General features: G+C 53.3%; 9 protein-coding genes across 11 annotated transcripts; 5 read left to right on the top strand and 4 right to left on the bottom strand.

Annotated features, from left to right (window-relative positions):
- Positions 1 to 6,788: 6,788 nt before the first annotated feature.
- On the bottom strand, positions 6,789 to 12,075 carry ZNF70 (zinc finger protein 70). Its single transcript, XM_054592885.1, has 2 exons — positions 12,030 to 12,075; positions 6,789 to 8,937 (listed from the first exon to the last, which is right to left on the bottom strand). The coding sequence occupies exon 2, from the start codon at positions 8,855 to 8,857 to the stop codon at positions 7,511 to 7,513; it is 1,347 nt and encodes a 448-aa protein (XP_054448860.1). The 5' UTR covers positions 8,858 to 8,937; positions 12,030 to 12,075; the 3' UTR covers positions 6,789 to 7,510.
- Positions 12,076 to 13,525: 1,450 nt separating this feature from the next.
- VPREB3 (V-set pre-B cell surrogate light chain 3) lies at positions 13,526 to 14,633 on the bottom strand. Its single transcript, XM_054592725.1, has 2 exons — positions 14,585 to 14,633; positions 13,526 to 13,842 (listed from the first exon to the last, which is right to left on the bottom strand). Exons 1-2 carry the CDS (start codon positions 14,631 to 14,633, stop codon positions 13,526 to 13,528), a joined length of 366 nt encoding a protein of 121 aa, XP_054448700.1.
- Positions 14,634 to 18,115: 3,482 nt separating this feature from the next.
- CUNH22orf15 (chromosome unknown C22orf15 homolog) lies at positions 18,116 to 20,274 on the top strand. Of its 2 annotated transcripts, none has more exons than XM_054592809.1 (5): positions 18,116 to 18,140; positions 19,000 to 19,086; positions 19,175 to 19,316; positions 19,433 to 19,542; positions 20,228 to 20,274. In XM_054592809.1, exons 1-5 carry the CDS (start codon positions 18,116 to 18,118, stop codon positions 20,272 to 20,274), a joined length of 411 nt encoding a protein of 136 aa, XP_054448784.1. The 2 variants fall into 2 exon arrangements, with proteins under 2 accessions (XP_054448784.1, XP_054448783.1); XM_054592808.1 differs by lacking the exon at positions 20,228 to 20,274 and adding an exon at positions 19,626 to 19,765 and having other exon boundaries at positions 19,175 to 19,312; positions 19,468 to 19,542.
- Positions 20,275 to 20,613: 339 nt separating this feature from the next.
- On the bottom strand, positions 20,614 to 22,547 carry CHCHD10 (coiled-coil-helix-coiled-coil-helix domain containing 10). The gene is made up of 4 exons (XM_054592807.1): positions 22,386 to 22,547; positions 21,882 to 22,101; positions 20,934 to 21,081; positions 20,614 to 20,832 (listed from the first exon to the last, which is right to left on the bottom strand). The coding sequence occupies exons 1-4, from the start codon at positions 22,424 to 22,426 to the stop codon at positions 20,813 to 20,815; spliced, it is 429 nt and encodes a 142-aa protein (XP_054448782.1). The 5' UTR covers positions 22,427 to 22,547; the 3' UTR covers positions 20,614 to 20,812.
- Positions 22,548 to 25,348: 2,801 nt separating this feature from the next.
- On the top strand, positions 25,349 to 35,166 carry MMP11 (matrix metallopeptidase 11). Its single transcript, XM_054592657.1, has 8 exons — positions 25,349 to 25,471; positions 30,883 to 31,112; positions 32,046 to 32,189; positions 32,273 to 32,406; positions 32,550 to 32,791; positions 32,911 to 33,127; positions 33,840 to 34,097; positions 35,033 to 35,166. Exons 1-8 carry the CDS (start codon positions 25,349 to 25,351, stop codon positions 35,164 to 35,166), a joined length of 1,482 nt encoding a protein of 493 aa, XP_054448632.1.
- A 1,954-nt stretch (positions 35,167 to 37,120) lies between these two features.
- Positions 37,121 to 65,503, top strand: SMARCB1 (SWI/SNF related, matrix associated, actin dependent regulator of chromatin, subfamily b, member 1). Of its 2 annotated transcripts, none has more exons than XM_054592653.1 (9): positions 37,121 to 37,405; positions 40,692 to 40,803; positions 42,519 to 42,648; positions 45,977 to 46,114; positions 47,820 to 47,947; positions 52,316 to 52,482; positions 57,550 to 57,740; positions 64,532 to 64,663; positions 65,088 to 65,503. In XM_054592653.1, exons 1-9 carry the CDS (start codon positions 37,313 to 37,315, stop codon positions 65,125 to 65,127), a joined length of 1,131 nt encoding a protein of 376 aa, XP_054448628.1. In that variant the 5' UTR covers positions 37,121 to 37,312; the 3' UTR covers positions 65,128 to 65,503. The 2 variants fall into 2 exon arrangements, with proteins under 2 accessions (XP_054448628.1, XP_054448626.1); XM_054592651.1 differs by having other exon boundaries at positions 40,692 to 40,830.
- A 2,232-nt stretch (positions 65,504 to 67,735) lies between these two features.
- DERL3 (derlin 3) lies at positions 67,736 to 69,980 on the bottom strand. The gene is made up of 7 exons (XM_054592881.1): positions 69,885 to 69,980; positions 69,693 to 69,758; positions 69,546 to 69,619; positions 69,338 to 69,431; positions 68,644 to 68,839; positions 68,028 to 68,118; positions 67,736 to 67,923 (listed from the first exon to the last, which is right to left on the bottom strand). Exons 1-7 carry the CDS (start codon positions 69,975 to 69,977, stop codon positions 67,842 to 67,844), a joined length of 696 nt encoding a protein of 231 aa, XP_054448856.1. The 5' UTR covers positions 69,978 to 69,980; the 3' UTR covers positions 67,736 to 67,841.
- A 10,613-nt stretch (positions 69,981 to 80,593) lies between these two features.
- Positions 80,594 to 105,727, top strand: SLC2A11 (solute carrier family 2 member 11). The gene is made up of 12 exons (XM_054592718.1): positions 80,594 to 80,651; positions 83,256 to 83,354; positions 93,851 to 94,011; positions 98,580 to 98,704; positions 100,307 to 100,436; positions 100,999 to 101,147; positions 103,769 to 103,956; positions 104,072 to 104,182; positions 104,547 to 104,648; positions 104,721 to 104,796; positions 105,027 to 105,154; positions 105,409 to 105,727. Exons 1-12 carry the CDS (start codon positions 80,631 to 80,633, stop codon positions 105,607 to 105,609), a joined length of 1,491 nt encoding a protein of 496 aa, XP_054448693.1. The 5' UTR covers positions 80,594 to 80,630; the 3' UTR covers positions 105,610 to 105,727.
- A 10,516-nt stretch (positions 105,728 to 116,243) lies between these two features.
- MIF (macrophage migration inhibitory factor) lies at positions 116,244 to 117,027 on the top strand. The gene is made up of 3 exons (XM_054592656.1): positions 116,244 to 116,443; positions 116,597 to 116,769; positions 116,883 to 117,027. The coding sequence occupies exons 1-3, from the start codon at positions 116,336 to 116,338 to the stop codon at positions 116,947 to 116,949; spliced, it is 348 nt and encodes a 115-aa protein (XP_054448631.1). The 5' UTR covers positions 116,244 to 116,335; the 3' UTR covers positions 116,950 to 117,027.
- Positions 117,028 to 120,246: the final 3,219 nt, after the last annotated feature.

Below are 120,246 nucleotides of genomic sequence, written 5' to 3'. Positions count from 1 at the left end.
GAAATGGTGAACGGCAGGGGAGAGAAATGGCACCAGGAACTGGTTTTCTGGTTAAGTTGTTATAGTTGGTCTCTGGCATCTTTGCATTCTCCAAGAACGTAATCTGCACCTCAGGACTTTGATATCTGCAAATACTTTCTTTATAGCCCAGCATGTGTATGCTTTTTGTCCCATGTGTGCTTAAAAAGAATATGTGTCCTGCACTTGGAGCATAATCTGCTCTGTGGATGGCCACGAGGTTGTTTGTCAACTGTCTTATTCAGCCTTCTCTAGCTTTTCTTATTCATGGTCTGCTTATTCTGCTAATTACAGACACAGATGGTGAAAATCTGGCAGCACGTATGCATCAGGTAGGAGCCCCTGAGTTTTACCTCCTGGGGCCCCACATCCGGAGCTGGATTCCCCTGGGGCAGGTCTGCCTTCCGTCCCACAGAATGGCTCAGGCCAGGGAGAGGAAGAAGAGACACTAAATCTGCTCCTGGGGGTAGGCGGGGCGGCGGGGGTGAGGGAATGACACGCAGCTGCGGGGCCTCCCACAGGTAGGTGAGCACAAGGAGGGGTGCAGCCTCCTGCTATCTCCATGTGCTCTGGTCATGCTCATGGCGCCTCCCTGTGGCTATCTGCCCTGTGTAACGCACTTTAACACCCTCAGGGGCTGTGCTGAGGTATCAGGCAAGAAAACCCAGCTGTTCCCCAGCCTGGTCCTTCTTTATCCCACGGATTGATGGAATTTTTTTCACTCCCCTTTCTCCATGTACTACGGGGAGGCAAGCTCCTGCCAATGTTCTCACTGTTGGTACCTGAGAACATTAAATGACAAGGTACCTGTTGCTATCTTGAAAGTGACCCCCTTAATTCTTCAATGAACTGGCCTCCCCTCAGAATTCCTGCTCAGCTGCAGTTACCATCAAATAGGGAAGAAACCAAGGGCAAGATGAGCTTCAGCCACTGTGAGGCTCTGCCCAAGGCCTGGAGGTGGATGAGGACTCAGGAAAAACAATCTTCAGGGTGCTACTGCAATTATTGTGTTTAGGAGACATGCAAATATGCTAGACATTAGTTAAGATGAAGTGTGAAAGTGTTAATGGTGACAACATGAGATATAAGGAGACAGTCACATGATCTTGGACCCAATCTCTCCTCTCATTCTCCACTAACCAAAGGGCTGGCCCCGATCCTAAACTTGGCCCTCTTCCCTGCTTCAACTGCACCTAACACCCAGAATATAGCACAAGGAATGGGGGGGGGCATGGTTGAATGTCCGGGTTAAAACAGCTAACCCTGGCAGAGAACTCCCCGTCTTTGGCCCATGCTCTTTCCATGGGTGAGAAAGGGGTGTCCTTCCTGCCAGAGGAAGGCATGTTTGGGAAACCGGGGAGCTCAATGTGGCTGGAGCATGGAGACCCTGGCAGGAGGGGTGGTGTCAGGTCAGGAAGGGTCTGCAGGACACCTCTGTGCTTAGGTTTACAGAGCAAACAATGGGAGTGCTTGAGGAGGAGAGTGACCCCACCAGGCTGCAGATGAGAACGATCACTCTGGCTGCCAAGGGGGGAAGGATGGAGGGAATGTCAGGCTGGAGATGGGAGGCAGAAGAGGAGGCTGTACAGCTGGAAGGGAGTGATCATATGAGAGGAGAAGGTGGCTTCCAGCGATACTAAGGGCAGGACTTGGGGGGACTGGTGAATGATAAGGTAGAGAAGGTAGCATCTGATTCCTGGCTTGAAATCAGTGAGGGTGGAGGGAAAAGCAGATGAATAGAGAGTTGAGAAGCGTCATTGCCATACAGAACAGGCAGGCAGAAGCCCATTGTTCACCCAGCCAATGCTGGTGGAGGGCCTCTCCCCAAGCCCAGCAGGGCGTGGCGGTGGCCAGTGAGACCTGCAGGCCTCTCTCCTGCAGGGCTCAGTCAGGTAAAAGGGAAGATGGCAGAGAGGGAGGTCCACATTCCACCAACAGGAGGGAGAGGCCATGGGCCCTAGCATTAGACTCCCATTTATAAGACCCAGATGAAGCCCCATTGGCCTCCAAGAGGGAAGCTGTGCCCCCTTGCCACCCCCCACTATGTGCTGGGAACAGCTCTTTGCTTGAGGGTGCCTGTTGTCCTGGGATAAGTCCAGTCCTAAAACATATGCTGTGCTCCATCCTTTGCAGGGAGGTGAGCCTCAGGCTTTATGGGGTTTAAGGAGGTAGCCCGTTACTGCATGGCTGCTTGTGTTTCCAGGGTTCCAGGTGCTGTACTTAAGCAAGACCCACAGGGAAGAAACAGAAGTGCTTCTGGCTGTCTCTAGGGGAAGAAGAGCTAGCTGAGGGTAGTGACAAGGGAAGCAGGGATTGAAAACCAGCAACAAGTCTGAGTTTGAGGGCTAACAGCCTTTCAAGTGTTTGCAGGCAACAGCAGAGGGCGCTCTAGACCTCAGAGGGCGATGGCCCAGGGGTAGGAAGCGCAGGAAAGCTGCGTGATGGGCAGGTGATTAGCACTGGAGTGTCTCTAACACAATCCCCCCAATTCTGAGGGCCTGCACTGCAGGAGGAATGGCCCATCTCACGATGCCCCAATTTCACACCCACTTTGGTTTCTTGAGCTGTCACATGCTGAAGATAGCGTTCTCCCATAAGAAAAGGGTTTCTCTTTCCCCGCCTCCAGTAAATCCATGCATAGGCATTCTGGCACATATGTCCATTTTGTGTGATGTTTACAAATGTCTGCTCATCCCCAAGAGCTGAGCAACTCTGAGCGGACTGAGGCAATTTGGTTTTCACCTTGGCCAGTGGTGACTAAATCCACTTGCCACCTCTGATAAGTTCTGGCAGCAACTGGCTGGGGTTCCAGCATAGTGTCCAGAACCGCTCTTGCCCATGACTTCCAGGTAGATCTGACACAAATCGCCACACTTTCGGTAAGTTATTGCCCTCAGTTTCTCCGCCTGTAATGGCAGTGGCAACAAGTGACAGTCTTCTTGAGCCTTTGCAGTTGTGCCTTCCCCCCACCGCAGGAGGGGGTTATGGGAGAAAGGGGAATGTTGTGGAGGGGACTGGCCTGGGACAGACAGGTGCTGGGAATGGCGAGGTATAAGGTCAGGGCTCCCCATCCATGTTCTTTTCAAATGGCTGTGGGGTCACTCTGGGAGGGTGGGGTGGATCTGCGATGTCTGACTCTTTGCTACATCTGGTAGTATTTTTTTTTTAATTAGCACAATGTAATGTTCTATGTTCAAAGAACTTTAGGAGTAAGAACAGAAAGTTAAATATTTCAAAATACTAACAGTGTAATAATCACCCATACCCTCAGTTTGCTGTGCAGGTTTGTTTTCATTGGTCTTCTGAGCTCCACAGGCTATGAGGTGATATCATTGCTCCACATTATAGCCAAGGACACTGAAACCAGAGGCTGTGACTTGAAGAGTAGGCTTAGGATGGGGCCTGTTGCTGAAGAAGGTAAAGAGGAACAGGTACGCCCAATGCAGACTCTAGTCTACCCAGAAATGATACTCCGCCCGTGAATGAGCATGGCCTTTTTGGGTTAAATGAGTTAGCAAATACTAAAATAAAAATTATGCCTTACTCTAAAGAATCATGTTAATGACAGAACTTCTTACACAAGAAGGAAGAGAATTACAGAATCAGAAAATAAAATCCAACAATGTGGTGTTTATAAGTTACAGATACACAGCAAAATATGTACACAAATTTAAAAATTAAAATGCTGAGCTAAATAAACTCACATGCAAATGCAAATCAAGAAAAGCAAAGGGCTTCAATTAAGATATTTGGAAAAGTTTAAGCCAAGAAGCAGTAAAAGAGGCAAAGAGGGCACTAAAAGGCACAGTTTTTCAATATATCACTATTAAATATATATACCCCAAATACCATGGTACGTGCTTATTGACAGTTTATACCCTGCCTATTTCTCAAAAACGAGTTGAGATAATTGCACGACTAACATAGCAACACCGCACATATAGAAGAGGAACAGAAATGAAAGGGAAACGGAAATACATAGTGAAAAAACACAAAATCAGACTACAATTAGATCAGGTAAATGAGTGCTCCTAACCATTTTGGGGTCACGGAGCCCTTGAAAACTGTGTGTAATGGTACAGACCCCTCTTCCAGAACGATTCATTCATACACATGTATGCACACAGTTTTATTCAGTCCTTCGGGGCCCACGGTCTTTAAAACCCCTGCCTGCTCACAGGCTCCTAGGCAGTCCTTGGACCCAGGTTCAGAACTCTGAAGTGAGCAAAAGTTAGAGAAAATGTGAATTTGAATAAAATGGTTTAAAAACCGACTTAACAAATAGAGCTGATGTGGTAAGAACATTTCTTGAGAGTATACAAATGCTTTATAAAAACTGATAATATATTCAGGCCCCCAAAAGTTCTATGGCTACTTTGAAATGTTGACACCACAATCTAGTAAGAAACAACAGCAATGACTTAAGCATTCATCACTTGGGAATATAAAAAATAATAATATTTGGCCCAAAAGGAAATTCCTAATAACCAAAAAAAAAAAAAAAAAAAAAAGTTAAAATCATGGATTGCAGAAAAGGCTCTAACTGTAAGGAAAAAAAAACAAACCCATAGACCAAAGTACCCACATTCACTAGAAACATTAAAAATATGATTAACTAATAATTAATCTTAGAAATATAAAGTATTAAGCCCAAAAAGAAAAAAAACAGAACAGGATACATATACTTTGACACAACAATTCAATTAGTGACCACAATCAAGAGTTGGACCTTTATAACACACATCTGCCGTGAGGAAAAAACATAAGACAACAAAAACAACTAAATTCAGGGATGATTAACCTATTACAGGGCAATCTCTTATAACATTATGCTTAGAGCCTAAATAAAATAAATTTAAATATATAACCAAACAGTGAAAGAAACTGAAGAAACTAAGTTCTGCTTTCACTGCCAAAAATGAAAAGTACCTGGTCTTACCATGGTTACTGGAAAATCTGTCAACCCTTCAGAAAGGGGGTTTAATCCTGTGGCACATAAACTGTCAAAAGGAAGACAGGAGTCAGGTGGGGGGAGGATGAGAAAGTGCATAATCCAAAAGGTGGGAACAGCATGAAAGGAGCTGAGAGAGGCTGGGAATGAGCTGAGGACTCAGGCAGCACGAACTCCATGGGGCTCGCTCAGAGAGGGTGAAAGAGTTCAGCTGAGATGGGGGTTTATGTGCAGAAAAGCCCCGAAAGGTTGGCTTTAAAAAGAGCAGTGTCATGTGCAAAGTGATGCTTTAAAAAACTCTGTTTGGTTCAGGTGTACAGAAGGACGTGGAAGGAGACATCGAGGGTAGGAGGGAAACAGATGACTGCCTCATAGGGACAAAATGAGAGGGGTGCCAAGGAGGTAGATTGGGGGTGGGGGGTGGCAGCTGTCACCTGCACCAAGCAGGGGTCTCAGCATTCTCTCCTCACTCTTGGTAAATGACAGCAATGCCCAGGTGCCACGTCTGGTTGCTGGTGAAGCAGGTTCTGGGGTCCCTGGGGTGCTGGTTCAATATTTCACATACTCACACAGCAGAGAGAACTTGAGAGACCTCTGTAGCCATCAGACCAGTCCTTCTAAAATCTCTGGTTACTGCCCTGGCCAGATAGCTCAGTTGGTTAGAGCATTAAAAAAAAAATTTTTTTTTAAGTAATGAAATCTCTGGCTATCAAGCTCCACTTGGCTCTCCCATTTTATTTATCCAATTACCCATAACTGCCAAGCTGTGCTTCTGAAATAACCAGCTTTACCGTAATATGTTCATATGATTCCAGCCATAAACGTTTGGAAAACTTCAGAATAGCTTATCAGACTGCCTCCTCCCACACTAGCTGAGGATCGGGGTGGTAAAGCCAGTACTAAAGATCCCCAAGGCCACCCAAAGGCCTCAGGGCCTGGGACAATTACCAACTAGTCAGGCCTGGCACCGTCACTGCCGGAGCCCATTCCTGGGGGACTGAGACACCACGGCCACCTTCAAGCTCTCTTCAGCCAGGGCGAGCAGGCCTGATGTCAGGGAGTTGCTGGGGCTGCATGGGTGCCCAGCACAGGGCTCCCAGCCTGGATGTGCGCTGGGACACCACTGAGCCCCACCTCTGGGGGTGCCGCCGAGCCGGTCCCCGCAGGACCCATCTCCAGTAGAACACCAGCTGGCACCGGGGAGAACAGCGAAGGACAAGGACGTGGACCGTGTGCACTGCCGCCATAGGGAGGCTCCAGATGGCGCCCAGGAAACATCTGTGGGTAGGAGAAACATAGACATAGGGTGCCCCCAGCCCAGGGTGCGAGCCGGAGGGAGTATGGGAAAGCCTGGTTTAATGAGGGCCTGCTGCAAGCCCTGCCATTTCAGGAACCAGATGGGATGTCTCTCCAGGTTTCAGGGACAGTGTCTCGAGTGGGGTATCCACACTCGGTCACCAGTTGCCGAAGCATGTTCATATGTGGTCTCATTCTGAATGGGAGCCTTGCACCGATCCTGAGAAGTATGTGGCCGGGTCCCACTATCCCCATTTCACAGACAGGACAGTGGAGCCTTAGGGCTTCCTCAAGGTCACAGAGGTAGAAGGGATGGAACTGAGACTTGAACCCACATCTCTGATGGAATCACCCCACTTCCAGCATCCCCTCTACCCCAGCCCGATCCCACACTGGCAGGTGGAGAGGCTGCATAGCTGCCAGCCCAGAAATGCACCCTGCTGATGTTCAAGGCACACTGTGGTCTTGGGAGCCCTGGGCCTGGTAGAGGTCCTACTCCTAGAGGGCACTAATGCCTTGGGCCCGGGCTGAGTCAGAGCTGGACATCAAATGTCCTCTGCCCCGCAGGACCAAACCTCTGCTCTCCTGAGATAGAGACCACCCTCACTCTATGCAGAACAGGACTGAAAGACCACACGAGGGACTCGCGCCTGCACTCTCAGCCCCAGAACTAATCCTTCCAGGCACTCTCTTTATTCTGTATCCTGTTTTGTTGTCTCCATCAATGTCCAGGCCAGGCAGAAGATTCCATTTTGTGGCTGAGGTATCTACTTTTTGTGTTCGTTTTTCTTCAGCTAATTTGGACTGTGAGAATTGTTACTTCTTCTAAAAGTGCCAGACGGTAGCCTGATGTTAAAGAGTTCTCACCTGACATTTTCATGGATTCAACTCAACTTTCTCCCTCCTTACATTTATTCTTCTCCTGGATTCTGGAATAGAGGGAAACACTAAACCTTAAAGGTTTCGAAGCCAAATGTGAGAACAAGAGAACAGAAGGCCTGCTCTCTTTGCAGGTGCACAGCCATTCTGGTGGTCTTCCTATGCCCCCAACCCTCCCATTCATTCAGTAAACCTACTGATCAAGGGGCACCTGGCCACCAGGGGGCCTTGCTGCTGCTGTGGGCGTTCAGGAACGCCTAGGTTCAGCACTGTTATCAGAAAGGTGGGCAGGGCCTTGCAGCCAAAGTGACTGGGTGCAGGCTCCATCTGGGAAAGGCTTTCCAGCTTCGGAGTGAGCTCCTCCTTCTAGAGCTTCTCCCCAGCATGGATTTTCTGATGACGAATAAGGTGTGAGCTCCCCCTGAAGGACTTGCCACATTTGTTACACTCATAGGGTTTCTCTCGGGTGTGGGTTTTATAATGTTCAATAAGGGCCGACCTGTGCCGGAAGGCTTTGCCACACTCGTTGCACGCATAGGGTTTCTTCCCGGTGTGGATCCTCTGGTGCTGAATCAGCGCAGAGCTGTGGCAGAAGGCCTTCCCGCACTGGCCGCATTCGTAAGGCTTCTCCCCAGTGTGAATCCGCTGGTGCTCGATGAGGGAGGAGCTCTGGCTGAAAGCTTTCCCACACTTATGGCATTTGTAGGGCTTCTCCCCAGTGTGGGTCTTCCGATGCTCAATGAGGTTGGAGCTCTGGCTGAAGGCCTTCCCGCACTCTTCACATTTGTACGGTTTCTTCCCTGTGTGAATCCTCTGGTGCCGAATGAGGTGGGACCTGTGACAAAAAGCCTTCCCGCAGAGATCGCATTCGTGAGGTTTCTTTAGGGTGTGGATTTTCCGATGCTGGCTCAGGCCCGAACTCTGATTGAAGGATTTCCCACATTCCTTACACTGATAAGGTTTCTCTCCGGTATGAATTCTCTCATGTTTTCTGAGACTTGAGCTCCGACTGAAATCTTTCCCACATTCCCTACATTCATAAGGTCTCTTCCCAGTGTGGGTTTTCTGATGTTGTGTGAGGGCCGAGCTCTGGCGAAACGCTTTCCCACATTCTGGGCATTCATAGGGCTTCTCCCCGGTGTGGATTATCTGATGCCTGAGAAGGTGCGAGCTCTGGCTGAAGGCCTTCCCACACTCACAGCACTCGTAGGGCTTCTCCCCAGTGTGGATCACCAGGTGTCTAAGAAGGTGTGAGCTCTGGCTGAAGGCCTTCCCACATTCCCGACATGCATAGGGTTTTGGTGGTTGTGCAGTTCTGTGAGGTTCATTAGGTCCTGAGTCCCTCCTACCTATTCGGTCACAGTCATGTTTACTGGGTTCTTCACCACCATGGATTAACTGACACATACTAAGGTCTGATTTCTGGAGGAAGGTTTGGCCAAATATTTCATCATCCTGAGGTTTGTTTACTTGGGGGAGACTCTGATGCTGAACAGGGCTTGAGCACAGACTGAAATTCCCCTCATAATCTTCATGTTCCTCATTTGGCTCCCCAAGAGGGATCTCCTTATAGATAACAGCCATTTGCTCTAAACCTCTTTCCTGAAGAAATGAGTCCCCCAGGTCCTCCTCTGGGAAAAGTTCTTGCTGCATCTCTAACCCATCTTCAAACACAAAGGTCTCACCAAGCTTGGATGCTGGGGGAACCTCCATTGTGGATCTAGTATCACCCCCAATGACTGTATTTCTTGAAAGATGTTCTTTGGGATACACTTACTTACTGTTCTTACAATCTGAAAAGAAAACAAGGAACACGGTAAATCTGGCAAGTCAAGTACCTAATATATGCATCCCTCTGAGCCAGAAACAATGGTAGATATAACAAAATAAGGATAAGAAACAATCTTGCCCTTGAGATGATCCACACTGAGTTAGACAGATGTTTGATTTATCAGAAACAACTGCAAAAAAGAAAATACAGAACCAAGCAGCACAGCATGGTGTCTAGACTCTAAAGGCTGAGGATGTTCAGAAAGGTGGGCTAGAATAGGAAGTGGGGCCATATGGAAAAGAACCAATACCCCGTTTCCTGGAAGATGTTGGAGAGGGGGTTTTGTTGGGGGCGGGAGAGAGAGAGAAAGAAACTTTCTTCCTTCTGATGCCCCAGCCAGAACTCTGGGAGTCAGCCTAGACCACCGTCCTCTCTCACCCACATGTCCTGTCCTGTCCACTTCCTGAGGTTTTATTGAAGGGGTCGCTGCCTCTCTGTCTCTGCTGCCATTCTGCAGCTCAGGCCTCAGTGCAACTCCCCGACATCATTTCAATACTCGCCTCCCAGCTATCTGCCTACCTCCAACTTTCACTCCTTTCTCTGGGCTGTTCTCTGCATTGACACCAGTGACAAATACTCAAAGCACAGGCCTGATTGTGTCACTTCTCTTCTTAGATCTTGTGACAGCTCAACTCCTGCACAGGACCTTCAGGGCATGGCCCTTCCAGCCCAGCCCTTCCAGCCCATCTCCTGCCTCTCCTTTCACACACCCCTAACCTACCAGCTCAATAACTCATTTGTGCTGCTCTTTCCTCTGCCTACCAGGCCCCTCCCCCTTTTCAGACTGCCACCAGCTCATCCTTCCAGACTCAGTCCAAACGTTCCCTCTTCTCTACACCATCAGACTGATGAAATTAGGCACACTCCCTGGTGACCCACGGGCTTGGTGCACACGTCCACCAGGCATTCACCACCTCAGCAAACATGGGTTGACAGGACTCTCCCCACCACTGCCTGTGAGCTCCCTAAGGGCAAGTCCTGTGATCCTTCATTTTGGAGGCCCCACCCCTGGGCACAACTGGACAATCTCTACAAACACACTTGTTGAATTACTAGATGATTGAGTGGAGGAAAAGCCATCTAGTTTTGTGCTAGAACTGACTGTTATACTTGAACTCTTTATTCAAAAAAATCAATTCTCAGGGAGATAAAAAACAATTTAAACAGAGAAGAGCATGACTGCTCCAGTTGAAGGGGGTATTTTTGTAGGAGCAAAGAAGGAGGCTAGAACACTCCCACTTAGCCCCCCATCGCTATGGTGGGGTGACCCCTGAGGGAGGCTCTCGGGACCTCATCCAGAAACTTCTGTGTAACTAAAGGGAATCTCCTAGGTACCATAATGATAACAGTTCATGTTTCTTGATCCTCTATCTGCTCTGTACTAGGCTCTATTAGACCTTTTATAAGCAGCTCTCATTTAATCCTCACAACTCTATACAAAGGTACTATTATCCTTACCCTGAAGCTTAGAGAGTAATTGGCTCAGAAAAAAATTTAAATTAATTAGAATAGTCACAATGGAACTCATTTCTATTTGGAAATATTTTTAAATTAATTTTCAGCCACTCAAATGATTTTTCTTTGCCCATTTTAGCTCCTCTTCCCCTCCTCTTCAGCAATCACAATCTCCAATCCTCCCAGTTCTCTCACTCAACCTCATCATATCTAACATCTCCCCATTGTCACCTCAAGCTCCTCTTTAAAAAAAAAAAGTTTTACTTATTTTAGAGAGAGGGGAAGGGAAGGAGAAAGAGAGGGAGGGAAACATCAATGTACCAGATATGCATTGATCAGTTGCCTCTCCCTTGCCCCCAACTGGGGATCGGGCCTGAAACCCAGGCATGCACCCTAACGGGGACTCGAACTGGCGACCCATAGGCCTGCAGCCCGGCACTCAATCCGCTGAGCCACACTGGCCAGGGAAATGCTTCTCTTCGGTTCTACCCATTCCCATCTAGCGTAGACACTGTATCTATAGTGGGTCTAACTACAGACATCACTTGAGCTCACTCTCTGACCAGCATCACATTCCTCACCTCCTTGCCCTGCTGCAACCAACCACTAATTCCTCCTCTACCAATTCCTCCTAAAATGTTAAATGTTGCCAAGGAAAAATCATACGACTGTGTGATTTCAAGTTTCCAATTTCGGCTGGAACTCCAGCACTCAGCTCCTGCATCCAATGACCTCCTTACTGCCAATCCCTCTCTTCTCAGTCCTCGCTTCCCCACCCCTTCTGGCACCAATACCTCCTTCTCAAAACCCTTCATTTGAGAGGTTGCAAGTTGGCAGCCTGGGGATCCTGCCACAGACACGTTTTGTCTGGCTCTCCAAAGAGTTGGGCTTTTCCTTTTTGTTTGACTTAGCTGCCAATATGGAAAACTCACGTTTCTGGCTTTCTCTAAAAAGACTGGAAGATGTGACAATATGCACCCCCCCCCCTTTACTAAGCCCACCTTGCCTACCTGGATGCCTCAAGGCTTTGAGCTTGCTGGACAAATCACCCCCTAATCCTATGCCCCCAGTTTATTCCTTTGGTTTCTGAAGGGTTCCCTCCGCCCCTTTTCACTCCCTAGATCCCTCCTTGGTATCGGTGGACTGCAACTCTTCTTGCACCCACCTGTTAAATCATGGTGTTTCCAAGGTTTCCTCCTTAGGAGTTTTCCATTCCCGCTATGTACCACCTACACCCTGAAGTCTCCACTCTGTTTAAAAAGTTGGCAATCCGTTATCTGTCCGTAACAATGTTTTAAACGTTTTTAGATCGAAAAGCCAAAGGTATGGAACCCCATGTTTCCCACCGTTCTCGGGGCCTTCCCCGGCTCCTCCGGCATCCGTCACCCCATCCTCTAGGGAGTCCACAGGGCCAGGCACCAGGCAGACCCACGGTCCGGTCAGGGTTTCCTGGCTGGAGGACCGCCAGCGGCCGCGGGCCAGCATACGCCGCCCGGGCGGCGACGCCGGTACCCCAATATGCTTCCCACTAATGGGGACGCCCGCACCCCGGACCACCGGAGGGACAGGTGGAACACTGGTTGATGCGGAGCTACTCACCTGGGCCTGGGCGGGGCCGATCACCTAGGCCGGGGCGTGGCCGCGGGCGGGCGGGGCGGGGCTGCACCTGAGCTGCTCCAACCCGCGGCCGACCGGCCTCGCTCCCCGGCAGCTGCTGACGCGGAGCCCGTGGCGACCCGAGAGCCCGGAGCCCCGCCCCCAACCCGCGGGCACTTCCGGGACTGCTCTAGGCCGCGCGGAGGTCCACGCGTCTCTGTGGTCCCGCCGAGCCGGGCGTCCCCGCGCGTAACCTCCCGGCTCCGCGGCTCAAGGACGGGGATCCCCAGAGTCTCTCAGTTCTGACACAGTGGCTCCGGGCTGCCCCCGAAGTGCATCCCAGCTGGGAGGAAAACAGCTGGGCAGGCCTTGGCGGGAGTGCAGGGGAGGAATCTGAGGCCGCGGCAAGCAGAAGGCCCATACCCGCCGCACTTTTCCCTGACGGTGGGGGCAAGCCAGGGGCTTCCGGGGCGTCTGGAGTGTTCAAGAGACGAGAAGGGGATCCCAGAGTGGAGCCCGTAACCTCTCAGGCCCAGGGGTCCTGTAAGGCTTCATCCTTCCTAGTTCTTCTGCCTGCCCACCCTGCCACCACAGAGACGGAGTTGAGAGGAAGGGCCTGTGGAAGGCCTCGCAGATGGCTGGGGCTGTAGGCCGACCCTCTCTGGACTCGGGGTATTTGAGGGATGACGTTCAGGCATGAGGTGTCTCAGAGAAACTGGGGGGCAAGAGGGGTGTGTTCTTGAACCCTCCGCCCCACTCCCAGATGCTCAACTTTGCTTCTGACCGCAAGACTTGCCTCCCTCCCTTCAGTGCTCCCTCTGGGCCCACCTGCATGTGCGAGGGCCTCCTAGGATTGGGGGAGGTGTACAGCCCTCTCATGGGAGACCAGTAGAACACGTGTTTCTGAGAGGGGGGATGCTTTTCACTCTGCCCCTGCCATTTGCCCGCCTGTCTTCAGCACCCTCCACCCTGGCCTTCAGGTGCCTCTCAGTGTCCCTACACACACACACATTCACACCTGCCTTCCTGCCCCATCAGAGACTAGACAGGGACTGTCCCTCCCCTACCTGGCAACGTGAGCTCCATGGAGACCCAGTTGTCACACAGTGAACATTGGACCACAACCACCCATGCAGAGCTGGGAGTGGCAAGGACTGGTTCCTTTTTTCTCCCTCCAGCACCTTGGGTCACAGGAAGTCCAGACTACCATTCTGAGCCCCCTGGGGGCCAGTAGAGAGGCTGGACCCTGCCCCCAGGGTCTCATGTTCTTCCTCTTTCGCACCAAGCCCCAGAATCCCTACCCTCCTCCACCCTCCCAGATGAACCACAGTCACTTTTTCAGCAGGGATCTCATGGCCCTCAGAATAGTTATTATTGACATGCTGGATACTATTGGCCCGTTTTACAGAGGAGAAAAATCAAGGCTCAGAGAAAGTTAGAGAGGGCCTAAGATCAGGGACAGAAGTGGAGATAGGAGGCATTCATCCCACACACCACCCCTATGACATGTAGTTCACAGAGCAGTAATAATCTGCATCATCTTCAGGCTGCACAGGACTGATGATCAGGATGCAGGCATTGTGGGCTGCGTCTGTGGCTGCTGAGAAACGATCAGGGATGTCTGGGGAACGGTGGTGGTCATCCTTTGAACGGTAGTAGAGGAGATAACGGGGGGCGCTTCCTGCTCGCTGCTGGTACCAAGACACGCCATAGTCCCCGATGGTGGCATGGCGAGGGCTGAGCATGCAGGATAGTTGGGCCACTTGGCCTGGGAAGACCAACAACGCATCTGGCTGGGTCAGAGCTGGCTGGGAGGCTGAGAGAAACAGATCTGCTCAGGCCTGGCCTGGACCACTTCCCTTCCACCCCCGCCTCATGAAGTTTTGGTCACACTCCTAAATGACTCCTATTCCTAAAGGGCTCCTGGCCTGGTGCCATGGCATCGACACTGGATGGGGTACCAAGCTGGCGACTCATAAGTCCCCATTAGTCCCATGTTCCCAAGGATCACGAGGGCCTAGAGTTTAAAAGGTGGGACTGATGGCCTCTTGTTCCTTCTGTTGTTCACTCTCACCCCTTGCCCTGAAGACCCCTACCCCTTGGTCACACTGGCTCTTCTAAACCCTGGCTACAGACTAACCATTTCCAGGAAGCTTCCTGGGCTGTATCACCCATCAGCTCAGCCTCAGGCAACTGGATGACGTGCACCTTTTTGTTCCTGAGGCCGTGTGAGGTGAGGACCAGCCCACACCAGCTTCCCCTGTGAAAAACTAAAAAGATAACCGGCTCCAGTCCCTTCTAAGACCCCAAAGTGTCAAAGTTCAAAGGGAGCCTGGTGATCTGCTCATTCAGAAATGGAGAAACTGAGCCCCACACAGAGAAGCGACCCGCCCCGGGTCTAGGGCAGAGCCACCAGTAGCCATTTCTCTGTTCTACCTCAGAGCCCCTTCCAGCACCCTCCCACTGGTCATATCAATTTGCTTCCTTGCAGGGGCTCTCCAGAGCCAGTGCTGTCCCCAACCCCACCCCTAGGTGAGCCAGGCCCAGGGAGGGCTCACCTGCCAGGAGGGCTCCAATCGGAAGGAGGGCCAGGTACCACCAGGCCATCGCCATCGCCAGAGGCAAGCCGGAGCTGTTCTGTTGGGCGTGCTCCAAGTGCTTCAGGGCGCAGGCAGGGGAGGTTACTGGACCACAACAGGGCATGCAAATCAGCCCATTGATTGGTGGGGGGAGGCAGTGGCTGGGGCCCAACTGCCAGGCCCCATCTTCCCAAACGTGAGCGTCAAGACCTCACAGGGCCTTCTGAGAACAGGAGCTGAAATCCACACATACATTATAGAAGGGGGCTGCTTTTATATTGAGGTATGCCTCACATATGATGAAGTGCATAAACCTTTGAAGTATGGCTTGATGATTTTATATATAAGATACCCACTCTCACATACACTATACTCCTGCAACTTCTACCCAGATCAAGATTTAGAACATTTCCATCTCCCCAGAGCTCTCTCTCATCCCCCTACTTCTCCCCACCCCCAACTGTAACCATCATTATGACTTCAATCACTTAGATCAGTTTTGTGTGCTCTAGAACTTCTAATAATGAAATGCTAGTGTGTCCTCTTTTGTTCAACATTATGGTTATCATCCAGAATGTGCAGTGATATTTAATTCATTCTAATAGCTCTGTGGAATCCATTGTGTGAATTAGTTTATCCATTCTCCTGTTGTTTCCTGTGCTTTGCAGTCCTTGGCCTTTACCAATAAAACTGCTGTGAGCAATCCTGTCAATGTCTTTGATGCACCTGTGTTTTCATTTCTGCTGGACAGACGCCCAGCATTAGAATTGCCTGGGGGTAGGGAACATGTACATTTAGCTGTCCTACATAGTGCCAGCGTTCCCACCATGCTTGTACTGATCTACGCTCCCACTGGTGGGTAGGTGACTTCACATCCGCACCAGCACTTGATGTGGTCAGTTCCTTAATTTGCCAGATGGAGAGGAGCTGATTGGTTTGGGTTCAGTTTCCTCATCTGGAAAATGAAGATAAGCATAGTGCTAGCTCAAAGACTGTGAAAATGCAAAGACAGGACTATGTGCTCAGTGCCAGGCATGGTGCATGTATTAATCATGTCTTTTATTTTCTGTATTCTGATGCTTTGACATCTGGGGCCTTGCCAGCCTTAGAGGACTGGCCGTCCCAGGGTGAGCCAAATCCTAGAGATACTTTCCAAATGCAAACCAAGCAATCCTGAGCCCACACTCCCAGCTTCCTCCTTTACTGAGCTCTCTCCCCTCCTGCCCGAACCACCCAAGTGCCAATCGGGAATAGCCCCTATGCCCTTGAACCTTCTGAAGTTACTCTTTAGACTGTTCCTTCTCTACGAAATGACAATGAAGGCTCCAGCCCACAATTCCCCCCATCCCTGTGCCTCCTGATGACCCTGATGCTTCTGCATGTGGCTCACTCCCCAGGGACTTCCCCATGGGGGGGCCCCCTCTCTTGGGGACTGTAACAAAGTATCTTCTCCATGGCAATCATCTGCTTTACCAGACCTAAATAATAATAATATACAACTAATTGAAACGGTGCACTCTCATTACCCCTCAGCCTGAGAGCTACCTTGGGGATTGTTATAAACCGCTCCCCCAGCATGGGTCCCACTGCATTCCTAATACCTCTGCATCTCCATGACCCTCAAGATAAATGACCCTTCAACTGCACTGAAGACAAAGCCCTCTGATCACAGAATGACGATTGTCAGAGCTGAGGCTCCAGGGCCCAGGGTGGCCAGTCCTTCAGAATCTGGCTGTAGCCACCCTGAGCTGTGTTCTGCAGAACTCAGGTCCCCACATGCAGTGGTGTCCCTGGAATAAAGTGCCCTGTGAAGTTTGGGAAATGCCACCTGTTTCCGCAGCGCTGATCCTGGGCACTTGGGGAAAAGGGAGCTGGCAAGGGCTGGGCAGCCTGGCTGGTGGGGCTCATAGAGAGGGGGCAAGAGACAGAACTGGAGAGAAGAGGTGATAAGGGAGAAGGAAAGAGGCAGGATGATAAAGTGAGCAGAAGAGGGAGAGGGAGAAGAAGACAAAAAAGATGGGACACAGATGGAGAGACAGAGAAACAATGTGAGGACACAGAGAAGGGGAGAACAAGGGAGAAGCAGAGAGGAGGGGAAGGAGGAGAAGAGAGCAGGAAAGATAGACAAATATGAGGCTGGGAAAGATGGTGAGACAGGGGGAAGAGAGAGGGAGGTGGTGAGAGGGACAGCCGTGAATCCGGGAGGCCTAGCCACCACCAGACAGAAAGAGGGACAATGAAAAATGGTGTGGCCATGCTGGAAAACATTGGCAGTTTCTTGTAAAGTTAAACATAGTCTCATCATATGACCCAGAAATTCCTGCCATGGCATTTATCCTAGAGAAATGAAAACTTCTAGCCACACAAAAACTTGTAGGCAAATGTCCATACTGGCTTTTTCAGAATTGTCAAAAAACTGAAAACAACCTAAAACTGCAGGTACATGGGTCAACAAACCGTGGTGCGCCCAGACAATGGGATGGGACCCCCCGCCAGTGGTAATAAGCAAGAATCTATCTATCTATTGAAGGAACAAACTGCTGATACACGGGACCACCTGGGTGAATCTCAGATGTATTAAGCTGAGTGAAAGAAACCAGACCCAAAAGGGTCCGTACTGTATGATTCCTTTTATAGCATATTCTGGAAAAAGCAGTGCTTGCCAGGGGCTGGAGTCGACTCCAAAGGGGCATAAAGACATTTTGGGAAGTGATGGAAATGTTCTGTATCCTGACTGTGGTGGTGGTTTTTGAGATTTGAGATTTGTCAAAACTCAAACACTAAAAATGGTGAATTTTACCGTATATAAATTTTACCTCAATAAACTTAACTAAAAAAAAAACAACAACACAAGAACAGAAGAAAACAGGGGAGCCTGGGAATGAGGAGGAAGGCAGAGAGGAAAGAACATGGGGCAGAGATGGGAGCCTTGAGCTGGTGGGGAGCCTACAAGGCTGGTGAAGCCCCATGTCGGCGAGGGCCCCTGGCCAGCTACCAGCTCACGGTGGTGAGCCCCCGCTGCCCCGCCAGGAACCTCCCCTACTTTCTGTCTGGGAGCTCGGTCTCTACGGGAGGGAGAATGTGGTCTCTGGACATCCCTAGAAACCGAGGCTCCAGGCCCCACTGTAGCCCTGCCCCAGATCCTGTTACCAGGATACTGGGGGGGAGGCATTTCCTGCCTGGACGTCTTCGCAGCTCCCACTGCCATGGAGACCAGCTTGGAAGCTGGGAGGGCCTGTCTCCTCCTGCAATTCTGACCCAGCCAGCAGGAGGAAGAGGAGGCCAAGCGTCCTGGACAACTGCAGGAGCCCAGCCCCAAGGATGACCAAGTAGGGACTTCAGCCTGGAACTGTCCACCCATCACCTACCCCTCACCCACTGATCCACCCACACACACACATATATCTCTCTGCAGGGCCCAAACCCTGAATAGATCTCAGCCCCAGTTTCTTCCTTAGTCAGAAGTGGGGGTACCAAAGCCCCCACATCTGTTTCCTCTCCCCTGCAGCCATGTTTATCACAGTGATGTTTGGAGGTAAGTAAGGTCCCCTGTCCCAGCAGGTGGATTGGGAATGGTGTGCTCTGCTAGCTTCCCCCTGCCCTGGGGAGGGGGAGGAGGCAGGGTGGGGAAGGGGATGAGGGTTTCGGGGAAGGAGCTCTGTGCGGAAGCAGAACTAGTGCCTGGAGTGAGTTTCAGGAGAGAAAAACCCTGGCTGGGTACCAGGAAATTCACATGGGCCCCTCTCCTAGAGCACCTGCCTTGCTACTCCCTTGGAGGATGTTTTTAAACTGCATGATTTCTTGGCTATTGATTCAGTCAGTGGTCCTCAAAGTCCAGGGTGCATCAGACACCTGAACTCCAGCCACAGTGACAGGTTCCCAAGCCTCCAGTGGGAGGGGGTCTGCTGTGGGCAGAGGGCTGGTGCAGGAGGCATGAGTTGTGCACCCATCGCTGACATCTTGGGAGGCGGGTGATGGGGGTACAGGAGGTCCCGCAGCCCTCCTCCCTGCTGTGACTGAGAGATGGGAGAGCCACTATGCTGCACACCTGAAACTAATACAAAATAATATTGAATGTAAACTGTAATTGGAACAAAGAAAAGAAAAAAGTTAACTGGTTAGTGGGTACATTGTTTACTTTGGGGGGTAATGAAATATTTCAGAAATAGAGGTGATGGTTATACAACTCTGTGAATGTGCTAAATGCCACTGAATTGTACACTTTGGTTAAAATGGTGGCTTCTATGTTATGTAAATTTTACCTCAATAAAACAAATCACTTAAGTAAGAAAAAGAGAGAGAGAGACAGACAGACAGACACAGATGGGAGAGGCGTATGGTCCCAGATTGGGGGGAAATAGTCTCATTCGCTCACCTCTGCTCCTCTCCCACAGCCGGCTGCCGGGAGCTGGTGAACCCCTGGTGCAGCCTGGTGACTCTCACTGCCCACCTAAGGCAGAAGGGGCGGGTGTCTCCGGATGGTGAGGGGGCCGGGAGGGGTGGTGGGGCGGGGCCCCGGCTGCAGGCATGGGTACCAGCCCTGCCCTGCCTCCCTCCCTGCCCTCCCAGCGACCATCGGCCTCCTGGCTGAGGATGGGCACCTGGTGATCCTGAGCAGAGACCTGGAGGAGGGAGCTTCCCGGGCTCCCTCCACAGGCAGCGCCCTGCTGCAGGAGCGTGGGAACTATGTCCTTGTGCAGATCATTCGTAAGTGGGACCCCAGATCTGCTGGCCTCCACTTTGCCTGAACCTAGCCCTGACCCTTTTATCCAATGCCCTATCCTGACCGCAGCCTGAGCCAGCGAACAGGTCTATAGCGAGAAGTAGGGGCTGGTCAGGAGTCACTCTTCCTCTCCCAACAGATGGGGAGGGTGGGGCCCCCACTCGCTATGAGTCCCTCCTGGAAAACCTGGATGACTGGTGTCCAGAGCTGGCAGGTGAGTATCACGGTAGAGCCCTGGGGTGGGGAGGAAGCATCTTCTCCCCAGCCCTGACAGACAGGGCTTCCTGGGCCTTCCAGATGATCTGCGCTGGCTGTCGGGCCTACCCACAATGGGCAACAGACGGAGGAGGCGTACTGGCACTCGGCGCGGCCACCAGGAGCAAGGCCCTCCTTCAAGGCCCCAAAGGCTGGGCTCTCTGCTATCCAGGACCCGCTAGCTGGGGCCGGAAGCCAGGTAAGAAGACATGGATACCTGGGGGACATTCACACCCAGAAGCGGGGCCCTTTCCCAGGAGACAGGCACCTGTGTACTGAGAGAGGTGGGAAGCCTCCACACACACACACATACACCTGAAAGGTGGAACATACTGTACCCAGGGACAGGCAGCCACCACCCCACTTGAGTATAAGTGCCCAAGGGCAAGACTATCCTCAGTGTCCAGGAGACAATATCCTTTTCTCAGTGGCATAGGGCCTGGCATTCAGTAGAGGCTCGAGGCAGAGCTGCTAAATGAATTCCATGAAGGCAACAGCACAGCACACATGGTGGCGGGGCTGGTGCTAGGTTTCAAGGGCCTGTTCCTCTGTTCTGGCCGGCCCCGTGACTTGGTCACAGCCTAGTGGCCAAGCTGGACTCAGATCCGAGGAGACTGGCCGCGACCTCTGCCTTGTGTGATCAGGCTCAAACAAACAGCGGCCCAGCAGCATTCCTCTTTCGGAATCTTGAATTATTGAGTTGTATCAGAAAGAAAGGCAAGGTCACAGACAGGATGTGAGGCCACCAGAGACCTCTAAGATGTGGGTGCAGAGAAGGGGACTGCGAGGCAGAGACAAGAAAGGTGGAGGGAGCATGCCTCCCTGAGAGCGGAGACAACCAGGATTCCAGCTCCCAGGGTCAGATGCCCTTGAAATCACCTGCTAATGCCTCACCATCCGCTTTCACAGCCCAAGGCTGTGGGATTGCAACAGGGCTCCTCCCTCCCCACCCAGGAGGTGAATCATCCCTACCACCTCTTCAACCACGGTGCTCCCGGCAGACAGGCCAGTGAGAGGGTACACAGCAGGCTCTGGTCTAAAATAAACTCTTTTAATTGCACATTTGTGTCTCGGGTCATCTGCGGGGTGAGAAACCCTCTCTTTACTCCCAGTCCCAGCTTCTCGGATACATTCTGGTGTTGTAGCCTGGCTGTCGGTGAAGGGGTGGAGGTGAGTGCAGAGCTGGCTACTGAATCTGCTCCAACCTGCACCACTGTGCCCCAGTCTCTTCACGGCAGGGAGCTCAGACCTGTGAAGGAAGGGGTGGCACAGGCTGGTGGTCAGCCCACAGGTATAGGAAGAGGGGCTGCCCCTCCCAGCCCTTGCCTGGGTGGGGGGTGACTTGCTCACCGTGGTTGTACTTGCACTGCTTCAGGGCCTCACTGAAGCCCTCGCACAGGGAAAGGTCACGCTGAGTGGTGGAGCAGTCCAGGAACTGCCTGATCTCGTAGGCGCAGGGCCCCAACTGTGAAGGCTGGGGGGCAGCGCGGGCCGGGGCCTAGGGTGGCGCAGGAGGTGGCAAGGTCAGCTCAGGCTGGGGGGGCCACCTACCCCTCCCCACAACCCCAGCCCGGGGGCTCGAAGGGTCCTAGGCAGTCTGAGGGACCCAGGGCCAGCAGACTCAGCTCCACCTGTTAAACAGGATGAGCCCACAGCCATCTTAATGCCACTCAGCCGATGATAAACAGCATCTCCCTGGTGCTTCCTAACGGGCATGTTGGGTAGGTGGGAGGGGTGGGAGAAGAATCTAGAAAAGCCTAGTGAGTGATCTGCTAGTACTCTTGGAATATGAGCCCTACCTCCACAAGTTCTAGCAACTTCCAAGCTCAGCCACACTGATCCTCATGACCCCTGACCCTGCCACTAAGTCTGCATTTGGCTCAGGATTGGTGGGGCACCTAGTGGGGGACAGGCCAGTCACCAGTTACCCTTTGCCCTTGGGCCCAGGGACTATAGTGCATGACCTGGCAGTAGGGAGGCAGGAGAATCTGGAACTTCAACACCTACTAGGGTTAGGTGACCTCGGGCCAATCTCTGAGTCCTAAGGGCCTGGATTTCCCCATCTCTAAAGGGCTGGTTGGCATCTGTCCCTAGAGTCCAGGGATCTTGGTCTCAGGGGAGGGCCTGGGAGAGCCTGCCTGTGAGCGACATAAGGGCAACAGCCCAGTGTTGGGCAAAGTCCTGGGCCTGAGGCAGCCCAGGAAATGCCAGGACACAACTCGGTGACATGCCAGGGGTACTCCCCGCTCCACGGCGTTCAGAGAAGTTGGCCTCAGCTTCTCCGGAGCGGTTGCTCACCTGCTGAGGGGCAGGTTGGGCGGGTTCTGAGCTCCCTCCGCTGAAGGCTCCAGTCAGGGCGCTGCCCACGACGTGTCCCACAGCCGAGCCCACGGCTACCCCAGCGGCCGTGGACGCCATCTGAGCCATCAGGCCTGGCTGGCCCGATGGCGCAGGGGCCGGCGCGGCAGCCGAGGGAGGTGGGTGAGCCGGAGGGTGGGCAGAAGGTGCGGCAGTGCGGCTGCGGGGTAGGGAGGCGCAGGGTTAATCCTGACCGGACCCCAGACCAGAGGCCAGAGGAGCAGGCAGCCCCTGGAAAGGCCCCTCTTTCCTCATCCCCTGGTGTAGGCGACCACAGTCTTAGACACGTGGTTGTGACTTTTCCCTACCCTCCCTCTTACCTCCTCCACCCCCACCCCCCAGCTAAGATGGCGCAGTAGTCGCCAAGGTCATGCTATCACGCCCTTGGGGGAGTACCCGCGCTTCCCGAGCCCTCTCCCTACGGGGCCCCAGTCCTGCTCACACCTGGCTGGCCGCGCGGACACGCTGCGGCTCCCCCGGGGCATGGTCGCGGCGGTGGGGCTCGGTTGAGCTGAGTCAGAGACCGAAACGGCGGCGGAGATTGTGTCTCCTGGACGGAGCCGGCACACCTTGTCACTGGCAGGCGCAAGGGGCGGAGCCTCGGGGACACGCCCCCAGGGGAGGCGCGGCCCCGCCGCAGCACTTCACTCCCGCGGGTTCCCTGGATTTACTCTTCCAGCATCCCTTCGCCTCGGCGACCTTTTCAGCTGGAAACGTGAGGCTGCGCCCTTCCTGCTCCTGTCCTGAGCTGTGTGGGCCCTGGGGACATGAGCCAGTGTCGCAGAGCGCGGCGAGTTTATGCAGGGGCGACGGGCCTGCGCTTTCAAAGACCACCGCGAAGCTCAGAGAGTAGAGTTGAGTGTTTTCCTGTGCTCCAGGGCAGGGAAGACTGGGAGGCCCCCGGTCGAGGCCCGCCTGGGAGGGGGCCCGAGGCGCCAGGATAGGCTGTGCTCCTTCCCTTCCTACGAGACAGGGTTTGTGGACTACTGCTTGGCGTTAGGGTCGCGAGGTGACGACAAGGCGCGGGGAGGAGACTAGAGCCGGGATCTGTTACCCTGGGAAAGGCCTTGGTCGGACCTGGCTCTAGAACCCCCGCCAGGGGGCGCCGCGAACCTCTCTTCGATTCAGTTCGGGAAAATAGGGCCGCTGGCAAGGGTAGCCTTGGGCAGCAGCACCCAGGGTGCAATGAGGCCCCCCGTGTGGCCCTCCACCCCACCTGAAGCCCCTGCCCGACGAATGCAGCGACTTACACCCGCAGACTTTACGCAACATTCAAGCATCGTGCCCATCCTAAAGGCTATGATCCGAGTACCCAGAGGCGTTTGTACATGGCTGAATCCTGTAACCTCTCGATTTTACCACCTTGGTTCCTGGCCAAGGGGAGAGAGGAGGTACGGATTTAGAATGCTTCCCAGCCTTTCAGGAACTCCGGGTTTTATGGTGTTTTCTGAGTGACTTAGAAGTGGTCATATTATTATCCCAAGGGGGGCTGACTTCTTTACTTCATCCCCCCACCATCACTCTCCTTTGTGCCATGTGAAGGGAAACTGAGGCCTGGAAGCACAAGAATTGTGGAGAAGATGAAACCACCCATAACAAAGGCCGGGAGGGGGGGGGGATGCATACTCAGAGCAGTGTGTACAGAGCACTTCCAGGCCACATATGTACTACTGCGTTCTTACCTCTCAGACTGCCTCTGAAGCAGGGTCCTCCCTTGACCCCTTGTCTGGGGGCCTGGGCCTGTTTTCTCCTCTCTCAAGGGGGAGTGAACACCATTTCAAGGTGAGGTAAACATGTCAAGAGTGGGCCATTTTCTCCGCACAGACATGCCAAGCTTGGTCCAACCTCTACTCTTTTATTCATGCAGTCTCTGCCCACCTGTTCTCATTTGCCAAACTGGCCCATCCTTCCAGGCTTATCAGGGTCCTCCTCCTGCAGGCAGCTCTCAGTGACCAGCCAACCTTACTGAATGCATGGTGAGCTGGTAACCATGGCCTGCCACCTTGGGTCTGCAATGCAGGTGGCTGCTACGTCAGCTCCCATGATTGGCGAACTGCAGGTTCCCCAAAGTACAGCCATACACCCTGGAGGCACTCAAGACCACCTAACAAACATTTTTTTATTGAAATCATTATGTATTTCCTTGTATATCAGAAAAATGTATAATTGGCTCATCAAGTCCAAGATTTCTTGACCAATATTGGTAAGAATGAGGCTGAAGTAAGCATTTCAATTTTTAAAATTGAGTCGCTTTAAAGAAAAAATTGTGAACAGATTTAGGTAGAAAAATTCACTGCTGTGGGCCATCTCCTTGCCCTCTAGGTGTCTCTGTGGAGCCTTCCTGGAGAAGCTGTGAAGGCTGCCTGGGCTGGGACCAGCGGCGAGGGTTGAATCAGCCTGATTTTCCTCCCAGCCTCCCTCCTTTCCCAGGCCTAGGCTAGGTGTCCACAGCTTCACCTAGTAACACTGGGGACCCTGCCCACCGGGACAAGAGCCACTGTCTGCTCTTTGGCTCAGCAGCGTCGCCCTTGATGGAGCAGATTGCCTGGGGAGGCAGTAAGGCCCTGGTCGTCACAGGGAGCTCCTGAGACTGGAGGGTCCCTTCCAGAGTATGGAAACCGCCGGCTCCTTTAGGTCTCAGGAGGCCTTGAGGAGCCTGTTAGTCCCTGATGAAGGGACAGCCTGGGCCCCTTCTCAGAGCGCCACTGTCCTCTGACAGCACCCTCCCTCCAGCTGATCACACCCCATTGTCTGCTGGTATGGGAAAGCCTGTTCTGGTCTTCCCCTCTTGGGGCCTTCGTTGCCCCATCTATAAATTGTCTACAGTTCTGTTCCAAGCTGGGGTGGACTGAGGGGGTTGGCCAAACTTCTCCACATGACTCCTTTTCTCTGGGACACATTTTAACATCTCTTTTCTCGCAGAGGATACAGTGCAGTCTTCAAGATGGATCAGCAAGGTTCTAAGGAGTAAGGAAACTTGCTCATGGGTACAACCACCTGTCATAGGCTCACAGGATGTCAGAGGCCAGGAAGACCAGCTGGGGATGTCCCTTCCAAAGTTGGGGTTAGGGACCAGGAAGAATGGGACCCTATTTCTCTCAGACTCTCCACCGTACATGTGGGAAACTGAGGCCCGGAGCAGAACCAGCTGGCCAGGATCACCCAGCACCAGACCTCAGCCCCCAGCTCGGCCTGCCTCTTGTTAGGACGGGGTCTCCGGGCCTCAGGCCCCTTACCCGGCCAGCCGCTCCCTGTCCACCTCCCCCATCCTGGCAGCCGCAGTTGCGGCGGGGAGAGTTTAGAACAAAAGGCGCGAGGGGCGGGGCTGGGGCGGGACGGGGGCGGAACGGAGGCTATAAGGGGCGGTGTGCCGGCGCGGCCCAGCAGGCCCAGCAGCCCTGGGGCGGATGGCTCGGGCCACTGGGCTCCGCGGCGCGGCACTGCGCGCCCTCCTGCTCCCGTTGCTGTTGTTGCTGTTGCTGCTGCTGCTCTTGCCGCCGCCGCTGCTGGCCCGGGCCCCGCGGCCGCCGGTGAGTGCCCGCCGCCGGCCGGCTGCTCCTCGCTCAGGGGGCTCTGGGCACGCGGGCTGGGCCCAGAGGCGGAGCTGGACCCAGGGGGGCGCCGGGGTGCTCTGGTGACGCCCGTTACCCAAAACGCCTTCTGGATCCCTGTGGACGTGATAGATAGTGAGCTTCCCGTCCGTGGAGGTGTGCAAGTGAAGCCTGCATGGCGATTGTCCAGGCTGGTGAGAAGCGGCTTGGCTCTAGACACACGCCCCCTCCCGCTCCTCCGCGCCGCAGCCGCAGATGCTAGAGTGTGCTGAGAGAGGTAGCAGAGGGAATGGTTACAGGTATCCCTACAATGAATAGAGGGTTACAGGGTCCTCTATTTATTGTAGGGACAAAGCAAAGTAGGTCTCAGGCTGGTGTCAGCCTCCAGGTGTGTAGTCTTAGGGATCACACCTCCAGGTGTGCGGTGGGCTGGAGGATTAAGGAAGAGCCTGGGAGGGCAGCAGCTGCTCTGGGGGCAATGGTGTCTGAGCCTGGAGGAGGTGCCACCACTTAGGCACCTGCAAGTGGCAAGTTTGGGAGGCTTGGAGCCAAGACAGTATGAGTGTGTGTGCAAGTCTGCACGCGTGCGCGAGCGAGCGAGAGAGAGAGAGAGAGAGAGAGAGAGAGAGAGACTGTGAGAAAATAAGAAAGGAGAGCCAAGGGTGGAGAGTTGAGAACCTCAGAGAGCAAGAGGGTGGGAGAGCAAGGGAAAGGAGAAGAACGTGTGATCCAAGGAGAAAAATAGAGTCTATGTGAGACAGCAGCAGAGTGAGAAGAGCACCGGTCGGCCGAGGTGGCGGGGGGATTGGGGCGGGGGCGGGGGGGGGGCGGTGTGACAGCCTGCGCGTGTCCAGAAAGCTGCATGCTCCCCTCATGCTGGGGTTTCAAGGGACCAGTCACAGCAGTGGCCACGCAGGGCTGGAGTCAGAGCCTGGGCAAGTGCAGGCCCATGGCCCGTGGGAGCCCACCCCATCCCTACTGACTGCTGAGGCATCCAGACGGCTCAGGAAGGGATGGAACCATTAGGAGGTAGGGTAGGCAGGAGGGTGGGACTGTTCTACTGAGGAGGGAGGTCTGACCAGGCTGGGCCCCTCTATCCAGCCACCCCAGGTCTGCCCTGGCCAGCCTTGCCCTCACTGGAAGCAGGAAGAAATAGGATGGGGTAGGGGGAGCAGGAGGCACCTCAATCTGGAAGCCTTGCCTCTTCCCCAGCCCCTTCCAGTCCCCTAGATTTGGGGGCAGTCGGATATCACCTTGGGTGGTTGTATACCCTGTGGGCCGTTGGACCCACAGGTTCGGGAATGGGAGAGATCTGGGTTTGAACCGTGTGACCCTAGGTGAGTTTCCGTATCACCCTCTCAGTCTTGTCAGGAGTGGGTGGGAGACAACAGTGCCCACTGCTGGGCATCGAGGATTAAATGAGGTAATTCAAGAAGAGTACAGCCAATCACAGTGGAGACATTCTGTCACCTGTAGCTGCCACTTTGATGCTTGTGCAGGGTCAGTTGGGGCCGGGTCTGAGCTGGGATGCTGTCTGCCACTGTGCAGATATGCAGAGAGCATTTGGGGTCGCCTCTGATGTGTTTATCCCCAGGCTGCTGTTGGCAGGGCCAGGAAAGCTCTGTAAATATTTATCTATCCCAGTTCAGCAGCTTTCAGGGTTACTGAAAGCTCCACAGCCCCTAGGACCAGCAGCGGAGGGGAGGGAAGGGTAATGATTAGGTCACAACATCAGGAGAAGATGGACTTGCCTGCCAATTGGCTGTGTGACTTAGCCAGGTTGCTTGGCCTCTCTGAGCCTCAGAGGGGCTTGATGCTAAACAGAAAGGCGTGATGATGCTCCCATCTTCTGTACAGACTAACAAAGTACCCTCCTACCAGGGTTACCTCCTGCTGACAGCAGAAGGCATAGCTATGATTAATTACCTCTATTAGACCAAGAGCAAACGGAGGCCTAGGGAGGGGCACAACTAGTCTGGCTTAGCCCAGGAGTCTCCTAGTCTGGGGTCCTCCTTTATCTCCCCTATACCGGATGCCTTCCATTTTCTTGATTGGAAGTTGTCCCAGAAGCTGACCTTGAGCCAGGAGGTTGAGTCAGAGGAGAAATTCCTTGAGGATGTTTGAGCCTGTGGTTTGGTGCCCGCCAGAGGAGGACGGGGTGAGTGAGCTGGACACCCACCACCCAGGGCTGGCCAAGGGAGGACGCTGGCCCAGGAGGGAGGGCCTGTGCCAGAAGAAGAAACACTTCTCAGCAATGTGGGTTCTGGAGATAGGACGAGAGCTGAGGAGGAGCAAGGAGAGCTCTGGGCAGGGAAGCGTGAGCCCTGGGTCTAGGACAAGCTCTTGCCCTTCTTGCTGTATGACCCTGGATAAAGTCCTTGACCTTTTGTGGACTCTGGGAAATGCCTGCTTCCTGACCCCTAGGGATGTCGATGAGGTCAGGTGTGGTCTGTGCCCACCACCCACCTCACTGAATCCAGCAGCCTTGGAAGGACCAGGGCACCCATTTCAGGAATCAGCAAGCTGCCTCGTGCCAGGCCTTGCAGCTAGGCCATCTGGCCCCAGGCCAGAAAGGACTCAGGAAAATGAAGTGTGGAAGGTCAGTGGGACAGGGAGCATGTGTTCCATCCCACCAATGGGGAAACAGAAGCCAAGAGCCATTACACAATGGGCTTCCCCTAAAAGATCGCACTGGCTGGAGACCTCCATTCTATTGCCTTCCATTCACTCTCCCTCCAAGACCAAGGGCTGTGACACAGACAGGGAATAAGAGGCCTTGGCTTGCAGGAGAGCCTGCGAAAGTCGCTCTTCTTTTCTGGGTTTGCAAGCCCGCTTCTGGCTGCAACTCCTGGTTCATGATTTAAAGTCAGGAGACTTTTGGGGAGCTGGATGCCAGGTGGGTGGTGGGAGCTCTAAGGAATTTGGTGGGAGCAGATTCCCAGGTGTGGGATGGGCGGCTCACAGGGGCAAGGAGCAGAGCCAGGGAACGGGCTCTGTGCCAGATGCTACAGCAGCCATTACAGAAGGAGGGCATTGAGCCCTTTGCCATGGCACGACCCCCATTTGATAGGTGGGCAAATCAAGGCTAAGAAAGAATAGCAATGTGCTCTGTCTGGGATGCCATGGCATAGATCCGGGCCTTCTGAACCTCAGCCTGTGGCTCTCTCTGCTGCACTGAGAGTGCCATGATCCAGGGCTCTGGGGGTGCCTTGTGAGGGCAGGAGAGGAAGGGACAGTGTGTGTGTGCATTAGCCACCCTCCGTCCACAGCTGGCTGCTCCAGGCCTCACTGCGGGCAGAGGAGAGAGTGCTGCCCATGGGCCTGAACAGCTGGCAGGCTGGGCTCGGGACAGTCTGGGTCTCCCAGGGGATGAAATGGCCATTCCTTTCCCAGGGAGGGTCCTTGTTCCCCCGTCAGGGTTGGGGAAGAAAACTGCCTCCTGGAGGTCAAGGTGGGGGGCCGTGTGGGGAGGGGATGGGGCAGGCTCTCATGACGAGTCACGCAGACCCGGGGCCCACATCCTCGATGTGAGACCTTGCATTGGTATCATGCCCACCGTACGGGAGGAACGGGGATGTTCAGTGAGTCTGTCTGCAAAGTGCCTGGGATGTAGTTAGTGCCTAATAATTTCCCATTCCTTCTCTTCTTCACTAAGGTGAGGCCAACCTGGGTCCCTCCTCCAGGAGAAGGGTGACTCCAGCCCAAAATGTTAAGCAGAGGTAGCAGGTAGGGTGGGCTGTGAGCACAGAGAGCCTACCATCGCCACCTGTAGGCTGTTACCCAGGCAAATTGCTCAGACTTCTTTGGGCTCCATTTCCTCATCTGAGAAAGGCCATGATGAAGTGGATTTGAGGAGAGGTCCTATGAGGGGCTAAGAGCATGTGTGTGAAGCTCTTGGTCGAGTCCTGGCCTAGATACAGGTGAACTGCAACCGTGACAAGTGCTTAATAGCCGTAAGCCCAGAATCGGCTGGGCTGTGCCAGGTAACCAACCATCCGATAAGCAAGCTCAAACCGAGGGAAAGCTGATTCAGGGCCCCACACCCCAGGTACCTCCATGGCCCATCAGGGGTTCAGAACCTCCAGGTATTCAGGAGACCCCTTCACAGTGGGACATTCGTGGGGGCTGAGTTGGGGTGGGCCTGAGAGTTGAATTCTTGGTGGCTCCATAATCTGGAGCTTGGGGGAGGGGAGCTGGGACACTGACCAGGGACCTGGGGCCTGGGAGAGCTGCCAGAGGCTGAGGCTGAGGCTGAGGCTAGGGCTGAGGGTGGGGCGTGGGTGGCCCGGCTCTCACCCAAATATGGCTGTGGGGAGGCAAGAGCTCAGTATCTCAGCAAACGGCACCTCTCTTTGCCTCTCCTCCAGCTTTGCACAGTGTCCACAGCCTGGCCTTGGCTGTGACCTGGGTCATCAGAGATCTCACCTGGCCCTGCCATGCCCTTGCTGGATGACAGGGTCTCCCAACCTCTCTGGGCTTCTGCTTTTTTCATGCACTAGGACTATGACTTCCACCCTGGGACTTTCAGAGGGTGGGAGCTTCAGGTCAGAATCATCTGGGGTTGCAGGGTGGGGCTGGGCGCTGGTAAGTGTCTGCTCCCTTACACACACACATACACACACACTCTCTCTCTCTCTCTCAGGCATGGAGGGGGCAGGCAGACCAGATCCAGCTCTGCCGTGTGCCCAGCCCTGGTGCGTGAGGTGTGAGCAAAGCTGCCCCCAGGATTCAGACCTCAGTTTCAGGTGCCCTTTCTGGGTACCTGGCCCAGGCTAAGTGCTTGAAATGCATTGCCTTGGCTCATCCTCAGATCAACACTATGGGGATGTATTACCCCAATTTGTCAGATAAGCAAATTGAGGCAGAGCTGCAGACCTTCCACACCAAAGAGTGTCCGAGATGGGTGTTCTGGGCAGGAGTAGCTTACATGACTTGGGAGCTGGAAGAGGAAAGGAGGGGACTCGGGAAGAAAGGGAGGTGGAAGGAATTTGCTGGGGGCGGAGGAGCAGTGGGGGAAGCAGAAGGCGCTGTCTGGCCTTTCCTCGGCAGCTTTGTGGAGTCCGTTCCTGGGTGTGTGTGGACAGTGCAGTCTGTGCCCCCACTCGGACCTCACCAGCCCAAATGGCCAGAGTAGGTGACAGGCAGCCTTGGGCCTTTCCAGGAGGAAGTGGCAGGCAGTAGGAGGCCTTGGAACAAGTCACCAGGAAACCGGTCAGCTCGTGCCAAAGGGCCTGCGGTGTGACAGCGAGCACGCCTTCTCTTGCCCTCAGCTTGCCCAGTGACCTAGTGGGCTGGGGTTGAGCGTGGGCGTGCCGACGGCCCGCATCTGTAACCATGGGCCGTGAGGACCAGAGGCCTGACCGGGCTTCCCCATTATCTCTCCTGCCCAGGACAGCCACCGCCGCCACCTGGTGAGGAGGGGGCCACAGCCCTGGCATGAAGCTCCTCCAAGCAGCCTGGCGCCTGCCCCCGCTGCACAGGAGGTTCCTCGGCCTGCCGGGGGCCCGAGACCTCCCCGCTGTGGCGTGCCCGACCCGCCTGATGGGCTGAGTGCCCGCAACCGACAAAAGCGGTTCGTGCTGTCGGGTGGGCGCTGGGAGAAGACTGACCTCACCTACAGGTAGGGCCCTTGGCCATGAGCAGACTCTAGAGCTGTGTGTCCCCATATACACCTGCCACCCTCACACCCGCTTCTTGAGATACTCACCAGGGCTGGCTCTCCATGGGTAACAGACCTTTGTGTCCACTGACCCCCGAGCCATCCATGGACCAGCACTGCTGAACTCCAACTTAGATGCACTCACAGATACCGCTCTGCCACACCTGTGCCCTCCCATGGCAGAGGGACAGTGCCTCTGTCAGCCCATGCCTGGCCACCCTGTAGACATGCTGGGACACAGCTTTCTGACACACAGGCAGCCTCTCTGGGGACCTACTGAGGGCCAGGTCCTAGGACTCCATGGTGAATGAGGCAGCCACAACCTTCAGGAGCTAGGCATTAACCATGACATTGTTCAGGTCTAGCATCAATCCAGAATCCATGCAGAGGGGAAACAGTGGTGAGGGGACAGGTAATAGCCCAGGTGACCTGAGGTCCCTGAGAGTGATACAAAGCGAAAACTTACACATCATGCAGGCAGGAACTTGACTTGGAGAGAAGGCACACGATGATCACTGTGGCGTTACATGGCATTGGAGCTGAGACTGCAGGGGGCCTCAGAAGTGTCCTGGGTGGGCATGGGAACTGATGGGCTGGTTAAAGGGTCAAGGTCTCTCCAGAGAGCAGTACAGTCAGGCCTATAAGGTAGGTCTTGGTCTCCTGGTCCGGTGTTCTTGCCACTGAATGTAGATACCTGTGTACACCTGAGGACACAGACCTGCATAGAAAATGTGCCCACATGGCAGAGGGATCAGCGCATCACACCTGAGGCTCATCTGGCCTGTGCTCTGCATGCGGGCATCCCCGCTGGGCATTCAGGGCAACTTTCAGCCCCGCAGCCATCAGGGGCTAACCCTGCCCTGAGTCAGGCCAGGCCCCTGCTTCTCCCCGCAGGATCCTTCGGTTCCCATGGCAGCTGGTGCGGGAGCAGGTGCGGCAGACAGTGGCGGAGGCCCTACAGGTGTGGAGTGATGTGACACCACTCACCTTCACTGAGGTGCACGACGGCCATGCCGACATCATGATCGACTTCACCAGGTGAAATGATGGCCTGGAACCCCTCTGGGAACAGCCCCAGCTGCCAGCAGCTGCTGACACTGCCCCCACCCACCCACCCGCAGGTACTGGCATGGGGACAACCTGCCATTTGATGGACCTGGGGGCATCCTGGCCCATGCCTTCTTCCCGAAGACCCACCGAGAAGGGGATGTCCACTTCGACTATGATGAGACCTGGACTATTGGGGACAACCAGGGTATGGGCTGGGGACCCATTTTCCAGATGGGGCAACTGAAGATCGTAGAGAAGGGAACTTGCCAAGGTCCCTGAGCTGGGGTCTGGAGCTTGGGTATTTGCTGCAGGAGGCTCGGGGATTGCTGGACTATTTCCCTTTTCCAGGCACAGACCTTCTGCAAGTGGCAGCCCACGAATTTGGCCATGTGCTCGGGTTACAGCACACAACGGCTGCTAAGGCCCTTATGTCCCCTTTCTACACCTTCCGCTACCCACTGAGCCTCAGCGCAGATGACCGCAGGGGCATCCAGCACCTATATGGCCGGCCCCAGCCAGACCCCACCTCCAGGCCCCCCACCGTGAGCCCCCAGGCCAGGGTGGACACCAACGAGATCGCACCGCTGGAGGTGAGGGGCAGGAGGGTGGGAAGACAGGAGGTGAGGCCCTGCCCCAGCTTCCTCCACCCCACTGGCCTCTATGGCTCCAATGTGGGCTCTTTCCTGGTCCCCCCTCCTCCCCGCCTCAGCCGGAAGCCATACCAGATGCTTGCAAGGTCTCCTTTGACGCAGTATCCACCATCCGTGGCGAGCTCTTCTTCTTCAAGGCAGGCTTTGTGTGGCGGCTTCGAGGGGGCCGGCTGCAGCCTGGCTACCCTGCTCAGGCCTCTCGCCACTGGCAAGGACTGCCCAGTCCTGTGGACGCAGCCTTTGAGGATGCCCAGGGCCACATCTGGTTCTTTCAGGGTGAGTGGGGATTGGGGGCCATGCTCAGGAGATTTCCAGGTGCCAGGAATGTCACGGCCAAGAATAGGGACAGACAGACAATTATCACGGGCAGGTAGCAGGTGCCCTGAATTTTCGGGGCCAAAGGAGAGCAAGACTCGCTCCTCTGCGCACAGCTCAGGAGATTTCCGGAGGCAGAGGCGGAGGCTCTCAAGGTGGGAGTAGAATGGAAGGTTTTGCCCAATGAGCCACGCACTGGCCTCCAGCTCAGAGATGGTGAAATGACTCACCTGAGGGCACAGCTTGGAAAAGGCAGAGCAGGGATTTGATCTAGGTTTAGCGACCCCAGAGCCTATGCTGTTAACTTTCAACTGGCAGAGAAAAGAGTCTAGAGCATTCCAGGTAGCAGGGACTTCATAAACAAAGGTCTAGCCAGGACGTGCTGTGACAAGGTTAATGGCCAGTGGGTAGTGAGCAGCCAAATGCCAGGGGAAGGAACCAGGGCCCAGGTGCCTCTCTGCTGCTTAGAATAACCTTTCCCATGTGGAATGTCCCAGAGCCTGTGCCACCCCAGCTTATTCCTGCTGGCTCCAACGTCCCCTGGACTGGAGGTGCACCGCAGGACAATGAGACTGAGGCCAAGGAAGTCTGGGGTGGCGGCGGCAGCTGAGCAGGTCCACGGTGGCTGAGTGGGGCAGGTGCGCAGCTCCACTGTAGCCTCCCCTCTCCGCAGGGGCTCAGTACTGGGTGTATGATGGTGAGAAGCCAGTTCTAGGACCTGCACCCCTCTCTGAGCTGGGCCTGCTGGGGTCCCCCATCCACGCGGCCTTGGTCTGGGGCCCTGAGAAGAACAAGATCTACTTCTTCCGAGGCGGAGACTACTGGCGCTTCTACCCCAGCACCCGCCGTGTGGACAGCCCTGTGCCCCGCCGGGCCACCGACTGGCGAGGCGTACCCTCTGAGATCGACGCTGCCTTCCAGGATGCTGATGGTGTGTTGGGGACAGGGTGGCTAGTGGAAGTGGTATAGTAGCTGCGTCTCTCACCCTGTGGTGGCTGGGGATCAGCTTTTCATCACAGATCCTTTGTGCAGCACCGTCCCCCCACCAGGGCAGTGCTCCGCCTTCATACTGCAGGTTAGACGAGGGGCCAGAGAGGTGCAAGGACCTGCCCAGGTACCTTAGTCACGGCTGGTATTAATAACCACTACACACTGAGGAGTGGCAATGCTCCGGGCACCTAAGTTCCCTAAATGTCTCATGCAATTCTCAGGTGTAGCACCCGTTAGGAACCCAGTTTCTAGAAGAGCAAACAGAGGTTCAGGTAATGAGGTTCTCTAACCGGAGCCACCCAGGTGGACAGTGGGCAGCTACGACCACCACCCAGGCAGTCCGTGCCCCCAACCATTGAACCACCTGGCCTCCTGTAATCTCCAAGGACTAAATTGGGACTCACAGTCCAGTGCTCTCTCTCTTGCCCCGCCCCCCCTTGCTTCTGTGCTCTCCCACAGTGGGACCTTCTGGGAGAGCTGTCCTATGGTGGCCTTGGGCTCTGGGACTCCAGGTTGCCTGCATCACCCACACAATTCAAGATACCCATATGTATCTGGCTGGTGGGTACAGGAGTAGAGTGATGTGGAGGGAGGGTCGGTGAGGGGAGTGGGGCTTGCTTCCCTGACAGGTAGGAATTGGGCCTCTGACGCACTCAGCATCTGCCAGTCTGGGTGGTAGCCCAGGCCAGGTTCTGAGCAGGCTAAACAGCTCCCCAAGAGAAAGAAGGTTCTGGAGGTCCTGCACGTTTCAAGAACTCAGCAGTGGCCAAGGCACACCCACCTTAGCCTCCCCTGTGTCCATCCCTTGGCACACCCGGACGGCAGGTATGAGGCCCAGTGTCCACTTGCCCAGGTCTGACTCTCCTCTCTCCTCAGGTTACGCCTATTTCCTGCGTGGCCGCCTCTACTGGAAGTTTGACCCTGTGAAGGTGAAGGCCCTGGAGGGCTTTCCCCGTCTTGTGGGCCCCGACTTCTTTGGCTGTACAGAACCTGCCAACACTTTCCGTTAACCATGGTTTGGGTGCCCTCAGAGCCCCTGACCCCTGCCAGGCCACTGACATCACCTAGAGACCTGTGGCTATGGGCATCTTTGTGGCTATGGGCAGCAGGCATGGGGCAGAACCTATGTCTCCTCAGAGGAGTGGGGAGGGGGGTCCTGGCACCATGACAACTGCAGGGAAGGCCACGCAGGTCGTGGTCACCTGCCAGCAACTGTCTCAGAGCGTGCAGGGGGGCTTTGGTATTAAGTGCGAGGGTTGTCTGGGGCCTGCTCTACCCTACCTGTGCAGGTAATGGTCAAACCTGGCTGTCCTCGCTCTCTATCCCTGTCCCTCAGGAAAGGACCTCAGCAGGTTTAGGGGAGCTGGAGCCCTTGCTCTGTCCCTCAGGAAAGGACCTCAGCAGGTTTAGGGGAGCTGGAGCCCTTGCTCTGTCCCTGCTGCGAGGTTCCTGCAGGGTGCTGACACATGGATCCTGGGGCCCCGTGGCCTTCTGCCCTTTCCTGAGAAGTCAGTTTTGGGTAGATGCTTGGAACTGGCTGCCTTCCAATTGGTGATCCTGGAGATCTGTTCCCCAAGATCCAGGCCAAACGGTGCAGAGTCAGCTGGGGAGGAGGTTGCTTCCAGCTGAAGACCTAGGGCCCTGGAGGCCCCAACATACCTCAGTCCTGTCCTAAGCCAGATCCACCCTAGCCCCCTCATCCTAGCACTGAGACCCTCCAAAACCATGTAAATGTGTGTACAAAGCCTTTTTTTTTTTTTTTTTTCTACTGAGGACTGTCATTAAACACGGTCACGGTCATTTTCTACCTGCCTGACTGGAGTTTCTCTGTGACTGGGAGGCCAGGATGGGGAAAGAGATGGGGCAAGGAGGCGGGAGGTCTGGCTTGGGACCTGCTCTGTCCTGGGAGCCAGGGTGGCAGCCCCCTGCCCCCACCTCAAGCCTATGGTGTTTGGGGCTAGATGCAATGTGTACGGCCCTTCTTGCTCCATTCCTCCATCTCATCTCACTGGACACCTGCAGTGGCTTTGTAATTTGTTTCCTGTTTCCCCCAGTGCCCCTCAGATCATCCTTCACCAAGCTGTGGTCACTTTATCTGACCCACACCCCGGCCCCATCCCACCATTGTCAGGACACAGAACAAAACTCATGGTACCGTGGCTGGCCCCTCCTAACTCTTCGGTGTCTCCTGGCGGGCTACCTAGCCCCACACGTAACACCTTCATAGTAACATCTATCATAGCTGCAATTTTTATTAGACTGAGGCAAACGAAATAGTCAGCAGCGGGCTGTTTTTGACATACTGCTTTGCTCAACTGGATACATGGGGGCTTTGATGCTTTCATTTTTAGTCCCCAAACCCAACTGTAAGTGCATAGGGCAGGGCTGTCTAGTTTCACCAAAGGGATCAGCTTGTTATTGGGCACAAAGCACAAAGTTAGGAATGGAGAAGGTTCCCTCCCCTCCAGCACTCAGCTGATGCACCAGCCAAACCAAATACCACCTGGGCCTTGGAATCTTGCCAAGCCAGGGAGCCTTTGCCTACGCCAGCACCACTCAGTGTTGTCATTCCGCTCAGTCCCACAGCCGCAGGAACAGCTGTGGGCCTGGAACTGGGATATCTGTTCCTAAGAGCCATCTTATCTGCTCAGCTGCACTGTTTTCCGGGTGGGGAAATCGAGGCACAGGTACTTCTGGCCTCCTCTCAGCGTTCAGGCCTCACTTCCTTTCTCCTCCACTGGGTAGAGTTTCAGTCCCAGCTGTGAGAGTGGGACAGCAGCAGCCTGAGTCAAGACCTTAGTTGCTATTTACATCCGCGAGAACTTTCCTCAGTACCTCGATCTGGGAGGCAGCTTGTTAAGAGAAACGGGTCTGGGTTCCTTTAAGAGATCCGCGGGGGCGCGCTCCAACCTTTTGTTTGGGCGGCGGCAGCGCGCGCGTTAGCGTCAACGCCCGCGCATGCGTATTGAGAGCGGCCTGGTCGTCGACTGCGGCGGAGGCTGAGGTACCCGGCGGCGGCGGCGCGAGCGCCCGGCCAGGCCCGGCCCGCCCTTTGCTTCCCGTCTTCGGCTCCCCTCGACTCGGTGCTCCTCAGCCCCGCTTCAGCCCTCCCGATCCTTCGCATCTCGGCTTTTGCCGCTCGCCTCCACCGCCGCAATGATGATGATGGCGCTGAGCAAGACCTTCGGGCAGAAGCCCGTCAAGTTCCAGCTGGAGGACGACGGCGAGTTCTACATGATCGGCTCTGAGGTACCGCGCAGCGCGTCCTCGCCCTTCCAGTCTACGGCCCCGCGGGAGCCTCAGGGCGGGTCTGCGCGCCGGGAACGCGCGTCTCCATTCATCGCGGCGGGCGCGCGCGCGAGCACGCGCGGCGGGGGCGGGACCTAATGGGGGCGGGTCCCGCGGGCGGGGCCTCCTCGGCCCCGCCCCGCGTACTTCTGCGATCCGGGGTTTACCTTCCCGTTTCTTGGTGGTCGGGGGCGCACCCTGCCGCCCAGGCTAGTACTCCCCGAGAGGCCACTGGTTTTCCTGAGTACAAACTCAGGCAGACGCAAAGGAACTGGGTGTTTTGGTTACGGCTGCGACTCTTGGGGGAAGACTGGAAATCTCACATGCACCCCTTCCCCGTTGCTATATATGGAATCCTGAACTGGCAGGTTGTGAAGAGGGACGTAGTGAGGGCTCATCCCCGTGTTTGTTGCCTTTGAGGTGGTCAGGGAGGTGTTTTGACCTTTGTTTACGAGGGAGGAAATAGGTTGGGGGAAGGATGCTTGCTTTTGGGTGGAGAAGAACATCCTATTTCCTTTGGGTGAGTAAGGCGCCAGTCCCTGAGCTAGATCCATCAGCAATTCAGAGCAGGCGATACTCTGGATATCTTGAACTGACCTAATTATAACAGGGGAAAGATCCTAAAGACCTTTAGTTTCTACTAGAAGTGACAGTACTTTGTTGAATCATCTGGACTGCTGACTTTAGGAAAACTCTATGGTTCCTCAGTGGTAGTTTGTACAAAGTATATTAAACTTTTCCTGATTGTCTCAGACTAACCCTTTTTGGTTGAAAGGCAGTCCCCAGATAGTGTATATCCCTTTTAAAAAAAATCATGGCTATGCAATTCGGATGTGCATATACCAAGCAGTAGAGTCTCATGTAACGGAGGTAAGTGCTAATCTTGAGCTAAAGCAGTTACAAAATGCCAAGGGTTGCCTCTCCTTGTAGCAGTTTTCAGTATCAGATGCCAGCACTTCATTCCTGTTTTTACAATTTTTGTTGTTTTTCTTTCTAATTGAATATAAATTAAGCCTCGTGATGGTCACCGGAGGCTTTCAGAATACCCTATGATTCCTGGCTTATTTTAGTTGTATCAAATAATGACACCGATGTTGTCAGCATCAGAACTTTAGTGTTACCAATTTCCACCAACTTTTATAAAATAAAAAGGGCATGATGCAATACATTTTTCACATTATCACTTAAATGCCACTCTTCAAAGATGGTTGTGCTGGGGAAATGGAGCCAGTTAAGTACAGAATTCAAAAGGTAGTTGAGGAGTTTCAGTATGCGATAATGGGCAGGTTGTTTAACAAAACCTTTACCTGATCCAGTGAGCAGAAAAAGTAATCAGTTTGGCCTTGACTCTGAGTGGGTGGTACTTTAGAAAAGTAAGCATTCATTTATTAGGTGGAGCAAACAAGAAGGAGCTTGCAGCCAGGTGGGAAGAACATCAGGAGGCCTAGTCCCAGCTCTGCTCTGCTTCTGTCACTTTTCTCATGTTTACAGTGAGATGCTTAGACTACATGGTCTCTAAGATCTTTTTTGTAACACATTTTACTTTATGGAAAGTTAACTGCAGTCTTCTCTTTCAACCCTGTTGAGTGAGAACCTTGTCCTGAGACCCAGTCAGTAGAGACCCAGGTGGAAGAAGGAAGAGGCAGGTTGCTTTCTGGGGCCTAGCTTAACAATCGTCAGACCTTTGGAGGTCTGGGGAAGATTCAAGGTCAGAATACTTTCTATTGATATCTTGTAGCTCCTGTGACAGCATTGGGTGGTTGGCCCTGAGGCCCCTTTCCCTTGGGAAACAAGCACCATATTCAGAGAGGTGGGCCGGCAGTAGCATCACACCTGACATCGTCATGCTATGTCCATGCAGTGTCCTTGGGACAGCATCTGCAGTTGTTGTGAGTGTCACTGTTCTACCACCTGCAGGCACCTCTGTTCACCAAGTCAAAGTTGCAAACCTGAGAGGACTCTAGGAAACCCCCAAGTCCATATTTCACTTTATATTTGGAAAATCATATCCAGCAGACAAAGTTTGGTTCAGGAAAAACCCAGAAAGGCAAGCCCTGGTCTCCTATGCTCTAAAGGGGACTTCACAAAGATCTAGGAGTCCTGAAGCTCTGCAGGACCTGCAAAGTGGTAGTGGAGGGTGTTATCGTCGATGTCTTTTCAGATACCTAATGGAAACTGTGTTTACCCTTGGATGGTAATAACGCTCAAGCCAAATGATGCACAGGAGTCTGTGCCTACTGTGTGGTGCCTGAGTGACGTGCTGTGACCACCTACTTTCATGCTGTCCAGCAGCTCTGGTTGTCCATCAGAGAAATCTTTGATTCATGAAAAATGGAGAAACATTTATTTAATAAATATACTATGATGGGTAGGTAAATGGGAAAATAATAGAAATGGTCCTTTTTGGGGTACAGAGTTGCTGAGCATTTGACAGATGTACGGAGACCCAAAAAGGGAACATGATTCTTCATCGCAAGTGGAGACAGCACCTGGCACCCAATCCACTGGCCATCTCCTGCCATGTGATTCAAGTGATCATTTTGGAAAAGTCAGCAAGACTTTTATAAAGTTTCTTTATAAAAACTTTAGGACTAGATTTTTTCTTTTCATTAAGGAAGTCATCCTTTGAGTATTTGGTGCAAGCAAACTGAAGCTATTGTTTGGGGAAGTAATGATTTATATAGCAATCTGGTGATTGCCGATAAGTGCTTTTTAAACTCTTTGGAAAATTCCTTTGGTATTCCTGGTTTGAATTTTGTTACTAAACAAAGCAACAGGGGTCATGGGGGAAATTATCGTGCATCTGTCTAAAATTAAGAGACCTTTCTGGTGTTTATTACATCATAAAAATATCAAAGTCTTATTTTTAAGATAAAAGAAAGTCAAAGAGGCCTTACATTTCTGGAAAGTGCCAGAAAGCCTTAGTCCAAAATCAAAATCATTGCAAGATTCTCCATGAGCTCCGGGGGCTTCTTGGTGAGCTCTGGGGGCCTGCCTCACAAGCTTTGGTCCTGTCGTCAGAATGTAGATGTTATTATCCCTGCCTGGAGGGGCAGATGTGGGCCAGATGTGCACTGTTGTTGAACCCTTGATGTCAGCAGAATGTGTTTTTATTGCTGCCTGGTGCCTGATGGCCAGCTCAGGGCCTGTTTGTCCATCACTTGATCCAGTGGAGCCTCTGCGCCAGGATCCTCTCCTCTGCTTGGAGATGTGACCCTCATAATGAGCCTTCTTGCTTTACTCATAGGTGGGAAACTACCTCCGTATGTTCCGAGGTTCTCTGTACAAGAGATACCCCTCACTCTGGAGGCGACTAGCCACTGTGGAAGAGAGGAAGAAAATAGTTGCATCGTCACATGGTAAAAAAACAAAACCTAACACTAAGGGTGCGTCTTCACGAGGGTTTGTAAACCTGTTTCAAAACCACTCGCTTATGTCATGAAGATAAAACGTTTTCACTCCAGAGTGTCTTCACTGCAGCCCTGACCTTAGTGTGGCAGGAGCACCCTAGGGGCGGGGCACACGTGCACCTCGGGCAAGAAAGTGGCTCCAGGGAGCCAGTGGAGGTCCTTCATCAGGTATTTTTAATGGGTCCAGAGGGTGTGTGCGGGGGAGTGGGGCTGGGACAGTAGCGGGTGCTGTGAAGACATGTTGGTCTCAAAACGTTTTAGGAATGCTGTGATGCTCTGCCATCTGCCGTGGCGTATCGCCATAGTCACCCTTCATGCAGCCCGAGCGGCGGGTGGCGACCCCAGCTCCCACTCCCCTCTGGGGCTTTCACCGCTTTGCTTCCCAGAGCACATCCATCTTGTAGCACTTCATTCTGGCAGCCAGTGTGCTAGAGCTCATGTGCATGTCCCTGCTTGTTGTGCCTGAGGTGTGCCTGGGGCTTGCTAGGCGAGCCGCTCAACACTAGTGACAGCAGAGACACTAGTGTGATTCAGCCGTGGCAGCTCTGTGCAGGGCGAAAGGATGCTCTTCGGATCTATCATGAAAGTCTCACGGTCCTTCTGGGTTTGGACACAGCACAGTGTTTAGCAGATGGTGAAACTGCTTTCCACTTAGCAATGGCGCCTTATAGAGAGCTGCGTGTGTGTGTTTGTGTGCATGTTGTACATGTGAGAGACAGACGGGGAGAGAGAGAAGAGAGAGAGAGAGCGAGCGAGCTTTGTAGTCTGTCTTGTCCTCTTTGGTTGTGTCTGTAGGTGCTGCTATGGTCTTGTGGGCAAAGTAGTAGTTCTTTTAATGCAGGAGCCGGAGCTTCTTTTTTATCTGCTGCTATAATATTTCCACTCACTCACTTGAAAAAGTCTCCTTTTTGTCCTCCCTCCTCCTCCCAGTGGAGCACCAGTCACTAACGCAGTGAGTTCCCAGCTTTGCTTTCCCCTCTGCAAGTCTCAAAAGACGTCTCGGTGACTCTTCCGCCTTGTGCTTTGGAGACACCTGCCCCGTAACTGGTTTGTTTTTCCAGGAGAAGCCAGGCTGGACCTGCAGACAGGTAGCAGCTCTTGACCAAGGTTCCCTGGAAGAGCTATGGGTTGCCTGGAATCTGTCCTGCTTCCCAAACAGTGTTGACTGGCACAGGGCCAAGAGTTTGTGTCCGATGTGAAGCAGCTCTTTCCACCTCTCTGGGCTCTTGTTTTAAAAGAAAAGTGTTTTTCATCTTTCATTCCATCTCTCCACTTTGCTTCGTGTTGTGGATTGCAGTGGTGTCAGACCTCTTCCCACTGGTGGTATTATTCTGGAGCCTTCCTTTTCTCCTGAGAGCCCCTGTTGGCTGTGCTGCGCTGTCCCTGCTGCCGCTGCCCTGTGCACTTCCTCTGTGCCTGGAGCCAGTGCTCCTGGGACAAATTAGTCCAAGGACATCCTCAGAGAGTCTTTACCCAGTAGGACCTCTCGATAAAGCGCTCAGTCCAGATTGCCCTTTTGGAAGAGGCCAGCATTCAGCAGTAGTGAGGTAGACACCTGCTTTTCCCACCTCCTGCATGTGAGGACCTTGATGTGCTGCATCTACTGGCTACTGTTGCTCGCTGCCCCACCGGCAGGGTGACCATAGCCGTGTCTCTGGTTACAGATCACGGATACACAACTCTGGCCACTAGCGTGACTCTGTTAAAAGCCTCAGAGGTGGAAGAGATTCTGGATGGCAATGACGAGAAGTACAAGGCCGTGTCCATCAGCACGGAGCCCCCCACCTACCTCAGGTAACACACCCCTGGCCAGGCGTGCTCTTGGGACACCCGCAGATATTTTTCTCACACTCTAGAACTGGCTGGAGTTAAGTCAAACTGAAACACTTTTCAGCACTTTTCAACACTTTACTCATGGGGCTTACAAATCATCCCAGTTGGATTTTAAGTTTCTTCTGTATCTTTGAAATTTCTAAGAAACCTAAGCCAAGTCTTGAATTCTGCAGACTGGTTAAGATAGACTGCTTTGAAAGTAGGATTAATCTGTCAGAAAAATTAGTGATCCAGATAAAGTCACAAAAGAAACAAACAATAGATTTGAATGTATAAATTCAGAACCTTTAAAGAAGTGTTTACCTTAACAATTAAACAGGCAAGTAATTGGAAAGGTGTTATGTTGTAGAAAGAGTCTGTTTATTCAGATTTATAAGGAAAACTTGAATATCCCAATAGATAAATAGATAAAGGGTGGTCCACATCGGAAGTACAGATAGTAAACACAAGGAACGATGTTTGCTCTCATGTGTAATTTAAAAAATTCAAAGTAAAATAAAATAGCAACATAAAGAATTGGGGCCTGCATGGCAGAGGGGCCCTTGCAGAGGCTGCAGTGGCTTGTCGGTGGGCACGATCTCTTTGTACAGCATTATGACATCAAACCTTTTTTTTGTTCTTTGGTCCAGTAATTTCACCCCTGGGAATTTGTCCCAGAGAAATAATGTAAAAGAACACCACCACCAACAAAAACCATTATGTATACAGAGATGCCCTTGGGAGTATTGTGAATAATAATGGGAAACATTAGCCATGTGAGTGTCCAGGCTTAGGGAGAGGCTGGGTGAGTGAAGGTGCACTCACTGGTACGGACTAGGACGTACCCTGTACGTTGTAATTAAGTAGACTCTGTAGCAACTGAAAACATGGTTCACATGCATGCGATATGTGGAATAACTACCTTATGCTTTCAGTTCTCAAGAAAACATGCATCCCCGTGCACCAAACCCTGGGAGCACTAAGTGGGGTGGAGAGTGCTATCGTTGAGAGTGATGTGGTTCTGAAAAATCATTTCTTTTCAGATTTTTCTCTTAACTTTACTATTGGATTGTTTATATCTCTCTCCCCTCTACCATCCCCCAGCCCCGCCCCCCCAAAAAAGGTGGCACACATCCAGCCTGGCCCGTGTTATAGATGTGTGCTCTACAGATTTCTTTTTCCCCAAGGGATGTGGTAAAACACAAGGATGGCGAGACTTACTCAGGGAAGTGGCAGAAGGAAATTAGGTACATATGGATGGGACTTTCAAGTCTGCACACGTCAGCTGGGAACCTTTTATGGGGTGATAAACACTTTCTTAATGATTGTGTCATTTGAGGAACAGCTGAGAGGGAAATAGAGTCTTGTTACCCCAGAGGTCAGAACTCTGGGGTGGGGGTGGGGTGGGTAAAAGTTCCAGGGAATCTGCTTTGCTTTTGGATGGGTTTTATGCTCAGGAGGCACCTCCTGGCTGTCCACTCAGCCCCACGGCAAGACTGGCACCTCCCCTCCCCCTCCCCAAGCAGGCCAGGCAGAGGCTGGCTGCCTCCTCTCAAGCAGACCTCCTGGTACTGGAAGAAGGTTGAATTACATGACTCATATCCTTGGGTTCTGTGCATGGCTGTGCATTCATGCTCACTGTGTCTGTGACATGACTTGGTAGAACAGCCCAGACTAGAAATGAGTGAGATTGCTACTGGCTTAGGGTAGGATTCTTTTTTTTTTTGGTGAGGGGGAACCTCATTGAAGCTTTAGGACACTCCCAAAAGAGGTGGTGTGCTAGACCCAAGGTTCCTAAGTATAAGCCCAGTGGCACTGGCTTTGCCATGGAAGTTGGTAAGAATCCATTTTCCCAGGCCCTTCCCAGATGGGAGTCGCTTGATCTGGACAGAGCTCAGGAGTGTGCTACTTAAAAGTTGGTGCTCTTAAGTGAGCCTGTGGCCAGCGGGCCCCGATAGGCTGTGGTGGAGATCCAGTCTTGCTGCCCAGCACTAAGCCCTGCCCAGATTAGTTCCATGTTTCCCGTTTTCCCAGGTCTTTGCTGTTCATAAGATTTAAGCAAGACCTGGGTACGTGAGGCTTGACAGAGTCCTGGCCAAATTTGGTGCTGTGAGTTCCTCTCTGACCCCGCCCTCAATCAAGGGATGCTCCTGGATTTCAGCACCGGACGGGCAAGTGGCCCCAGCTTTAGGAGAGAGGAGTTAAAGGGCCTGGGCCCAGGCAGGTTGTGGCCACTACTTCTGTCCTCCACCACCTGTGAAAAGGGGAGGGGCTGCGTCTCCTTGCCCTCCCGAGAGGGCACTCGCTAAGCAGTAGGAAACGTGGTGGTTTCACATTCTCTGAGTCGCAGCGAACAGTTATTGAAGAGGACCGGTGCATGTGCATATAGGTGAGTCATGCAGTCACTGCCCTCACACTGCTCGTAGCCTCACTGGGGAAAGCAGCACCAAGGATGGTAAAGCGACTCAGGGCACAGTGGGAACACGAGCGCTCATATGGCAAACCCAACACTGGCGCCTCATTTTAAAATAGCTCCTGGTGTTTTCCTGGTAGTAAAAGCAATCTGCAGTTTGGAGAGAATAGTGAGCCTTGTATGGGACATAGTCTACTTAAATTATTTTGAGTGTTGTTTTCTAGGCCATATTTACCAATACTATGTCTTCTCGCCTCTGCTGGTTGGGAAGTCTAGAGACCAGCAGTGTTGCCTAGGCCATCTCAGGCTGGCCTGCATGTCTAAAACAAATAGTTCGATCATGCCTGTTCCTGCTACAAACCCCTGGGGACTCCCAGCCATCTGCTGAGTACAGTTTCTCATGGAACACGCCAGCCCCTGTAGTTGAGGCCCTCTCTGTGTCCCATGTTTCCAGCCCCTGCTGGGTCTATAACCTACTGCCCCTTCCCTGCTGCTCCCTGTACTTCTGAAATGCCTTCTCCTCCCCAGTTGCCCCCGACCCCGGTGAACCCGAAGTTAGTGTTTAAGACTCCACTCCTCTGGGAAGCCTCCTCCTTGTGCTGTTTCCTGACAGAAGGGACAGTGCTTCTGTGGAGCCGTGCCCAGCACATAGAATGTGAACTTATGGCGTGTGCCCTGGGCTTGCGGCTGCTCTGACATGTTGGGGCCCCTTTGCACCCTTACCCTGGCTTGGGTACTTCCAAGCAGTTGCTGGTGGGAGCCTAGGGAAAAGAAACCTACAGAATCTGGGATACACAGAAGTTCCCACTGGGGCCTGGAGCTCAGCAGGGGTGCAGTGATTGTCTGCTGACCATGACTTGATACCTGCTGAGTGGGAGATTTCCCATGTTTTTCCAGGGAGCAGAAAGCAAAGAGGAACAATCAGTGGGTGCCCACCCTGCCCAATAGCTCCCACCATCTGGATGCTGTACCATGCTCCACGACCATCAACAGGAACCGCATGGGCCGGGACAAGAAGAGAACCTTCCCTCTCTGGTGAGCAGAACTTCCCCCCCTACGGATTCTGCCTTAGTGCTCAGATGCAGTTTAGTCTCCCCCTTCCCAGAAGAGCACTGTGCTTTGACCTTCTACTCCTGAAAATGCCGTGCTGCCTTCTCCGTGAAACTGTTTTCACTCAGCTTCCGGGACGTTGGTCTCTGGCTTGCTGCGGCCCCACAGCACTCTTTGTTTTAGTCTTGCCAGTCTCCTCATTCCCCCGGGATCTTGAGTAGAATTCCTGAGGACTCAGTCCTTGGACTTTTTCTCATGGTTTCAGATGCCACTCAAGTGACTCCTGCTGTATTAGTTCCCTGTGGCTGCTGGAACAAATTGCAACAAACTAGGTGGCTTAATACAATGCAAATTTATTCTCTCACAGTTTTGGAGGCTGGGAGTTTCATTGAGCCCAAGTCAAGGTGTTGGCTGGGCTGCACTTCTCTCTTCCTGCCTCTTCCAGCTTCTTTTGGCTGCTGGCATTCCTTGGCTTGTGGCCAAATCACCAGTCTTTGCTGCAGTGGTCACATGGCCTTCTCCTCTGTGTGTGAAATCTACCCCTGTCTGTCTGTTATAAGGACACTTGTGATGTAATCTAGGGCCAACTAGGATAATTCATCTCCTCTCAAGATCCTTAACTTAATTACCTCTGCAAAGTACCCCCTCCTTCTGCCGTATAAGGTAATGGTCAAGGTTCCAAGGATTAGGACATAGGTTTCTTTTGGGGGTTATATTTCAAGCTCCGATCCCCACATTCATCTCTACAGCCCAACCTCATTCACCTCTTGCCAATATCTGCATGGCTCACCCCTTTTCTTCCCTCCTCCATCCCTCTCTGCCTCCTTCCTCCTTCCTTTCCTCCCTACTTTTCCTTCCTTCCCATCTCTATTGTAATATCATTTTCTCAGGGCTGCCTTCCACCCTTAGAATGTCCACTCCTGCCCCTTCCCTCATCTGTGTTTCCCAGATCATCGGTATCTAGCATGTATGTGGTATGCTTTCCTTGTTTGTTGGTTGGTTGGTTGGTTGGTTGGTTTGTTACCCTTGCCCCAAGCTCTGAGAGCAGATGCCCTTAGATTTCCCATGACCTCCAGCATCCCCACATCTCTTCCCTCTTTGTCTTCCTAAAACCCAGATAAGACCATGTAAAACCCTTGCTCAGTCCTCCTGGAGTTCCCTCAGGGTAGAGGCTGGGTTCTGCAGCCCAGGGCGGAGAACCGTTGGCGCCTTGACCCTCTAGTTTCCCAGTGTCTCACATACTGCTCCCCCATCTAATCTGTACCCTGCCTTCAGTGTTTTGGCAGCTGCAGGCCCAGGAACTCCTTGCTTCTCCCTGTCCTTTGGCCCTTGCTCAAGTATTTCCTCTTTTGGAAATTCCTTTCCCACAGCTTTCTGTGAAAGTCCTTCCTGCTTTAGGCCTTAAATCTCCCTCTTTCAGAGTATGTCTCGGTCTTGCCCCACGGCTCTAGTTAGTATCTTTCTCTCCCTTTCTGGTGTGTCCATGAAGTGCGGGCCTCTGCCCCTGGGGCCTGTGGCCTGTGGCCCCCGCTTGCCTTGGCTCTGTTGACTCAGCCCTTAGCTGACAAGTGCCCATAAGAAGTGGGCTTCCCCCTTGGCCAAGTTTGCAGTGGTCCGTGGTACAGAGAGGGGGGTTTGGGGGGGACCCGTAGCACCCCTTGCTGCTGACTTTGCTGCCATTCACTTCCAGCTTTGATGACCATGACCCAGCAGTGATCCATGAGAATGCATCCCAGCCTGAGGTGCTGGTCCCCATTAGGCTGGATATGGAGATTGACGGGCAGAAGCTGAGGGATGCCTTTACCTGGAACATGAATGGTATGTGGGGCTCTGTACAGCCCAGACTAGCCGCCGTGTAAACACTCGCTGTTCCTGTCTGATGCCCATTGTGCAGGTTCTGAATTCTGAACATGACATTCAGAGCATTGTGCCATAGGTTAAGAGGGTATGGATTCTGGGCTCAAATCCTGCTTCTGTTACTGTTTCTTGTGGGCTGGGCACATGAACCTTGGGTTCCTTCCCCACTGTGAACATGGGTAGTTCAATGGCCTGGCATGAGGCCTGCCAGTTCAGAGCTCAGTGGTGATCTTGATGCTGCCGCCTGGTCCTCCACTTACCTCCCCTTCCGCCCTGTCCACTCCCCTGCTCTTTTAGATGCTGCGCATGCGCACTCATGCCTCTGTCCTCTCCTTGGCTGGGGGGACCTGCCCTCACCCTCTTCATTCTTTCCATCCTCACTCTTTAAGTCCTGGGTCAGATGTCAGCTCTTTCCTATTTCCTCTGGCTCCAAAAGCCTGAATGTAACTCTGTGCAAATGAAGACAAGGAAGGTCAGGAGGAGACATCCACCAGAGTGTTTAGAGCCCTTATCACACCTGGGAAGGAGGATTACACATATGTTAATTTTCTTCATTTTTTGTCCTCAATCTTTCAGACTTTTTACAATGAACATACTTATATTCAGACCAAAAAAACCCCAGTGAATGTTACTTTTAAATGAATAAAAGTTTAAAACGACCAGACTCTTACCACCCTAATGTTTTGTTTTGCATTTTTCAGTCACTTCCGTATGCAAGCCTACTTAACATAATTATAATTATAGTGCAAGTATAATTTTATTTTTCTTCACTTAAGTATCTTCCTGGTTTCTTTGATCTTCATAATTGGTGCAGAATTTCCTGTTACATTGCGGTGTCCTAATTTGTTAAAACTCCCCCTGCTATTAGATGTTTCCATGACAGATAACATATTAGCTTACAACATTTTTCTCCCAGAGTGGATTTCCTCAGGGAGGAACGTGTGCAGTTGTTGATATGCAATAGCTTTGAGCTTTCTGGAAGGATTAGGCTGCTTTTTTTGGTCATCCCCCAGCAAATGGCGTGCCCGGCCTGCCTCTGAGGGCCTCTGCCCAGACCTGGGAACAATGCCTGAGAGCTGGGGTGCTTGTTTTCCATAACCTATGGGCTAGCTGGCAAGAGAGGACATTGACAAAGAGATGACGTGGCCTAGGACACACAGGGTGGACATGAGTGGAGGGTTTCAGGAGGTTGTCATGAGTGTCGATGGGGGCAGGTGCAGTGGACGCCCCAACATGGGGATGGGGTAGCTCTTGGGTGCCAGGCTACCACCAGTCCTGTGCATCCCCTCTTACCTCAGCCAGCCTGTATTACAGTTGTTTGTTAATTCACCTCTCTCCCTCTCCATTTCAACCACTTGAGGTCAGGGACTTTATTTTTTATTTCTGTTTTTCTTAGAATATTAGCACAGGACTTGGCCAAGCATAGGAACTTAGTTCACTTTGAACCAGTACATGTATTGTTTTCTTTTCTTTCAACAATACATGAAAAGCTGTCACTATTTTTCTCTTGCCCAACCCTGTTTCAGGTGGGATGTAAGGCAACTTATATAAGGATGCTTGGTATAAAAAAAATAAAGCAAATGACAAAGGAGTAGTTAGAAAAAACTGGACAAAGGGGAAAATGAAACTAGAATGTATAAAATATAAAATTAAGCCAGTACTCTGGTTCATGCACATAACTCAGTAGGCAGGAGATGGCCATAGCTCTCAGCCTTTGAGAACCAGGCAGAGAGAGACATGGTGATCAGTTCTGCAGTTCTCACTGTAGTCAAGATTAGCAGCAGTCAGTGGCTCAGAAGAAGCAGAATCACTCATAATACTTAAATCCATGAGAACCTCTTTCCATGACCCTCGTGTATAATGTAATGGAGACCAGCATCTCTCTGTGAACTCCGCCATGGGCTTCTTCAGGACCTTATTTATAGAAGTCCTCATGCACCATCCCACTAAATATAATTTACTACAAACGCTTGAAGGACCAAAATTTTGTTTTTATGTGAACTCTTCCTCAATCCAGAGTAATATTTAGTGTACTTAAAGGCTATGATAATTTTTTTTCTCAAATTATAAGAGAAAGTTTATTTAGAAAGTTACAGAGGTATTAAAAGTGAGCTATAGAAGAAATGGGCTAAGTAAACAAGTTACAGAGACAAAGAAGGGCCCTTAGAGCTTAGGAAAGTACGCTCAAAAAGAAGATTTAACAGGGCGTGCTCGGGGTGGGTCGGGGAGAGAAGCGCCAGGGCTGTCATATTCTTAACTGGGGGTTAGGAGTGCACACCCCTGGCATGGTAGTTGAAAGAGCATTTTCAAAATTGCTGTTGATTTCCTGTTTGTTTTTTTTAATACTAAGGTGGTGTTTTTTTTTTTAATTTAAAAAACTTTTAAAATTTATTGATTCGAGAAAGAGAGAGGAAGGGGGTGGGGAGAGAGAGAGAGAACTATCAACTTGTTCCACCCATCAATGAATTCATTGGTTGCTTCTTGTATGTGCCCTAACCAAAGATCAAACCTGCAACCTTGGCATTTTGGGACAACGCTCTAACCAACTGAGCAACCTGGCCAGACCTGATTTCCTGTTTATTAAAATTCATATTTAACTTAATTTAAATTTCAAATAACCTTAGAGGTTATGAGAGTGTTTGTCACAAAGAGGTTAAAAATGTGAAGCAGCACTAGTTGAGCAGCATGAATGAACTGTATGTAGTTCAGGCCACTGTTTCTAACCAGGGTTTCTCTCCAACAAGCTTTTGGTAGATGTCGGTTAATGATGAATTTGAGGTTTTCTTCTCTGAGAAGGACTTGAAAGGAAGCTTGTCTGAGTTGCTGGTGAAATGGCATTCTCTGCTTCAACAGTCAGTCTCCTGAGACATTGTTAAAGTCCTTCAGAAAGGATAAGCTGCTGAACAAGAACACATCTCTACATAGATGCCGTCTTGGCCCTGAGGGGGACAAAGGAATCCTAGGGTAGTGCCATGAGCTGCCTCAGGAAAAGGCATGGAATCTGCTCCTGCACACAGGCCAGGAGTGATCAGGGCCCTGAAGGCTACACCACAGGGCGTGGCTACAGGAAGCAGTTTGTAGAGATTTGTTTTTACATGATCTCTTAAAAACTGCAAATGACAGATTCAGGAAGCTGAGTGAACCTTGACAGGATAAACCCAAAGACACCAACACCAAGACACATCATAATTAAACTTCTGAAAGCTAAACACAAAGAAAAAATTCTTGAGAGTAGCCAGAGAAAAATGACATCTCATCTATAGGGAAAGGCTTAGAATGACAGCAGATTTCTCATCACAAACGATGGCAGCTGTAGAAACTGGCACAATGTTTTTTTAAGTAGTGAAAAGACTGCCTATGGTTCACTCCAGAGGGGTATATGGTCATTAAGGTTTGGGTTATGAGAAAAGGGCAGAATGGGGAAAAAAAAAAACTACAACACAAAAAACTTGATTGCATAGCACGTTGCTCTAGTCTGGCCAGTCACAGATGGTCCCTGCAAGCTTACATATGGTGTGGTTGCATTTCCAGGATTCAGGATCTATACTTTTCAACTTGTTGAGAGCATATGCTGCCCACAGTCAGAAACTGAGGGGAGGTCTGTAAAAAGCCACAGGCAGCCTAATACTATCTCTGAGGGATCTTTCTACTGGTGAGGAAGAGGTGGATGGATATGCATCTGCTTTATCCTTCAGTGGGAACTGGTCTCAAAGTGGCATATCCAGAAGGAACCTGTGTTAGTTTGCTACGGCTGCCATAACAAAGTTCCACATATGGGGGCTTAAACAATAGAAATTTATATTCTCCCAGATCTGGAACCTATAAGTTTGAGATCAGGGTGTCGGCAGCATTGGTTTCCTTTGAGGCCTCTCTCCTTAGTGTGTTGATGGCTGTTTTCTCCCTGTGTCTTCATATGAGCTCACCTGGTTGCCAGTCTGAAGATGAGAGGAGATAGTAGATATGGTACATCAGCTCTGATGTGTCTTAGCTTTCCCTTCCCCCAAACAGCTCATTGGTTAGAACTAATCGAGTGGTATAGCAAGGTAATGGTGCCTGGGAGCGGGGAGAACCTGGTAAGGGGGAACGCTTAGGGCCTTGACCACCCCTAGGGGTGCGAAGGAGGAGGTATATGTGGAATGATGGCCAGAAGGAAGGTGTTCATCCTTTGCTTCTTTTCCTTGCCATGTCTGGAAGGGCCACCCTCTTTATCCTTATCTGTGCCTGAGAGGTTTGGCAGAGGAGGAAGGGGTAGAGGGAAGTCAGGGCTGAGCACTGTGAGATTAGGTCCTGTAATCCATCAGCAATCCCTGCCCTCTTGCCTGATTTCAGAGAAGCTGATGACCCCTGAGATGTTTTCAGAAATCCTCTGTGATGACCTAGATTTGAATCCACTGACATTTGTGCCAGCTATTGCCTCTGCCATCAGACAGCAGATTGAGTCCTACCCCACGGACAGTATCCTGGAAGACCAGTCAGACCAGCGTGTCATCATCAAGGTAGGCAGTTCCTCTCCATGTGCCAGGGCCTTCCTTGTCCTGGGGTGGGGGTCGTAGGACACTGAAGGTGCATAGAAGCCTGTGGAGTAGTGCTCCCAGAAAGCTTTCTTTGTTGTTCTTTTATTGTATTCTGTAAGTTCTGTCTTCTAGATATCAATCCCTTATCAAATACGTGATTTGCAAATATTTTCTCCCATTCTGTGGGTTGCCTTTTTATTTTTTTGGTAAAATCCTTTGATGCATGTAAGTTTAATTTTGATGAAGTCCAGTTTTCCTGTTTTTTCTTTTGGTGCCTGTGTCTTTGGTGTCATATTCAAGAAATCATTGCTAAATCCAATGTCATAAAGCTTTTCATCTATGCTTTTTCTAAGAGTTTTATAGTTTTAACTCTTACATTTATGTCTTTCATCCATTTTGAGTTAATTTTTGTATATGGTGTTAGGTAAGGGTGTTACTTGTGGATATCCTGTTTTCTCAACACTATTTGTTGAAAAGACTGCCTTTTTTGCCTTTCAGTTATCTTGGTGCCCTTGTTGAAAATCATTTGACCATGTATGCAAGGATTTATTTGTGGGCCTTCTATTCCATTGGTTTATATGTCTGTCCCTGTCAGTACCACACACTGTTTTGATTACTGTAGCTTTGCAGTAGTTTTGAAATCAGGAAGCGTGAGTGATTTCTTCCAACTTTTTTGTTCTTTTTCAAGATTATTTTGGCTGGTCAGGGTACATTAGATTTCGTATGACTGTTAGGATGGACTTTTTTTCTATTTCTGCAAAAGAAATATTGTTGGGCTGTCTCTTCATTTATTTATTCCTTCTTTAATTACTTTCGGCATTGTTTTGTAGTTTTCATTGTACAAATTTTTCATCTCCTTGGTTAAGTTAATTCCTACGTATTTTGTTCTTTTCGATGCTGTTGTAATTGTTTTCTTAATTTTCTTTTCAGATTATTCATTGTTAGTGTATAGAAATGTGACTGGTTCTCCTGTTGTGAGTTTGTATTCTGCTACTTTGCTGAATTTATTAGTTCTCATAGTTTTTTAATACAATCTAGGGTTTTTTCCATATGAGATCATATCATCTGTGAACAAAGATAACTTCTTCCTTTACAATTTGAGTGTCTTTTATTTCTTTTTCTTATCTAATTGCTTCGTCTAGAAATTGCAAGAGCAAGCATTTTGTCTACTTTGAGGAAAAGCTTTTAGTCTCTCACTATTGAGCATGATATTCACTGTGGGTTTTCATATGGGGATTTTATTATGTTGAAGTAGTTTCCCTCTATTTCTACTTTGTTGAGTGTTTTTATCCTGAAAGGGTGTTGAATTTTGCCAAATGCTTTTTCTGCATCAATTGAGATGATCATGTGATTTTTTTCTTTATTAATGTGGTGCATTCACATTGATCAGTTTTTGTATTGAACTGTCCTTTTACTGCAGGAATAAATCCCACTTGGTGATAGTGAGTAATCCTTTTAATACACTGCTTAATTCAGTTTGCTAGTATTTTTCTGAGGATTATTGCATCAATGTTCGTAAGGAATATCGATCTATGGTAGTTTTCCTTTCTTGCAGTGTCTGGCTTTGGTATTAGGGTGGTGGATTACGAAGTGTTGGCTGCTCTTCACTTTTTTGGCAGAATTTGAGAAAGATTTGTGGTAGTTCTTGTTTAAGTGTTTGGTAGAATTCACCAGTGAAGTCATTAAGTCCAGGGTTTTTCTTTGTTGGGAGATTTTTGATGACTGATTCAGTCTCCTTGCAAATTAATTACTTTTTGAGAAAAATATGAATTTGCTGTCCTTAGCTTGTTTCAGTTTCACGCTATAGCCAACTAACAGCAAAAAGGGGCACAATGAGAAAAGGGAGACATCATGGGCGAGAAATGGGGGAGTGTTGGGTATAGTAATGGGAGCCCCACCTGTGCCCCTGTGCACAGACTGTTACCTCTGGAGCATGGCCCTGAGGACTCGGCTCCGTGCTGCATCTTCGTCCTGTAACTTGAGTGAGGACGTGGCCTTACAGAGTTAGCTGTATCCAACCACATGGTTCCAAATGGCCAGGGTCAGCCCCGTACAGGGGCCTAATGAGTCTGACCAGCTGGCTTCCCTGATATTTTTCTCAGAATTGAGGGTCCTTGTTTTTTGGTGGTTGTTATCTTGATGGGGGCTTGTGGGCAGCCATACAGAAAGTTTGTCAAGCAGTTCAAACTCCGCCTGGGACTGCCACCTGCTCCCTTGACTAAAGGCTATCTTAGTGACTGGACAGTTTTCAGCTATAGGACCCGTTCATGTCCTCCAACCCACTATAATCCCTACCCACAGGATGCCATTTGCTGATGGGCCATGGCAGGAAACCCAGCCTGGGCACAGTCTGCCCTAGGCTGGGTTTCCGGCCTGGCTTGGTGGTATAAGGGCTTGTCTGCTCTGGGGTCGGACACAGCTGGCCTGGGGAAGCCCTGCTGCTGCAGAACAGTGCTCTGTTTATCAGGCAGTATGACCTAGGCGACAGCGTCCCATCTTGTACGTGAGGAAACTGAAGGTCACATCCAAAGTTTCCCACATGTAGCTGGGACTTCAAAAGAGTTGGGTGCTTGCTTCTGTGAGGATATTCTTTGTCTGGCTATTAGAACACGGTGGAAGACAGGAATCTTTGGAGTGATGGTGCCTGAGGAGCGTCTTTCCTCACAAAGTAGTGCCTTAGCTTGGAGCAGCCACTCACAGATGTTCTCAGTGATGCTGGGACTGAAGCCCAGGCCTGGGCACCTTAACAAGGGCACCTGGGCTGGGTCGGCTTTGCTCAGTTCCAGAGACCTGGGAGGCCTGGTGCTGCCGAGAGTCAGACCATCAGACTTGGGCCAGCCAGGCCCTTTCTGGGGAGCGAGTGAAAAGGTTTATGGGATGATACAGATCGAGGCTGGGATGACAATGAGAACCTGGGATCATTGCTGTGTGTCTGTTTGGAGCTCCTGGCTCTGCGTTGTCTCTCTGAGCTCACCTGGGGTCCAGCCGCCCACCCCCCGGCCCCAACCATCCCAGTGCTACCACCACCAGACAGTAGAGGTGTCAGTGGCAGCCAGTGTCTCTCCTCTGCTGAGAACACATTGCAAGCTTTGCAGATCCCTCTGTGGAAGCCTCAGTCCCTACTCTGCCGGGGACCCTTCCTCCCAGGGAGCCGCAAGCCTTCTCTCTTGGCTCATTCAGTTCTTTCTAAAACGCCACCTCTTCCAGGAAGCCTTTCTGAGCTTCCTGCATAATGTGGCTGACCCTGTACCTTCTTCCCATGCTCTCTTTTTCCTCCTTATCACATGGCTCCATTCAGTATACATTCATGGATTTATTTTATGTATGTCTCTCCCCCTGCTGGAAGTCAGCTTTTTGTGTTTTACCCACTGTTGCACCCCTGAGCCTCTCCTTGGTTGGCATGCAATCCATATTATTTAATAATAGAAAGCTTTAATGACAGATTGGTGGGGGACAGACAACCCAGTCCACATGGCACTGCCTGGTAGCAGAGAGGACTTAATGGTGTTGCACCCAGGGCAGAGCTTGCTGGGTGTGAACCGCTGCCCTGGCAGGTTCTGTTTGGTTCCATTTGGTGCTGTTAGGTTCTCTTCGGAGCTTTTCTGTGGGCTGCTTGTTGCTTCTCATTTTTTCCTGTCCCAGTGTGCTGATGCGGTTCCTCAAGCATTCAGATTCTGTTGGGAGAGGAGGTGGCTCTTTTGGTTTGATTTTATAAACCCATGGTGGTCACTTAATGGGTGGGAAGGGACTGGGGCTGGGCTACAGTGAGTGGAATGTGAGGCATAGGACTCAGAGTCTGGGTCCTACATTTCTCAAGGAAGGCAGAAGTCCCTGTGCAGGCTGGGCCCTGAGCAGTGGCCAGATCACTGCCTGCTCTGATCCTTGCCTTAAAAGCCAGGTTGAGTGATTGCTGGTGTGGCTCAGCTGATTGGGCGTTGTCCTGCAGACCAAAAGGACACTGATTTGATTCCCAGTCAGGGCACATGCCTGGGTTGTGGACCAGGTCCCCAGTTGGGGGCGTTCGAGAGGCAACCAACTGATGATGTTTCTCGTGCACATCAATGTTTCTCCCTCCCTTCCCCTCTCTAAAAATAAATAATTAAAATCTTTTTTTTAAAAAAAAGCCAAGTTGAACACCCAAGGACAATGGGGTGAATGGGTAGATACACCATGGCTTCTCACCGGACAGAGCGGTGAGAGATGGTCGTAGCCTCACACAGCTATGGAATAGGTTGTGGATATGATGCTGAGTGAACAAAGCCCGACCCCAAAGAGTGCTTCCTGAGTGATTCAGTAGTGCTCAGTTTCAGAGTAGGCACAACTAGGTGTGGGTTGAGAAGTCAGGGTGGTGGTCCCCTGGGGCAGGCATATGTGGGGCGCTCTTGGGGTACAGGCTCTGTTCTCTCTTGGTCTGCGTGCTGCACACGCAGGGTCTGGACCCTCTCCTGGCTGCAAGCTGCAGGCTGTCTATCAGCAGAGTGCTGCTGGGAGTGTGGTGGAATCGTTGGCCGTGGGCCGCTGCTCCATCCTAGGCTTTGCTTGTACCTCGTGAACTGGTATAGGTACCCTTTGCATCTGTGAGCACACTTAACAAGATGATTTCCAAGTGGGGGGTCCTCTATAAAGACACAGTAAGGGGGTAGACGAAGGCTCAGGGACAGTGTCTGATGAGTGACAGTTGAGCTGAGCCCTGACCGACGGGTGTAGGTGTGTCAAAATCAAGACCAGCAGGAATGAAGGGGAGCAAGGGGATAGGAAAAGGGGAGAGGTGGCACTTGGTGCCTTGGGGCCACTTCAGGGTCTTCCCTCGAGGGTGACTGTGCTGGGCCCTCAGCCAGAACCCCTGTGGCCACCCTAGTTGGTCTGAGGGCTTAGCCCTGTTTTTGTGGATGGAGCGCTGCAGGTGGAAGGGCAAGCGCCACAGCATGTAAGTCAAGGGCAGGGTCCAGCCCAGCCGGGGGCTCCCAGGGGCTCCGTCCCACCTTCTCACAGCCCCGCTGTTGGGCAAGTTCTGCTGCTCTAATTTGGGTACTTTGGTTCTGGCTCCAGCTGAATATCCATGTGGGGAACATCTCCCTGGTGGACCAGTTCGAGTGGGACATGTCAGAGAAGGAGAACTCTCCTGAGAAGTTTGCCCTGAAGCTGTGCTCGGAGCTGGGGCTAGGCGGGGAGTTTGTCACCACCATCGCCTACAGCATTCGGGGACAGCTGAGCTGGCATCAGAAGACCTACGCCTTCAGGTAGGATCACTGATGAGTCCCACTCTCTTTCCTCTTTAATCTCGTTTTGGGGGAAAAGATTTCTCCCTATGCATGGTGATGTCTCCGGGACTTTCTGGAGCTTTGCAGTGTGGTCTGGTCACGGGCGGCCTCGCTCCTTTTGCTGCCTCGGGTACCCCAGAGGCGAGGCTCCTCACCGCCATCATGGTGGGGGTGGCTCTACGGAGCTGGGGTGCCTGCGCCTTTGTTCTCCGCCCACCCCGCGTTGCCCTGGGCCGCACTCTGCTGCCAGCAGCCCTTCTGCAGCCTTCACACCCCTACGCCCCCCGCTCTCTGCGCCCTCGCCCACACTGTCTCTGTCAGGGGTGCATCCCCCAGGGCTCTCCATCTGGTGGACTAGCAGTCTGTCTCAAACAAGGGCTACTCGATAGCGCCCGCCCCGGCTCAAGCAGGGACTCCTCGAGCAGCTGCTTTTACTGTCGCACGTTGCCATCGTCAGTCAGAGGCGTCGGTGAGCACCCACGCTGGCTGGGCCCTGTGCGGGGTGCTGTGGAAGATAAAGAGCCGAATCAGGCTGCCTGTGAAGGTGGAAGTGTAAACACAACATTGCGGTCCAGTGTCCTGTGTGCTGGGCTGGGGGACGGAGCAGAGGACTGGGGCTCTTTGAGAGACGGACACGGCCTTCCCGTTGCTGTTGGCCTCCCAGCGTGAAGCACGGTCTGGCAGGAGGTAGGGCTTGGTGAGCGCTGACTGAGGAGTGGCGCCCGCCTGCCTCAGGACGGTTCCGTCATACCAGCCCCGATCCCCGAGCTCCTCTTCCATGTTTGGATGGTGTGTGTGTGGGAGGTGTGTGGTAAGTATCCTGCATCAAAACAGGATGTTAGGATTTATTCTGCTCATGAAACTGTCATCATGCACATGTGGTGGTCATTACTTAGGGACTGAAGCTTAAAATGCTGCATGAGGAGAAGTATGAAGATCTTTTTGCAAAGACATAACCATTAATGGGGCTCGTGAGTATGTTTGTATCTCAGCTGATTCTCAAAGAATTCCCAGGAGACAGCTTTCTTATGACTTCCTGTAAATCTGAGCAAGAGATGAGGAACGAATGTACACCCACAGGACTTGAGATTCCGGGCCTGGGAGACCAGAGTCCCGTGGTGGTCTGCTCCCAGCATCCAGGCTGAGATGGCACGTCTGTTACCTCCTGTAACCCCCCAGCCGTCCTGCCAGTGAGGTGATCCTGCTTCACAGACAGGGTCCAGGTCCAGAGAGGAGAGGGGAGGTGGCGCCTGGCCCACGCCTCCTGCTTCCTGTGTGAGGCCCACTCAAGGCCTGTCAGTGCATTTCTGCTCACTCTGCATCGGAGCCATGACCAATGGACCTCGGACCAGTCTGCGGTGGCCTTGCTTCCTGGAGCTGACCCTGAGGTCCCAGGAGGCGGTGACATCATGTAGGTCTTGAGAGTGACATTGACACCAAGTACCTCATTCTCCAGATGCTTATTGAGTCAGAACCTACTTGCTGACTGGCCAGTGTAGGGGTCGGGGTGTCATGCTGCTCTCGGGAGCAAGACCCTGAGGGTGTTGACACATGTGACACCATCCCTCCTGCTCTGATCTCTGGGTGACCCGAGCCGTCCGCCTGAAGTCCTTGTTAAGCCTCAGGACGCCAGCAGGGTGCCGAGTAGCTCCTGAGCAGGCGCCCAGTGGGAGCCCCTGGCGGTGGTGAGCTGGGACTTACAGGCAGATCCCTCCCTTATCTCAGCCACCGGTTAATGAACTCCAGTTTTGAGGGCAGGGAGCGTCCTAGACCTCCGTCCCACCTCAGTCTCTAGTGCTGAGTGTGCAGGTTTCATGTCCTTGGGGACCGGGGGAGCACATCCCCTCTGCATCAGCCTGGGCCAGCCAGGCAGGAGCGGCATCCCAAGTGCCTTTTGACATCAGGAGGACTGCTGTGTCCTCCCAGCTGACCAGGGCTCTGAGCCTTTCACGCGGGGCCCAGCCTGTTGGGCGTGCTCTGTCTGGTCCAGGCAGGCGGATGCTCTGAACAGAGCTGTCAAGGACAGGAAGGGCAGCCTTTGGTCAGGGCCGGCTTGTCACAGGCTTCATCGCCCAGGGGACAGAACTGCAGTGAGCCAGGGGAGTCCCATCTGTGCCCACAGACTGAGCCCCGTGCCTGGCTGCGGTGCCCTTCTCATCAGTGGCATTGAGTCGTGTTGATAGTAGAGCAGGGCAGGATGCCCCGTCAGGGGAACCGTGGCAGAGAACAGGCTGCCTTCCCTGGGCAAGCGGGATGGGAAGGCCTGATGTGGGTGAGCACGGGGCGGGGGCGGGGGGCGCAGGGGTGTGGCAGAGGGGTTGGGGGCCCCAAGCTCCTAGAGGACAGAGCTGAACCAGAGTGGCATGTAGGTGTTCTTGAGCCAGCGGGATGGGGACAAAGAGACAGTAACAGGAGAGGGATGGGGCTCCACCTGGGGGTGGGGCTGGGCTGGGCTGGGCTAAGCAGAGGATGTGAGGGGTCAGGCATTCACTGAGACAGTGAGCCACTACCTGTGAGGAGAGTTGCATCTAGCAGAGTTAACGGCACCTCCTTTGGGCCAGCCCTGTGCCCCAGGCTGGGGACGCGGAGAAGAAACAGTGCCCTAACAGAGGAGACTTGTATGTGTGGCCACTGAAGGTACCAGAGGCTGCACACAGGGAGGGATGTGGTTGGTGGGGGGTGTGGACCCTGGAGGGAAGCGGCCAGGGTAGAGTGCTGGCCAGGAGGAAGTCAGGACAGGCAAAGGCGTGGGATCTGGCAGCTGGGCCTGTTGGGGGACAGAGAGGCAGTGTTACTGGAGCAGCGCCAGAGATGGAGACACCTGTCACTTCGGACTAGTTGACCATGAGCCACTGGGGTTACTCCTAGAGTTCTGCCCACCTGCCCTGGCAGCGGGGTTTGCGTGTCAGTGTGTTTTGTAACAGCTTATTGACATATAATTCACATACCATACAATTCACCCATCTGGGGGGTACAATTCAGATTCAGTGGGTTCTAGTATGTTTGCAGAGTGCGGCCATCATAGTTTTCAAACATTTCCCACCCCACCCCCCTCTCCTTGGCATGTCCAAAGTGCCAGCATCACTACTCTTGCACTTTAGGGCCCTTGTAAGTAAAATAAGGGTAACTTGAACACTGGCACGGTGATACCATGGAAATTGATTGCATCACCAAGATGGCAACTATGCGACTAACAGGCTGGTAGCATATATTTATAACCGTGTGGACATGCTAAACAAAGGGATGATTCACATTCTGGACAGGACAGAGAGGGATGGTGTGAAATTTTACCATGTTACTCAGAATGGCATGCAATTCAAAATTTCGGAATTGTTATTTGTAGAATTTCCATTTAATATTTTCAGACCCTGGTCGACTGTTGGTAACAAAGGGGGACTACTGTATGTTTTTTTGTGGCTGGCTCCTTAGCATAATGTTTTCAAGCCAATCCATATGGTAGTCTGTATCAGAACTGGCTCCTTTTTGTGGTTAAATAATATCCCCTCATATCAGTACAGCACTTTTCTTTATCCATTCAGCAATTCATGGGTATTTGGGCCATGTCCACTTCTTGGCTGAGAATAGTACTGCTGTGGTCATTCATGTACAAGATTTTTTTTGAATACCAGTTTTCCATTCTCTTGGATATGTATGTAGGTGTGGAATTACTGGATTGTGTGGTAACTATGCTTAACATTTTCAGGAACTGTCAGACTGCTTTCCAGAGTAGCTGCACCGTTTTTCTTTCCCACCAGCAGTATGAGGGTCCCAGTTTCCCCACATTCTCACCAACATTCACCTGACTTTTTTATTCTAGCCAGCCTAGCGAGTGGGCGTGAAGTGGCATCTCATTGTGGTTTTCATTTACATTGCCCTAATGACAGATGATATTGAGCATCTTTTCATGTGCTGTTGTCCATTTGTGTATCTTCTTTGGAAAAATGGCTGTTCCGGTCCTTTGTTTTTAATTTCTTTTCTTTTTCTTTTAATTGAGTTTTAAGAGCTCTTCCTATAGCCTGGATACAAGTCCCTTATCAGACACATGATTTACAAATATTGTCTTCCATTTTGTGGGTTGTCTTTTCACTTGTGACAGTGCACTTTGAAGTACAAAAGTTTTACATTTTGATGCAATCCAATTTATCTATTTTTCCTTTTGTTGCCTGTGCTTTTAGTATCACACGTAAGAAACCATTGCTTAATCCAAGGTCTTGTTGTCCCAGCACCATTTATTATTAGAAAGACTGTTCTTTCCTCATTGAGTGGACTTGGCATCTTTGTCCAAGTCAGTTGATCTTTTTTCTTCTTTCCTGAAGTCAGTTGATCTTGAACAAGAGGCTGACATCAGGCTTTGTCCCTCCCTCCTCCCAGCTGAGCGGCTGTGGGCAGGTCATTTCCCTCTCAGTCTGCGTTCTCCCATTTATACGGTGGGCATGGGAGTGCTTCCCAACTGGTCTATTGTGTCATGTGAGATCCCATTGAAAATTAACCTGAAGATACTTTATAAGCACGTTGCCTCATACATGGCCTTCCCCGCCCAGGCTCGGGGTCTCCACCTGGACACTGGGGTGTTAGGGTCTTTGAGGCACGTGAATCACCTGGAGGGGTGGGAGGCAGGGTGGGTCTGTGCCTGTGTGTCCTCCCCCACCGTGGAGTCAGGCCTGCTGGCTCCAGGCCCCATTCTTGTTTTGAGCAGTTCTTATTTTAGAATAAACCAACTGGAGTGGAATCTTCCCAGGGCCAATAGGGATAAACAAATGGGCCTCAAGGATCCACCCACCAGCTCTTGTTTAAATTAAAGGGAAAACATGTTTTCTTCCCTTTGGTGTGGGCTTGGCGCCTTTCATGTCTGCCCTCCTGAGGAAGGCGGTTGCGGTCCCGTGGCCCTCGAGGTGAGGAATGATGTTTGGGTCTGTGGCTGGGTGGTTCCTGGATTGTCAAACCACTACATTGGTTGGAGAACAGCTGTCAGGGATATTTAGGAGAGGTTGGCCCCAGGGTACTAAGGGGTAGGGGCTGGTGCTGCTCAGTCACTGGTCTCTGAGTCACCAGCTCGAACTCAGACTCCTGGGCCTTGTGGGTGCGGACCCCCAGGCCCAGCTTCAGCAGCAAGAGGTGATCCCCACTTCCGCAGGGATGCCGCGGCTAGCTCTGGGCTGTGGTGCCAGCCTCAGCCTGCTCCCTGAGCTGTGTCGTGTACTCGTGATGGCTGAGACCCCAGTCCAAGAGAGCAGCATAGGGTGGCTGGAACAGACCCTTGTCTGTCCCATGCTGGCAGGTGTCCTGAGGAGTCAGGGCTCTGCAGTTAGGCCTGGGCGGTCATTCCTCTCTAGCCAACCTCTCATGGGACCTTGGGCACAGGCTTTGGGGATGCTGTGTAAGAAGGCTCCGGCCCATAGGGAGCTCCCCAGTGGATGTATGCTAGCTGCTTTAATAAGTGTAATCCTCGGAAAACCCCTCAGGCCAATAATCTCTTTCCTATTTTCCAGATGAGGTGTCAAAACCAAGGCCGCCCCACTGGGGGCCTATTTCATTTCATTCCATCAATATCCACCAGGCACCTCCCCTGGGCCTTGCCTGCCCTCTCTTCCCAGAGCTGACGGTGCTTCGCAGGGCCGCAGGCTTCCGATGCAGACTCCTGATGGGCTATGGTGGAGCAGGGCAGACTCCTGTGATGGGGCTGAGCCTCAGGAGAAAGGCGCAGCCGCCCAGCTGGAGGAGAAGGGGCCTGGGGAGGCTGGAGTGGTGATACGGGGAAGGGGTAGGGCTTCGCTCTGAGGCTTGTCTGCCAGGCCAGGGGTTTGGGCTGTTGCTCTGAAGGTGGGAGGCACACAGGCCCTCCTGGCAGTTGTGGCCCCCATGCCTCTGCAGGCTCCTGTCCCACAGACCTGGAAACCAAGGCTCAGAGAGGTAGCAGCTCAGCTTTGTCCTCCCTCCCTTGGTGGTCTGTCCACCCCCTACTTCCCCCCACCCTGCACCTTCATGGACTTTGTCCAGGCTGAACACCCCCCACCCCCACTGTTTCTACTTGGAAAGAGGATGTGTAGGTGGCCTTTGGGGTAAGGGACCCCTGGGTAGAGTCGTAAGGGGATGTGGGTTCGGGGCCCAACTCTCTGCTCTAAGCAACTAGTCCAGCCTTCCTGGAGCTTATTTCAACCCTGGTGAAGTGGGCTGAGGGGCAAGTGTGTGGAACATTTGGGAGCAGGCTGGCTAGGTGGACCCTCCGTGAGGGGGTGTCCAGGACTCTTGGCTGGCCCCCTCCTTTTGCTCTCCTTTCACCCTCCTCTACCTGTGGGTCCTGGCTCTGGACACTGAGCAGTGCAGAGTTTCCCCTTTCACCACCCTGGCAGTAACAGCTGGCTCAGCCACGTGTTCTGTCAAAGGAACCACCTCCCTAGCGAACGCCTGTCTTCAGTCTCCCAGAGGAGCACACAAAGCAGCAGCAAAGGGCCCGCTGCTTTGAAGGGAAGCCCAGGGTCATGGGGGCAGCACTGCTGTGGCCAAGGGAGGTGCTGGCATCTCTGCCTTGAGGCTGGGGTAACAGGGACATCCCAGACTGCCCCTATCAGGAGTGTTGCTCTAAGGAGCTGGGCATGGAAATGGGCCCAGCTGAGAGGTGGAGGAGGAAGCAGGAAAGGCTTGGACTGTATCACCATGCCCTGGCTCCAGCGTTCCAGCCGTTGGCCGGCAAAATAGACAGTGGTTTCTGGGGGTCTTCCCACCTGCTCTTCTGTGAACTAGCACTTTCTTCTCTTCCCGTACCCTCCCAGTGAGAACCCCCTGCCCACGGTGGAGATTGCCATCCGGAACACAGGAGATGCCGACCAGTGGTGCCCGCTGCTGGAGACCCTGACTGATGCCGAGATGGAAAAGAAGATCCGTGACCAGGACAGGAACACAAGGTACCCCCGCCCCTCAGATGCCTGCAGCTGGCTCGCCCACAGACACTGCCTTCCAGGCAGGCGTAGAACCATCGCCTTTCCCCAGTGACCCAGTTTCTTTGTGTCCTTCTGGGAGGGGACCTGTGTGCGTGTCCCAGGATGATGAATCCCAATCTAACCCCTAGGATACAGATTTCAAACCTTGCAGGGAACAAAAGTAAGCCCTTAGACTGCGTCTGACCCAGGTTAAGCTCAGACCCAGGTTTTGGGGCCCCTGATGAGGTGGGCAGGGCCTGAGCAGGCAGGCGAGAGAAGGGGCTGGGAATCCCACCTGCCTTGTCTCGTCTCTGTGTCCTCTCCCCTGGCCGCCCAAAGAGCCCTGGGGATGGCAGATGCCCAAGGCTTGGGAGCTGGCCCTGGCTCACCACCCTCTCCCCTCCTACAGGCGTATGAGGCGTCTTGCCAACACTGCCCCAGCCTGGTAACCAGCCCATCAGCGCTTGGCTCCCACGGAGCGTTCAGAAGACCGGCCTGCCTCTCCATCTTCCAGCAAAGAGGGAGGCAAGGGGGCACCCAGGGCCGTCCTGAGCAGCACGGGCACGGAGGCCTTCCAGGTCGCCCTCCCCCGGGCACACTTTCCATTTGCTGAGCCCTAGTCCCCACCACCCCAGTCTCTGGTCAAGAAGAGGCCTCATTTTGGGTTGTGTTTTGTTTTTGTATAGGAGCCCCAGGCAGGGCTAGTAACACTTTTTAAATAAAAGGCAACAGGTCATGTTCCATGTCTTCAAAGTGGTAGCATAAAAATAAGAATGGAGGAGAGCAGGGCGCTGGTCCTGTTGGGGTGGTGTGGCCAAGGCTGGGAGCCCAGCCTCACCCTGCTCTGCCTCAGATCCCCAGGTGCTGACAGGGCTCCAGCCCCAGTAAGATCTGAGTTAGAGTGGAACCCTTGCTTTTTGTTGGGCGCTCCAGTCCTGCACCACCAGCACCGGTGCTTGGATGTCTTTGTAGAGCGGGAGAAATGATAGGTGTGGTCATGAGGCTCAGAGGGCGGGGGAGCCCAGGCCCAGTTGCCCTTCAGTGAGCTCTACCCACTTTTCTTGGTCTTGTGGAGCAACCTGCGGCTCTCGGGCTATCCCTGCGCTCTGCCGGGCCAAGGGAATCAGGCTGTCCTTGCTGGGAGCGCTGCTTCTCTGGAGTTCTGCATAGGCCCCGCCCTACTGTGCAGACACTGCAGGGGCATCAGCAGCCTGGGTGCCTGTGCCCGGCTCTGCCAGCTGCAGCAGGTGTGCGGCACTCTCGGCACACCTCCCAGTCGTGCACGTGTGGCTGGCACATGGCCAAGGCCAGCTCCTCCCTCCCAGGCTGGTTGTGAGGAAGAACACATGCAGAGCAGCACACCTGGCCTGGTGCAGGCCTACGGGGAGGCGTTGTGTGTGGGAGAGGCACAGCCCTGGGCCTCTTCCCAGCTCTGCCTTCAGTGAGCTTGCCATCACCTCTGCATCCTCACCCAATCTGTTAACACAGGGATGTTCCCGCTCCACAGAAGGGACATGTATGGGTCTCGCTAACTCAACCGCTACTTGGTGAATTGGGCACACAGCTGCACTTACTGAAGATAACAGACCCAGACCCCCAGCACTGGGCTGGTGCCACCTTCAGTTGCTGGCAGGTCCTTCTCCAGCCAGGGCAGGGCTGAGGGTCAGGACTGCTGTGCTCCCTGGGAGTTTGACGGGGGCCCCGTGGCATCTGGTTCCTAGCCTGAGTAGGGATTGGGGTCCTCCATTGCGAGGACATAGGGTAAGATGGGCCTTACCATCTAGGCTGAGGGCGGGGGGTCCTGTGAGCGTGTTCAAGGACATAAAAGCTCCCAGGGGATTTGTACTCAGGCTCCTACCCTTCATCTAGGAGTGGAACTTGCTGGAGCAAGGGGCCAGTGGGGCTTCATTGGAGGGCCGTGACAAAGATTCTAGGCCCACGCCGTGTTGGCCTTACAAACTAGTGGGCTCCATTGGCAAGGTGTTTACTTGGTCTGTGGGGCAGGAGACAGCCCTGGGGCTCCATAACTGGGGGGATGGAACACACGCTGCCTGCCCTGTCCCACTGGGCAGGTCAGCCACCTGCCTGCAAGAGCCTGTGGAAGGGCCAGCACACCAGGCCCAGGTCTGAGCCCACACTGATGCAGGGTCAGCTGCTGCTTTGCAAGGCTTCCTTACAAAATTAAGGTGTACGCTAAAGCGAATATGTTCGTCATCTATGAATGTGACAAGCACTGTGCTATATTGACTGTCGAGAAGAAACCATAATGCAGACTGGTCTATGGCAATAAGGAAAGCTGGCCAGGTCATCTGATGCCCACTTTACAGAGGAGAAGTGAGCTGTGGAGTCGGATAAGGCACCTGTGGTCCTCAGCTAACAAAGGCAGGGACAGGACTTCCCAGGGTTCTCGGCCTCAGCCAGTGGAGAACTGTGCTAAGGTGAAAACTTTTCAAGGCTTTGGAGTCACAGGAAGGACAGAGGACCCAGTCCTGGCTCTCCTCTGCACCTGACCCCATGGGGCCTTGGCCATGTCTTAGTTGCTCAGCTGGAAAATGTGACAAAGGTCCACTTGTTGGTTGTTGGTAAGGCACAGGAAGGGCTGAGTGAGGCATCAGCTGCCGGTAGGAGCTTGTGCCCCAAGCCCCACAAAGACCAGGCTTGACACAACCAGGGACAGCTTGTGTTGGCCCCTGCTACCAAGATCTGGCCAGCCCCCTCTCTGGCAGAGAGCAGAGGCCCCACACAGATGGGATTTGTCCAAGTTTCCACTGAGGCCCCGGAGAGCCTGGGATGAGAACCCCTTGACTGCCATCTGTGAGCTCAAAGCTCTGCGTGGTAACTGTGGACGGGTTCTTGACCTCTCAGCCTCCCATCCTGTCACCTACAGTTGGTCTGAGAGGGCAGTCCAGGGCAGAGGGTGGGCAGGGCGAGCCAGGCTTGATGGCCCTAGGTTAGGACCAGCAGCACCTGCGCAGCATGGAAGGGTGCGGCTAGGTGAGGCAAGGGGAACCAGTGCTGTGGGCAAAGAGGCTACAAATTATTCTGTTTATTTGGGTGGAAAGCCTCCAGGACAGGTTGCCATGCTGCAAGTAGGGGTTAGGGATGGGATGGAGACTTGACCGATACTGGGGAAACAGCCCCCTGGGGCTGGCCTTGGGTGGGGTCACTGCTGCAGGGGTCCTGGCTGTTCTTCAGGGAGGGGCAGGTAATTGGGATCCTCTTCTGGGGCATCCAGGAGCAGCTTCCTATGGGGAGGAACCCAGGCTGAGCTGAGGCCCGCATGGGTCCCCCAGGGAGTCGAGAGCTGTCTGAGGGAGAGTAGGGGCAGGGTGTCACCTCCAGTACTCACAGGAAGCCAGGGGTCAGCAGTAGCCTCTTGCCTCCGGGCTGGTTGGGAAAGACATCCTCCAGGAAATAGTAGATGTGTCCCACAGCAATCCCTGTGGGAGAGCCGAGGACTACCAAGGCCACCCTCCCTCCTTGGTCTGGAGCCCGGGGCCAACACAGCCTGCTCTGGGCCTCCATGTGCAGCCCTGGAGGCCTAGCCAGGCCCAGGGAAACCTCAGGCCTCAGTGCATGAGTGCCCAACGTTCTGTACAGCCTGGCAACCCAGGATGGGGCTGGGGTTGGCCCTGAAGGAGTATTTCAGGACCCAGGACCTGGGAGGGGAGGATCTGAGAACATCAAAGGAGTGGGGGCAGCCATGGCTGGAATGCTGACATACCTATCCCCAACCTAGTCAGGACCCACACAAACTTCAGCAAGTGAGGCCTGGAGGTGTGAAGCCTGTAGGCCTGCTGGCTTGTTCAAGGGGCTATAAGAACAGAGATGCAGGGGCCGAGGTGTGGGGCGGGGGGTGTGGGGGCGGGGTTGGCACACAAATGAGGTCCAGTGTAGGTAAGAGGGAGGGCTCCTGCAGAGCAGCCAGCTTGGGATGGACTGGCTGGCTGAACAGGCAGGCTCACCCAGCAGGTCCACGAGGATCGAGTTGCCCAGCAGCATTGAGAAGCCCATGAGTGCCCAGGGCAGGAATGGCGCCTGGAAGGTGAGGAGGCCGAAGAAGTTGACCCTCACCTGAGGGCTGCGGCGGCTCCACACATACACCAGCATGGCTGTGAGGGCCTGGCCCAGGAAGAACAGGCTGCCCAGGAACCCCAGCAGCTGGGCCAGAGTCAAGGTGCTAGGAGGCCCTCCTCTGGTGGAGGCCTCAGTGCCTGCCCAGGGCCCGCCTGACTTGCTAAATCCCTGCAATCCTACTGGTTTCCCTACCCTCGCCTAGGTGTGCCCTTCCCAATCTAAGGCCATATTGTGGCCTTCAAGCCCTCCGTGACCTGCCCTGATTCTCCACCTCACCCCAGCCTCCCACCATTGTCCATCCTTGCCCAGGTTTTTCCTGCTGCTGGCTTTTAGGCCTCAGCCCCGAAGCACCCCACCTGGCTCTCCTTCACATCACCCTGTGGTTTTGTGTTGTTTTTGGGGGGGCGGGGGGTACAACCCTGAAGATCTAGCCCTGGTGCCAGGGGCTGAGCACACAATACTCGCTGAATACACCCTAAGCTAGAGTCCCTCCCAGCCTGGGCACTTGTGTTGTGGCCCAGGACCCACGAAGGTTGGATGCAGAAGGGCCGGGCCTGAGGTTGCAGAGCCTGGGAAGGATACAATCATGAGGACTCCCCCAAAGAGAAACATGAAGACGAAGTCAGCCTTGCGGCCACGGAAGGAACCCTCCTCCAGCATGCGGCAGTAGCGGAACCTGTGGAGTCCGTATAGGAAGTGCCAGCGCGCAGGGCCTCAGTTTCCCGCTCCCAGCCGTCTTAGCCCGGCAGGCCCGCCCACTCCCCGCCTGGGTCCGTGCAGCACAGGATACACGAAGAGCATGTTGAAGAAGAAGCTGAATCCCAAGGGCCCGAAGAAGAGGAAGTTGGTGAGAAGCCTCCAGACCTGAGAAGGGCAGGCGGTCAGGCGCGGGGCCTACGGGGCTGGGCCGTCAGGTGCAAGGGCAGGGTGGCCTCACCTGGAACTTCCGGAACACGAGGTGCGGGTTGAAGTAGAGCTGGAAGGGGCTAAGGAGCTCCAGCTGCTGCGGAGCCAGGGGTGCGTCAGGTCTGCCACCGGGATCCAACCTTAACCTGGTGACCACCCCCCCCCCCCGCCGCCCACCCTGGGCTGTAACCATGGTGACTCCCCACCCGCCCAGTAAGCTCACCACGGCGGCCGTGGTGAGGACGCAGGCCGTGGTGTAAGCCCGCGTCACTGCCGGCACCTGAAGAAACTCGGCCGCCAGCCCCTGCCACGCCATTGAACCTTCTCAAGCACGCGTGGCCCCTACTCCTGCCAGCTCTTTAACCCGCCTCCAAGCCCCGCCTCTCCACCTTCGGCCAATCAGCGTGGGAACCGATTTGTGCCCGGGCAGGGAGAGGAGCCTGGGGCCAGGTAACCAATAGGAGGAGGAAGCGGGAGCTGGGGGGAGGGGCGGAGACGTGGGCGGGTTAAGCTTTGGGGCCAATGAGCTAGCCCCGCAGTTGAGCACGTGGCGGTTGTTGTGATGGCAGCGGTGGCGGCGCGGGAGACCGTGCAGCCAATGAGGAACTGACCGCTTCGCGGCAAGCTATAAGGACGACCAATAGGGAGGACCCACGGGGCCACTCTGTGCGTGGGGCTAAGATTACTCGTCAGTGGAGACTTGATCCAGGCACAACTGAACTGGAAGCGACGGGGACTTGTAGTGTGGGCGGGGCGGGGCGGGGCGGGGCGGGGCGGGACTCAGAGTCAGGCTGTGCAGCTCCGTGCGTCCACCTTGGGCAATCCTGCTCGCCTCTGAAAACCAGAGACAGTGCCACCTCATCCACAGCAAGGGCGGCGCTCGGCAGCCAGTCCAAAACCCCGCGCGTCCAGGGCCCTGGTAGAACACGTCACCTCCTTGAGGAGATTTCTAGGGGTCCCGCCAGAGGAGGGGCCAGGTTGGGGACTTGCAGACCCCATGGCATGCGAGGGTGCAGCAATGTGCTGGAGCAGGTGGACAGGCTGGAAGGGACCTCACATTAGTTTAATGGGAAAGAAACTCCATTTATTCATTCTATGAAAGTCAACTATTGACCGCCGACTGTGTGTTCGGCACTGTTCTGGATGTTGCATGTGCAGCAGCCAGCACCGGATGGTGTTACCGAGGGGATGAGCAGTCATAGATCTGTGCTGATATGAGAGCTATTGTTCACAGGACAGTGAGCTGACAGAAATAACAGCTAAGCGCGGGGTGGAGGGTCAGGTAATGGGCCCCATGCTAGGATGCGGGTGATCTGAGATGTCTCAGTGAAGAGGTGATGCCTGACTGTCACTTTTAAAAGATTCCTGTGGCTGTTGTGAGAACAACAGAGTGCCAGAGGAATCAGTGAGCAGGAGGCTGCAACGGACCTGCAGGGTGGACTCTGGAGGTTAAGGAGAGGTGGGATGTGGGTTGGCAGGCCGGCTGGACAGAGCTGTGAGAGAGACATCAAGGGTGATTTCGAGGCCTGAACCACAGGATGGATAGAAGGGGGTGAACTTTTCCAAGATGGAGGATACTGGAGGGAAAGGGGACCCAGACTCTCCACCTCTGACTTAGCATGTCGATGGAGAGCCCTGTTCTGACCTCACTGAGTTTGAGTGACATCCGCCTAAAAAAATCCAAGTGTGGTGTTGGGGAAAAGGTCAGGTAAGTGATCTAAATGTGGTTATCATTAATCAATAGATCAATGGCATTTGGAGTCCTGGGCCTGTATGAGATGTCCAAGGGACAGACTGAGAAAAGAAGAGGCCAGGCCAGGGCAGCTGGACCTTCACTGGTCAGAGAGGGAGGCAGACCCAGCAGGGGAGGTGGGGAGAGGGTGGGCATGTGGGGGGTGGGCAGGAGTCGAGCCAAGGAAGGGCTTCAGGAGCAAAGCTGTGAGAAGTCCCCAGATATTGGGAAGGGACTGTGGGATGCAGCCATGCCAAGGTTCCTGGTGGCCAGGATAATAGTGAGCATAAGGGAGAGGAAGGTGGCCAGGCTGCTGTGCCTTATTGAATGTGGGGAGCTCAGCTTAGACATAAGTGTGGAAGATGAGGGTTGCTCCGGACAGGGCCCCGAGATCCCCGAGGAGACTAGAATGGGGGGGAACCAGCCAAGAAATTTATCTCAGGTGGATCCCAAGAGAAGGAGGGATCCATTAGGGCACCAAGAAGGGTCTTCTGGAGACTGGCTCAAGGAGCCCCCCGCTCTGGAGGGGCATGGAGGGGAAGGCAGGGAGAGGCTGGGAGCACTGAAGGGAGATGTGCATTTAGTTCAGCAGTGAGGAGAGGTCTGGCCTGGTACAGCAGGAAGGGGACCCGGGTGTTGAGAGGCTGGGTGATGGGAGCAGGCTGAGGGAGCCCCCCGCAGCCAGCCTCCATTTTCCAGCGAAGCAGGCCAAGGTCATGTTTGAGGTGGGCTGGACAGAGTAGATGCCATCAAGGTGAAGGCATGGCAGCAGGGCGGGGATCCAGGGCCTCAGACGCCAGGGCGGGCACCTGCCTGTCACGAAGGAGCCAGAGAGGAAGGTCAGGTTTCTTGTCTGCATGGGGAAGGGGAGGTATTCCTGCCCCCAGGCACTTAGCAGGCGCTGGCTGGCCCTCCACTCAGGGTCAGGCTGGGGCTAACAGGAGGGGCTGTCATTGTCAACAGGGGCGTCTGTCTCCCCTTAGACCGGGCTGATAAGGCAGGCGCCCAGTTTGAGGGCGGAGAAGCACATTCCTGGGAGGCTGGGAACCCAGGTGGGGGCAGCCAGCTGGGCCAGACATCTAGGGAGCAACGGCTGGCTTTCACTGCAGATTCTCCCCTCTCAGAGCTTCAAATTATCCTCAGATGGGGAAACTGAGGCCCATAGGAGGCAGAGCAAGGCCCATGGTCCAGTCCAGGCTTTTCCTGTCCAGGATCCAGGCCCAAGACTGGCAACTCTGGAGACACCAGGTCTACTTCTCCGCCAGCTCTCCAGCACCTTCAGTTATTCGTGGAGAGAAGCCCTGGGCACCACACGTTCCCAGGGGCCTAGAGACGATGGCAGGCGGTGTGCTGGATGCTAACATCGCTTTAGTTACCTCTCTTCAGCCCTGCTGGCTGGGCCCACCTCCTCTCTCCTGTGCTGAGGGGTGTGGCAGGAGGAGGGACTGTGTTTCTTTGCCAAGGTGGCAGTGGGCCCTGCCCCCAAGCTGCCTCTCTGGCCCTGCAAACCTGCCTGTTGCTGCAGAGCAAGAAGCCCCAGGATGCCCAGATCTGGACACACCCAGAGGACCCTTAAATCCCCTGTCCAGGCACAGTGCCTGCAGGCAGGACAGCGTCCCCGAGTGCCCACCACGCCTGACTTCCTCCTCACTGGCCTCACGCACTAGGAGAGACCCTCACCAGCTGGTGATTATACAGAAACCTGGGGCCACTCCTGCCCCACCCCCAGCCCCACATCGAAGCTGATGTTCCCATGGAACTCTCCAGTCATTTCCCTCCCCTCCAACACGCCTCACTCCCACCGCCACCTCTTATCCAGGCCTCAGCCTCTTGCTCCTGGGACTGCCCCAGGTCTCTGGCTTTCATTCAGTCATTTTCCTCCTTACCAGCCCAGAGGCTCTGCTAACAGAGGACAGAAAGGAAGCCCTTCCTGAAGGGACCAGAGTTCGCATATCTTCTGTTAGGGCCCCACACACTTCATTCATCCGTTCATTCATTCATTCATTCATTTTTATTTTAGAGAGAGAGGAAAGGGGAGGGAGAGAGGCAGGGAGGGAGAGAGGGAGAAACCTAGACTGGTTGTTCCACCTATTTATGCGTTCATTGATTGACTCTCGTATGTGCCCTGACTGGAGATCGAACCCACAACCTTGGCATATTGGGAAGATGCCCTAATCAACTGAGCTACCTGGCCAGGGCTACTTAATTTTTAGATGTATTTTATTCCAAATGCCTGTGGTAACAAACCAGAAGAATCAGAAACAACGTGTTTTTGTGTGCATGCTGGAGGCCGCTGCCTTTTCCTTTTGACCGCACAGGGCACCCCTTGCTGGCCCTGAACATCCTTTGTTCAGGGCCTTTCCTCAGGGGCTGTGAGAGCTCTGTGCTCACTTCCTTCCGGCACATGGACTCCCAGGACCATGGTGGGTGAGCCTCCACTGAAGCTTCAGCCAGCCCCTCCCAGGAGCAGCTGTGTCCCCGTTGGCCCTTCCTGTCTGTGCTGTGGGGTATTTTTAGCACCGAATCTGGAACCTACTCAGCAGCAGCTGCTCATGGCTGGAGTACAAGAATAACAAACCGTCCAGGTGGGCTACGTCAGGCCTGGGCAGCAGAGTGAGCGACCGGGGCCTGGCCCTCTGAGCCTGGTAGCAGAATCTGGACTTGGCAGGAAATAGTGGGTCTCTGGGTGGGACGGGCAGGGAGAAAGCAGAGGCTGAGCAGGCATTAGCCAGACCCAACAGGGGAATAGCCTGTGCAAAGGTCCTGAGGTGGCATGGAGGGACAGGGCAGGCAGGGGCAAGGAGAAGGAGCTGCGTGTGATGCGAGGCTGGAGAGGGCTGGGGCTGGGCTGAACGGGGCCGTGTAGGCTGTTTGTCCCATGTCCCACAGGCAGTGGGGAGCCACAGGAGAGTTTTCAGCACGGTGGTGAGGTTAGTATCAGACGGCGGCTCTTCGGAAGAAGGGGACAACAGTATAAGCAGTGGTCAGAGTGGAGGAGGATGGCAGTGGCCAGCAGTGGCAGGTCCATGACAGAGAGGGAGTGAGTGAGTCAAGAAGGTGGGAGCCACGACCTTAGCTCTTGGTAGAGGGCTGAGACATGGGAAAGGGCCAGGCCTGGGAGGGAGACCACCCATGGTTTGGGACTGGTTTGGGGTGCTCTGGTGACACGACTGCCTCCCTGGCCACCCAGCCCAGTCCCCCCAGTTCCTTGCCCCCTGTGGCTCTTGTCATGCCCGCAGAAGCTCTGTGCTATAGTCTTTCTATCCCTGGTGTCTGCTGCAGCACTGGGCACAGGCAGGCCTCAGGCCTGGACTCCAGGGCTGGATCCGCTGCCTTAGGCTGGCGGTGGGCTCTGGCCCCTCCCCTCCTCCCAGGCGTCCACGTCTCTGTGCAGTGGACCAGTTGGATGAGTCTGTCTGTAGGCTTTCCTCTAGCTTAAAGGCGGTGCTCTGGCCTATGATGGGAACATTCAAGATTTCTGGGCGAGGTCCCTTCCAGTAACAGTCATGACTGGCCTCCCCCACCAAAGCCAGTTCCTGCTGTGAATGAGCGAAGGTTTGTGAGCGAGAATGCACTAGGGAAGGACTTTCTCCCAAGCCTGTGTCCTCACCTGCCTCCTCCTGATCCTGAGCTCTCAGTTGCCTGTGGTCAGGAATATCCACGGAAGCCTGAAGGGCGTGGGAGGGGAGCGACAGAGCTCCCCTGTCCTGCAGGAGCTCTCCCTCTGGCAGGGAGACTCAGACTCTCATACTAAGCAGGGAGGGAGCTTGGCCAGAGGGGGCTGCCAGGCAGGAGGGCTCTTGACAAAGACAGTGGTGGAATGGAGAGAGGAGAGGGCACGCTAGGCAGAGAACGGCTTGAGCAAAGGTGTGGAGGCAGGAATGAACTCTTGTCTCACGGGTGAGGAAGGGCCACTGTGGGGTGGGGGTGCTCAGAGCCAGTCCCTATGGTAATAACAGCTGCTCGGTGACCTCTCGCCGAGTCTGCCCCACAGGTTTTACTAATCTTACTTAAGCCTCACCAACACCTTACAAAGTAGGTTACTATTACAAATAAGGAAACAGGCTCAGGCTGAGTAACATGCTTGAGGACACACAGCTAAAGAGGTACCAAGACACCAGTGTGCCAATCCTGGCTTTGCCACCACGAGAGGTGATGGAAGGGGCTGGTGAGGAGGTGGCAAATTGTCTCCACCCTATTTTGGGGGCACAGAGGGGGTTCATCACCTGCCTGAGCCCACGGAGGGCATCACCAACCAGCCAGCATCACGCAGCCTCAGACCATCCTGCAGCTGTCGTTCGGAGGCCAAATCTCTCTACCACCTCTGGGCTCCTGGAGTATCTCCGACAGGACTCTGCTCCCTGGATGCTCCCCTGCCACGCAGCTTGGGCATGTGGCTCCCTGTGGGCGCCTCGGTTTCGCTGTCTCCAGCCCTCGATGACTGGGCGAGATGGTCCTACTCAGCCCCAGCTGCCAGGCGAGCCTGAGCCTGTGCAGGTCTCTCACAACCCTCAGCAACTGCCTCTAGTACCCACTTCCTGCTGTGGCCACTGCTAGGATGTGAAAGCCACCTCAGCCTGTCCCCAGAGCCCCAGTGTCTACTGGGCCTCCCCCTCCCCCACCTCAGCTATTTTTCAGGCAGGCTGTGTTTTGGGAGAAGCAGATTATCTGCTTGGCAGCCTCAGCCAAATGACAGGGCCAGAATGTGAGTTCGCAAAGACAGAACTGGGAGACACGGTGAGAAGACTGCGAGTCTGGGCCGCATACCCGGGGGCTGCTGGGGCCTGGGCAGTGTGGCCCTGGGTGCCGGTGTGGAACCCGAGGCCACACTGTCCTACGTCTTCCTACTCATCACCTGCTGGTCAGATCACCAGGCAGTTCTGGTCTGTGGTCTGGCAGGGACCTGGAACGACAGGGGCCACCACTCTGGGAGCGCCTGCCCAGGACTAGTGACTCAGCTCCGGGCAGGGGGATGGAGAGGCTCAAAAAGGCCCAGGGTTCACTCACCTCACGCACCTGGTGTCCACAGGGACATCCCCGCCAAGCAGCCCAGGCCCCGCTCACACACATCCGGGGTGGGTTCTCCCTGGGCCAGGTGCTTGCCGAGCCTGAGACAGGAAGCTCCCACAAATGGGCTGGGGCAGTAACCCAGGTGTCCATGTCCCCGCCCCTGGTGATACCACCAGAACTTCTGGTTGCGCATTTTGCTCAAGACATTCTCCCAGCCCTCCCATGCCCTTCACTTTCATGAGGTATTGGGGGCCCCTTTAAGAAAATGAATGCAAAATTATAAATGCAAGATTAGGTACAGAAGTAAATATTTGCTTTGAATAAGAATGAGAACAAAACAAATGACAAGTTCATAGAAGCTGACAAATACTACCCTAAATCAAAAAACCCAGAAACAATTCCCTCCCTGTTCTGAAGCCTGTGGCTGGGTGCCCGCTGCACCCAGGTCAGGCAGGGGGTCAGTTAAAGAACCGGCCTGCGTTTACCTGGGCCCTGAGTGTCCCTCCGTAGCTGGGGAAACTGAGGCTGTGGTGTGGGGAGAGGCTTGAGGAAGGGGTGAGGGTGGACCCTAAAAGGGGTGGCCTGCCTGTTCAGCGCCATCCCAAAGCTGCACCAGGTGACCCAGTCACAGGGGACTGGCTGCTCTGGTGTCCTCCCCTCTCCCCTTCCATGGCCCTGCGGGGAGGGGCCTCCCCCAACCGTGGAATGCAGGCATCAGCCCTTCAGACTCTGGCCTAACCACCACCTCCCCCGAACTCTTTCCCTCCAGATGTGGGTGCAGCTGTATTTTTAGAACAGCCAACCACGAGGACATTCTTTCCTTCTAATTAAGATGACTTAAGTCTCCTATCCGCAATCAGCCCCATTGTTCAGTCCTCAAATATCAAAGAGTGGCCAGGAGGGGTTGCCTCAGCTGGTTGTAGGTTGGGTTTCTTTCTTTCTTTTGAATCATTAAGTTGGAAATGTGACCCAGAACTGGAGTAAATGCCAGCTCTGAGGTAGGGGGAGAGCAAAGCAGGATTTTGCGTGGAGCCTGCAGGAGCTGCCCCAGGGTCCTGCCCTCTGCACCCCTGCTTGGGCTGAGGATGTCCAGCTAGGGTGCAGCTCTCCCACCCATGTCCACCCACCCAAGGGTAGGGTCTGTCTGGGGATCAAAAGGGGCCTATGCCTACCCTCAGGATGCTCAGTGCTGGGAGGGTCAAGAGACACACAGGGGGCTGAGGGCCCAGTGCCTACCAAGTGGGTAGGTTATGAGGTCTTCACTGTACAGGTGAGCAAATGGAGGCTCAGAGAGAGGGTGTAGCTGGTAGAACTGCAGGCGCCCCTTTGGTATTGGCAGCTGCCAGGCCCATGGCCAGCCTGCTGGGCTTGGTGTGGGCTCATTGCCCACTGTGGCAGCCTGGTGTCTGAGGTCAGCAGACCTCTTGACCTCCACCAGGATGTCACTTCAGGAGGATCCTGGTGTGGGGCAGAGATGCCAGTCCAAGTGGGAGGAACAAGACTGTAAGGAGGAAGGGCCTTTGAGTAGCCTTGCATGTGGAGCAAAGGCTGTAGCACTTCCTACAAACCACAACTAACATAGGAGGAAACTGAGTCTCAAAGAAGCAGAAAAGTGGGCCCAGAGCCACTCAGCCTATTGGTGGCCAGGTGCTAGGTACCCCAGCCCACGGTAGGGTCCTACCCTCCACTCACCCTAGTGATGGACAGGCCTGCCACTTGGCTGAGCCTGGAGGAGAAGCCAGGGTGCAGCCTGAACCCTGGATGTAGGGGGAAGGCACCTACCCAGACCCCTGTCCCACCCCCATGGAGCAGGAGGAAGGCACACAGCATGGTAGAGGCCTGGTGGGTCTGGATGCCAGGCCTTCCTACCCATCTGGCGCCCAACCGGCCTGCTACACTGGACAGAGGAAGTGAAGTCACCCTAAGGCAGGTGCAGCAGGGGGCACCTGAGTCCGGAGGTCACGGGTCAGGCACGACTCGGGTGGAGGCAGACCCGTAATGAAGTACCACCGCGCCTGGGGCAGCACTGGCTCAGGCCCCTTTGTTCTGCCAAAACGGATCCCTTCGGAGGCGGCGGCGCTCGGCAGTACAGAATCCTTCAGAGCCCGGGCTTTGTCTCCCCCTCGCGGCAGGAGCGGGTCTTGGTGGCGTCGGGCAAACTGGAAAACCGGAGGGGGCGGAGCCTGGGCCGGGGTGGATGGGACCGCTGAGGGTCTGAAGGCCGAGCCCCTGGGATGCCCCTTTCTCCAGCCCTGGTCCCCAGGCCTGGGTAACAGCAGAGGCATTTTCTGGGATGGGCCGGGTCGGGGAGGCGATCTCGCCTCTTCTGCAGGTGTAAGGAAGAGCAGAGTCGGTCGGCCGGGGGTGGAGGCAGACTCGGCGGGAGTCAGCGCCAGCCGCTTAGCTACGGTATATTATTTTTTAGTGTGAACCAGCATTATGATTTACCTGTTCCTCCACTTCCTTGCTTCTCACCAATGAGCGGCTTTCGAGTGTATACCATAGTTTATTTCTCCGTTTTCCTGATGATTGACATTTGGATGTTAACAGTTTTCTGACAGAAAACTACATTTGTGAACAGAAATTCTTGAACGTGGTATTAAGAGTTTCCCTAAATTAAACCCAGGAGTGGAACTGCGGGAATTGCTGGGTTGCCAGGTATTTGCAACTTGAATTTACTAGCGACGCTCAAATTGCACTTTGAGTTGCTGCACCAATTTATATTTTCATCAGCCATACGAACCTTTCAAATGATTCTTGCCACTTAGGTATTGCCAGAATTAAGCTGCCAGCCTGCTGAGTGTGAAAAAATACACCGTTGTGGATTCAATTTGCATTTCCTGATTGCTAACAGCAGGTGAGCATCTTTTTATTTTTTGTTTGTTTGTTTGCTACTTCAGTTTTCTGTAAATCCCCTGTTCACAGCCTTTGCCCATTTTCTATTCTTTATTGATGTGTAGGAATTCTTTATATATTCTGAATACAAACACTTTGTTGGTCATATGCTTGTGGGCATCTTCTCCTAGTTGGTAGTTTTCAGCTTCACCTTTTTATGGTGTCTTTTAACACATAGTTTTAATTTTAATGATGTTAAATCTTCATAAGAAACCTATTTGGTTTATTCTTATTTATCCTGAAGTTATAAAAGTATCTTTTTATTTTCTTCAAAAATGTTTAAAGTTTGCTTTCTGCAGTAGGTGTGTGTGCACCTGGAATGATTTTTATGAATGGAGTGAGGCAGATATCCATTTTCATTTTTCCTGACAGAGATAATCAATTGTCCCACCACCAGTTACTGTTAGCCCATTGTTTTTACTCTTAATTTTTTGAAGGGGGAAAAATAGTTGTTTTGGAAAAAAATTACCTAAATAAATTATCAGCAACTGAAACCAACAATGTGTTAATAGCAGCAATTACAACATAATGAGCCAATTGTGTTCACCCCAAGAATTCAAGGATAGTTTACCATTAGAAACACTATCAATGTAATTGAGCTCATAAACAGAATCAAGCAGAAAACCCTGGCCCTGGCTAGGTAGGTCAGTTGGTTAGAGCCTCTTCCCTATAGAGGGGCTCTATTGTTGTGGGTTGGATCCCCAGTCAGGGCACATACAAGAATCAACCAATGAATGCATAAATAAATGGAACAACAAATCAGCGTCTCTCTTTCTCTCTCCCCCTTCCTCTCTCTCTCTCTCTCTCTCTCTCTCTCTCAAATCAATAAAATTTTAAAAAAAAGAAAACCCATATGATCATTTCAATAGATGCAGAAGAAGCATGCAATTAGCAACTGCTAATATTTTATGTATTGCATTTTCCCTTAAAAATTGGGTTTTGAGAGATTTTTAAAAATTCAGGGCAGCAAAACTCAAACAAAAATGAAGCATGAGCAATAGAGGCGCTGCAAATATCCATTCTGGTACATGTCCAGTGTATGTCTATCAGTCTTTGCTCAGTCACTTTCAGGTCTAAGTTTCTGTGACCCACAAAAACATCTTTGGCAAGGTCTAATTTCAGTTTGGCGTTATCCTAGTCACGGATTCCATGAGGGACCTGAGCGGCCCTGAGAAATAAAAGATTAATCCAGCCCAGTGGACCCTGTGGTTCCTCACCTCTGAGTGCGTCCGGACCGTGGGCGCTACCGGCCCCTCACGTAATGAATCCCCTGGTGGCAACCTGAGACCGGCTCTCTGCATTCAAAGTCACCTGCTCTGTCAGAACGGACAGATGAGAGCGCTCCAGAGACTGGTGGGTCTGCCTTTCGCGCCCTCCTAATTCTGCCCCTCCTCTAAGGAAAGGGTGGGCAACCTGAACTGGAGGCGGGTGGGGATGTCTTTAAAATCAAGAGCTCAGCCTTCAGAATGCGCTTGGGGTCAGGGGCCTCGGAAACATGGGACTCCTGGGTTCTGGTGGCGAACTTGGACGCCAGGTCGGGGTAAATGGAAGCTAGGCAGAGGGGCTGGAAGGGATGGTGGCTGAGGTTCGAGAGGGAGCGAGGGAGAGTCCTGCAGAGATTCACTACGGAGGCAGCAGCGGGGGAGGGGACGAGGGGCCAGAATTTCGGGTGAGTCTTGAGCGCGGTGGTCAGAGCCATCGGCTGCGAGGTGCGGAAGCGCATGCAGGGGCTCGGCCCAGGTACCTTGGATCACAGCTCCCTTTCGGTCTGCGCCCCAGGCTCAACCCAGGGGAGTGTGTGGCTGAGTGTGTGGCTTTTCAGCCTCAGAGCTGCGGAAAGGGACGGTTGGAAAACGATCTGAAGCCACCCTTAGCGCTTCAGAAGCAAGTGACCTGCTCGAGGGACAACCCCTTCCCCTTAATACTTTGCGCGTGTAGGGTGCGCCTCTGCCGCGCTCTCTGGCGGAGAATATGCTTTGCGCAAGCCTTAAACTCAGACCATTTCAATACACACTGCGCTTGCGCGACAGCTTGGGCCTCTAGACAGATTTTGAGCCTCTCAAAGGCCCACTGCGCATGCGCCCCCACCTCTGCCCCTCAGAGGCTACTGGCGCGGTGTTGGAATGATTGCACAGCCTTTCCCTTTCTGCGCATGCGCTTCGTCCTGGACCACGAACCTCGCCTCTTCCCCTGAGAGGCAAAGCCGGTGTTGCCGGCCACTGTGATCCCCAGTGCTGGAGAAATTCGCTATGTGCTCGATGCCCTCCTGCGATTTGGAGAGGTCTGAATTCCGAAACCCGCCAGGTCCTAGCGTTTCAGATGAGGAATTGCGGCGCGGCGTGAACTGCATAGGCGCAGCCACTACGGAAGGCTTAACGGAGACGTCAGATGTACAAAAAAATATTTCGTGATTGTTTGTACAGTGTGTGGGCTCAGGAGAGCATAGTGCAAGGTTGCATGGGGTCCCGCATCTGCAGGACCTGCTAGCATCCTTGGCGATGCCCCCGCGCAACCCTTGTATACAGGCCAGTAACGCCGTGATCCTGGCTGCCTCCGCCCCACTCTGACTCTTTCCCACCCTCACCTCCCTCCCCACCCTGTATCTCCTTCTCCATGCTCCTATTAAACTGTCCTGCTGTCCTGCTTCACCGAGAGAATGGGGACAGTCCACACTGCCCGCCACATCTCTGGGTTTCCCCCGCAGCCTGCACTGATTTCCATGAGCGATTTGGGTGGCTCTTTCCCTGATCTCCTTTTAAGTCTGTGCAGCTGTTACCTGCTCAGGGCATATCCCTGACTACCCTCTCCAAACACTCCCTCTCACCCTTTCCCTCTTCCTGTCTGAGTCACACCGGCTGACTTATATTTCCCTTGTTCATTTTGTTACTGCCCGTTGTCCCGCAGTGGAAGGAAAGCTCCGTTGACTGGTCCCAGTCCGTTGACTGGTGATTTTCTATCCGGGTCCTGTGCCCTGGGTGATGTTCTTTATCTGTGTCTTGAGTGTTGGGATATCTCTCCCTGGAACACAATGGCTCAGATACCACCTTGACTGCTCATGAGCTCTTCTGGAGCACAAAGGTTGAATTGCTGTGGTCTTTTGGAGTCAGGGTGGGCTGTACATTCAGTTCCTGAAACAATAGCTTTTCACATGCATTAACTGCTAAGGTTATTAGCTATTACCTAAAAATGAAGTTTCCCAGCTCTTGAGTTTCCCCATCACTAGAACAGTAGGTTTATGGTCCATACTAGGGAGGCAAGAAATATTGTTAACTGAATTAATAATTACCATTATAGCTAATGTCTTCATGCAGTCATGACTCTAGGCAATTTCCATGAATGATCTCAGTGAATTAAACAATTTGCTGCTGTCTTGGGAGACCTGCACCTCCTGCCCCACGGGCTCACTTGTCATCAGGCATTGTGTCCCTTGCTGCTGCCTGCAGATCTGCTATCTTAGTGGAACTCTCACCTCCGTGCAGTCTGTGTGGAGCTTTCGTGTAACTGCAGTGAAGGAAACCCCTGAGTTCTCACCTGGCTTTCTCCTTGGCTTGGGAGGAAGTAATGTGGGTCTTGCAGGAATTGTGGGCAGCCAGGGTGCCTGTCATGGACCTGTCTCCAGACCTGTGGCAGAATCCTGCCCTCTGGAGCCTCTTCTGCCTCTCCCCGCCCCCACCCCCGCACAGCATCTCACCAAATGGTAAACGCATGTCTGTCTTTTCCTTGGCTGTATCTGTCCTCAGCACAGGTAGGGGGTGGGGAAATAGTGAGGTCCTGGGCTCAGAGCAGAAGACTGGGTTCTGCTATCTGCCAGCTATGAGACCTAGGTAACTCTTCTGTGCCTTGGTTTCCTCTCATTGCCTGGTTCAGATAGATTGCACTGCTTTAATTGTTAGGTTCTGGTCCCGAGAGGGAGGTGGAGGCTGTTACTAATCACTGTGTTCTCCCTTCTCTCCTTAGATCCAGGGCAAGGTCCTGCTCATGACCATCTGTGCAGCCGGCATTGGTGGGACTTTTCAATTTGGCTATAACCTCTCCATCATCAATGCCCCCACCTTGGTATGTACCTTCTGTGCCCACTGTGTGAGTGCTGGGCGCGGGCTGACAGCTGGTCCCTGGGGACGTTCAGGCCAGCATCCACTTGGTACTGGGGCTCTCCTCCTCCTGGCTGGCCTCATTCTCCACTCAGGGACAAGAAAGCAGCTGTCACCAGACTCACTTTCTGTCAGCAGGGAACCCCCAAACAAAAGTCTTCCCTGGTAGCTCCTGAAGAAAGGCCTGGGAAGGGTGATTAGCTGACTTGGATCACATGCCCACCCCTAGCCCAATCATGTGGTCCGGAGGGTAGAGATTTCCATTGGCTACATCTGGGTCAGGTGACCGTACTTTAGGGGCTGTAATTGACAAAAAGGAGCATGTTAGAGGGTAGCAGAGGCCTAGGTGGGAGCACATTCTGGGCAGAAGCGATTGTAGCAGCCCAGCCCCTTAAAGAAATAATGAAATGATGGCTTTAGAAAGGGAGGTCTGAGCTAGCTGCGTTTGTTTATGTGTTCATCCAACAAGGACCTGAGTGCCCACTTCAGTGCGAACTTCCTGGCTGTGCACTCTCACGTCTTATGTCGCGTGGGCCATCACTAGTCCCCCCAAATGGGACTTTCCTGGCCTCAGATGCTCCCCTACTGCACTGAATGGTCACTCTTGAGTTCCAGCCAAGGTCAGCTTCTCTGGACAGGTCATTCCTCTAAAGGGACCTAGCGGGTGGCAGGCGGACAGCCTGAGCAGGAGAGAGCTGGCCCAACACCTAATCCACTGCCCTCCCAATGTCCTCCCCTGCATCTGTCTGAAAGGCCTAAGGCCAGCCAGATACTGACATTTCATCTCTGACCAAGGCAAGGAGGGCGTCTGGGTCTCTTTTCTGTTCACTTTCCTGAGTGGCAGCTCAGGGGGGTGGGGTTCTGGGGTGTCTGAACTACCTGGCAGCAGCCCTAACCTGTGGCTGAGGTGGTGGGCAAGTCATTCCCCTAGTTCCCAGTCTTAACAATGAACAGAGTAACGTGCATCCAGCAGATGAGCACTTCCCAGGGCTTGCCACAGTCAGGGTTGTTACGATCCCCACAAGTATGAGCTCAGAAATTAGAGTTTGATCACACACTCTTTATTATTTGGCCAAGTTTTACCTGCGCAGGGGCCACCTTTCCCTCGAAAGGAAAAAGGCGCACCGCTGTAAGGGTACACGGGTTTTTATAAGCAGAGCAAGCAAGCAAGATACAAGGGCGAGAAGTGGCAGTTAGCGATAGGCAGCTTCTTTCTTTCTTTTTTGCTGATTAGGTTCAAGGCTGTTACTGGGCCCCCTACTCTTTCTCTGGTCAGGATGTGTATCCGAGGCAAGGCTCAACCCTCGCCCTATGCCTCCTCCTCATTCTTGTCGACTCTGGCCCAGCTGCATGGGGGCTGCACCCTGATATGTTTTTCTTGGTATTTGTTTCTCCCTTATCCTCAGCTCTGACCCTGCTTTCATGGGCTATTTGTCTGAGTCAAGGCTCAGCCGTTGTCCTATCCTGCTACCAAGGGGGGGCTCTAATTCTTCCCTTCATCTTGGGGCACTGTCTGCTCTAGTTTCTTGTTTCGGCCCAGGCTTGACCTAGTGTTAAAGCCTGGCCCCTTCATTCCCCCCTTTTTCTTGTTCATCCTTTGTCAAACCCTTGACTCAGTGTCTTCTGTGGTTAGTAGAGTATAGGGCTGGGACAGTACCATCAGTTTCACAACCTCTATACGGTCCCGCACAAATGCTATGAGCTTATTCAATATTATTGGGCCAAACAACAGGATTAGTAGGAGGATTAGGACCGGCCCAGCTGAGGCCGACACTAGGGTAGTCAGCCAGGGTGAAGCTTTAAACATGGAGGCATACCAGGAGGAATCACCTTCCTCACTATCCCTTTCTTTTAACCTATGAGTCAAAATTTTGATGTTTTCCCTTATCACTCCCGAGTGGTTGGCATAAAAGCAGCATTCTTCTCCTAAAGCAGCACAAAGCCCTCCCTGCTTCAAAAACAGAAGATCTAATCCTCACCTATTTTGGAGGGCTACTTCTGCTAGCGAGTCTACTTGCTTCTCTAGATATATTACCTGCTCTTGTAGTAGGGACACATCCTTAGAGAAATTTTGTGACAGCTGTCATAGACTCATTTCTCCCTGCACAAGGGCACCTGCCCCTAGGGCAGCAGAGCGTACTATTCCGATTGTAGCTACGATGGGCACAAGCAGGGGGACCCTCTTAACTCGAGGGGAGGGTTGTGGCAGGAAGTTAGAATCTCCCCCATATAGATAAACTTGGGGAATGATATAGGCACTAACACAAATATCAGGGTTTATGGGGGCTATGCATTTCATGACTCCTCTTGTACAAGCAAACCATAGTCCCTCCCTGAGCCTTTAGAATCTCAGGTTCCTCCTCTTGTATGGGGGTCTGTTCCTGCATATACACATAACTGGTACAATAATTTTCATATAATGAGGAAGAGAAATTGGCCAAGAGATAGCATGTCCCTTTTCCATGAAAATCTGCTAATTTTAAAGTGGCCTCCTGGTGACACTCTGGCATATGATACGGATAATTGTCCTTGGTCACTTTGATGGGCTCTGAGGAATTCTCTGTGGTATTTGCCCCTACCCCAACATAAAAGGGTGGACGGGGACTGAGACATAGCCAGCACGATTCTGTCAGACCGGGCTGGGTCTTGTTTAAATAGGGGAAAAACCTATCAAGGAGGTCTAAGGCATTTGCCTCCTGCTCGGGCGGCTTTCTCTGTTCCATAGGCCAGGGTCTGTCTGGTTTTGACTGGTTCCATCCCTCACTAGGCCCCAGGAGACTATTGTAGTCAGTCCTATTTCCTGTGCTATTCCCAGAATCTCTCACGATGGAACTTTCTTCGGGGGGATGCCGTGCCTGTAGGAACAGGCCGGGCGGGCAGGGGTAGCCCTCCCCCTATGCCTCTTAGCAAGGGTCGATTCACTAAGGGTATTCTGCGAATAGTAAAAAAGGTTCCCGGGTCTGTCCCTGATACGTAGAGCCGGATACCCCAGGTTCGGCCCTTCGTCCATTCAGGGTCCTGGGGTTTCAGGACTGTGACTACAACTGGGTTGCAATTGTCTAGGGCACAGGCGTTATTCCACCCAGAGCTGGGCTTCATAGTTTTGTTGCGGATCAAGGCTATATGGGGGTCCTTGCCCCCGCCTGGATTCCAACCCCCGTCCGTGAGGGTCTCGCAACCCCAAGCTTTACAATAGAAGTCTGTATAGGATCCGCAGGTCCGCCTCCTCCCCGGGGGTGGCTCAGGGCAAGCATAGTAAGGGGTGTACCATAAAGCCCTATTCTTGGTGTTAGAGTCACAATCACTTAGGCCTATTGTATAGGCAGAGGGGAGATTGTCCTGGAGGGGGCCCTCCACGGAATCAGTATGTCTCCATGCTGCTGGGGAGTCACAAAATTTGTCATCGAAGAATTTAGAGAAATCTACCCTAAAGGAAACAATCCTCTCCCCCCATGTTTGGTTCTTGGCAAGTACAGTTCCATCCCTCGTCCTTATTAACACCCATTCCCGGAGTTCATACCCGCTCGTTTCCCAATTTAATCCAATCAATATTAAGAGCGGGTAAAAGAGAGCCGGAGAGGCTTTCCTGGGTCCTGTCGAACTCTCCATGGTTTTTCTTCACTGGGGTCCTGAGCTGGCTTAATGTGGGAGAGGTGTATCCAGTAGGGTTTCTCAGCCACCCGAACGGCAGTCGGGGTGCTTAGCAGTACCTGGAATGGCCCGATCCACCTGGGTTCAAGGCTTCCTCGCCGGTGGTTCAGGATCCATACCCATTGACCGGGGTCCAGTGTCCTTAGTTCGCCAGCACCGCCTCTTTCATTTGCCTCCTTTTCCTCCCTTCGTAGGCTCCGGACTTCTTCTCTGAGGGCCTGCAGTGCCTGTAAGGACTTTAGAAAGTTATGATTAGAGGCCTCCATCTCCTCTCTAGTCAGCTTGGGCACTAGTGGCACAGGCTGCCCGTACATGATTTCATAAGGCGTCCACCCTCCTGTGTACGGGGTACATTGAGCCCTAAATAAGGCGAAGGGGAGCAATTCTACCCAGTTCTCCCCAAGCTCCTCCTTTAATTTAATTAATGTTTCCTTCAATGTCCGATTCATTCTCTCTACCTGCCCTGAGCTTTGGGGTCTATACACACAGTGCAATTTCCAGGTTATGCCCAGTCTCCCAGCTAGGTTTTGGGATATTTGGGATACAAAGGCAGGCCCGTTATCTGATCCAATCGCCACGGGAATGCCATATCTGGGAATTATTTCTCGGACTAAGATTTTCCCTACCGTGGCTGCCGTTTCACCCTTTGTGGGGAAGGCCTCCACCCAGCCCGAGAAGGTGTCTACTAGAACTAAGAGGTATTTGTATCCCAATTTCCCTTTTGACATTTCAGTGAAGTCAACCTCCCAGATCTCTCCAGGGGCATTTCCCTTATGCCTGATAAATTGAGGGCATTTTTGATTCTGCGCGTTTACCCTGGCGCATGTCTGGCATCTGGACACTACAGACTCTATAACCTCCCTTAGATTAGGAGCCCTGTAATATTTTAATATTAACTTTTCTAGTTTTCCCCGCCCTAGGTGTGAGCTCGCATGCATTTCTCGGACTACATGGGTTAGCACTCCCTTGGGCAGGTAAAGCCTGTCATCCGGGAGCACCATCCAACCTCCTTTGTCTACCTTTCCCCCTAGCCTCCTCCCTTCTACTTCCTCTCCCTTACTATAAGTAGGCGGGGAAGGTAGCACTGGGGTAGGCACCATGGGGAGTACTCCTGCAGCCTCCTCTCCCGCCGCCTCTTTGGCCGCCAGGTCAGCCAGGGCGTTACCCCTCGCCACGGGGTCACTTCCTCTCTGGTGCCCTCGGCAGTGAATGATGGCTACCTTCTTGGGCATCCACAGCGCATCCAGCAGTTCTAGGATTTCCTGGCGATTCTTGATTTCCTTACCTCCGGCCGTCAGTAGCCCGCGCTCCCGGTAGATGGCCCCATGCACATGGGCTGTTGCAAAAGCATACCTGCTGTCCGTGTAAATGTTGACCGTCCTTCCCTCGGCCATCCGGAGGGCTCGGGTGAGCGCGACCAACTCTGCTCTCTGGGCCGATGTCCCCTTGGGCAGAGCTTGTTTCCACACTACTTCATCCGCCGTCGTCACTGCCGCTCCAGCATACCTGTGTCCATTACTTACAAAACTGCTCCCATCCGTGAACCAAGTCAGATCAGCACCTTCATAGGCCTGGTCCCGCAGGTCAGGCCGTGTTCCGGCTACCGTTTCCAGGACATGGGAGCAGCAATGAGTCACTCCCAATTCGGGGACTGGTAGCAAGGTGGCCGGGTTCAGGGCAGTTGTCTTAAGGAATCTGACAGCCGGGGGGTTCAGGAGCTGTGCCTGATATTGGGTCAGTCGTGCGTTGGTCAACCAACGACCAGGCGGTGCACGGAGTACTTGCTCGACATAGTGTTCCCCGACTACTTGGATGTCTTGCCCCAAGGTTAGCTTACTCGCCTCCTTCACCAGGACTGAGGTAGCCGCTATGGCCCTCAGGCAGGCTGGCCATCCTGATGCCACCGGGTCTAATTTCTTTGACAGGTAGGCCACCGGTCTTTTCCAAGGGCCCAGGGTTTGGCTCAACACTCCTAAGGCCATTCCTTGTTTTTCTGCCACATAGAGGAGGAACGGTTTGGCTGGATCGGGCAAGGCCAATGCCGGGGCCGAGACAAGAGCTTCCTTCAGGGCCCGAAATGCCTCCCGCCCCTCCTCAGTCCAGGCAAACTCAGTCTCTTTCCCCTTTGTCATGTCGTAGAGGGGCTGTGCAAGCCTGGCGTACCCCAGGATCCAGAGCCTACAGTATCCCACGGCTCCTAGAAATTCTCTCACCTGCCGTTTGGTGATTGGCTCTGGTATCCCTAGGATAGTCTGGACCCTTAGCTCAGATAAGGTTCTTAATCCTCCGCTCAGGTCATACCCCAGGTAGCTTACCTTGGTAGACACGATTTGTGCCTTCTTGGCTGAGACCCTGTATCCCAGCCTCTCGAGCTCCCTCAACAAGTCCTCTGTTGCTTGTTCGCAATCACTGGCGTGGGACGCAGCCACGAGAAGGTCGTCTACGTACTGTAGGAGTACTACCTCGGGGTGTTTTCTCCTGTACTCTTGTAGATCCTGGCTGAGAGCCTCGTTAAAAATGGTAGGGGAATTTTTAAAGCCCTGGGGCAGCCTTGTCCAGGTGTACTGACCTCCCAGGCCATGCTCAGGGTCATTCCATTCAAAGGCAAAAATTTCCTGGCTCTGGGGTGCCAGTGGGATGGAAAAGAATGCATCCTTTAAGTCTAAGACCGAGTAGTATTTGTGGGTGGGAGACAAAGCACTCAAAAGCGTATAAGGATTTGGCACTGTGGGATGTATTGTCTCTACCCGGGCATTCACTTCCCTTAAGTCTTGTACAGGGCGGAAATCAGTTGTCCCAGGTTTCTGCACAGGCAGCAGGGGAGTATTCCAGGGAGACTGGCACTTCTTCAGAATTCCAGCGGCCAGTGACCGCAGCAAGTGCTTAGCTATCCCCTCCTTGGCTCTGGCGGGAATCGGATACTGCCTGATTCGCACTGGGGTGGCTGTACTCAATAACTGGACTACCACTGGCGCCTGATGTACTGCCAGTCCTGGGGGGTTGGTCTCTGCCCATACCCCAGGTATCTTTTCCCAGAGTGCCTGGGGAACTCCAGTGGAATGAGGCTCGGCCTCACTCACAGCTAGCAGGTACTCTTCCGACAGAGGAACAGTAACTTCTAAGCTGGGGTTCCCCTTCTCTTCCTTGGGTGTCTTGAACACTATGGAGGCTTGCAACTTTTGAAGTAAGTCCCTTCCTAGCAGAGGGTAGGGGCAATCCGGTATAATCAGAAAAGAGTGAGTGATTGTCCCTTTTCCAAGGTCCGTAATTCTCGCACTTGTCCAAGGATAAGTCTCTGATTTCCCGGTGGCCCCTACAATTTTGGCTGTCTCCTTTTCTAGTTTTCCTTGGGGCTGCTTCAGGACAGAAAAGGTGGCTCCCGTGTCGACTAGGAAATCAACTGGTCTTCCTTCGACTGTCAAGGTGACCATGGGCTCCCGGGAGCCAATGCTTATGGAGCCCTGGCCCCGTCAGTCCAGGGTCTGCAGGAGCACCCCAGGGGTCCCCCTTAGCTCCTCTATCCCCTTCCTCTTGGGGCATTCCCTCTTCCAGTGCCCCTTCTCCTTGCAGATGGCGCACTGATCCCTCTCTAGCCGGGCTCCCCTCCTCTCTCTGTTCCCCCTACCGGTGTTCCCTCTGGGTGCACCTCCTTTCCTCTGCGCCGCTATCAAAATTTTTGCTACTTCCCTAGCCTTCCCAACCTCTGGGTCATCCCTGTTGACATATACCTTTTGGGCTATTTCTAGCAGTTTACTGATATTCTCTCCCTCAAATCCCTCTATCTTCTGCAATTTCCTCCTTATGTCCGTGGCTGATTGCGTGACAAAGGCTATGTTTACGAGTCTCCTATTCTCTCTTGCCTCTGGGTCTAATGGGGTATATACCCTATACGCCTCCATTAATCTTTCCAGGAATGCGCCAGGGGTCTCGTCTCGTCCCTGCACTACCTCACTCACCTTCCCAAAATTTGTGGGCTTGCGGGCTGCTGCCCGCAATCCCCTCAGAAGAGCTCGGCGGTACTGCAGAAGTGCCTCCCTTCCCCCTCCAGTGTTCGGATCCCAATCGGGGGGGATGGAGGGGAGTATTTCCTCCAACTCCCTTCTTCCTCCCGCTGTCCCTTCTTCCTCTCCCATAACCGCCTTCCCTGCTTCCCTCAGGATCCTTTCCCTTTCCTCAGACGTAAACAGGGTCTGCAATATCTGCTGGCAATCATCCCATGTGGGCTGGTGGGTCCGGAATATAGTTTCCAGTAGGGAAATCAAGCCCTGGGGTTTCTCAGAGAATGGGGGGGTTCTGGTGTTTCCAATTGTATAGATCACTCGTGGAAAAGGGGACATAGATTAGCCTAGGAGGCGCCCTAGGGGTGTCCGGGGCCGTGGGCGCCTCTCGGAGCGGTAGCAGGGCCGGCTCTCTAGAGTCCGGAGCGCGCCTGCCTTTCTGTCTCTCACCACTGTAAGAGGTCCCTCCCCGGGTGTGGGGCGGACTAACAATTTCCCCGGATTGCTCGGAGGAATCGGGTGCCGCCTGGGCGGGATACGGCGGTGGGGCGTTAACAGGATCTAAGGGGTCCTCCGGCCGGCCTGGCAGGACTGGATACAGCCGGTTCCCTTCAGGTCCCGATGACGGCTGGGGCTCAGCACTTCCCCCCTCTGCTATTTCCTTGGGGGCCTCTCCTCTCGCCCGATCCAGCGGCTAAGCACACCGCTCTACCCCTCCTGTTTGTCCCTGCCTGCCCTTGGCTGCACTTCCGGACGTAGCCCGGTCTATCCGTGGCAATATCCGTCCAGACATTGATGTAGATTTGCTGGTCCGGATGAGGCACCACGTAGGTGACTCGTTGGACCGAGAAACAAATTGGCAATTGGAAAGTTCCCTCAGTCGGCCACCCAACATTAAAGGTGGGCCACTCAAGCTGGCAGAACGTTCGGAGGGTCTCCGGGTCGGGAGGACTCCCTCCATAGCGCTTCGCCCGCTTTCTGAAATCAGAGAAGTTTTTCAAGATGCAATCCAAAGGTGAACCCTCGACCGCTCCCGTGGATCCCCCCTTGTCCCATGTCTTTACGTATTTTGGGTCCAAAGATCGTGACTTGATGAGACCGAGGAGGGTCAAGATTAAACACGCGGCCAGGCTCCACACCACTCTCTCACTTACACCGCTCACTCTTCGGCCGGCCTCACACACGCACATTTAGGAGACGACTTGGACAGACAGGAACGATTAAAGCACTTTCACTTTCGCCCGCCTGGCCTCTCCTCTCGCGAGGGACTTGGGTCTGTCTTAGCTAAGGCTGCCCGAGTAGAATCCGGGTTACCTCCCAGCCGTTATGCCATATGACAGACCGAGGAACCGCAGGTTGGGGCCCACTCAGACTCCGTAGGCTCGCTGTCCCGTGGAGTCACACAGACAGGCACTCGCTCACTCACACGGCACTTTCGCATGCGCTCCCGTACCCGTTTCTCCCCGCGCTGCGCACCAAAACCGACCTCAGGCGACCCTGTCGCGACTCCCGAGGGCGTCCCCTCCTTGGGAGCCCCCTGGGTGGACTGCCGGTGACGTCTCACCTACCACCTCAGGGCTGCAAAGGCTAGCCTTTCCTTCCCCTTCAGAGAATTCTCGGTTTAACTCACCCAACTCGAGCTGGTCCCTTTGATTCCCGTCCTTTTACTCCACAAAAGGGGGAATCTCGCTGGGGCCTCCAAATGTTACGATCCCCACAAGTATGAGCTCAGAAATTAGAGTTTGATCACACACTCTTTATTATTTGGCCAAGTTTTACCTGCGCAGGGGCCACCTTTCCCTCGAAAGGAAAAAGGCGCACCGCTGTAAGGGTACACGGGTTTTTATAAGCAGAGCAAGCAAGCAAGATACAAGGGCGAGAAGTGGCAGTTAGCAATAGGCAGCTTCTTTCTTTCTTTTTTGCTGATTAGGTTCAAGGCTGTTACTGGGCCCCCTACTCTTTCTCTGGTCAGGATGTGTATCTGAGGCAAGGCTCAACCCTCGCCCTATGCCTCCTCCTCATTCTTGTCGACTCTGGCCCAGCTGCATGGGGGCTGCACCCTGATATGTTTTTCTTGGTATTTGTTTCTCCCTTATCCTCAGCTCTGACCCTGCTTTCATGGGCTATTTGTCTGAGTCAAGGCTCAGCCGTTGTCCTATCTTGTTACTAAGGGGGGCTCTAATTCTTCCCTTCATCTTGGGGTATTGTTTGTTCTAGTTTCTTGTTTCGGCCCAGGCTTGACCTAGTGTTAAAGTTTGGCCCCTTCAAGGGTCCCATGGAAACACAGCACATTCCGGACAAGTCAGGCAGGGTTAGGTACCACAAAGGGCAGCTTACGAAGGACCGAGCAGGGCACTGAGAGCACACAGGCCGCTGGGAGTGCAGTAGCAGTAATACAGGTTTAGTGGCACGCGGGGAAGTGCCATGTGGCTTGGACGGGAACGGACGCCCCTCCTACTTCCCTCTGATGCCCTGCTGGTGCTCACCGCTGGCCAGCTCCAACAGAAAGCCTGTCGGCAAGGGAGCCAGCGGATGGGGGCCATGAAGGTGGCTTCCAGGGCCCACAGCAGGGCGGTGGGGTGACAGTGGGCTCCAAGGGGCAAGTGGAGACTGTACAGCTCTAGACTCCAGGAGACACTGTGTGGGAAAGGGAGTTTGTGCTCAGGCGAGTTTGTTCTGCCCACAGGCAGGGAGTAGAATTGCTCAAGAGACCTGGCGCCTTCTCTGCAGGGGCAGAGCCCTGTGGCAGAAAAGGAGAAGGCCTGTGGTGCATAGTCCCCACCGGGGGTCTGACTGGCATCTCTGTCCACAGCACGTGCAGGAATTCACCAATCAGACGTGGCAGGCGCGTACTGGCCAGCCACTGCCTGACCACCTGGTTCTGCTTGTGTGGTCTCTGGTCGTGTCTCTGTACCACCTTGGGGGCCTCTTTGGAGCGCTGCTGGCAGGGCCCCTGGCCGTCATGCTGGGAAGGTAAGTGCTTCCTGTGAACCCCCAACTCCCTTTAACGAGGGTCACCCCAGTCTGCAGGCTGACTGGGGTGCCAGGCAGACCCCAGCCTCCTGCTCTGCCTGTGGTTTCACCATAAGAGTCACAGCTCCAAGAGGATTTGGCAGAGGAAGGAGCCCTGGGCTGTGTGTGAGGGAGGACTTGAGCTCCTAGTTCCATCTCTGCCAACAAATGCTATTTGACTGCAAACAAGTGTTTTCTCCCTGGGCCTCATGTCCCACTTTGTATGCAACTGATGCCGTTCTTGTGCAGCAAACAAGAAGACAGACTCTGGGTGAATTAACTGAAAATTGTAGTCACTGGAAGGATACAGGAGCAGCTCACAGGGTGAAATAAAGTGCTCCAAAGCCAGGCCTCGAGAGGGGCCAGACCCACAGCGGCACTGAGGGTCGCCACGGCCAGACCTGTGGACTTCCCTCCAGGGGGAAATGTCTTAGTCCAAAATGCAGAATCCAGGAAGATGGATTGTTATTGGCCCATCTTGAATCACATGCCTACACCTGTGAAAGAGAGAACAGAAGCAACGGCAGGCAGAAAAAACAAACGGCTATCACAGTCGGCCCCTTCGCTAGCCACCACCTGGGGTGCCGGGACACATTTCACCCATATAGTCCGCTCCACACATGCCCCGCCTAACGTCACTCAGCCACCCCATCGTCTGCACCAGTGTATGCATTCACCTCTCCCTGAGTGAGACCGCTCCGAGCATTGTCTTGTCATAGCCACCAGGGCCGATGCGAAGGGGACCTTTTTTTTGAGGGCAGGGTTTCTACGTGATGATTGTTCTGCCAGCCCTGCCGTCAACCTGCACGTTTGATGGTGAATTTAACTGCCATCAAGACGGCCCATAGGAAAAGGAAAGAAGAAGAAATAGAAGGGAAAAACTAACCAAGGAAAAGAAAAGTAGTGGATGAATTTGATTTTTATTTAAAAATTTTTAAAAATCCTTACCCAGGCATATGTTTATTGATCTTAGAGAGGGAGGAAGGGAGGGAGAGAAACAGAGAGAGAGAGAAACTGATGTGAGAAACATTGATCAGTTGCCTCCCTTCTGTGCCCTGACCGGGGATCAAACCTGCAACCTTTTGGTGTATAGGATGACACTCCAACCAGCTGAGCCACCGGGCCAGTGCCGGACGAGTTTATTTTAGAGCATGTGACACAGGAAGCCCAGAAACACAGGCAGAATTCCATCTGTTGGTTTTGGAAGTGGTCACAAGCTGTTGCCTTCCTTGGTGACTTCCACCTCCCGTTCTCCACTCTTGTCCTTGGCTAGCGCTCCCCCGGCTGAGGCTCTTTATCCTTTGGGCTGACCCAAATCCTCATTCTTGAGTGGCCTTAGCAGTCCTGATGGTATGGGGTCTTCGGCAGGCTGTTCCGCTCTGCCTCTGGGTGATGGGATTCGTAATGCGGCTATGCATTCCGTGGGCACCCATTCTTCCTGTTTGGCTGATGTAACTTCCTTTGTTGGATGCAAAATTCCATGGGTAGCATGTCTGTGTATTTAACAGGTGTATCTGTTAGGATGTCTCCCACTGTAAACAACAAAAACCCCGACTCAGTTGGCCAAAACAGTAGGAGACCCTTTATCTCACCCAGGAACTCTGTCGGTGGGTGACTTCAAGGCTGCCTCGTGCCCCAGGTCTGCTCTTCTGAGAGTCCCTTAGCTTCCGGTTTCACTGTGTCGGCTTTGTCCTCAGGCTACAGCAGCGCTTCACTCCAATGCAACACTGTCCAGCAGAAGGGGGATTTCTTCTCAGCTAATGCTTTACATCAGAAAGAAAAAGCCTTTTTAGTAAGGCACTGTGTCTCACTGCCCAGCTCTGGGTCTCTAGCATAGAGAGTGAGATCATCAGGACTGGGTTAGATTACTGGATTCATAGCTGAACCAGAAGGGGTAGGTAGAGGCACATTCCCAAACAAATTGAGGCTCTTTCTTTCTAAGAAGGAAATTCCTTTCTCAGAAGGAGGTAATAATAGCTGTTGCCTGAGTATCTAATGGTACTTGGTACATGTCCCTGGATAATAGCACTGGCAGAAGCATGAAGGGAAGGAATTGATTCAAATCAGCACATATGCCTATTCCATTGATAACCATCACTGTCCCCCAACCATGGCAGGCCTCCCGTGGTGTTCATCTGCCACTCAGTAGCTGACTGGAACCCCAACGTGTTGCCATTTCTGGGAGTCAGGGTTAGCTGTGTAGGGTGGCAAGGTGGTTAGTCAGCTTGGTGACAGAAAGCCCCAGTCCTCAATTCCAGGTGCGTTTTCTATCCTTGCAACCCTACCTGCTGCGTTATGAGCTGCTGGAGTGAGCACTGGGCTTGCTGAGAAAGGCAGGAGGATGGAGGGGGTCGGGGGGTAGTGTGTCCTATCTGCCAGATTGTTAAGAGCCTCGTCTGCAGTGGCGGGGGGCTTCTGTTGAGTGGAAACATGGACATGTATATATGTTCAGGTTCTGGGCCAGTTCTGCGAGATCCATATGTTTACCCTTCCCTACACCTCCTTGAAACCAGCCTTCAAATTCTGTCCCATCTAAGACTTTGACTATCCAACCAAACCCTTTGGAAAAGGGACAAAATTCCATGCTCAAGATTCTGTCTACAGGAAGAGTTTAACTCTTCCAGTATCCTTTAGGGTCACTTCTGAGTGAGCTTTCATGCCATAGCTCTACCTTTCTGACGGAACCAACATATCCACCCGACCATCTGCAAACCGGGGTCAGGCTTTGTTTTGAACTAAAGACAGGAGGACCTGGGCTTGCGTTGGGAGACAGGTAGCAGTATGGTCGTGTAGGCCTGCTGTTGTAACCTGCTATGAGAATCTGGGGCCCACAGGGGCCAGGTTTGGTGCGCACCATTTCTGTTTCGTGATGGCGTGCTGTAGGCGCACTCAGCCTTAGCTTAGGAGTGTCATATGGCACCCAGTTCGTGATGGGCACATGGTCACCAGGTGTCCCACTCTAGTTTTTTTTTTTCCCCCACTAGGGCCTAGTGACAAGCCACAAGCTATTTCTGTTTAAGAAGACAGTAATTTGCTGGAGTAAAGTAGCTTTCCTCCCAAACCTGAGGTCTTGCTTGTGATTCTCCTTTTAAGCAAATGCCACAGGCACTTTGAGCACCATAGGATCTCCCAGGTCTGAAGAGTCAAGTGGCAAAACTATTTGCACCTGGCTCGGACCCATGAGAGAACACCCCCCTTGCTTAGCTCCACTCAAAGCTGCCAGGTTTTCCAGTCACCTGGAAGTGTGTCCAGTCACAACACCCAGTGTGGCACACGCAGCCTCCAAAATGGAGAGAAACCCTCTGAGATGTGCTGTCTTTCATAGAGGAAGGGCAACCACTTGCCATGCACTCTGGAGGAAATATGCTGGCATCTCTTAGTCCTTTGGACCTCAGGAATTTTATTGAAATGGCAGCTTCTTCATTTTAAAGCTTCCACGCTTTGTCATGCTCGCACTTAACTGAGACAGCCAGCGCTCCGGCTGCTTCCTCTCCTCCAGGTCCTCTCAGTGTAAAGTCATCCAAATAGTGGGACCGGCAGGATGGCCTGTGGGGCGGGTTATGGTCCAGAGCTGGGGAGCTGCTGTTTTCTGTAGGCAGGTCATGAAAGGTGTAATTCTGTCCCTGCCAGGTGAAAGCTAAATGTTTCTGATGTCTCTATTGACATGTCGCAATACACACTCACCAGGTAGATAGCCACAGTGGAAGAACTTTAGTAATTTGGACTAGTGAGGAAGCTAAACGTGGTATATTAGTTGCAATTGGAGTTACCACTGGATCCAGCTTGTTATAATCTACTGTCATTCTTCATTCTCTAGACACAGGGGATCTAAGCTTTGGTTCATATTCTATCTCCAGTGTGCTATTGACTTTAGGCAGAGCCCTGGCCTCAGTTTCCCTATCAGTATGGTGAGCCGGGCGATCTGCAGTGAGATCTCTTGGCAGGCGTGTGACAGCCGCACCCGAGCTCAGCACCAGGAGCCCAGAGCCCATGCCTCACAGTGGTGGCGCAGCGGGCATTCCCAGTGCCCCCTTCTTTGTTTGCAGTCTGTCCCATTGAACCTCATGAGCATGGGCCATCCAGCTATCTGGCAGGTTCTGATTTAGATACCAGTTCCATCTTTTTACAGAGGACTTTGGGGAGAGTGGTGCTTAATCTGAGGGATAAAGCCATAAAATATAAGTTCTGTCATTTCAAGCTGTGGTACAGGCAGACAGGGGAGTGACCTGGGGCATGCTGGGCGAGGGGAGTGGGAGTGTGCCTCCCTAGGCATACCCCACAGGGCCCCAGGTCATTTCCACCTGCGTGGCTTAAATTCCTTAGCACAGTCCACACACACACACACACACACACACACACACACACACCCCCACCACGCCCGCGGAATTCCTTAGCACAGTAACCCCCCACACACCCCCAGCCCCGCGGTCAACGTTGGCTGGAGTTGCAAAGAAGGGAAGAGGGGTCCCCAGGGCTAGTCCCTCTGGACCAACCCAAGCCTCTCTTGCCTGTGTTCCTCGTCCCCCAAGGAAGCAGTCCCTCCTGGTGAACAACATCTTTGTGGTGGCTGCAGCAGTCCTGTTTGGCTTCAGCCGCAGAGCGGGCTCCTTCGAGATGATCATGCTGGGACGGCTTCTCGTGGGAGTCAGCGCAGGTACCGGGCGGGTGCGTCCTCCTCCCTCTCCATCCCTACTCATTCGCTTATTCCCACCTTGTTTTTGCAAAATGATTGAATTGGTTTATCTTAAAAGGCTCATAACTAGACATTTAAAGTGGGCATAGAAAAATGAAGAAGTTGCCCAGGGACGTGGGGATAAACATCCCCGAGCCTACACTAACAGGGTTCTGTGTGTGAGTAGCACTCTGAGTCATGAGCTTCCTGGCAGCCGAGGTGTAAAGACATCTAAGATGAGTTCTCTGGTCTTCCATACAGAGGCAGAGGAGCCTGTTAGGGACTCCTCAGTTTTGGGGGCTTGTCATGGGAAGGAGCAGAATTCTGAGCATATCTGCCTGGGCTTTTAGGGGCTCCCATCAACAAATCCCCCCTTGACTCCCTGCTGTTCTATCAGCCAAGTGTCGATGTCTATATTAGTTTTCTAGGCCTGTGAAACAAAGTACTTAAAAACTTAGTGGGCTTAAAATAACCAATGTGTATAAGAATCTGTCAGTTTCTGTGGGTCAGGACCTGGGAGTGTCTTAGTGGGTTCTTCTGGCTTAGGGTCTCTCGTGAGGCTGAGGTCAGCCTCTGGCGGGTCTGCAGTCCTCTGGGGCTGGCTCTCAGCAGGAGGCTGCAGCTCCTCAGCCTGTGGGTCCCTCTCACAAGAAAGAGAAGGACAGACGTGTGTGTGGCTCAAGGAGGATGTCCCGATGTTCCTCACGTCCTAACCTCAGAAGTCATACACCATTGGTTTTGCCACAGTCCATGTGTGAGAAGTGAGTCAGTAAGAAGAGCCCGCACTCCAGGGAAAAGGAAGCAGATCAGACTTTGTCTCTGGGCCCTGAGGACCTAGCATGGAAGAAATCCCTCCCCACATGTTTGTAGGAAGAGCAGGGTACCTCTGAGACTTTTCAGCCGTCAGTGTACCCACCTTCCTCCCAGCTCCCTGCACCCAGTGCTTAGAGAGAGGCGGGACCCTGATGAGAGCTGTTTCCTGATCCCAGGTCAGGGAGGGAGTGGACCAGCACTCCCTGCAGCATTCTCAGCTGGATGATGCCCAAATACTGCGGCCGTCTAGCTTCTGCCAGCTCTCACCTTCAGGGGTGGGCAGCGGGAGGCCGGCTCTGTTTTCCCGTTGGTTGCCTGGGTACCACCTGTCTTCGGGGACGTGGGGACGGGTGAGAACCTACAGCAGCAGTGGTCAGTGCAAGTGTTGATGTGAGAGCTGGGGCAGCGGGTGGGCAGCTGGACGCCCCCTTCCCTTCTCCTCCCACTGCCCACTCAGAGCCCTTTACAGTCATCCCGGCGACGGGGTCTAGAAAGAGTCAATGACCACGGTGGGACTGTGGCGAGGGCACAGGTGGGCGTTGATCTGAGAAAGGTGTCTCTCTCAGAAGTCGTGAGGGTGGGCCTAGAGTCCTGCCGGTCCTAGAGCAGGTGCGGAGGGACCCCTCCAAGCGCATGGGGTGAGGGGGCAGCACTCAGGGCCAGGATCCAGCAGATGAGGTGCCATGGAGGTGGGGGAGGCAGGCCTGGGCATTGCCGGGGGCGCAGGATGCTATCCAGTCTGACGACTGACTCGGCTGTGCACACGTCCAGGTGTGAGCATGAACATCCAGCCCATGTACCTGGGGGAGAGCGCGCCCAAGGAGCTCCGAGGCGCCGTGACCATGACCTCAGCCATCTTCACTGCCCTGGGGATCGTAATGGGTCAGGTGGTTGGACTTAGGTAAGTGCAGCCCCATGTGCAGGGTGGTTTGAGGGATGCCAGTAAAAGCCCTTCTTGGCCTAAATTTCTCCCTATCTATTAAGGTGATCAAGGCATTGCTCCTTGGTATTAAGGTATTGAAACCTGTCCACTTCCATCTGGTCAGTACACAAAGTGGGTATCGGTCAGCCCGACACAGTTCAGTGTGAATCATACTTTTCTGTTCTCTCCCGATCAGGATGCAGAAGGCAGGTCTTAACAGAGAAGAGGGTGGAGGTTTGGGCTAGTACAGGGGAGCGTGTCTTGGTCATCCCAGAAAAGAGAGGGGATGGCAAAGCCTGGAGCTGTGGAAAGAGGAGTTGTTAGGGATAAGGTGCAGCGACAGCCCTGCCCTGTCTTGGGTCCTTACCTGGGTGGGAGGGGTCTTGGTGTCCAGGCCCAGGCTGGTTACAAAGAAGCAATGCAGACCCTCTGTCCTCAAAAGGGCAGGCAGGCAGGGGGCAGGCGGGCAGGGGGCAGGCGGGCAGGCGGGCAGGGCTCTGGTAAGGAGGTGTCTGGCTTGGCCTCTCCTTTGCATCTGCAGGGAGCTCCTGGGGGGCCCGCAGGCCTGGCCCCTGCTGCTGGCCAGCTGCCTGGTGCCCGGGGTGCTCCAGCTGGCCTCCCTGCCCCTGCTCCCTGAGAGCCCGCGCTACCTCCTCATTGACCGCGGAGACACTGAGGCCTGCCTGGCAGGTGAGTCCCTGGCCTCGGGCTCCCAGACCACTCTTGACCAATAGGTACATCTGCCCAGAGCACGTGGGTTCCCTTTTTTCAAGTTTCATTTTTCAGGGAGAAGTTGTCCCTCTCTTTGTGCCAGCTCTTGATCCCTTTAAAACTGTTTATCAAGGAGCTGCCCTGAGTGCCAGGGCAGCTGGATGGAGCAGACCCAGAGCCTGCTACCCAGGAACCCCAGGGTGGTGCAGAGAAAGAGCTCCCCACACACATGCACGATGAAACACCATGTAAGACTTCACGGGCCCGGTGCCAAATGGCTGCTGATGGTCTTACCCATTAGCTACGGCCACAGTAATGATGCCCAAGGAACGATCCCCAAATCTCTGGCTTAAAACAACAATCATTTATAGCATTGTCTACTCATTTACTTGCTGTGCTGGCTGCACAACTCTGCTGATCTTAGCGGGGCTGACTCATGGTGTCGCAGTCAGCTGAGAGTTGGCCCATCCAGGCTGGTCTGGGCTGGAGCATGCCTTTCTTCTCACTCTTTGTACCAACCAACTATCCCAGGAATGTTCTTATTACGGTGATGGCAGAAGCACAAGAAAGCAAATCCAGTGGAGTAAGCACTTTCCAAACCTTTGGTCTCCTCGTGCCAATTAATATCCCATTGACCCGAGAGAGTCACATTATTGGACCTAAAGTTAAGGGATGGGAAATTCAATGGTGTATCCTCTCATGTGGCAAAGGACATAGATTTAGGGAGGGCCCGCTAATATATTTTTCTCAGCTTGCCATCACGGCCACAGTTATTATTCACGTCCCTCCTCTGTGTAAAACATGCTGGTTGCCATCTGGGACCCCCCCACCCCAGAGCCTTATCCAATGGCACCAGGCTTGAAGTCCAGGATCTTAAGATCACATCAAGCCTATGTGTGCCTTCTCTTGATCCAGAGACTTAGGAGCCAGAAACACAAGTGTTCTACTCTCCCTGTACTCAGTGGTGAAAGCGGGATGATGTGGCTAAAACGACCTACATTTCAAGGGAGGAGGAGGCAAGGAAGTGGAAAGCAGTGCAGGACCCCTGGGAAACGCTGCCAATTCCCCCGCCCTGGGCGTAGGGGGTGCTCCTCTGCCTCCTGGGAGGGACCCCCCCCGCCCCCTGCCATCGCTTCCCCAGGTTCTTGCTCCTGTCCTCCCAGATGTCCTTGCCTAACGCCTTCCTTGTCACCTGCTGAAGAGGGCATTGGAAATGTCCCTGTAGAAAGCTGGGGCACAAAAGTCTTTACATTTCAAATGGCCTCAGCCTCTTTTCATCCAGGCTGGCAGAACTTTTGTCCATACAGTTTTCTCAAAAACAATGTGAATTTTCTATGTATTTGATTTATGTGCCAAAAACCCACACTCACAATACTTTTTCAGACATGCCTCTCTCCTGAGACCTAATTCCTGGAATTTGGGGCACATCAGGCTGCAGTAGACCAACACCCTAAAGCCCCTATAATGCGCCCTTTTTTAAGCCATGAGAGTCTATGAGGTTGTCAGGCTGTTCCTTAATTGGGGACTTTTGCTAGCTAGAGAGGCAAGAAATAAGAAAGAGATAAGAAAAGAGATGTTTTTTTGTTTGTTTGTTTTTTGAAACATTGCAAGTATGGAATAAGTTAAATTTAATTAAATTTTGTTCCCTTTGAAGGTCTTTTTGTGCTCATGTCTTTTTTTATAAAGCAAGCTTAGAGTACTCAGCTAAAAGCAGCCAGTATATGTTTTCAACACTTGGCAGTCCCTTCGTCCCAGTCCAGAAGTCCACCAGGTCTGTTTTTCCCTCTGCCGTGCTATTGCGCTACACTTTCAGTTGTCCAGCCTCCTCATCATTCTGTCTGAGCTTGGAACCAATACCATAGATCACGGATCCTAGTTATGGTAGCGCCCGCTCCTTGTACCAGTTTATTCATCAGTTTTCTATTTCTGCTTAACAATCGCTGCATCTCAGTGGCCAAGAAAAGAAGCAACTTCTTTCATCCAAGCCTCTGTGGCTTCTCCGGGGTTGGCTGATGTAGGCTGTGTCCGACTAGTGGCTGTTCTCTTTTTGGTCACTCATGCAGGTTAACTGGGCCTTGGCTGATCTAGTATGGTACCAGCGGGGCCATCTCTGCTCCTCCTGGCACCAGGGGGCTAGCCTGGCAAGTTTTTATGATGATGGCAGAAGAGCAAATAGACATGAGCAAGGTCCCTTGAGGCATGGGCTGGAACAGGGGCATGCCCTCCCTACAGACTCATCCTATGGAGCAGGGAAAGTCACGTGGCGGAACCCAGCTCCGAGGGATGTGTACTTGCCTGTTTAGTGGAAACAGCTGCAAAATCCCAAAGCAAAGGGCATGGGTACAGGGAGAGGGTGAAGAACTGGGAACGATGATGACAATCTATCACAATTCTGTGTCCTGTCTGATGGATCCACAGAATCGTGAGGTTTTAAAGCTCTTTCTGGCCCATGATGCTGTGAAATGACAGGGCCAGGAAGATCAACCCGTAGGTCCACGGGGGCCCAGAGAGAGAGAGGGGAGTCTGGGATGGGAAGCTCACTGTGGGGGGCCAAAGAGAGGCCAGCAGAAAGAGAGCTCAGTGGCCCTGCTCTGCCCCAGCACTGCGGCAGCTGCGGGGCACCGCGGACTTGGCGGCGGAGTTGGCGGAGCTGGAGGAGGAGCGCGCTGCCTGCCAGGGCCTGCGAGCACGGCGCCCGTGGGAGCTGTTCGGGGACGGCACCCTGCGGAGGCAGGTGACGAGCCTCGTAGTGCTGGGCAGTGCCATGGAGCTCTGCGGGAACGACTCGGTGCGGTCCTTGCCCGTCCCCCCTGCCACCCCCCAACTCTGGGCGGTGGGCTGAGTGCTGCAGGCCCCTGGGAGCCGCCAGTGCCCCAGAGCCGGCCCTGTGCCCACCTTCCCAGGTGTACGCCTATGCCTCTTCTGTGTTCCTGGAGGCGGGGATCCCTGAGGAGAAGGTCCAGTATGCTGTCATCGGGACCGGGTGCTGCGAGCTGCTCATGGCGTTTGTCAGTGTGAGTGTGGCTCTGGGCTGGTCCGCCACCAGCCCTGCGGGGGAGGGGGGGCCTGAGGTGCTGACACCCAAGGACTTCCGTCTTCTTTAAGCCATTTCCCACTCACTCGAGGTCATTGTGTTAAAATGTGGCAAGTTAGCCAGCATTTTATTGAGCACCTGCTGTTTGCTGGGTACTCAGACCACTATTTTGAGATGAGGAAACTGAATAAAGTTGAGGGACCTCTGGGAAATTAATTTCTTAATCTCCTGAAGGAATAAACTGCTCCCTACCCCGCCACCAACTTCCTCGTGAGGCCCCTCCCCCCTCCCAAACCAAGGGGACCATGGCCAGACCAGTTATGGGGGGGCGCTTTCCTTTTCAGTGTGCGGTCATTGAGAGGGTGGGCCGGCGGGTGCTGCTGATGGGGGGATACTGCCTGATGACCTTCTGGGGGAGCATCTTCACCGTGGCGCTGTGCCTGCAGGTAGCCGGGTGGGGCGAGGGGGCGGGTGGCTGGGTGCCGGTTGACCCCCCCTCACTCCACCCTCTGCGGCAGAGCTCCTTCCCCTGGATGCCCTACCTGGCCATGTCCTGCATCTTCGCCTTTATCCTCAGCTTTGGCATTGGTCCTGGTGAGTGCGCTCAAGGGGGCCTGGGTTTTGGGACTTGCTGAAGGACCATGCACATCGGGGTTAAAGATGGGTGGGCGGGAATGCTATGTTGCCTGTATGTCCCCATCCCCACCTCTACCAAGGCTTCTGGAAGAACACACAGGGGCCCACTCCCACGTTGGGGCAAAGGTGGGAGAAAGGCAGGGCAGGGAGCCCTGGGTGGCAGTCTCCTGTCCCTCCCCTCCTTCCAGCTGGAGTGACAGGCATCCTGGCCACGGAGCTGTTTGACCAGACGGCCCGGCCTGCTGCCTACGTGGTCTGTGGGGCGCTCATGTGGACCATGCTCTTCCTGGTTGGGCTCGGGTTCCCCTTCATCATGGTAGGCCTGCCCCTTCCAGGGTATGGCGGGGTGGGGGGGGCAGGGGGGCTTGGGGAAGGGAGCTGCCTTAGGTTTTGTCTCTGTCAGCATGAAAATCCCAGTGGGAGGCCTCCACCCAAGACGACTGAGGCTGAAGAGGGTAGGGCTTATCCCAGCAAACAGAGACAAGTCCCCCTTCAAGACCTGTTGTGGGGCCTTCCATTCTGGGCCTGAATGGGGCCACATCGGGTCTCAGGGTCTCTTTTAACCTGTAGGAGGGATTGTCCCACTTCCTCTATGTGCCTTTCCTTGGTGTCTGTGTCTGTGGGGCCCTCTACACTGGCTTCTTCCTCCCTGAGACCAAAGGCAAGACATTCCTGGAGATCTCTGAAGAATTGCACAGACTCAACCTCCCCAGGCGGAGCCAGGGCCCCACGTGGAGAGGCCCGCACGTCATCCAGTCCACGGAGCTGTAGCCCTGCAGGTGCGGCCGGGCCCGGATCCAGCTGCCGTTCTTCCCTTTGCTTCCTCTCCATTCACTAGCTCCTGTATTTGTTCATCTAATGAGCGCTTATTGAATGGCAACCTACTGTGTGCAGGCATGGTGCCTCTTGGTGCTCCCCATCTGGGGGCAGCCAACAAACAGGAAACCAATAGAAACATGACTACAAACTCAGGGAAATGCAGTGGAAGAAAAATACAGGTTGTAAAGGGTGTGCATACACGGGGGTAGGGGAGGGGGTGATGTAGCTGAAGAGGGGTGTGGTCAGAAAAGAATTTTCTGAGAACTTGATGTTTAAAAAAAAATCAACTTTATTGAGGTGTAATTTACATGCAATAAAGTGTATCCAGATTGAGTATACATTTGATGAGTTTTGTCAGATTTATCCACCCATGAAACCACCAAACCACCGTAATCAAGGTAGAACATTCACAGCGCCCCAAAATCTCCCTTTGCAATCAGTAACCCGCCCCACCCCTGCCCCAAGCAACCACTGATCTATTTTCTGTCACTACAGGCCAGATTTGCCTTTTTTGGAATTTGACATGATTCCATGATGTATGTGTGCATTTGTGTCTGGCTTTGTTCCATATAGTTTTTGAAGTTCATGCAGTTTGTTGCACGCATTGATATATATTCCTTTGTATTTCTGAGTAGTAGTTCACTGTATGGCTACACCGTAATCTATTATCCATTTACCTGTTGGTGGACATTTGCACCATCAGGAATAAAACTGCTGTGAACATTCCTACACAGGTCATTGTATAGACATAATTCTTCATTTCTTTTGGGTAAATGAATTGCTGAGTTTAATCATGAAGGTGCGTTTAGCTGTAGAAGAAACTTTTCTGAAGTGATTATACTGTTTGGTATTTGTTACGATCCCCACAAGTATGAGCTCAGAAATTAGAGTTTGATCACACACTCTTCATTATTTGGCCAAGTTTTACCTGCGCAGGGGCCACCTTTCCCTCGAAAGGAAAAAAGGCGCGCTGCTGTTAGATTACATGGATTTTTATAAGCAGAGCAAGCAAGCAGGATACAAGGGCAAGAGGTGGCGGTTAGCTATTGGCTGTTTGGTTTTTCTACATTGTTACTGGGGGTGTCACAATTCTTCCATCATCTTGGGGTATTGTTTGTTCTAGTGTGGGTCAACTTGTTCCCCTTAGTCTGCCCATATCCGTATTGTTCTTGCCCTATGCCTCCTCCTTATTCTTGTCGACTCTGGCCCAGCTGCATGGGGGCTGCACCCTGATATGTCTTTCTTGGTATTAGTTCCTCCCTTATCCTCAGCTCTGACCCTGCTTTTACGGGCTGTTTATCTGAGTCAAGGCTCAGTCATTATCCTATCTTGTTACTAAGGGGGGCTCTAATTCTTCTCTTCATAAAGTTTGGCCCCTTCAGTATTCCCACTAGCATTGCTGAAAATTCCAGATGTTCCAAATCCTCATCAGCACTTGGTGTTGTTAGTCTTCTTAGTTTAATCATTCTAGTGGGTGCATAATGGTGTCTCATTGTGGTTTAATGGAGGTATTTCCCTGACGCCTCACAATGTTGAGCATCTTTTCATCCACTCAGTATAGCCATTCATCTATTTTCTCTTGTGAAGAATCTGTTCAAATATTTTGTCTCTTACTTATTTGTATTTTTTAAATTTAATTTTTTGAGCAGTTTAAGGGTCACAGCAAAATTAAAAGATTCAGAGATTTCCCATGTACCGCCTGCATGCCCCACCCCGCACACAGTGCCTCATTCACTATCAGCATCTCCCAGCAGAATGGGACATTTGTTACAATCAGTGAACCTACAGTTATGTATCATTGTCACCCAAAGCCCATTGTTCAGACCAGGGTTCACTATTGGGGTTGTACAGTCTATGGGTTTGGACAAATGTGTAATTTTGTGTATCCATCATTATGGTATCATACAGAGTAGTTTCACTGCCCTAAAAACCTTCTGTGTCTGCGTGTGGTGGGGGAGTTGGGGGGGGCGGGTGCCAGCCTCAGAGCCTGGTTATCTCAAGGCAGGGGGAGCCTGGGCCCGGGCCCCTCGGGAAATGGCACTTCCACTGCGAGGGAGGAGGAGCTCCCTCCCCAACTTGCCCCCCTTTTGGGTCTCCACCTGAGCAGACATCCTGACCCAGAGCTGGTTAGGAAGATGCACAGCACAATGCAGAGCCTCTGCCCTCGGGGGACAGGGAGGCAGGGGACAGGGTGGCAGGGGACAGGGTGGCAGGGGACCAGGCTCTTGCAGTGAGGCATCTGGCCTGGCCTCTCCTCTGCTGTCTCCTCTTCTTGATCCTTGAGAGCCTGCGATACCTCCTCGTTGTCAGCGGAGACCCCGGGGCTTACCTGAAGGTGAATCCCTGACCTCAGCCCCCCAGAGCACTCCTGACAGAAGGGGTCCCACCAGCCTGGGCACTCAGCCAGACCCTTCGTGTCCTTTTCTGCTGGTCCCTATCAAGCCCCAAATCCCCTGAAATGCTCCCCCCGCCCGTACCCAAATGCTCCTAAGCTCACCCCACCTATCCAGACCCTAGACCCAGTGTGGCTTCTCCGCCCTGCCCAGAGCACTCAGTAGCTCCCTCTCCAGATGTTCCAAGTGCTCCCTTGCCTGCTGGACTGTGAGTCTCAGCTTCCCAGACCCGGCCACCAGGAGCCCCGCCCCTCCTGCTGGGGGCCATGCAGGGGGCCAGCGGGGGTGGGTTGCGAGAGAGGGGCTGCCTGGCACCGGACTCCATGAGGCGCTGCGGGGTGCGGCGGGGGGGGGTGGCGGCTGGTGCAGCTTCCGAGGGCTGCTGTCAGCTCCCTGTTCGCTCTCACGCCTTCCTCTTTCACACCCTGAGACTCTGGCTCCCTCTTGTCAAGACCCACATAGGTCACCTTCTCCATGTCTCAGCTGAACCTCAGGGCCCACTGCATGCATCCATTCTAGCCCTTGTCCTTGGCTGCCCCCAGCGTTGTAAGGGCGCAGTGACCCACACCTCGCCGAAAGCGGAACAGCCTCACAATGATAGCAACAGTGCCACACAGAGCTGACATTTGTGGAGGGTTTTCTGCCTGTTGGGATGGTTCTGAGTGCTTCACAAACGTTGGCCCCTTTAACCCTAACAAGGGGCCTGTGAAATAAGGACTTTAATTTTCAGATTTTACTCAGAAGCAGAGAGAGACCCATGAAGGCAGTGGCTTGTCCAAGGTCACACACACCCAGGCAAGGGCTGAGCCTGGTGGTCTTGGCCACTGCACCACACTGCCTCCCCTGCCCTGGGTGTTTTGCTACCTGATCCCCATTCCCAGGGGCCACCCTGAGAGGTCCAAGGTGACACTGTGGATTAGTGGTGCAGCTGGGGCTTGAGCAGTGCCTTCTAAGAGTCGGGCCAGGACGGGGCGTGGCAGACCCAGAGGCCAAGCAAGCGGCCATGCTCAGGTTCAGCAGAGGCAGGTGGGGAGCCGTGGTGGCCCTCAGCACAGAGCCTACGGAAGGTGAGGTTGAGTCCCACCAGTTTCCTGGGTCCATTCTCCAGGTAGCAGGGAATTGCCGAAAGTTAGAACCAGACATCCAGAGAGACACAAAGACTCCAAGGGGGATCCCAGGCCCCATCCTTATGGCCCCAGTGTTGGAGTAACATTCCAGGAGCAGGTGCCAAGTTGTTGCCCATTGAGCCCTATTTGGCTCAGGGTAGCTGGGGAAGAAGGCTGAGAGCCAGTAGAGGGTGGACGCAGAGTGGAAAGAGACAGGGCTTCAAGCCCTGATGTGTAAACACACGCGCATGCGCGCACGCGCACATAGCTTTCTTTGGAGGCAGACTGTGAAAATACATCCATGAAGGCTCCGGAGTGAGACCTAAAGACGGGCGGGTTTCCAGCAGGGAAGGTTTCCTGGGGGACATCGTGCTCAAGTCCAGATGGGAAAAGCCTGGAACAAGGGTGGGGTGCAGGCGGGGGAAGGCCAGCATCCACCTGGACTTCATGAGAGAGAGGGGCTCTGAGGTGGGGAGGGGGCCAGAAGGCCAGGCTGGGAATTTATCCTGTAATCATGAGAGCCAGGCCCTCCAATGGTCTCTTCCCACATCACCCCAATGACCAGTGGTCCCCATACCCCCTAAAGTCCCCCGCACCCCCACCAAGATGCGTGCTTACATCTCAGTGTTGCAGGAGGTGAGGGTTTTCGGGAGGCTCGCCTCTGGGACAGGCTGCTGTGAGTTGCTCATGGCTCTCGTCTGTGTGAGTCTGAACTGCGCTGCACTGCTGGTGCCCCGCCACCCCCGGCCCCTGTGCAGCAGCTGCAGCGGCCCGCTCCCTGGGGGCTCCCGAGAAGCCTGGCCTCAGAGTTGGCGGAACCCAGGAAGGGCGGGGTGGGTGGGGACAGGACCTGGATGCCAGGGAAGGAAAGTACAGCCGCCTGCTCTGCCCAGATGCTCACTATTAGGGCTCCGTCCTGTTAGCCCATTTCCTGCTACAAGACGCTTGGTTACAATGCAGTGAGATTGGGTAGCATTTACTGGGCACCAACTGTATGCCGGAAACTTTGTGCTTGTCTCATTTAATCTTCACACAAGTCTATGGGAAAGGAATCACCACCCTCCTTTTGAGATGATGAAAATGAGGCTCAGAGAGTTTAAGTGACTCAGCCCAGATCACCCTGCTGGCCGTGACCCCTGGCTCCTCACCAAGCCTAAGACCTTCCTCTTCAGTGTGGTGGTCTCCTGGAAGACTCCCCTCTTTCCAGACACCTTCAGGTACAGCTGGGTGGAATGATGACACCCCCAGTCTTCTTCCACTATGACTGGAAGGAGATGGGGTATTTTTGCTCGTCTTTGCTGCAGATTTTACCACATTCAGTGAATTGGGCACAGGGACTGGTGAATGGGGGACAGTCAGGGCCGAGGGCCAGCTCGGGCATTTTGACAGATGGGAGTGATGTGGCTGGGGAGGGGACAGTGGGAGTGACAGGAGGGTGGGCCCCCTACGGATATGGGCCGATGACTAGGTCCACGTCAGGGAGAGGCGGTGAAGGGGAGATGGGAGCCCCCCGGGGCAGCTGGTAGGCCGACCCCACTGTGCCCTCCCCGGGCCGCGCCCTCCCTCCAGCATGGGCGACTCGGGTCCTGCCCTTGGAGATGTTTAACCCAGAGGCCAGCTGCCCACGTATAGGGACTTCCGGGTGCTCACTGTGGCCCCCTCACCCAGCTGATATATCCCTACATCATGAGGTTTCTTCCCCCACCTTCTCTGCCCGGCAGCCCCTACCCACAGGACATGATGCTCAGAAAGCGCCCTGGGGCTGAACCTTTGGACAAGTAGCACTTTGAACAGAGAGGGGCTTATTTCCCTCCTTTAAGTGAATGGCAGCTGAAGGGGCTGGGCAGAGCCAGCAGGGCCCCAGGCTCCTCTGGGTTGCCACCTCCCACCCTTTTGCCTGTTTTTCCAGCTTGTGGTTGTCCAACTGTTGCTGCACAACCAGGGCTTTTCTCCAAGTTCCAGGTAGAGCAGGGGGAACTGGGTAACGTGGCACCTCCATCAGCACAGCAGCTGCTTCCCCATGCAACGCTTGAGCCACGGCTGCATCGCATGGCCTCGCCTGGTTGCCGGGGGCTTTGGAGCAGCGGGTGTCCTCAGCAGGCAGACCTGGGATGCTGTCAGGGAGGAGCTGGCGGAGAGGACCTCAGGCAGGGCAGCTGCCACGTCTGCCAGTGCCTCCTGGGGCAGGTGTCCTGTTGTTCAGCAGTTAATTATTGAACCCTATTGGTGTCGGATATATTTTCTACTGCTCCTAGAACAAATTACCACAAATTTAGCAGCTTAAAACAATACACATTTATCATCTCACAGTTTCTGGGTCAGATGTCCAGTACGATGTGACGGGCCCTGCCCCCTTCATCTTCAAAGCCAGAAATAGCACAGGGAGGCCTTCTCCTCTTCCGAAGCTCTGACTTCCCCTCCAGCCGCATCCCTTGGACTAGCTGGAGGAAATTTCCTGCCTTTAAGGGCTCAAGTGTAACATTGGATCCTCCCGGATAGTCCATGATAATCTCCCTAATTACATCCCGTAACCCTAATTACATCTTCGAAGTGCTTTTTCCATGTATCATAACATATTTCCAGATCGCAGGGATTTGAGCGTGGGCGCGTTTGGAGGCTCTCTACCTGCCGCCGAGGCGCAGGGTCAGGAGGTTGGCAGACAGCAGCCGCCAAAAAGAGACAGTCTCCACCCTCCTGAACTTACCCCCTAGAAAGGAAGATAAAATCACAGAGAAATACTGTGATAGCCTTGCAGGGCAGGACAGGGCAGGTGCCGGGCATATTACAGGACCTGACAGAGCCAGGAGCTCTGAGAGTTTTTCCCAAGGAGCTGAGCAGGTGAGGGAAATTGTAGGCAAACTGAATCGCAAGACCAATGCCCAAGCCAGGAGCCAGAGAACGAGAGGTGGTGTGAGCCGTGGGACGGGGACGCGGAGGCTGGGGTCGGGGAGGTGGCCAGGGCATTGTGACCATACTACCTCCAATATCATAGAAAGCTATCACCAGCATTTAGGCCACTAGATCCTCACAATACCCTTTTGTAAGGTGGGCACTACTGGCATCCCCAAATTACAGGCAGAGAAATTGAGGCTCAGAGAGGTGAGCCAAGTAGCTGAGCTAGTAAGAGAGGGGACCGGGAATCATGTTGCCTCCTTAGTAAGTCAGTGCTCGCTGCTACCAGAAACAAGTCAGATGGCAAATGGCTCTGAGGCTGTTCTGATCAGAAGACGCTCCTCTATTCTCCAGCAACAACCTGAAAATGGTTGTGGCTCCCCTTTAGGGGCATCGCAGTTGTCTGCTGGCCAGCCGCCACCTTGTCACCCGCTCCATCTCAGAGAGCAACAGATTCAAGAGGCTGGCTCTTGAATCTTCTACCTGGAGTCACTCATGTCGCTATCGTCCACATTTCACAGGGCAAGGCAAATCCTATGGCCACATCTGCTGCTGGGGTCAGGGGAAATGGGCTCCTCCCCGAAGAGCCCGGGCCAGGCCAAAGGCAATGCCAGCTAGCTAGGCGGTGGTGAGGTAGACTGAGAGAAGTGAGGATGAAGGCCGGCAGGGAGGGAGGCACGTTTCATTGGCAGGCAATTAAGTGTGGGAGGGAAGGTAATGCACTTGGATTGGGACATACAGAGCAGGAAGTCTGAGCCAGCTGCTGGCGCTCTGAAGAACACCCTGGACTGCAGCTCTGGCGCAGGGTGCATCGGTCAGTGCATCGGTGACTATCACCATGGCCAGTTTGTACTGTGCCACCTAAAACTGTTGCATCTGCCAGAGAACAAGGACAGAACCTTCCTGGAAAGTTCTGAGGATTTGGCCAAATGCAACATGCCCCCTGTAGCACCTGAAAGAGATCCATTCCCCAGCACAGCACCCTGACCGGGGTAGGGCTCCTTGAGTGGGAGCGGGGTGGCCACTTAACCACAGGTCCTTCTGCCCAATGATGACAAGTCCTGCAGGCTCATCCCGGGCTCTCAGTATAGCCAGGGCCCAGCTCAGTTGCTGCCCTGTCCTTGTCCTGCTGTGTCACCTCTGTCTTCATTCACCCACTCATTCATTCAGCCAGTATTTAGTCTTTTTCTTTTTCTGCATTTTTAAACATTTCACCCTTATTTGAATACTTTCTGAGTAGCGTCTAGGATACATTTAACTTTATCCATTGTAGATACACATCGTGTGAACTCAATGACTGTTCAGCTAGTGTTTAGTCTTGCCTGCTTGGTGCCTACTAGATGCCCGCTGAGCTGACAGTGGAAGAGACAAAGAATTCACCAGGAGCTCTCTGGGGGGCACCATAGAGGTACCGACTGGGGTGGGGCTTTCCTGTGGAGCTGAGGTTCCCAGACATGCAAAGAAGTTGCCCAGGGGACCTGAAGTTTGGGGATGAGCCTGAGGCTGACTGCCTTTGGCCCATGGAGCTCTGCCTGGGCCTCACCTCCTACTCCCTGTGCTTCCCCTTGGAGCCTCCCAGCACCCTCACCCACCCTGGAGCTGGGGGCGGGGGGTAATGCAGGGAAGGCACCTGGACGGCGGCTCTGTTGCGGCAGCCTGCTCCCACCCGCAGCAATGTCTACCTCTGTCTCTCTCCCTCTCTCACATGCACACAGGACTATAGCCCTTGGGGGCTTATGGCCTTGGAGACTCAGGACACACAAGGGCTCAGTGCACGTGATGGAATGAGGTGGGACTTCATCTACTTGGCTTGCTCTGAGTCTCTGGAGAACAGAGGGCCATCTGTCCGTTAACTGCTGTATTCCCAGCTCCCAGCGTAACTGGGAATGAATATGCTCTATTTACATAAAGCTACCCACATTAAATGGTGAAAATGATTAAATATCTAGATATTTGGAGATAACAAGATACTGCATTATTAAAAAACATTGTTCAAAATGTCATTGTTGCATCAACAGCTATGTTTGTTGTTTCCTTATTGTTAGTTCCTTGTGGGTAACTTTTGCTATTGCTTCTGTAATTATAGGAGTAATGGGTTTCACGGCATTCTGGAATCAATCTTGATTCCAAACCCATGATTAATCTTGCCATCTGTATAGGGTTTTCTTTCCATTTTTCTGCACAGATTTCCTATGCATTTGTTTGCAGTTCTAAGTCCTCATAAACCAAAAATCAGTTGAGGCATTGTATATGCTAGGCTCCTCTGTGTTACAAAGTGCCATTTCAACAGTAATAGGGGTGTGTGTTTTATCTGAAGCTAAAGCATACATCTTCAGGATGTTTTTTTTAAAAAGATTATGTTTCTTATTATGGTATTTGGGACTGCTCCTGGTCTAATTTTTATTACAGTATTCTTAACTTTTTTTTTGAAGGTTTTTTTGACCATCCACTAGCAAATCAAATACTAATTATAGAATTCCTGACTGCTCCAACCCCATCTGGTAAAAATGCACCATTAACAAGAGTCAGTAAACTAAAAACAGAGGCATGTTTCCTTAGCTTGGAAATACCATTTTTAAATGTTATTTAGTCCTGGTTGACATGGCTCAGTGGATTGAGTACTGGCCTGCAAACCAAAGGGTCACCGGTTTGATTCCCAGTCAGGGTACATGCCTGGGTTGTGGGCCAGGTCCCCATTAGGTGGTGCATGAGAAGCAACCACACACTGATGTTTCTTTCCCTCTCTTTCTCCCTCTCTAAAAATAAAAAAAAAAAAATCTTTTAAAAAATAAATAAAATGTTATTTAAAATATCCTGAGAAAAATTAATTAGTCTTACATTTAAATATCTTTACTAAATTAGAAAGGGTCATCTTTATTATGGTCTATACAATAAAGAATAGAGTATAAAAAATCTTGAAAGGAAATTGTAATTAGGCTGAATAATGAATTTAATTAGAGAAATGAATTTAAAGATCACAAGCAAGTTAATACAGAGTTGGAGTTTGGTACTTTTTCATTCTGTTAAAAACACAAGGACTTTCTTCTTGCTTTCCAGATATAAAGAAACTTTTTTTTTCTTAAAGCAGTTTGGTAAATTATACTTTCATAAGCAATGTTGAGGCATTTATATTTTTCTCCCTGCCTAATCCTTCCAGATTTTGGAAAACCTTAATATAATTATTTTTATGGTAATATGTTTATGTGCATGAATCCAATAAAAATCTGATTTCTTTATAATAGGACACATAAAGTCAGTTTTCAATTGTGGTTTTATTAACCAGGACTTTGAGTGGAATGTCATGTCTTAGGAGACAGGCCTGGACTCTCGATGTTACCAGAAAACTTTAGGAATGAAGGTGGGCTCTGAGGGCAATAAAAGCCCCTTGGAGAAATGGCCTGGTACCTTGCTTATTCATATAGTTCATGGCAGTCTTTCCAGGTAAGGAGCAAAGATTGCTTTTCTAGGAGATGGCAAAGGAAGAACCTCGAGACGTTTCTGGGGACCTTGAGCACGTGATCTGTAGGCGTTATAGGCAAAGCCTAAAGGGCCCTGGCTGCTGTGGCTCAGAGGATTGAGCATCAGCCTGCTAACCAAAAGGTCACCGATTTGATTCCCAGTCAGGGCACGCACCTGGGTTGCTGGGGAGGTCCTCAGTTGGGGGCGTGAGAGAGCCAAGAGATCGAAGTTTCTCTCGCTCTTTCTCCCTCCATTTCCCTCTCTTTAAAAATAAATAAAATCTTAAAAACAAAAACAAACACACAAAACAACCCTTTGCCTCCACCGCGATGTTAAGATGGGCTGTGGGACCAGAGTCCCCCATCTCAGGCGGCCAGCACTTGAATGAACCTCTCCTTTTCTACCAGCACCTCCTGTCTCAAGAGTTTGGCTTTCAGGGCGGGCAGCCCACCCAGGGATCGGTTAAACTGGCACACATACGTCACTGAGTAACCATTAGTGACGAAATGAAAGGACTGACAAACGAGGGACAGGCAGATTTCTGGCCGCCAAGTAGAGAAAGGCTTTGAGGAGGCATGGGAAGCCAGGGACCTCAGCTGGAGGCCAGGCTGGGCGACCCTACCGGAGTCCCGCCTGCGCCCCGGAGCAGCGGTGACGTCACCAGTCACTGGGGCGGGGCCTCCGCCGGTGGTGGCGTCACGGGAGGCGGAGCCGCGGCCGCACTTACGCCGGACTGGGCGGCAGTCACGTAGCTCAGGTTTCCTAGCTGCAGTTGCGCGCGCGTACTGGTTCCTGTGTCCTAGTCCTCGCCGCCGTCCGTCCGCTATCATGCCGATGTTCGTGGTGAACACCAACGTGCCCAGCGCCTCGGTGCCGGAGGGGCTCCTCTCCGAGCTCACCCAGCAGTTGGCTCAGGCCACGGGCAAACCGGCCCAGGTTTGTCGGGAGAGAACTGGAAGAGGGGGTGCCTGCCAGCCGAGCTAGGCCCGGGCTGGCGCGGTGGGAGGCGACTCTGGACGGGGAAGGGACGGGGGGGTACCCGGGGCCAGCAGAGTCGCTCGGGTCCTCTGACTGCGCCCTCTCCCTCAGTATATCGCGGTGCACGTGGTTCCGGACCAGCTCATGGCTTTCGGTGGCTCAAGCGAGCCGTGCGCGCTCTGCAGCCTACACAGCATCGGCAAGATCAGCGGCGCGCAGAACCGCTCCTACAGCAAGCAGCTCTGCGCCCTGCTGGCCGAGCGCCTGCGGGTCAGCCCGGACCGGTGAGGGGGCGGGGGTCCCTGGGAGTGGGGGTGGGAGTAGGTGGGGACGCCGGGCGCGCAGCTTAGGGTCCACGACCATGCAGCTTGCTCAGCCCGACTTCCATGTCCTACAGGATCTATATCAACTACTTTGATATGAACGCGGCCAACGTGGGTTGGAATGGCTCCACCTTCGCCTGAGGGCCACGCCGCCCCGATGGAGCGGGACCAGACCCCAGACCCCGCTGCCCGCAATGTTTGCCTGCCTGGGTCCCGGCATCCCCGCCCCCGCCCCCCCCTCGCCATTTCCCAGTCGGGAGAAATAAATGGTTTGGATACCACAGCTGCCTCGGGCTTCCTTGGCTTGTGGTGCAATGGGTTCAGGGTCGGGCAGTGACTGGGGAACCAAGGCTCAGGGAGGTACCCCGTCAGAATTTGCTGCCGGTGCCCTTTGACCAGCCTTGCCCTCTGTACCCCTAGAGGAGGGTCCAGTCTTGGTTGGCATCCTGCTTGGGGCCGCAGACCCAGAAACCCAGCTTGAATGAGAGCCTTCCAGGGCTGCTTTATGACTCCGGTGGAGTCCATTCCCACTCAAGGTGCAGGGCGATCACATGGTCCAGGGCTGGCCGGGAAGAGAAGGGAGCGATTGGAGTCCACATCTGATGGGCCTGGGTTGGAGATCAGCTGGTCTCCGACCTTTCTCAGCCCCACTTTCCTCCACCTTCAGATGTGCAAAAGGGTGTCCTTGGGAGAGAAACCTTTCCCCTCCAGTCCATGTCACTCTGCTAGGCTGGTGCCCCAGTTTTCTAACCTGGACAGCCTCGCTGTTCTGGAACTTCGGAAATCAGTATCAAGGCACAATGTGACGGGGCCAGGATCACCCCTTTGCAGGGGTGGTGATAGGATGCTCAGCGGGCAGTTGCAGTGAATGCACCTGGGCCACAGGGTCCTTGGCTGCCCACCCTCCCAGCCGGGGAGTGCTGCTTACCCGGGCCAGTTGCCTTGGGCCAGAATGCTTCACCCCCCCGCAGCATGAGAGCTTCCATGCACCCTGGGAGGACTGCCAGTGGCCCGGCCCAGCCCACACCCACTGCCCTTGCTCATGTGTCAACTTGTGGCATCACTGAACATCCAACAGTTGTGCGCAGAAAGCTCGCCCCGCTCGGCCTCAGTTAACTCAGCGGGGGCAGCGTGGATTTACCTCGAGAAAAGCACTGAGAAGGTGGAATCAGCTTGGAGTCAAGAAGGGTGTGGCTCACCTTCAGGGGGTGCCTCTCTTACACAAAGGTCTGTGAGGGGCTGTCTCCAGCTCACCTCAGACTCATTCTGTCCTCCATGGAAGGGCTGTGGAGCCTCACCTCTGTCTCTCCTTGTCAGGGTAGGGAGACTGCCCCCAGCTGCAGCCAAAGGTCCCGCTTGGCTTGGTTTGTGGACTGGGGCCTCCCTCATGGGTCAAAGTATCTGACGTATAATAGGCCCCCACCTATGCCTGAGTCCCGGCCTTTGTCACATCACCTCAGCTGTTGTGCGCCTCCTGCCCCCCAGTCCCTAACACCGGACTTCTTTCCTCTGCTTCAGGCCCCGTCCTGCCTGGCCCTCAGCCTGCACCATATGTGGTGGTCACGAGGGAGCAGGTGCGTAGGCCTCTTCTGCGTTTAGTCCAACTCCCTCATTTCACAGATGAGAACACTGGCCCTGGGTCCCTGGGAGTGGCACTGCCAGGTGGGCCACCTTCCCGGGGCTTGGCTACACATTCACCCTCACTATTGCCAGCAAGGGTTTTTGCCTGAGTCCACACATGAGCAATGAGTGTCTCTGCAGCTGAAGTTGGGGTGGTCGAGGGCCAAGGAGACAGGGCAGGTTGGGCGCCTGCTGTGTTGAAGGCTGGGGGGCCTCACAGGAGCCAGGGGGGTGAAGCGTAGTCCGAACCCAGAAGCATCAGCCTCTGGCTGACCTGGGCATCTGCAAGGCAGTGGCGCCTTGGAAAGGATAAAGGGACCCACAGTCTTGGCCCTGCCCAGCGCGCTCCCAAGCTCCCTGGAGCTAATAGCTGGCGCTGCACCTCCCCCCAGCCACCCCCTGGCCAGCCACATTTCTTCCAAAGCGTAGGCTCCACTGTCCACCTACAGCCTCTTCCTCAAACAGCTGCCCCAGGGCCCACAGGGGTGTGGTCAACATTCAGAAGGGCAGCAGAAGCTAATTTCCAAACACTTAAAAGTGACGTGTAGGGCAGATCACGGTAGCGGCGCAGACTGCCACCTGCTATCCCATCTCCGTTGTCCCGGGGAACCATGTCATCAGCTGATGACTACAGGATAACACAACAGTCCTCACAGCCACTGTTGTGAGGCCCTGGCAACCTCACAGCTCACCTTGTGGGTGCTGTTCCTTCCTCACGGACTGCCTGTTTCCCTGTCTGCCCACTCAGTCCCATGCTGTGCCCTCCTAGGGAGCTTTCCCGAGGCTCCCCAATACATGATAAAACCACAGTTCCACCTCCCCCCGAGCTTTGGCGTTGGTCCTGTGAGCTGGGGCTTCTCCTGTGTCCCCCAGTGTCCTGTGGGCAGTGAGAGGAGTCCGTACCCAGCTCTGTGATCTCTGGGCCGCAGCCCAGCAGTGCGGCTTCCCTGTGCCTCCCACCTCGCCTGGCATGCCTTCATCGCAGCGACCCCTCTGCCCCCGGCCCCAGCCTCAGCCGAGACCCCTACCTCAGGGCCCACCTCCATTCAGCTCCCCTCAGCCTTCGGCCTGCTTCTTGAGCAATGGGAGTCTGCCCGCTCTGCTCCCCCTCTGGGCCTCAGTTTCCCTCATCTGTGAAATGAAGGGGTTCACCAGATGCCCTTCCTACATAGTGCTTCAACTGTGTAACAGGCTATCTCACAGTCTTAGGGGCATGGAGGGCGGGGAAGGGTCAGGTAAGTGGCCCGTGCCCGTACTCAGGTCTTGATGTATTATGAAACCCTTTCCTGGGACTGTGAGCAAGTGTGGGCAGGTATCTTGGAGGCTGGCTCCACTCATAGTTGGGCAATGCTGGAGGTGGACAAGGGAGGAGGGCCCAGAGCAGGGCACAGCTCTGGTGAGAGTGCAGCTGAAACCCTCACAGTGGGCCCCGGTTCGGGCCTTGGGGCTTGCTCCCCTGCTCCCCTAAAGCAGTAGGTACAGTGCAGGGCTGCCGCCAGGAGCTTAGGAAGTCTCTGGTGTTTCTGGGCTGCTGACGTCTTCCTTGAATTTGTGTCACCAGGCAAGTAAGTGTTGGCCCCCCCCAAACTGTGTTTCTGTAAAGTCCTCTCCTGCCAGCCCACCCTTCCTTCCCAGCTGAGCAGTGGCACAGCCAGATCCCAGCCCTCCGGATCTCTGGGAGAATTCAATAGAACCGGGGGTGGGTGGGTGGGTGTGTGTGTGTGTGTGTGTGTGTGTGTGTGTGTGTGTGTGTGTGTGAACATAATGCGAACCCACCAGCCACTTGCCCAGATTTCCCCTCCTGGTTAATTGGGCACA

This window comes from Pteronotus mesoamericanus, unplaced genomic scaffold, assembly GCF_021234165.1.
Source record: "Pteronotus mesoamericanus isolate MK-2021 breed Mesoamerican mustached bat unplaced genomic scaffold, CSHL_Meso_final scaffold_371, whole genome shotgun sequence".
NCBI classification, from domain to species: Eukaryota; Metazoa; Chordata; class Mammalia; order Chiroptera; family Mormoopidae; genus Pteronotus; species Pteronotus mesoamericanus.
The sequence above is the reverse complement of the archived record's forward strand: the minus strand, read 5'-3'. Positions and strand labels throughout refer to the sequence as shown.

Bases quoted from the DNA above. Each gene is read 5' to 3' on its own strand.
- ZNF70 (XM_054592885.1), bottom strand. From the start codon at position 8,857: ATGGAGGTTCCCCCAGCATCCAAGCTTGGTGAGACCTTTGTGTTTGAA.
- VPREB3 (XM_054592725.1), bottom strand. From the start codon at position 14,633: ATGGCCTGGTGGTACCTGGCCCTCCTTCCGATTGGAGCCCTCCTGGCA. The intron at 13,843-14,584 runs GTGAGCCCTCCC...TGTTTCTCTCAG, and splicing joins GATTGGAGCCCTCCTGGCAG to CCTCCCAGCCAGCTCTGACC.
- CUNH22orf15 (XM_054592808.1), top strand. From the start codon at position 18,116: ATGTTTATCACAGTGATGTTTGGAG. The intron at 19,313-19,467 runs GTAAGTGGGACC...CTCTCCCAACAG, and splicing joins TGTCCTTGTGCAGATCATTC to ATGGGGAGGGTGGGGCCCCC. The intron at 19,543-19,625 runs GTGAGTATCACG...TGGGCCTTCCAG, and splicing joins CTGGTGTCCAGAGCTGGCAG to ATGATCTGCGCTGGCTGTCG.
- CHCHD10 (XM_054592807.1), bottom strand. From the start codon at position 22,426: ATGCCCCGGGGGAGCCGCAGCGTGTCCGCGCGGCCAGCCAG. The intron at 21,082-21,881 runs GTGAGCAACCGC...GCGCCACCCTAG, and splicing joins CCCAACCTGCCCCTCAGCAG to GCCCCGGCCCGCGCTGCCCC. The intron at 20,833-20,933 runs GTGAGCAAGTCA...CTTCCTTCACAG, and splicing joins GCAGTGCAAGTACAACCACG to GTCTGAGCTCCCTGCCGTGA.
- MMP11 (XM_054592657.1), top strand. From the start codon at position 25,349: ATGGCTCGGGCCACTGGGCTCCGCGGCGCGGCACTGCGCGCCCTCCTG. The intron at 25,472-30,882 runs GTGAGTGCCCGC...TCTCCTGCCCAG, and splicing joins CCCGGGCCCCGCGGCCGCCG to GACAGCCACCGCCGCCACCT. The intron at 31,113-32,045 runs GTAGGGCCCTTG...TTCTCCCCGCAG, and splicing joins AAGACTGACCTCACCTACAG to GATCCTTCGGTTCCCATGGC.
- SMARCB1 (XM_054592651.1), top strand. From the start codon at position 37,313: ATGATGATGATGGCGCTGAGCAAGACCTTCGGGCAGAAGCCCGTCAAG. The intron at 37,406-40,691 runs GTACCGCGCAGC...CTTTACTCATAG, and splicing joins TCTACATGATCGGCTCTGAG to GTGGGAAACTACCTCCGTAT. The intron at 42,649-45,976 runs GTAACACACCCC...ATGTTTTTCCAG, and splicing joins GAGCCCCCCACCTACCTCAG to GGAGCAGAAAGCAAAGAGGA.
- DERL3 (XM_054592881.1), bottom strand. From the start codon at position 69,977: ATGGCGTGGCAGGGGCTGGCGGCCGAGTTTCTTCAGGTGCCGGCAGTG. The intron at 69,620-69,692 runs GTGAGGCCACCC...TGCCCTTCTCAG, and splicing joins TCGTGTTCCGGAAGTTCCAG to GTCTGGAGGCTTCTCACCAA. The intron at 69,432-69,545 runs GTATCCTGTGCT...CGGACTCCACAG, and splicing joins TTCTTCAACATGCTCTTCGT to GTTCCGCTACTGCCGCATGC.
- SLC2A11 (XM_054592718.1), top strand. From the start codon at position 80,631: ATGAGAGCGCTCCAGAGACTG. The intron at 83,355-93,850 runs GTATGTACCTTC...CTCTGTCCACAG, and splicing joins TCATCAATGCCCCCACCTTG to CACGTGCAGGAATTCACCAA. The intron at 98,705-100,306 runs GTACCGGGCGGG...GCACACGTCCAG, and splicing joins TCTCGTGGGAGTCAGCGCAG to GTGTGAGCATGAACATCCAG.
- MIF (XM_054592656.1), top strand. From the start codon at position 116,336: ATGCCGATGTTCGTGGTGAACACCAACGTGCCCAGCGCCTCGGTGCCG. The intron at 116,444-116,596 runs GTTTGTCGGGAG...CCTCTCCCTCAG, and splicing joins CCACGGGCAAACCGGCCCAG to TATATCGCGGTGCACGTGGT. The intron at 116,770-116,882 runs GTGAGGGGGCGG...CATGTCCTACAG, and splicing joins CTGCGGGTCAGCCCGGACCG to GATCTATATCAACTACTTTG.